At 37.4% G+C, this 140,853-nt stretch overlaps 15 protein-coding genes and 1 long non-coding RNA gene across 58 annotated transcripts; 9 read left to right on the forward strand and 7 right to left on the reverse strand.

Moving 5' to 3' along the window:
- Positions 1-5,196: 5,196 nt before the first annotated feature.
- Positions 5,197-8,214, forward strand: LOC133393457 (filamentous hemagglutinin-like). 5 transcript variants are annotated; one of them, XM_061658555.1, is made up of 14 exons: positions 5,197-5,560; positions 5,768-5,878; positions 5,970-6,077; positions 6,137-6,190; positions 6,251-6,304; positions 6,364-6,477; positions 6,536-6,649; positions 6,708-6,821; positions 6,880-6,993; positions 7,053-7,106; positions 7,181-7,228; positions 7,286-7,342; positions 7,523-7,579; positions 7,645-8,214. In XM_061658555.1, exons 2-14 carry the CDS (start codon positions 5,770-5,772, stop codon positions 8,178-8,180), a joined length of 1,533 nt encoding a protein of 510 aa, XP_061514539.1. In that variant the 5' UTR covers positions 5,197-5,560; positions 5,768-5,769; the 3' UTR covers positions 8,181-8,214. The 5 variants fall into 5 exon arrangements, with proteins under 5 accessions (XP_061514539.1, XP_061514541.1, XP_061514542.1 ...); XM_061658557.1 differs by having other exon boundaries at positions 5,197-5,385; XM_061658556.1 differs by lacking the exon at positions 5,197-5,560 and adding an exon at positions 5,574-5,683.
- Positions 8,215-8,314: 100 nt separating this feature from the next.
- On the reverse strand, positions 8,315-10,994 carry LOC133393456 (uncharacterized). Of its 2 annotated transcripts, none has more exons than XM_061658554.1 (4): positions 10,523-10,994; positions 10,036-10,450; positions 9,614-9,921; positions 8,315-9,558 (listed from the first exon to the last, which is right to left on the reverse strand). In XM_061658554.1, exons 1-4 carry the CDS (start codon positions 10,701-10,703, stop codon positions 8,369-8,371), a joined length of 2,094 nt encoding a protein of 697 aa, XP_061514538.1. In that variant the 5' UTR covers positions 10,704-10,994; the 3' UTR covers positions 8,315-8,368. The 2 variants fall into 2 exon arrangements, with proteins under 2 accessions (XP_061514538.1, XP_061514537.1); XM_061658553.1 differs by having other exon boundaries at positions 10,036-10,453; positions 10,523-10,993.
- Positions 10,995-14,028: 3,034 nt separating this feature from the next.
- LOC1272697 (choline transporter-like 2) lies at positions 14,029-25,807 on the forward strand. Of its 16 annotated transcripts, none has more exons than XM_061655135.1 (10): positions 14,029-14,150; positions 18,582-18,633; positions 20,981-21,103; positions 21,167-21,330; positions 21,404-21,599; positions 21,806-22,041; positions 23,117-23,514; positions 23,580-23,895; positions 23,984-24,641; positions 24,737-25,807. In XM_061655135.1, exons 2-10 carry the CDS (start codon positions 18,600-18,602, stop codon positions 24,826-24,828), a joined length of 2,217 nt encoding a protein of 738 aa, XP_061511119.1. In that variant the 5' UTR covers positions 14,029-14,150; positions 18,582-18,599; the 3' UTR covers positions 24,829-25,807. The 16 variants fall into 16 exon arrangements, with proteins under 16 accessions (XP_061511119.1, XP_061511125.1, XP_061511130.1 ...); XM_061655141.1 differs by lacking the exon at positions 21,806-22,041 and adding an exon at positions 22,422-22,525 and having other exon boundaries at positions 14,033-14,150; XM_061655136.1 differs by lacking the exon at positions 14,029-14,150 and adding an exon at positions 14,193-14,378.
- LOC133392864 (uncharacterized) lies at positions 25,538-26,285 on the reverse strand. The gene has a single exon (XR_009765857.1). It is a non-coding gene; the product is annotated as an uncharacterized LOC133392864 (long non-coding RNA).
- LOC133392863 (uncharacterized) lies at positions 25,538-27,461 on the reverse strand. The gene has a single exon (XM_061655150.1). It carries the CDS (start codon positions 26,874-26,876, stop codon positions 26,415-26,417), a length of 462 nt encoding a protein of 153 aa, XP_061511134.1. The 5' UTR covers positions 26,877-27,461; the 3' UTR covers positions 25,538-26,414.
- A 3,308-nt stretch (positions 27,462-30,769) lies between these two features.
- LOC1272696 (prestin) lies at positions 30,770-36,046 on the forward strand. 2 transcript variants are annotated; one of them, XM_061655147.1, is made up of 8 exons: positions 30,770-30,881; positions 32,949-33,466; positions 33,560-33,681; positions 33,750-33,914; positions 33,988-34,092; positions 34,178-34,319; positions 34,741-35,345; positions 35,433-36,046. In XM_061655147.1, exons 2-8 carry the CDS (start codon positions 33,007-33,009, stop codon positions 35,877-35,879), a joined length of 2,046 nt encoding a protein of 681 aa, XP_061511131.1. In that variant the 5' UTR covers positions 30,770-30,881; positions 32,949-33,006; the 3' UTR covers positions 35,880-36,046. The 2 variants fall into 2 exon arrangements, with proteins under 2 accessions (XP_061511131.1, XP_061511132.1); XM_061655148.1 differs by having other exon boundaries at positions 30,826-30,849.
- Positions 36,047-39,783: 3,737 nt separating this feature from the next.
- Positions 39,784-48,577, reverse strand: LOC133393022 (OTU domain-containing protein 7B-like). Of its 17 annotated transcripts, XM_061655959.1 has the most exons (6): positions 48,251-48,576; positions 47,071-47,180; positions 45,794-46,454; positions 44,840-45,400; positions 44,298-44,487; positions 39,784-44,229 (listed from the first exon to the last, which is right to left on the reverse strand). In XM_061655959.1, exons 3-6 carry the CDS (start codon positions 45,918-45,920, stop codon positions 41,646-41,648), a joined length of 3,462 nt encoding a protein of 1,153 aa, XP_061511943.1. In that variant the 5' UTR covers positions 45,921-46,454; positions 47,071-47,180; positions 48,251-48,576; the 3' UTR covers positions 39,784-41,645. The 17 variants fall into 17 exon arrangements, with proteins under 17 accessions (XP_061511943.1, XP_061511940.1, XP_061511941.1 ...); XM_061655956.1 differs by lacking the exon at positions 47,071-47,180; XM_061655957.1 differs by lacking the exon at positions 47,071-47,180 and having other exon boundaries at positions 47,847-48,576.
- A 1,467-nt stretch (positions 48,578-50,044) lies between these two features.
- LOC1272693 (moesin/ezrin/radixin homolog 2) lies at positions 50,045-54,615 on the forward strand. 3 transcript variants are annotated; one of them, XM_061661870.1, is made up of 7 exons: positions 50,045-50,654; positions 50,730-51,068; positions 51,132-51,359; positions 51,427-51,876; positions 51,954-52,393; positions 52,481-52,687; positions 54,285-54,615. In XM_061661870.1, the coding sequence occupies exons 1-7, from the start codon at positions 50,565-50,567 to the stop codon at positions 54,307-54,309; spliced, it is 1,779 nt and encodes a 592-aa protein (XP_061517854.1). In that variant the 5' UTR covers positions 50,045-50,564; the 3' UTR covers positions 54,310-54,615. The 3 variants fall into 3 exon arrangements, with proteins under 3 accessions (XP_061517854.1, XP_061517855.1, XP_311595.4); XM_061661871.1 differs by having other exon boundaries at positions 52,481-52,611; XM_311595.5 differs by having other exon boundaries at positions 52,481-54,615.
- A 192-nt stretch (positions 54,616-54,807) lies between these two features.
- Positions 54,808-56,177, forward strand: LOC1272692 (superoxide dismutase [Cu-Zn]). Its single transcript, XM_311594.3, has 2 exons — positions 54,808-55,137; positions 55,575-56,177. Exons 1-2 carry the CDS (start codon positions 55,072-55,074, stop codon positions 55,968-55,970), a joined length of 462 nt encoding a protein of 153 aa, XP_311594.2. The 5' UTR covers positions 54,808-55,071; the 3' UTR covers positions 55,971-56,177.
- Positions 56,090-56,842, forward strand: LOC133390952 (uncharacterized). The gene is made up of 2 exons (XM_061661876.1): positions 56,090-56,228; positions 56,294-56,842. The coding sequence occupies exons 1-2, from the start codon at positions 56,160-56,162 to the stop codon at positions 56,720-56,722; spliced, it is 498 nt and encodes a 165-aa protein (XP_061517860.1). The 5' UTR covers positions 56,090-56,159; the 3' UTR covers positions 56,723-56,842.
- Positions 56,843-57,001: 159 nt separating this feature from the next.
- LOC1272691 (uncharacterized) lies at positions 57,002-58,643 on the reverse strand. Its single transcript, XM_061661875.1, has 2 exons — positions 58,422-58,643; positions 57,002-58,348 (listed from the first exon to the last, which is right to left on the reverse strand). The coding sequence occupies exons 1-2, from the start codon at positions 58,536-58,538 to the stop codon at positions 57,176-57,178; spliced, it is 1,290 nt and encodes a 429-aa protein (XP_061517859.1). The 5' UTR covers positions 58,539-58,643; the 3' UTR covers positions 57,002-57,175.
- A 3,573-nt stretch (positions 58,644-62,216) lies between these two features.
- LOC3291071 (uncharacterized) lies at positions 62,217-66,586 on the reverse strand. Its single transcript, XM_061661872.1, has 6 exons — positions 65,685-66,586; positions 64,095-64,646; positions 63,560-64,011; positions 63,337-63,492; positions 62,973-63,276; positions 62,217-62,882 (listed from the first exon to the last, which is right to left on the reverse strand). The coding sequence occupies exons 1-6, from the start codon at positions 65,800-65,802 to the stop codon at positions 62,719-62,721; spliced, it is 1,746 nt and encodes a 581-aa protein (XP_061517856.1). The 5' UTR covers positions 65,803-66,586; the 3' UTR covers positions 62,217-62,718.
- Positions 66,587-72,776: 6,190 nt separating this feature from the next.
- LOC1272689 (uncharacterized) lies at positions 72,777-74,976 on the forward strand. 2 transcript variants are annotated; one of them, XM_061661874.1, is made up of 6 exons: positions 72,777-73,008; positions 73,096-73,408; positions 73,499-73,627; positions 73,700-74,207; positions 74,283-74,646; positions 74,725-74,976. In XM_061661874.1, the coding sequence occupies exons 2-6, from the start codon at positions 73,291-73,293 to the stop codon at positions 74,860-74,862; spliced, it is 1,257 nt and encodes a 418-aa protein (XP_061517858.1). In that variant the 5' UTR covers positions 72,777-73,008; positions 73,096-73,290; the 3' UTR covers positions 74,863-74,976. The 2 variants fall into 2 exon arrangements, with proteins under 2 accessions (XP_061517858.1, XP_061517857.1); XM_061661873.1 differs by having other exon boundaries at positions 72,779-73,408; positions 73,499-74,207.
- On the reverse strand, positions 74,921-79,278 carry LOC1272688 (insulin-degrading enzyme). 3 transcript variants are annotated; one of them, XM_061661868.1, is made up of 8 exons: positions 79,140-79,278; positions 77,199-78,755; positions 76,780-77,130; positions 76,472-76,703; positions 76,191-76,397; positions 75,842-76,131; positions 75,559-75,768; positions 74,921-75,471 (listed from the first exon to the last, which is right to left on the reverse strand). In XM_061661868.1, exons 2-8 carry the CDS (start codon positions 78,666-78,668, stop codon positions 75,199-75,201), a joined length of 3,033 nt encoding a protein of 1,010 aa, XP_061517852.1. In that variant the 5' UTR covers positions 78,669-78,755; positions 79,140-79,278; the 3' UTR covers positions 74,921-75,198. The 3 variants fall into 3 exon arrangements, with proteins under 3 accessions (XP_061517852.1, XP_061517853.1, XP_061517851.1); XM_061661869.1 differs by having other exon boundaries at positions 77,199-78,768; positions 79,140-79,228; XM_061661867.1 differs by lacking the exon at positions 79,140-79,278 and having other exon boundaries at positions 77,199-78,802.
- A 243-nt stretch (positions 79,279-79,521) lies between these two features.
- LOC1272687 (DNA/RNA-binding protein KIN17) lies at positions 79,522-80,941 on the forward strand. The gene has a single exon (XM_311588.4). It carries the CDS (start codon positions 79,705-79,707, stop codon positions 80,875-80,877), a length of 1,173 nt encoding a protein of 390 aa, XP_311588.3. The 5' UTR covers positions 79,522-79,704; the 3' UTR covers positions 80,878-80,941.
- A 1,722-nt stretch (positions 80,942-82,663) lies between these two features.
- LOC1272686 (DNA cross-link repair 1A protein) lies at positions 82,664-85,968 on the forward strand. Its single transcript, XM_311587.5, has 4 exons — positions 82,664-83,293; positions 83,370-84,306; positions 84,371-84,821; positions 84,908-85,968. The coding sequence occupies exons 1-4, from the start codon at positions 82,810-82,812 to the stop codon at positions 85,439-85,441; spliced, it is 2,406 nt and encodes an 801-aa protein (XP_311587.5). The 5' UTR covers positions 82,664-82,809; the 3' UTR covers positions 85,442-85,968.
- The last annotated feature ends 54,885 nt before the right edge of the window (positions 85,969-140,853 follow it).

Here is a 140,853-nt window from a genome sequence, read left to right on the forward strand (position 1 = left end):
CGATTTTATCGTCCGTGCTGTAATTTGATTTTCGCTGGATTATTTAGATTGATTTGATTGTTTGGCTGAGTTTCATCGTTCAATGATTACAAAAAATTGAGATTTTTTCCTTTAAACCCAAATATATATACATCGGTATTTCTGGTCACTTTGCCCACAGGGCAAGGCGAGCTTTTTGGCGGCCACCGTCGCAAAATCGTCGCAAAACGTCAAAACCGGCGTCACATGTCCTGCAAACCGACGTCGCCAGCGAGCGAAACTCGCAACGATTTCGAGGCGCTGGCGACGGTCGTTTTTGACGTTTTGCGACGGTTGTTGACCTTTCGAGCGAGCTTTTGCCCTGCGGTCCAGTGTGACCAGATTATATTGGCAGATTTCGGCAGGAGCACTGTTAAGAACGCAACCATTTAACCGTCTTGTGTACGACCAAAAAACATTACGTAATCTTACAACCCCCTACCCGGGTAGGCCATACAATTTGTATGGAAGAATGATGTTTTTGTGATTAAAAGAGTATGACTGGTATTATTTAATCCGTTCGTAGCGGGAACGTACGACGCTCACATGAAATTCTAGGGATGGCAACACATTTCTTGAACACGGTCCTACAACGCCGCGGTAAATAACTGTAGCAACGGATTCAATAATACCAGCCTATATCTTTTGAATTTGTAGTAAGATTTGAATGAAAACTGTCTTATAGGTTCATAATAATGTTTTATAACATATCGTTGTAAAATTAGAATTTTAAAAATCCTATCAATTTTTTTTATCAAAAATGTGCAGTAAGGCACGTGTCTGTGCTCCATCGCATGCGATTTTATCGCACGTGCTGTCAAACGCTTTTTCGTATAATATTGCGATTATTGGGATGATTTTAATAATAAAACGATTATGAAAAATCAAGTTGAGATTGTTCCTACAAAACACCACACATTTAGTTTGACAGATAAAATCGGATGCGGCGTCCGACGAAATCAAAAATTTTTGATTCCGTCGTACGACGAAATCGCACGTCCGACGTTATCTGTCAAATCTCATATAAAATTTTGACAGGCCTTCCGATAAAATCGCATCCGATGGAGCACAGACACGAGCCGAACTCCAACACCCATATCGGCCTTGCTGCATGTTTTAAGTAGATGAATAGTCTTTTTATAAGTTTTACTTACGTTTCTTTCAAAAGTTATATACATTTTTCAATTGTTTTGCTTGTTGTATAAACATATATGTTGACGATCTATAAAATATACTCATCTGTGTTGTGTACAGAAACAGTACAGTGTAACCGCGACTCGATGCTGTCGTGGAACTGACAGCATCTGACGTCCGAATGGCCGTTAAGGGCTTCGGGAGCGATCGGGCTACCGAGGGTTCGCACTCGATCATAGGCTGCGACCCGACACACACAACAGTCTTGTAGCATATACAGTGGAACGTCGATTATCCGGGCAGCTCGGGACCGGGCGTTTGCCGGTTAATCGATTTGCGCGGATAATGGTCTAAGAAATGTCAAATTCATATAAAAATTAAATAATCCACTAGTTTTATGATTAATTCACCTTGAATCAATCGATAAATCGTTAGTAGAATATTATTATAATCAATAACTATAGGTTGTTGTTCATGAACAACTGTTCATGAACAAAAATAAATTTCGAAAACACCACTAGACACTACAGAGCTGCACAAAAAACTGGTTGCCCACTTGACTATCGCAGTAAATGTTCACTGTATGTTTGAACAGCTGTCACATTTATGCGCACGGTTAAGGCGGCGCTCTAGCAGCAATCGAATACGACATCCGACACGAACAAACCCATATAATCATATGAAGGTGCACTGTCAGACACAAACAAACAAACAAGACAAACATGTCAAATCCCATACATTTTTCATGTTCGATGTCGTGTTCGATTGGTGCTAGAGCGCCGGGTAAGCCGCCCGCCGGTTAATCCGCCCCCGGATAATCGACGTTCTACTGTATATTATTTATAATAGAATATAGTGATTGATACAGAAGAGCTGCGTGTGTCCTTTAGTATCCTCAATTGTGAACCAGTCCGAAACACAAAAATCTGTTTTATTAAAAACTGGCTCCGACCGGCTCCAGACAACTTCGGAACCTCCTCCACTCCAATCCAACGGAGCCGGCTCTGCACCCACGGCTCCGAAGCTGACTCCGCTCCAGCTGCTCCGGAGCCGGCTCCGCACCAACTACTCCACGTTCACGGCTCCGGATCCGGTTTTTACAGATTGCACCAAAACAATCATTTTAAATATTTTTTAAAACAGGAATATCCATAATTAGCTGAGTAAATAATGTTGAAAGGAATCTATAAAAAAATCGATAAGTTTTGAACATTGTTCAACAATCACACAATCACATCGGGTGTTATATTCTACACTTGCGAGATGATAGATTCGTTTTATACGCTATCATACAATCACCGACAAACCGACGTGACACTTCGAACAAAATGAGCAAGGTGTCTTTATTAAGGAGGTGAATTGTTAGCGCGTTTTCCGGGCGCCATCCTTGAGTATTGTTATGTCAAATCGCATACAATTTTCTATACCCCCCTCCAGCCCTCCCCGATTTTAATACCGGAGCCCCCAGTATTGTTATGTCAAGTCGTGAAATGTCAATTTGCTCTGAAGCACTTCACCTCCATAAATCCATACACCTTGAAAATGAGCTTCAAAAGTTGTCTCCTGATTTCAAATGAAAATACGTTAAACACTAGCGCCATCTCTATAATGATTCGCTTACTACACTGACACAGAGAAGAAACTGCTAAATCCCCTTTTTGTTTTTCTTCGCAAATTCCAATGCGTATTGTTTTATGTACTTCTCACATCTTTTGCATTGATTTGGAAACTTATAAAATGATTTTCCTGGGTGTTTTGTCCAAAAATTCTCACAAAATCTTGCCTCACACTTCCTTCGCAATTTGTATTTAGAAAAATTGTTTACATCGAAGCAGCAGTGAACAGAGCTTACTTTGACAGAAGTGATCGCCTCACTGGTAAATGACAGTACTTTCGTGTGGGACACTTTTGTAACGCCAGTTTCACGTCGGTTTGTCGGTGGTAACACTATGACAAAAGTATGAATATATGTGTTAACTTTCAGCCAATTATATTTCGTTTGCCTGTAATGGTTGGTATCATTTTAAACGAGATGATTTCAGTGTTAATTTCAAAATATTGTAACACATCATGCAATAAAATTTAACTGTACACAACTGTAATACAACATTTGAAAGAAAAGAAAAAGACATAAGCATCCACTTAAAACATGCGGCAAGGCCGGTTGGGGTGTTGGAGTTACTGCACATTTTTGATAAAAAAAATATTGATAGGATTTTTAAAATTCTAATTTTACGATATGTTATAAAACATTATTATGAACCTATAAGACAGTTTTCATTCAAATCTTACTACAAATTCAAAAGATATAGGCTGGTATTATTGAATCCGTTCGTAGCGGCGGCGTACGTTCCGACACTCATTTTCCTAACGTACTAGATCGTTGCTACAGTTATTCACCGCGGCGTTGTAGGACCGGGCGCAAGAAATGTGTTGCCATCCCTAGAATTTCATGTGAGCGTCGTACGTTCCCGCTACGAACGGATTAAATAATACCAGTCATACTCTTTTAATCACAAAAACATCATTCTTCCATACAAATTGTATGGCCTATCCGGGTAGGCGGTTGTACGATTACGTAATGTTTTTTGGTCGTACACAAGATGGTTAAATGGTTGCGTTCTTAACAGTGCTCCTGCCGAAATCTGCCAATATAATTTGGCCACACTGGACCGCAGGGCAAAAGCTCGCTCGAAAGGTCAACAACCGTCGCAAAACGTCAAAAACGACCGTCGCCAGCGCCTCGAAATCGTTGCGAGTTTCGCTCGCTGGCGACGTCGGTTTGCAGTACATGTGACGCCGGTTTTGACGTTTTGCGACGGTTTTGCGACGGTGGCTGCCAAAAAGCTCGCCTGACCTGCGGACCAGTGTGGCCAGATTATATTGGCAGATTTCGGCAGGAGCACTGTTCAGAACGCAACAATTTAAATTTAATCAATTATTTTAATGATTATCCTGCTAGCAAAGAGAATGAAAAAGTGTGCGACTTTCAGACGAGGGGCATGTAGACGCAGGGGGAGACGGTTGGAAATACACGGAATTACGCAGAGCCGCGAGCGTGTTTTGGTTTCCACACAGTTTTTGCACTCACACATTTACACATGTGTGAATGTGTGCGTTCACTTTCAGCCTGCCATCTCAGTTTGGTGTTCTCGCAGCGGCATGGTGGTATCGGTGTCTCGCTCGCACTAGTGCAGCTTGTTCGGGAAGAAACGGAAAGGAAGGGGTATGAGGAAAATACAATGAAACAGCGCGAGCGAGCGTTCTTTTCAGTGAGAGCGCCTCGTATATTTTAAAGGCATGCAAGAGAGCGCCGGTCTGGTGGCACAGTCGTCAACTCGAACGACTTAATAACATGCCCGTCGTGGGTTCAAGCCCCGAATAGACCGACCCCCTATAGGTAGGATTGACTATTCTGCTATGGTACCAATAAGTCACTGAAAGCCAAGCCCACTTCACTAGTGGGTACAGGCAGGCCTTGACCGGCAGCGACTGTTGGGCCAAATGAAGAAGAAGAATGAGCAAGAGAGCGCATTCTCCCTGTGGTAGCGCTCCATCCGCCATTCATTAATTATCAGCCCAAAACAACGGACTTCGGATCCGATCTTGGGCCGGACCCCACCGTATGTTTCTACCTTCCCCTCGCCTGAAAATTTCATTCTCTTTGTCTGTCAGGTAAGCTTTAACCGCCGACAGCGAGATTCAAATTCAAATTTAAATGACTTTCTTTGACGAGAAATTTTCGGAATCCACGCAACTGACATTTTCTACTTATTATGAACATTAAATTTTAACGGATAAAAAGTGCCAGGCAAACAAACGTGCATCAGCGCGTTAAGTAACAAATGTGGTTAACAATCCTTGAAATAGCATCCCAAGCGCCACAGATTGAGCTTAAACGACTGAAAAATCAAATATCTGTGATTTTCGGTAGGATAAATGGAAAATCGGTAGTTTTAGGGCGGTCATCTGTGAATCGGTAGGCATGTAAAAAATCGGTAGGAATACAGATAAATCGGTATTTCTGGTCACTCTGTGTGTTGGTGCACCAGCAGCACCAGTGTCAAAATTCAGGCTCACCCGAGTGTCATCTGAGCCCTCACTGTGAGTGTGGAGTGAGTGTGGAAAAACAGTCCAAATTGACATTCATAACGAAGGGCGGGGGAGCGCTTGCTGTCAAAAATGTGGGTGAAAGAAGCCCTATTTGACTGTGGATCGTTTGGCTAAAAAAAAGTAGGTGATATTGTCCCCCACACTTGTGTACCATTTCATTTCGTGTTGTTGTTGTGTATTGGTATTCCACCGTGTGCTCCCGTTGTGTGCCATTGCGTGTTGTGTGTATTCGTATGCCATCGTGTACTCTCGTACTCTTTTGATACTTGGCCTGTGTGAGAGAAGAGAGAGAGAGGTTAGACTTTTTTCAATTAAACTTACCGTGGCGCTGCTGGTATTCGATTCATCGACGACATCAAGTAGGGCCTTTCGCTACAGTCGGCGTTCTCATTTATCTATTGGTCTGGATCGAATACGAGTGTGTTACGTTGCTACATATAGAAATTAATATTGTGTTTACCACTTTCATGATGCGATGGTAATGTTTCATTATTGTTCACAGATATGGAAAACAAAAACAAAAACGTAAGCATCGTAGACGAAAATGGGAATCCTGGTAAGCGGTCCTTAAGCATGCTAAGAAATTTTGAAGAAGAAGAAGAAACAACACTTGGTATGTATTTAAATGTTATAGTTCGATTTTCACCATTCTTAAACTTTGTAATTAATTTGCGTTATGTTGCTTCGATGTTGCTTTTATACAGATTCTGGAAACGCTAAAAAGCAGCAAAAAGAGCAACCATCTGGGACAATGAAGAATTATATTGTTTTTCCAAATGGACAAAAACTAGAAATTCGTGGCACTATTTGTGGTGAGTGTAATGGAGAATTCGTTCTTACGTTCATGAGTAATTTTATCGTTTCCATGCAGGTGCTGTCAATCTGGATCAAACTGTATGTGCGAAACCATTAGATGCTAATCCGAGTGAGTTATTTCAAGATCCTTTATGTTACTTCGTTATTAACAGTACTTTTTTTCTTACAGGCTCCACACAAACACAGCAAACTATTTTTTTAAAAACTGCTGGAGCTACTCCATGTAAGATTCATGAACACCCTTCCCTCAACCTTTTGAAATAATCGTTATCTTTTTCGCAGGTACTACCAAACCTGTACAACAGCCATTAGATGTTAAAAAGTCCGCTGGAAAACCAGATCCCGTCACACATACACAGCAAACTATTTTTTTAAAGACTGCTGGAGCTACTCCAAGTGAGATTCATGAACACCCTTCCCTCAACCTTTTTAATAATCGTTATCTTTTTTGCAGGTACTAGCAAACCTGTACAACAGCCATTAGATGTTAAAAAGTCTGCTGGAAAGCCACATCCCGTTACACAAACACAGCAAACTATTTTTTTAAAGACTGCTGGAGCTACTCCAAGTGAGATTCATGAACACCCTTCCCTAAACCTTTTTAATAATCGTTATCTTTTTTGCAGGTACTAGCAAACCTGTACAACAGCCATTAGATGTTAAAAAGTCTGCTGGAAAGCCACATCCCGTTACACAAACACAGCAAACTATTTTTTTAAAGACTGCTGGAGCTACTCCAAGTGAGATTCATGAACACCCTTCCCTAAACCTTTTTAATAATCGTTATCTTTTCTGCAGGTACTAGCAAACCTGTACAACAGCCATTAGATGTTAAAAAGTCTGCTGGAAAGCCACATCCCGTTACACAAACACAGCAAACTATTTTTTTAAAGACTGCTGGAGCTACGCCGAGTAAGTTTTATTTTAACCAATTTCGTACGCTTTGTAATGACCATATTCTTCCTGCATAGGTTATAGTAAATCAATCCAACAAACGTCTTTGGAAACGTCAGGAGATATTATGGGTAGGTTAATTGACGACACCTTCTTTAAATATGAGTTCGTTACATTCGTGACAAATAATATGTTTTCCATTCAGAGTATAGCAAACTAAAACAGCATTCCAAAACATCTTACGCTACTCCGGGTAAGCAAATTGAAACATGTTTTAATTATAATTGTGGTAATCTATCTCATTTTATAGGTCCGAGCAAACCGAGTCTGCAAATGGTTAATACCGAACTATCTGGTGGTTTGCTTGGTGAGTGAAAAAGAATTAAAATTTAGTTCATAGACCTAATTAACTTGTTGTACAGCAGCCAATACAACTTATTATGAGCAAACATATTCAGAGCGTAGAAACAAAAAACCAAATAAGGCATGTGTTAAATATATTTGTTTTATTTTTAATATTTGGTTTGTTCTTCCATATTTATTTCAGATCCCGACGATACTCCATTCTTAATCACCAAGAACATATTACGACAGCTTATTCGTGGTACTTATATGGGTCCGAAGGGTGACTTGAATATATGGTAATTTGTTTTTTATTTGTGATTTTAGATGAAGTTACTAGCGTATTCCAGGAACAAAGGGATAGTTTCATGGAACCAATGTTTCGACGCATGGCCGGAATGGAAGCGACTTTTGCTTCACTGTATAATCAAATCTCGTCACAGACCAATCAAACGAATGTTGATCCAAAAGTGTTGGAAAATTTCGAGTTTGATACCATCGACAGTGGCGAAGCATTGACTGAACTTGACGAGCGACTTAAAAACGATGATCAGTATAAAACTACGTTTGTTGCATGGGTTCAAAGGTACATTAACGTGCCAATAAGTACAAAAAGGATGTCGAAACTGCTCAAAGCGTTATTTACACCCAAATTTCTTTGCCTTCTGACATGGAGTGGAAGAGGAAAAAGAGCAATGTACACTTTGTCAAATTATAAAGGAATAATAGACTTGTTTAAAACTGTAGGAAGTACTGAACTTTCCAAAGTAGGGGACCGTGAAGTTGCAGATTTCTTCATCCTTAAATTGAGATACGCTACATACTATCTAAGCCGGCAGGAATGCAACCAAACAAATAGTTGAGGAATCTTTAAGTTTAATTGAGGTTTAAAAGCCTTTGACTTTACACTTCATTGAATTTCGCCTCTTAATTCATGTGATATCTTAGAACTCTTATATATACAATACAATGCAGTACAAAATAAATGAAATCGATGTTTTGTTAACAAGTTATAATAGTTTTTATTATTCACTCATCAAGTTATTTTGTATTAGTCATTGAGTGTATTTAATAATGGAAATAATACCATATTTCCATCAGCTTCTTTGATAGTTCTAGCAAATTTAAGTTTGACATCGGAGCATTCTAATAAAACCTCGTCATTTTTCAAATCATCTTTATAAACAGAGTATATATGTAGCTTTGTGGAAGAAATGTGCTCGTCAAAATATTCGAAAATACGGGAAAACATTTTTCCAACTATCATCAACTTATCCTGCTCTTGTCTTACTGAAACAAATTTTAAAATTACGTTTTTGTTGGTCATAAATAAATCGTTGACATCATCATTTCGCAGCTTTAAATTTTTCCTCACATTCATAGTAATAGTTTGCCCTCTTTGCGTATAAAACGGCTGACGAAATGGTTGATCGTTTTGTTGAGCTCCTGTAAAATTTTCAAATTCCGATATTCTACGAATTGCCTGTTCTAAACATCTATAGTTAGTTCTAATGAGCCTGTTTTTTATATTTCCTAGCTTGCGTTCATATGCATATGTTGAGTGATAGTCCAGAGGACCAAACCGCTCTACTTCTTCTTCGAGGTGGATTAGACTATGTACATTGGACGTAACAGCTTTTTTATGATATACATCGGCAAATGTTTCTACAAAAGTTTTTAGCATAGTACCAGCAGCTTTCCAGTGTTCTTTATGTTCGGTCGATGAAAATATCGTTATAGCACAGAAATAAAGCATAAAATGCTTATATTCCTGCTCACTCAACAATCCTTCCAATACTACGGGAGCCACGTAATGGAGAAACGTTTTGCAATCTGATCCTTTCCAATATGCTAGGTCGTCAATCGGGCGCATTTTTTGGTTCGTTTCAAAGGGGAGTTTTTGTTTTAGGAGTCTTTGTTTAAATTCTTCACGTTGCTGGCGATTCCATCTTTTCCATTCTTTTAACACTCCCATGTACCAAATGTGAAGTAATTTTTTTGTAAGACCAATGTCTATTTGATGGAGACGATCAACAACAATCATATCCAGAATGATGTCAAATTCGTCCAAATCAATCAACGGCGTAGACCCCGTACAATGCAGAATATAATCTCCATCTAAAAATCCTTTGTGAGTGCGCTTTGCCGCAGACGTATCCAAAAAGACCATTCGTTGTGACACCGATTCTCCTTCACAGCAACATTTTAAACAGGAGTGTCTTCCAGTATGACCTTGGACACCTGCAAAGAAATAACATTTAGAAAATTTTACCTGTCATAAATGCTTATATTTTACCTTTAATGAAAGCTCGTGCTGGTGTATCTGCGATGATGGCTCGTAATTTTAACGTGATGGCATTTTCTCCCACCATCAGTCCAGTGCTCGATAATAAATTTATCTCATCGACTAGCTGCCGCAGATAAAGCTCATTACTTTCCGGTTTTGTTGGTCCGCAATAGATAGCCACGATCATCACTGGCCAATCCGGCTGGTCAACAATCTTCAACAAAATTGGCCAGAACTGTGTTTTAGATCGCGTATGAAGAGGAAGGCCATCGATGTTAAGATCGTACTGAAGCGTCTGTGGCACTGCAGTATGTTTTCTTTTAAAAGAGAAGGTTATTTAAATTATTACTTAGTATTCTCACATCAGCTTTTCGGGAGCCTTCTAAACAAATGCATATATTCGTATTCATAAGCAATGTAGATTTACTTACCGCATTTCACTTGTCAAGCAGTGGCGTATTCCATTATACCAAAATTTGCCATTTCCTATGGACGAAAGGATAGCAGGATTTCGTCGTGTCCGCAGCAATGTCCTTGGATCTTTAGGCACACGGAGATCTGTGTTGGCTCGAAGATATTTTAACAAACTTTTTAAAGATGCGTGCGATTCTGATCGAGCTAGCGCCCAATACCGTAAGCCCTCTTCGCTTGTCATTTTGGTGTAGTCAGGATCGTTTTCATCGTCCTCAGATGCTATGTCCTGATCGTCGTCCATCGATGCTTCATCTTCCGATTCACTTAGGTTCAGTTCCAAATCCTGAGTTTCTTGAAAAAGCATGAGTTCGGGATCAACTGATGATGCCATATCGGTATTCTCGCCATCGAACAGCTCCGGTGAAGTCGACGCTGCTACAAAGCCAACAAGAAATGCTAATTATAGAACTGTAAACTTAATAGCTGTTACATTAGAATACTTACCTTGTAGTTCTGATGGCGATACCACATTCACAATATCTTCCACCGATTCTTTATACTGCTTTAACAGTTTTGCGGCTCTTCGGTATAAAACGCCAGACTTACGCAGAGCCTGCAAATGGCGATTTTTGCCACACAATTTGTTTATAACCGAGAGTTTTTTCTCATTTGAGTCCATTTTCATAAAGAAAACTAACTTAAATATCAACACAAATGCGTACAAGGTTGCTAAAATGCTGCGAAAGACGCCACGAAGCTGCGAACCACAAACATGCAAAAGACGCTACGAAAAATGTTTTGATTTTTTCCTTCTTCTCTTCCAAACATATTCTCCCTCTTCCCTTGCTGCCAAGTTTCTCAGTAGCGTCACCTATCGGACTTTGCACAAAGCTCTGAAAAGTGTATGATTTTGTTGGATTTCGACACTGTTTCAGACAGAAAGGCTCACAAATCTGTGTTTTGACAGCTTCGGTGCTGCTGGTGTGCCGTCCATTGCATTAGACAGCGTGACAGCAAAATCTGAATGCCTTTTTACACGGTGTAATGCTATCTACTCGATTTTTTTAAGGAATGAACTCTCCGGCCGAAAAATAACGCGTGTTATTGTAAATAAAAAACATCCGGGTTTTGTTTCCCTAAATTTTGATGAAAATACTTAGAAAACTTAAGAGATATTTGTGTAAAATTGTTATTTTGCTCTGCAGAAGCGTGACGTGACACTTCGAACAAAATAAGCTTCAAAAGTTGTCCACATATTTCAAATGAATATACGTTAACCATCATGTGCACGACCGCTTACCCAGATAAGTTTCGCATCTTTATTCCAAAATAACTTTGGATTTAGAAATCGTATCGACTTCAAATTTTTAAAATGCTTCAGAAAAGATGTTTTCTAGCCATGTGCAAAAAAAAATATCAAAAATGTTTGAATATTTTTTTAAATTATTTAAGTTTATATGTCCTTCACAAGTACAACCGCCTACCCGGGTAAGCCATGTATTTTGTATGAAATAATGATGTTTTTCGTGGTTAAAAGCGTATTACGGACGTCACACAAAGCGTAAACTTTGGCGTAAACTGAATTTGGGCCATACAATCCTATAATATTTTGACAGAAAGTTTACGCTCTCCCATACAAATCAAGCGTAAACTTTTTGAGTTTACGCCTCGTGTGACGTCCGTATATACAGTAGACTATCGATTATCCGGGGGCGGATTAACCGTCGGGCGGCTTAACCGTGCGCATAAATGTGACAGCTGTTCAAACATACGGCGAAAATTTGCAGCGATAGTCAAGTAGGCAATCAATTTTTTGTGAAACTCTGTAGTGTCTAGTGGTATTTTCGAATGGTTAATGGGTACCGAAAACGATCGCAAAATACCGCGTATCTCGAATTTCGAATGTCGTGATTTCTAGCCAAAATATCACAAATTTTTGTGTAATTTTGCAAGAAGGGGCGATTTTAGTTGCTTTGTGAATTATTTGATGTGATATTGACTGAATATAACAGTTTTAAACCTTTTGAAATAGTTTTTAACATTCGATCAAAACGGAAATTATTTGGCAATTTGAATTTAAAAAATCCTATCAATATTTGTTTCAATCAAAAATGTACTGTAACGAAAAGTTTAACAGACATAAAACAGCACAGTATATGTTCCAACTGGGTTAAAAAAGTCCTATTTACTTTCAATTAAACACTGAGAGTAAAATGAAATATCTAATCGGCACATACTGGTACAATATGCATACCGTCCTTTGCTTATAATCCGGCGACGAATGATAAATGAGATCCTTAGTTTGTATCAGTTTTGTAATATTCTAATTAGATTCTAATTCATATAATATAATATTCTATAAGGAAATGAGTGCAAAATGCTGAACAAAACTCTCATTCACTCCATAGCAACGTCCATCACTAAACAATTCAATTTCAATTTAATGAGTTCAATTTAACTGTCAAAATTTTCCCATAGCTTTCTGTCAATTTACTATAAACGCATCAACCCATTTGTTCTCTTTCAAAGACCTTGTTCTATGCAACAATAAAAACTGTAATTTTTTTTCTGAATATGTCGTTAGATGTGTGTGATTTTTTCAAAAGCAGAGTTTTGCATACAAACGCCATTATACACAAAAATAGGTTATACATGTAGTATTCACTGCAGTATACATTAAGAAATCCGCACGATCGATAACTCGCATCTCGATAATCCACACTTTTAACAAACAAAATCATGAGGTGAACAGTGTTCGGTCAAAAGTAGTGAACTACAGTAGAACATCGATTATCCGGGTGGGAAATAAAAATGATGTAATTATGTATGAATATAGCAGTGAGATTTTCTTCGACGGGGAATGGTTGAGCACAGAATGTTATTTATTTTTAAACATGTTCGAACAGTTCAACCGGCGGATGTTTGGCAGATGGAATTGATTCGAAATAAAATCTGTACAATGAAGAAAACATAGTAATACAAACTTAACTGTGTTAGGTACACACTTAAGCTTAGTGATTTTTGTTACGTCGAACGTCGAACAATTTTCACGGATAATGACACAACAAATGTCAAATTCATATAAAAATTATAAAATTAACTGGTTTTAGTAAGAATTCACCTTAAACCAATCGATTAATCACTAGAATATTTTTTATAGACCAACTGTCAAATTCATGCGCACGGTTAAGCCGCCCGCCGGTTAATCCGTCCCCGGATAATCGACGTTCTACTGTAAATATCTTTCTATTTATTAAATTAAAAGCTTTCATTGTTCATAATGAAAATGTATGTAATGTAACAATTAACTCATGAACCGCGACAAAAATAAAAAAGTTTAAAAAAAAAACGTCAAAACGTCATTCGATAATCCGCACTCAATCAAGTGCGCACTACCGTGCTTATACTGTTTTTCAAATAATACTTGGCATTTAGTAAGTCTTTGCTTAAACCGTATTATAGGATCTCGGCCGTCGCATTTTTTCCACAAGTTGGAACTTAGAAACCCTTAGTATGTTTAAGTCAGCATATCAATATCGTAATATTATTAACTATTTTGCATTTTGTAAAACTAATCTCATTTTGATTGTTGCATTGATTTCGTCGTGAAATATGGTGTATATGTCAAATATTTCACTATGTTGTTATTTATGTTTTGTACAAGGTGAGAATTATACATTGAGCATTTAGCCACTGTTTAAAACGTAACGATCTTCGTCTGTTTATTAACACATATAATACTTAGTTGCACAGCCAACGGCTATAAAATGTAAAAAAACAACTTGAATGTTCTTGTAACGTAAACATTTGAGGAACATTTGACATTTGTAACGTAAACATAGATAGTACTTAAATTCCTAAGTTTTTCCATCAAACTGCACACTTGGAAAGTCATCAACCACATAGGTCCGTTGCATCTCGACGAGACTGCTTTAGTGTGATTGTCAAGGCAGTCGTTGCTTCGAAACTGAAACGAGAGAGTCGTGAGAAATCAATGTGGCTAGTGAGCGAGCGCGAGAAACACCAGCGTGATAGAATAAAGAAACCGGTCTAATATACACACATTTTCATTCGTTATTTTGCTGTGAGTCAGTTCAGTTCGCTTCGGAAATTCCGCCGGACAAACGATCAGGTACGAATATAACAGCCATGCTTTGGCTTTGTTAAAGCAGAGCAAGTGTTGTTTTTTATGTGTTAGTGGTATTCAACACTGAGCCACAATGTTCAAACGATGTAATTTGCATCCAATTGTGTATTTACAACTGTACGGTAACACAATTATTCAAAGCAGCGCGATAGTAAAAGGAGAAAAGTCGAAAGAGAAAGTGGTTTCCAATCGTGGTTTCGTGGTGAAAGTGTTGTAAGATATAAACAAACCGAGTTTAATCAATCAATATGCAATCGCACGTGAATAGTTGTCATAGAAGAAATCAAAGTGCAGTTCATTCTCGAGTGCATTGTATTTTCAAAAACAAAGAGAGGTCGCAGAACTCTCTAAGCACCACACACATACCACAATACATTATGGTTGATTACTTCGGCGGCCAAAGGGCGCAGCATTCGCAGATCTGATGAAATAGGAGAGTAGAAAGTGTGTAGCATCTTTCACTCCAACTTGCACGAATTGTGCAATTGAGAATAGGATAACAACACAAACACAGAGATAGCCTTCCCATGTTCTCGATTCTCTGAGTTTGTTATATTCTCTTTGTGAGAGGCACTTCAAAGCATCCATAGCTAACGCACGAGTTACTATTTATGAACCGGTTTAAAACCCGCTAAATTTGCAGACCGCCTAGTCAGCTGACGGGCACAAGTTAAAACAAGGTCAACAGTTTGTTTTTAGTTATAGGGCGAAGAACAACGACGTATTCTAATATTGTAATAATGTTTCGTAATAGTATTGATGAAACCATTTTGCGGTTTGTATCGATTTAGTATGAATCTTATACACAGTACGCGCCAGAATTTTCCATAAAATTTACAAATACGTTCAATATTGCTACTGTAGCTTGCACATTTGGCGACTTACAACTACCTGTTGAGTTCCATTTGAAAAAATAAAATAAAAAAGTGATTCATACGCCCAAATGCATGCCGAGAGTGGCCGCTATAATTCTTTCTGAATTGCCTTTGTTGTCTGGCATATTGTGCAATGGTGTAATTGTTTCGTTCGCTACTGCTCGGTGTCAGCGAATGCTTTATTCCAAATGGCCAAGCTTGGAATTTGAGTTTGACATAACCTTAACCAATTGGAGATGCCAGCGCCGCCGTTTGACAGCTCGTGTGCGTGAAACTTGGTATAGAAAAAATAGACATAATTTTTTTTATATGGACTTTCACGCAAACTCTAAACTTTTCCAGATGTCGCTACTGCGGCGCTAGCAGTCCCAATTGTGGAATCAGTTAATTGGCACAACAACAATGAATGTGGATGTATATGCCATTATCCATTCGCATGTGTGTGTGTGTGTGTGTGTGTGTGTGTGTGTGAAGGGGGTTGGGGGGGGGGGGGGGGGGTATATGTGTGTACAAGCAAAGATCTATAGCTTTGTTGTACCAGAAGAATATTAAAAACAAGATCTGCTCTAAAGATATTTATCAGTTTTACGATTTCATATGAATTGAGTTATTTGAGTTGTCTACAGTTGATTTGAATATCAGAAGCTTTAATATATACGGCGATTTTTATTTATTTACTTTCATTTCATGTTCGCAGATTCCTTATACAATTCCTTATAAAACTTTATATAAGACTTTAAATTATTATAAACTGCTTTTTTTATTGTTTACTTATTGAATGCTGTATTGGAACTCTTTACCAACTGCTCTTGAAACTCGAGCTCAAATATAATGTACCAAGGAATTAATTAACTGAAGAACCATTTACAAATTAGTCTAGTAAATCTATTGTGTAAAGACCGGCGTTATGACTTGCGTACGTCTTTACACGGAAGAAGAAGAAAAAGTAATTATAATTGATAACAAAAATCACTAAGCTTAAGTGTGTACCTAACACAGTTAAGTTTGTATTACTATGTTTGCTTCATTGTACAGATTTTATTTCGAATCAATTCCATCTGCCAAACATCCGCCGGTTGAACTGTTCGAACATGTTTAAAAATAAATAACATTCTGTGCTCAACCATTCCCGGTCGAAGAAAATCTCACTGCTATATTCATACATAATTACATCATTTTTATTTCCCACTTTTTGTTCTTTTCATTACACAGCATGAACTTCCGTTAGCATTGTAAAAACCGTTTGGCCTTATTAAATTCAATAATCCAAAGCCGAAGTTATTCCGTCTTTAATAGGTTTCAAAGTTTTTTTTTTTTTTTAACTGAAGTCCGGCAAAGTCCTACTCTGTTTGTAAACTTATTCATTTATTATTGATTGATTCGGATTAAAATGGTTAGCTTTCTCAACATTTGTTGTTCTAGACCGGCCTTAATAACTAATGTTCAAAGCTCTAAGTTAATTGTTAGGTTTGCCTATCAGTAGGCAGGTTATGTGAAATAGGAAAATCCTGTAATCAGGGTATATACTATTTTTTCCCGTAGTACAGTTGTAATCTCGTACTACTTAATAATATGTCCATCATGAATTCAAGCTAGGTCCGTTATAGTCCCGTGATTCTCAATTATGTCTCGAATAGGCGGGCATGTCCGCGTTAGACGTTATGCCAAATAAAAGAAGAAATATAGCTACAGTTCAGAACGTTCGGTTCGACCATTGCAAGGCGTACTTAGTCAGTTTTCAAAGAGAATAGCTTAACAGGGTTTCAGAGTAAATTTTCAATGTTAGCCATGTCAAGCATTTTTCACAGCTTGCGAAATGCTTTTCATCGCTGTCTATTGTTGTCTTTGCATCACATTAATTTTTCAAGACCTCCTCATAACACGTCACAAGCTGATGTGAGTTTGGGGGGGTTTTACGATACATGTTTTCGAAGGCGATCGATGTTCCGAAGTTTCTTAAAAGTACTATCACAAACAGAAAAAAGGAAACGATTTTAAAATGCATCTTTGTTTGCATAAAAATGCTGAAATCCCTAAAAGTGAAACGTAATTATTAATTGGATAGAACTCGAATGATGAATACTGTTCCACTAAGGGCTTTATATGTATTGAAAATCATATGAATGAACTGAAAATGTAACGATAATCAAATACAATCTGTGACATCTATGGAAAAACAACTTGTAGCTATAATACTGTTCACATTGTATTCTAAACGATGTTTTGATATTACATGCAATGTAGAAGATCCATTCCTTTTTTTCTTCTAAATATCTTTAAAATAAACTTAATAAAATAGATAGTTCCAATTACTTAGCTTCGATAATTTTTTTAGCACATCATACTACCAAAACCATATTACGAAATGTAAAAAAAACCGGTATGCAACTTCACCCAAGATACATTTCAATGGTCTGAAACACATCTAGGCCACAACTATTATCTGTAACTTATCATTACGTTACGCTTGTACCTTTTTATGCTAAATAAGGTTGATTAAATTTTGTGACATTTATGAAATGTCGTGAGGCACGTGAACTAACGTAAATGGTATCTATGTATATCAATCCAATTGAATTGAAATCATAATCGGATAATTAGCGTCCTTGTCAGTTTTTATCACACGACCTATTATCAAAGATTTTTGAGGAAATCTTTAGCATACAGTATTTTCCCGAGTTATGCGAATAATAGGTTCCGGAGATATTCGCGTAATTCGCGTATTTTCGCATATGTCGAATATCGCTTTTTAACGCGACAAAATATAGTTGATCAATTGTCATTTTTCGGGCCGGTCTGGTGGTGCAGTCCTCAACTCGTGCTTAACTTAGCAACATGCCCGTCATGGGTTCAAGCCCCGAATAGACCGTGCCCCCATACGTAGGACTTGACTATCCTGCTATCGTAACAATAAGTCACTGAAAGGCGAGCCCACTTTCCTAGTGAGTACAGGCAGGTTATTGTGCCAAAGAAGACGAATAGTTATTTTTGGTTTTAGTTGATCTTATATACAAGAAAATTTATTTCTAACTTTTTAGCTGTTTCAAACTTTTAGCATTTATTTTTCATTTGGAAATTGTTGGAGATAACTGCACGGAATTGACATATAAACTATCAACATATTAAAATTGGCGTATCTCAAATTCACGCAACTCGAGTGTCTCGTATCTCTGGGAAATACTGTACTTCAAATAAAACGCCTGCCTATAGGTAAAGGACAATGATTCATGATACTATTTACGGAAATCGCTTCTAATACTTCATCAGCCACTTAAAGCAAACCTACAAAGAAATGTTGTTGTTTGCAGTTGCGATACAAACTAAATCACTCGTGTAAAGATAAAGAACACGGTTGCTCAGTACAAACTGTAGCATTTAACGAAACGAAAAGAATCAGAAAGGCACTGGGTGAACATAATGGCTAGATCAGCGGTTTATAACCGGAAATGCACTCTACATGGGGGGAAAAGCTGGGCTAGATTTGGTAGTGATTTAATTGTGTATTAACTTGTTATGTTTTCTTTTTGTATTTTATCTATAGGCGAACTATTTCTGCATAATGCCCTGCTGTGCAAATAGTGACAAAGGGCTAGGTGAGTACAGTGTTTATGTAATGTTAAATTATTAAAAAAAAATAATAAAAAAAAAAAATATATATATATATATATATATATATATATATACATATATAATATATATATATAATATATATATTCGGGGCTTGAACCCATGACGGGCATGTTGCTAAGTTAAGCACGAGTTGATATATATATATATATATATTTTTTTTTAATGTTTTTCATTCTATGTGATGTTGTAGTTTACACAAATCTTTGGTATTCTATTTGCTATTCCAATCATTTTGCCATGTTTGTCTAAGTTTAAATATTCTGAAATTTTGTTCAAATACGTTACTTGGTGCGTTCAAATTTACGAAACATAAAATTCGTAACAAACTACAAGCAGCACATACACGTTTATAGATCCCGCCAAAATGAAAACGACTAAACGAATTATTTTAAAGTGTCTAAGACAGTCAAAAAGTGCATTCGATTCGATGGTTATAATTTTGTTGCATTCGCTCGAATAGAATGAACACATTCTCTATCACATTGTAATTGTCGACATAAGTATGTTTACATGTTTCGTCACTTGTAAACTAAATGCAAGGCGGAATATATCGAATGATAATGAAAGATTCAATTTCAATATTACATCTCTACCATTTCAATAAGTACATGCGCTATCGGGCGAGGAAATATATGGGTGGCAGTACGGGAATAACGAGATAAATACACATCTAAAACGACATAGCTTTTTACGTGTACAGCTGTGTAAAGGAGACGGAAATTTTGAAAAAGAAATATAAAGAGAAAGAGAGAGACAATCAAAGATAGCAAGAGAAACTTAAAGAGAGAGATGTGAAAACGAGAAGGAAAGAGAGAGAGAATGAGCGAACCTTTAAAGTAGATGAAACACATTACAGCAATAATTAGCGATCGAATGCATCAGGTTAGATTTCTATATATGCAGTGACCTTGAGCCCGATCTGGTGCATATAGTAGCCTCGTGCATTTAAGTACAAAACTGCATCCCAGATGCGGTTGCATTCGAACCCAGCGATAGAATAGTTTACTCCAAGTAAAGCATCAGGCAACAGTAGCTTTCAATGCATGTCGTCATATAAAGCCTACCTGCGTAGTCAGCAATGTACATGTGTCGGCTGTTGTGTCACTTGATTCTGGACCTAAGGATAGGACAATCAGTAACGTTTTGCAGCTCAGTGCGGTCAGCTGTCGATCGAACGCTGATCTTCAGTGTGATAGTGAGGCAAACGATCGAACCTCAGCTTTGTTAATACAACTCTTTGAACAAGTGTGGTGTACAGATTGCGTCTCGTGAGAATAAAATTGTATGCGTAGGTGTGACTGTTTGTTAGCAAACGGTGTGAAGTTTGATGGTGCGCTAGCATACACCAAAAAACTACCATAACATTTAAGGGGCTTCTTGCTTACGTAGACGATGACGTGCTTTGCGTGTAAAAACTAGACAACCCGATTTATACGTGGCTACATTTCCGAAATAGTTTATGTTTTAGTTATTCTAAGCACAGTTGTCATAATAGAGCTATTTTACTGTCATTAAAATAAAAAAAAGTTGCCAATGTGCCAAATTGGGTCACACGTACCTACATTTGTATACATTATTTTTCTTGTATTTCAAAAAAGTGTATTTCAAAAGTTGATTTGTCTATGTAAAGAATAAATCATTTTGTATAAATAAAAAAGATTCAGTCCTTGTCCCATTGTTATAACATGTACATCTTAGGAAAAATAATGTATCGTTAACCTAACACATATTTGATATATCCATATCGCATATGTATTTCTGACACCTAAACTTCCTGGTATACCAATGCTTTCAATTCCACATACCACGCAAAACTGCTCATGTTTTGTTGATGTTTTCAACCCATACTGTATGAGTAACGGTTCGACGCGTTCCATACCAACACAAGCTAGAAATGGTTTTATACACATGCCTGCGTTTATTTTAGTAATCTCCAAATTGATACAGCGAGATAAATGCGTTATCTTATCATATTTACTTTTTCCACGCGTTGAAGAATTCCAAAAGACAAACAAACTGCATTAAGTATTTGGACTGCAGAAGAGAGTGATATTGAAATTCATTCCCAATTTGTACCATGGGGTTGTGCTGTGGCAGTACAGATCGTGTTACAAAATATTCTAAAGAAGACATTCAACAGCCAACTGAAAGTAAGCCGTTTATGTTTTAGATTCTTTTTTTTATAGAGGTTTTGAGCCGATTGGCCTCATTCGCCTCTTTTTTTAGTTTCAATGACACACTTAATGTTATAAATATTATAAATGTGCTCGTTTACCCGAATGTCGTCTGTTTAATCTCATTTCACTACAGGTGAACCACTCAAATATGATCCTGACTTTAAAGGACCTCTATCCAAAAGGTCCTGTACGGATCTTCCGTGTTTATTTTTGTTTGTTACTTTTCTCTGCGCCTGGGGTTACGTAGCGTACTATGGTAAGTAGAGTTAACTAACGCACGGCATCATAAACTTGATAAAGCTTCATTTCTTTTACGTAGCTGTTCAACATGGCGATTTAAATCGATTGCTTGTGCCAATTGACTCAGATGGACGAAAATGTGGCGTAGATAGCGAAGTTCGTGACGAACCTTACCTTGTGTTTTTCAACATAACTGAATGTGCTAAAATCGATGTGCCTATTTCAGGATGCAGCACTACACAGGTTGGTATGGCGTTCAATGCATTTGTCAACAGTCCATAATAAATTCCATTATTGTATTGATTTTTTTTTGCAGGTTTGTGTAAGTCAATGCCCAAATCAAGATTTTGATTTCGAATCCGCAAACTGCAATCCTTCCAATGTTAATGAAATCCGTTCCAAATTAATATGTAAGCAAAATGTTAAGAAATCCGACCTAACAACATGCCAAATTATTCGACAATATATCAAATCACAGAGATGTGCACAGACAATGCAAAAAAGCACTCCATGTAAGTATCAACCAAATATTTCCAATCCATGCTTAAATTCATGTAGCCATGTGTTGTCTGTTATATCTGTAACGCATGTACTGTAGTCATGAACAATTTGGATTCCAACATTTACCTTAAAAATATTGATAAAGTTTCCAACGGGCAATGGCTGATATGAGATATGACTTGCTCTTTAGTTAACCTTTAACCATTATTACTTCCAGTGGTAAACCGATGCGTTTCTAACATTCCGGAGGGACAATGTACTCTCATACCGAAACAGTTTCGACAACAGCCGCCCATTACAAGTACCAAATTTCAAACCTCAGCCGAACAGTGTAAAGAACAACGCGAACTTGAAAATATTTTGGAAGAAAAAATTTCTAAACTACAATCTTTTTTGGCAAGATACGTGAATAATCTCATATCCGTTCTAACGAAAAACAATAGCGTGCATCAGGTTTGTGTTTTTCCGTTCGTTCGCTTTTGTTGTGTTTTATTATATATTTCACATCGAAATCTTTCACCCTGTAGTTTTAACACAAGCTAATAACCAAGTTAAGACAGTTATTATACATTGTAACAAATTAACTCTTAAACCTCTGTCTTTCATTTACACTCTTAGGGAATTTACAGGCTTCTTTTTTTAGTAAATAACGCTTACTAATTCCCACAAAACAAACATATTATTCACGTAAACATTTTCCTTGAAATGCAGTAATACTTATATTGACTTCGTCGTCTTTTCTTTTCATATATTATTTGTAACAATTTCGTACTTTCAAAATCATCTATGACCATGACATTATGCCACGATCGGGACTGTGTATGGTTTGTCAGTCTCAAAACGATGCATTCCTGACATGGGGACAATCACTAATGGGGCTCGTAATGTCCAGCGATCAATAGATGTGGCAATAAAAAATTTGAAACTTTTTATCGGGGTAGGTGCACTGCCATTGTTGTGAAACGATGGTTTAGCCTTTCTTATTCATTCGTGTAAATATTCTCTAATTCTCTAAATCCCTGTAACGTTACATGATACGGTTTTTCTTAATATATTTTAAATATAGCACTATTTTAAGTAAATTTTTTGCTATTATTTTTTTTCAATTATAACATTCATCTTTTAATTATAAAGTTAAAATATTTAAACTATCATTTGGTATTGCAAACATTAAAAAAAGGCAATCTTAAACATAATCCTTTAATTATTACTCCTTATTTAATAACAATCCACAATATCACAGTTCTTCTAACTTTGTTCTATGCGAATGAATGGATGAAGCTTTATTTGAATCTACACTCATTTTCACTCATCATTATTCGTAAATTCAAATAATTTAACATTCATTTTGTTATTTCTTTGTTAAGGATGAGCATACTACGACTATCTCCATTATTTCCTAAAATGTACTAACCAAGTAGATTCTCTAGCAGTAATTTCAGCAATATAAGCAATGCTATAAACACTAGATTGAACATTATTTTCATTATTGAATAATATTTTTGTATGCGTTCTGTCTGTATTTCAGACTAGTCAAATGATAGTGGAAGATATTTTGGAATCTTGGCGCATGATATTAGTTTTCATAGCATGTTCTGTCTTGGCTAGTTTAATTCTCATCGCGATGCTTCGATGGATAGCAAAACCTCTAGTATGGATTTCGATTATTGGAGTAATTACTGCGCTAAGCTATGGAGTTTACTACAGCTTCCGGCAATACCAGCAAATCCGTGCCAATCCGGTAGCAGCACATGTGAACGTGTCTCCAAATCTTAGTTCTTTGGTAAATTCCTGGTTTAAGTCAGATCAAACCTGGCTGTGGATACTGATTGCCTTATCAGTTATATTGATCGTCTTACTATTGGTTGTATTGGTCTTACGAAAAAGGATCGTGATCGCCATCGCCCTTTTGAAGGAGGGCAGCAAGTGAGTAAAAAGATTAAATACTTGAACATCTGCTCTTCTAAATATAAGCTACATTTATTTTTCAGAGCTGTTAGTGCCAGTTTTTCGACAGTATTCTTCCCCCTTGTACCATGGATATTGCAGGCTGTGGTTATTGTATTTTCTTTATTAGTACTTTTATTCTTAGCATCTATTGGTGTTCCTGTATACAAGGTAAATGGACTCAACTCGTCTTTAACGTGCGTTTGCACAAATGGATATATGGAAGGTGACATATGTGATCCAGTCGCATTCAATGAAAATTGTCGAGACACTAGTAGGATCTATGATCAAGAACGATGTCTTGATGCTGCATGTCACTTTCAAGAGGTGGATACCCCAGGTATAGTTAGATTCTTCCATGTAAGTATCATCCTGTTGTGTTATTCAGAAATATTGTAAGCTCATGGTAAAGTAACGATCCTATCTTTTTTGTTCATTTCAATTTCAGGCTTTAAACGTGATTGGATTTTTTTGGTGTATTTGTTTTGTATCCGCATTCAGCGAAATGGTGCTTGCTTTCACATTCGCCACATGGTACTGGACGCGCCAAAAATCACGCCTTCCATTCTTTGTGTTGACGCGTGGCGTTACACACACGGTTTACTATCATCTTGGTACATTGGCTTTCGGATCGTTGATTATTGCTATTTGCAAAATTATTCGAGCCATTCTCGAATATGTAGACCATAAACTTAAGCGGTACGATAATGGATTCACTCGTGCTGTGTTGTGCTGCTGTCGATGCTTTTTTTGGTGCTTGGAAAGTTTTTTGAAATTTTTAAACAGAAATGCCTACATTATGTGTGCAATCTATGGCAAAAACTTCTGCTCAAGTGCAAAAGATGCATTCAGCCTACTTACGCGAAACGTGCTCCGAGTAATTGCATTGGACAAGGTTACGGGATTCCTATTTTTCTTGTCTAAGTTACTCCTTGCTTCTGGAATGGCAGCCGTAACGTACACGTATTTTGATAGTGATCTACCAAAGATGCAACTAAATTACCCTTTTGTGCCAGCTGTACTCGTTTTCATTGGAACGTTCATTATTGCGTCCATATTCTTCAGCGTTTACTCTGTTGCTGTTGACACCTTATTTTTGTGTTTTTGTAAGTATCTATGCAAGCGACGTATGGCTTACACGAGAATACGCATTAAATACATACATATTTTAATATTTACTATTAAACTCTCTCCATGACAGTGGAAGACATAGAACGAAACGATGGCAGTGCCGAACGACCGTTTTATATGTCCAGAGGATTGCAAAAAATATTGGGGAAGAAGCAAAAGTAAATTGAAGATATCACCAAAGATTTATTGTCTACCGTCAACACTGTCGCGGGGTAGCAGCACCAATCAACTGCAGTTCTTCCTATGGACTATTTGGATAATGCGTGACCAAGCAAATATTTCCACGCACATAGAATTCTAAACCTTTAAGTCAATACAGCCCATTTGTAAATATTTGGATGAAACAGCTGCTTAATAGTGTATGTCATTTTGTTCACATATGAACTAATTTAAGTCTATATTTTGATACTAATTTATACATAATGCGTACCATGGGTATGATGAAATGAAATTCAACGAGAATTTAGAAGAACAGATGAGAGTAGGCATTTAAATCAAGAATATATTGTGATTGATAATATTGGTGGATCTTATAAGAATTCAAAACTCATAAATGCAAATTACACCTTGATAATTTTCTAATGTATTGAATATTTCTACAACCATCACTAGATGAATTGTAATTACTATATACATACAGTAATTTACAGTAAGTAAAAAACTATACGACCAAAGTATGTACTGTTCGGTAAATATTGGAAATTCATATCTGGAATTGATAGTGAAACATTAGATTGTACTATAATGATGATCAAAGGAACAGATTTCTTGTTTTGACAATGGTATAGTAATGAAAATATCAATTTTTCAAATTTAACTTACACCCGTGTTTTATTCATAATGTTGTGGAAAACATTGAAGAAAGCATAAAAACTCGGTGTTCTTATAGTTTTGAAAAGAATTGTATACACTAATATTCAATGTGAAGCAATACGTTCTAGCCTTTCCTTCTGAATAAAAAGAAACTGTAAAACAGGCGTTTTGAAATCTAGAAATCATAAGAAGCAATTAAAACGGAAAAGTCTGCCAATGGTGTTCTATTGTGGTTTAAACCAAAGCATGGGGAATATGTTTCATAAATATTAATAAATTGTGGAATTTCATCGATCATTGAAAATAAACTGACACTATTTTAAATAAAGTCTAGTATTCTTCTTCTTTCACACAATAACCGTTGTCGGCCAAGGCCTGTCTGTACCACTTATGGGTTTCGGTTTTAGTGACTTATTTATTACTATAGCATGATAGTCAGTCCTACGTATGGGGGCACGGTCCATTCGGAGCATGATCCTCCCCTCTCTCTCTTGTTGGCATGCACGCGATAGAGCACGTCGATGTGGTATGGCCCGGGCAACAATCATTCTCCAGGATGATCGGTCCCTGGCTGCAGCCTCCCATCCATGCAGACACCCGATCTCCAACAGGTCTTACTTCACCTGGTCCAGCCATCGAGTTCGCTGTGCTCCCTTGCGCCTTATGCCGAACTGGGGATCGCTGTCGAACACCTTCTTGGTGGGGCATGAGATCCTCATGACATGCACCAGCCATCGTATCCTGCCAGCCTTCGCCACCGTCAGGATGCTCGGTTCGCCGTATAGCTCAGCAAGCTCGTGGTTCATCCTTCTCCTTCCAACTCTAATGCTCAAACACACCGCCAAAGATGGTCCGGAGGATGCGTCGCTCAAACACCCCCAGAATCAATGTGCGATATATCTCACATTTCGTACGCGCTCGAAATCTTGTGGATCTCAGTCGGTCGGTGAAGCCCATAGTATGCTGGATAGAGGTACTTTCTGGAGGATCTGCCGTAGACTGCAAAATTTGGTCGGTGGTGGATATGCCTTCAACAACCCCAGCTTGGTAGCTGCCAGCAAAATTTGTAACAAGGGGCGCAAGTCTGGAGAACAGGATCTGGGACCCTTTTTGTAGACTGGGTGATTGACATCCAGCTTAAACTCCTCCGGTAGTTGCTCCTGCTCCCAGATTTTCACGATCAGATAAAGCATTTCGACGGTAAGCCTCTCCGGTCCCATCTTGAAGAGCTCGGCCGCCAGTCCATCACAGCCAGCAGGCTTATTGTTCGTAAACTGCATCATTGCTGCAGCTCGTGTTGCCGCTGTGCTGCTGCTGTGGTAGTTGCCTTGTTCTGCTACTTGCGCCAGCATCTCTTGCCCTTCCTCCATGCATGTGTCCTTCGAAGTGACAGTCATGTTGTATGAGTTAACGACTGTACCACGAGGCCATGACACATCACATGAAAGTAAACATTCAGCGAGAGATAGTGGTGAGAACAGAGCTCTCTTAGTAACCAGTGATGAAAAAAATTAAAAAAAAATAACCGAAATCGCTATCGAATGACTTTACCAAAAGCAAAAGCGGCTCCGACAGGTAGGTATAAAAATCCAAGCTCAAAACAGTCCGAAGCCGTCCGCTGCCGCTTGTCGACAGGCAGATCTGTCAAAGTAGTCCGGATAGTCAAATTTGTTAAGCGCGAAATTCGATTGGTGTTTTATTAACTTACAGATTTCTACTATTTATCTTGTTTAAAATTTAACTAGTTTTCCTTCTTTTGATTAAACTAAGGATAGTACATAGGAAAAGCATGGCTTCGGACGGCACCGAACTAGTGATGGGACAAACCACGGGAATCACTATCGAATGACTCAGCCAAAATTAGAAGCGGCTTTGGAGGGTAGTGCAAAACTTAAATCTCGGAGCCGTTCCTGGAACTGATCCCCAACTCATATCGGTCCTATAACTTATTCTTAGTAAATATCTTTCGCGATAATGGTTCTGAATCCATACCTAATCTAGAGCTTATACCGAACCTACGCCGATCCTGTAAATGATACCGTCCCACATCTGTTGTTAACCACAACCTTTTTTATACGGGTCAAAGAATGTACCTTGATCTAACTCAGTCTGGGAACGGATCGTGAACCTATCTCGGTCCTGAAACCGATACAGTCCTGCAACTGATACACTACTATTCAGTAAAACATTTCCACCAGCACCTTTTTGAAAAACTTGATGTAGATATTCTGCGGAGCGAAGAAAACCTGATCTAAGTAGTCAAAAGTGAGGCTGCGGGCCACAAGTATTTTTGAGAAATCTAAGTTCTCAACGTTTTTAGGATTGGCACAAAATCGCTTTGAGAATCTTTTGAGAATCTTTAAAAGAGAATCTTTGAGAAAGTTGACGATGCAGCGATCGGCTATCTGATATATGTACAATTGTGCTGTTCGTTTATCGGTAATAACGTTGGAAATTGTTTTAAATGTTTATAATTGAAAAAAGGGTTTCTCAGTTTCTCAGAGTGAGAAAAATTGACGACGGCCACGGGCTCGCATGTGAGAACAAGTTTTAAGAGCTTGAAAATTTTTAATGAGTGTTTGAGAATGTTTTCTCAGAGCATAGAGCTCTGTTCGTTAGTAGCTCGATAGCTGAGTAGCTCTGCGCATTAGTATTTCGGCTGAAGGCTATTTGGGTTGTCTGTAGAAAACTCGTTCATGTGCACTTTTGTGCTATTACAGTCAGAATCAGTGTTGCGAACGGTGATAGTTGTAGACATAAAATTTTACAAAATGATACTTTTTGAAGCATCGCATTCTAGATTCACGTTTTCATTTGACAATCACGGAAAAAAATATCATTTGAGACGATGATATTTTTCTGCTACATTCATTTGAATGTTTGATTTTGCAGTACTTCAAGTGAACTAGATCTTAATCGAAAATGGGTCCTTTTTCGTGTTTTGGCGAGAATTTCTATACTCCCCAATTATGAATTTATAAAAAAATGATCACATTTTGCTCATCAAAGAGCTACTCCCTTTTTCAGCTGAGTGAGCTCAAGCGCGCTCAGTGAGATGAGCGGAATGGTTGAGATAGCTCTTTCGCTCACTACCCAATACTAATCCCATGATTTCCATACCTTGTATTCCTTCGTTTTTTTTTCTCAGAATCATGGCATCGGAATTTAAGCTCAACTTTTTATATTTATAGCATTCTCCAGTCGTTTACTGACTGCTGTAAGGAGTGGTTTAGGGACAGGTATGTCAAACTGGCGGCCCCTGAGGTCTCAGTATGCGGCCCGCAACGCTATGGAGTAATGATTAAGCCACTCCATATTTGCCTTTAACATCGATATTTGAGTTAATTATTGCTGCCCGCAACAGGCTTTTCGGGTTAACAAGTGCCCTGCAGAACAAATGAGTTTGACGCATCTGGCTTAGGATTCCGTTCCGATTAACACGTTCAGCACTGCGCTTATTTTCATCAACTTTCCGTTCCGCCGGCATCTAGAACGTAAACAGTAGATTTTGAACCAAAAATGATTTTTTCGCTGTAATTTAAACTCTACTCCTTTCATCAACACTGTTATCAACCGCAATAATTCTTACAACAACATTATTTTACTTGCTCACTGCTGCTATTCATGCGAGTAGAATACAGTTACAGGCGGTCCCCGAGTTACACAGTTATTGGGGACCGAAAACGGTTGCAAAATACCGCGTATCTCGAATTTCCGCGTAAATCGAATCTCTTGATTTCCAGCCAAAATTTCACTAAATGTCGTATAATTTTGATCGTAAAGGGTGATTATAGCAAAGTCATCAATTATTTTATATGATGCTGACTGAATATAAAAGTGAATATAACCTCTTGAAATGGTTTTTAGCATAACTCAAAATTAGTTTATTCAAAAAACTGTCCAATTTATAAAACCGCGTATCTCCGAATCCGAGTATAAGAGGTACCGTGTATCTCGGGGACTACCTGTATTCGCAATGTTTGTTGATTCCCTAGCAAAACATCAATGGCAGGCCCAAAGGGCCTGCCACCAGCTTACGGGAAAGTTCACTGACATGTCCTGGGGCCTGCCAACAGGCTGATCGTGTAAGGTTATTGTTATGTTCCTTTCTTTCTTCGGTTATAGTACAAATAGAGGTACACGCGTTTTTAACATAAAACGAAACGTTGAACTTTTTTTTAACGAAACGAAACATTAACATGAAAGACGTTGTTCTAACGTAAAACGCGGACTGTTCCCGTCGTTCCCTTTTCGTGCGCTTTCCTTGATTTGCCAGTTGCCAAGTGCCGGCGTGTTCGCCGATCGACCCCGTTGACCGCGCAAACGATGACCCGGAAGGATTGCACGCACACATCAACCGATGATCGCTCACGCGCCAACGGTGAGTCACCAGTAGCAATCCATCTGGTCCAGGTTAGCTCATAACAATTATTTTAGTAGTTCAGTGGAATATAGAGCATTTTTACAAAGTTTTTCATTTATTTTATTTTACGAAAGTAAGAGTTTATCAAAAATGCGACGTAACATGTACACAGTAGCTTTAAGTTGTTCAGAATACCACATCTACATGTAATATGTCTCATCGAGTATTCGATTTCACACCACGCACAAAGCGTATATTTCATACATTTGACGCAACTTTAACCTGTCAACAATGTTTTTCGTTTTGAGGAATTTTTAAAATAATCTTTCTAAAAACTAACAACGGCTTGAACCTTATTTTTGTTATCAGTTATCGTTTGTACGGCCCTGGTTAACATACAAAACTTAATTTGACATCTTTTTTGTATATCTCTTTTTGGCCGATAAAATTCATCAAGCATTTAAAAATCTTAAGTTGTTTATATGTTTATATTTCATAAAGATATTTATTGATTTATGGTACAATGAAACGCATTGAAAAACTAATTTATTGAATTTTCACTTGCACTTGTTATTCTTCAGTGGTTTTTCTTTAATTCCCCTTGAAAGCATGCTAGCTTGTGAATTTGGTGGCGAAGGTTACCCAATTTCACACTTTTATGTATCCACACCCAAACAAACACGTGAACGATGTTTACTTTCAATAGTAACCTTACTTGGACATGAAAGATCCATCAAATCTAGAGCATTCTTCCACAGATCACTCTATTACATGGGAATTTCGTATGATAATCGTGTGGACTTGCTAATTGATCATCGCTAATCATTATCGTCTTTGTGATACGATTATTCGAAGTGCGAAACGAAATTCAAGTGCGGCGCTCAAGCAGATGGAAACTGTCGCTATGGCTGTTGATAAATGTTCAATTTAGTCTTTAGTGTAACCTCGGCCAGATCAGACTGCTGCATTATATTTTTCATTTGGTGTATAGTGAAAATCAAAACCAGGTGATAGGGGCTGGTTTTGCTCCTTTACATAGGTATTTACTGAAAAAGTGACAAGTGGCAAATTAATAAATAAATGTTGATATTATATAAACAGGACATTAAGACATTTATAATATTTTACCCTGAATGTGTAGTGACGATAGAACTCTGGTTACTTGCTGTTATTATAAAGACTTTGACGTCTCGACTTAATTCGTCTATAGCTAAACTATGGTTACATTACCAAAATAGCAAAAATAAGTGTACTCATGAAACTTAGTCCTGTATTTCAAGATTGCGCTGCACATTACGCATGAGGGTCCGCATTACTCCGGCTGCATGCTTATCTTAGTGATCTAACATTGGGGCCTTTTTCGTTTTATGTTCGTAGGCTGAAATTTCAGCCTGTCAGCTGTTGCAGTTTTGCAGTTGCAGTGCAGTTTTCGAGCAGCTATCTGAGTGGGTATAATATAGAGGTGGGCTTATTCCAAGGTGTGTGTATTTAGAAGGCTGATTTTTATTACTCCTGCTTTTGCCTGCTTGGGTTTCACCCGTCCGGCCAAAAAGTGACGTTCAAATTTGGTTATAAAAAACATGTTTTGAGACCACCTGGACTACATACACTTTGATTATAGATTCCACCACCTGATCTCTGTAATGCTCCTTGGGATTAATGAAAGCACCACCTTGTTTTGCCATTTTTCCGAGAAGGTGTTCGAATCTAATTCTGAAATAAGTCTTGAAAGCTTGTATAAGCCGACAAGATCTTGTAGAGCATTGCGAAGACCGCACTGAACCAGATATCAGATCACATCAGATTCATAATCGATAGTTAGATTGTTAGTGGGACGTTGAAAAAGATTATTAAAAATGATGTGCGGCCTGAATTGTTACTTGTCGGATAAAAATTGTTGAATTGAATTTATACGAAAAAATCTGAAATTTCTCTTTAACCCTATTCCAGGCAACCGGCTACCCCCTTATTTCTCTGATTCTAGGAATCCGATTGATTTGAAATTTGGAATATGTGTGTAAACCACAGCGATAATTCTCTGGATTTTTTGGCGTTAATAATAACTAACCTGGTTTTTGATAATAACTAACCTGTTTTTTATAATTAATTTTTAAAATAATATGCTCTTAAAAGCTGAAAGGTTTTGTTTGAAGAAAAAAAAAATCAAAACGTAAAAAACATTTTTTCAGCACTCTACAAACAAATTCACATCGAAACGGATCTAAAGGCCGGGCTGCATTGATCGTACTCCGTAGTGTGATTTTTGTGAACGCCGAGTGGACGTTTATCGAAATTACGCAAGTGAAAATCGAAATTACACTAGCGAGTACGGACAATGTCCCCCGGCCTTAAGAATTGAACATTTCGTCTATATGATTTAGCTAAAAAGGATCCCACTTTGATGCTCTACTCATTAATTCACACTGTAATATGTTACGCCAATGCTGTGCAATCCTTATCCACGGGGTTTTAAGCTAAATACAGTTTTATTACAAAATATGAAAAATATCACGCGGCACCCATGAACACACTTAAAAACAGCATTTGTAATGCCGTTTCATCCGATCTGATATGCCAAAAGTGCCAAATAATCTGATATTCAGCCAATACATATCAATGGGTCTTTATCACATTCATGTTAATTTTGAGCCAAGATTTCAGCGCACACTTCATGCAGCTTAATGCTGTGTAGTAAAGCTTTGCCACTTGTTTAGATTGCTTTTATCACAGATTTGTTTGTCAATCAATATGCAAGAAATTCAAAACAAACTTGTAATACAGACATCAAACATGGTATAACAATCGAGTAGCAAAGCGTACTGGGTTGTTACTAATTTGCTTTGTCATTTAATCTTTAAAATGAACATATTATCAAGCATATACAGAAAATGTGTTCTATAAACAACAATAAATAACAATCCTTGGCGACTTCAGTGTTGCTATGTTTAATCAATCGATCTGCCACATTATTTGTCACCAACATGTTAAACGTTACCTAAAAGAGATTTGTTTATGGCCCAACGCTATGGGTGATCCATTATTAACGTTACAACACACTTAGTGATCATAATTTTTTGATATATTTTATAATTCTATTCCACTGCAGCCGTTAGGGATAGGTCAGAAACGCCTTCTATTAATAATCTATTAAGAACTGGCGGAAGATGCGACATCCACGGAACTCGAATGGAATGATGAATCCGGCTTACAGTCGCGATCCCAACGACACTCCGGAACCCACGGGGGGTCGACGATCGCGATCAAAAATATCGCAGGTTATCGTTGCCCGACCACATTACCAGCAAGAGGATCTGAACAATGCCTTTAACTACTTCAAACCAAAGTCTAACTTCTACCAAGAAGCTCTGGAAAGCATGAGAGAGATGGACACGAAAACATGCCTTACTGGACTTTTCCCGATCTTCCAATGGCTTCCGGAGTACTCATTTCCTAGTGATTTCATTGGAGATCTTATCAGTGGATTAACGGTTGGTGTAATGCACATACCGCAGGGAATGGGCTATGCACTTATAGCTAACATGCCACCAATCACCGGAATCTACACGGCATTCTTTCCAGTGTTTATTTATTTCCTATTGGGTACCTCAAGACATAATTCCATGGGTGAGCTTACAGGCATACAATGCTATTTACAAAACAATGTAACAAAACAATGTGTATCAAACATATACATATATCTTACCCTACACTACTCAGGTACGTTGGCGGTAGTTTCGATTATGACTGGAAAAGTTGTTTACAATCACTCTGGGGAGGGTTCAAACTTCACCAATTTGGAGGTCGGAACTGCGTTATGTTTTCTTGTTGGCATAATACAGGTAGTACTAGTGTGTTAACTTAGTTAAAACGTGAAAACACTGTCAAACTAACGTCTTACATCTTTTAGCTAGTAATGTGTCTGCTTAGAATGGGTGCTGCTTCATTTTTACTCTCTGAAGCTTTGGTTTCCGGATTCACCACGGGGGCGGCAGTTTATGTCTTTACATCTCAAATGAAGGACATACTAGGCGTAACTCTGCCTCCGCTGGGTAGTAAGTTTGAAATCGTTTATGTAAGTTCTCCTATACCTTAACAAGTTTTGAATATGCTAACAAATCATTGTGATCCTTTCGGTCCCTTTCTAGACTTATTATGAACTCGGAAAAAAAATACCTGAAACTAATCTTATAAATTTGGCGATAGCTGCAGTTGCTATAATCATACTTTTGATCAACAATGAAATAATAAAGGTTTGTTTTTTTTTGTTCAACTACACATACTACACACGATTAATTGATGAGCTTTTTTTAACTGAATAATGTTTCCATGTTCCAGCCCCGCCTTGCCAAACTTTGTATCATTCCCATTCCAATTCAGCTTATTCTTGTTATTGGTGGAACTTTGTTATCGATACAATACAACCTAAAAGAAAATTATGCAATAAAGGTAGTTGGAACAATTCCTCAAGGATTGCCAGGTGAGTGAATTTATTTCTGCCCAGCTAGGCAGAATAACTCCTACGGGGACAGATTTTCCTTCTGAGTGGAATGCCCCAAAAAAGATTAAATATTCGCTTCTATAGTCTCGTGCTTTAAGGCCAACGTGAATTTTATGCCCAACATAATTGTATTCACTTATTATTTAATTATAAAAAATTAATTGTTGGTGGTTGATTAAAAAATGTTTACTTGAGATAATATTAAGCAGGAAGAGTTGTTTATACAAGTAATGTAACTGTAACTGTTTGATAATCGTTTATTAATTAAAAGAAGCAACACATGCTAAAAATGTTAGCATTTGGTTAGGTCTTTCTCAAATGATATAATATTCAAGAAATTTATTAGTTCCTCTAAATTATTTTGAAAATTTTAATAACCTGTTAACTCTGTTACTTCCAGCGCCCAAGCTTCCGAACTTCGACATATTACCAGAAATCCTCACAGAAAGCATCACCGTGGCTGTAGTCGGCTATACTGTATCGGTTTCTTTGGGAATAATATTTGCTAAGAAGGAAAATTACGAAATTGGCTTCAACCAGGAACTGCTAGCACTCGGGGCGGGCAACGTATTTGGGTCATTTTTTTCGTGTTATCCCTTTGCAGCGTCTCTTTCACGTGCAGCTATCCAATACCTGGCGGGCGGAAAAACGCAAATAACGGGTCTCATCTCATGCAGCTTGCTTGCGGTGGTGCTTTTGTTTGTGGCATCATTTTTCCAGCCGTTGCCTCGCTGCATTCTCGCCAGTATTATCGCAGTTTCTGTGCAAGGTTTATTGATGCAGGCCAAAGATCTTCCAAAGTTCTGGCGTCAAGGTTTTTTCGATGGTGTTACTTGGGTGCTCACGTTTATATCGGTGGTATTCATATCGATTGATGTTGGACTACTGGTCGGATTTGCTCTAAGCGTTTCAAGCATCTTTTTCCGTGCACTCAGGCCGTACATGTGCCAGATGGGAAATGTTCCCAACTCAGATGTATACTTGGATATAACTCGCTATGAAGGGGTGCGTTGTAGCTTAATTGATCTCGCGTTTAAAGCAGGAGCTTTATTGATCGGAGTGTTTCTGTTTTTGTTTTAATTATTTTTCCAGCTGATCGAACATCGTGGTATTAAGATCGTACACTACAGCGGAGGGCTGCACTTTGCTTCACGTGCCGTATTCAAAAGCAACATCTGCCAATTTCTAAATATCAATTTGACGGAGGAGACTAAGCGTCGCAAATCCCCCAACTTTATAGAAGCGGACGATGCCATCAAATATCTTATATTGGACTTTACTGCACTTAGCTATATAGACCCGTCGGCCATCTCCACCTTCAAAACGTTTGTTAAAGATCTGGAGGTAATCGATGTACAAACGCTTCTTGCAGGCTGTTCACCGCTGGTGTTTGAGAAGATGAAGAAATGCAATTTTATTGGTGGAGAGGAAAACTACGTTCGCACTTATCCCACTGTTCACGATGCGGTACATTTTGCCCAGAAACAACTGAGATTACGGGCAGGAGTATCGCAAACGATACAAGAAGTACGTCTGTAAAAGTTGTATTACTAATTTCATAGTTTTTGATTATACATTTTCATAGTTGCAAAATTGGTTGTCTTGCGAGCGCAATGTGGTTGAGCATGGGGGCGTAATAAAATTGTTATTAACCAATGTCAGTAAATAATCAATAAAAAAATTAGAATAAATGCCAATACAAATTAGTCGATTTAAAAGAGTTGATTGAAGCATGTTTGCATGCATTACAATATCACACTGAAGCATAAGAAATTTTATATGAATAATTTTTGTTACATAAATATTATATGTTAGTATACATATTGTGATGATTTATTCATTTACTTCGGTGTTGTGGACTCAATATTTGCACTCTTAGTTGTCGATTACGTGGCTGTGATTGTGCCCGAAGGATGGTCCTCCCTTGAATTTTAACGTGTTGATTTTTATGTGTTCAAATCGCAATAAAAATTGTTTAATAGTGATCGGATTTGGTCAGTTCAGCTCATCGATATCACAAACTCCAGACGAGGAAAAAATCCTATGCGAATTAAACAAAGGATCAATACCACAAAAAAGCCAGAGTCATATGGATCAATGATTGAAAGCATCATAGAAATGGGGTCATCGTACTCAAGAAACTGCAATAAAAAACCGACTAACAAAATAAACATTGGGCTCTCTCATGAGTGCCTGCTTAAGTAAGTTCTCCGATGTTTTAGTTTTTTCTGATGTAAACTGAGTGATGTTTTATTATCAAACCAATGGAAATATCAAAATTTAAAGTATGTATCGTATCAGCATCATCAGCAGGAAATATTCAACCTTAAGAGTGGATTACAACAATCATAATTTGAATTAGATTGTAAATAAACAAAACCACCTTTATGAAAATCCATAGATCTGGTCAACGCATTGATTTTATTTCATAGACGTAGTTCGATTGAAGTACAGTAGAATGTCGATTATCCGGGCAGCTCGGGACCGGACGGTTACCGGTTAATCGATGTGCACGGATAATGGTCCAAGAAATGTCAAATTCATATAAAAATTATCAAATTCACTAGTTTTATGATTAATTCACTTTGAATTAATCGATTAATCGTTTGTAGAATATTATTTTATTCAATAACTATAGGTTTGGCAACTTTTCATGGGCAAACATGAATTTCGAAAATACCACTAAACACTACAGAGTTGCACAAAAAAACTGGTTGCCCACTTGACTATCGCTGCAAATGTTCGCCGTACGTTTGAACAGCTGTCACATTTATGCGCACGGTTAAGCCGCCCGCCGGTTAATCCGCCCCCGGATAATCGACGTTCTACTGTAATAAAAAACTAGATTTCAGTTAGTTTAAACAGATCTTGGTTTTATGGAGATTCCTTGGTTTTATGGAGCTGTAGAACTAGAGATCGCGTTGCACTGCCTATTGCATTTTGGCAATTGCTTGGTTTTAAGCGGTTGCCTACTTTAAATCATTTTGGACTTTATGGACCATAGGATTATTTACTGACACGCGGGACGAGTTTTCCCAAACAAAACCTGAAGGTAGAAGAAGCGTTACGTTTCGTGTCTCAGGACTTCGTTGACATTTCATTACCTTCTTTTACAATAGATGATGTACGTTTAATGATTTCAAAGCTGAAGCCTCTGGACCCGATAATATTCCGGGAATAGTGATCATTTGTATTATTTATTCTTTTTATCAATTGCATTGTTAACGCTACACTTGACTGCCCGGTTCTAAAATACGCGGAAGACGTTAATATGTACTTTCCTGTTCGTAGCTCTAATGACTGTCTCCGATTACACGGCTTTCTATGTTTTTAATCTTTGGTGCTCCTTAAACTGTTTGTCACTCAACGTCAGTAAGTGCTCAGTTATGTTTAGTTATGTTCTTTCTTACACTTCATTGCCTCGTTCTGAAACTGTTATACGGACGTCACACGAAGCGTAAACTTTGACGTAAACTAGGTTTCAGCCATACAACCCTATAATCTTTTGACAGGAAGTTTACGATCTACCATATAAATCAAGCGTAATCAAGCTTTTTGAGTTTACGCCTCGTGTGACGTCCGTTTTAGAGAATGTAAAATTAAGTATTATGCTAGACACGAAACTTTAATTAGCTAACAACGTTATTGCTAGGGCTAACAGGACTCTCGGACAAACAGACAAAAGACGTTATTGCTAGGGCTAACAGGACGTATGGACATATAATTCAGTTTAAAAATCATTTTACAGTTAAAAAATCACTCAAATCATCACTGTAATTGAGTACGCTTCGGATGCTTGGTTTCCGGAGCAAGTTACTCGAATTGAGAGGCTTGAGAGGATTGAACGAAAATTTACCCGTGCAGTTATTAAGCGGTTTCCGTGGACAAATAACGATGTACTACCATATTATCGCACGAGATGTCAATTGCTAGACCTTGAAACTTGAAATTTTTATGTTTAAATTGTTAACTGGAAGAATTGATGCACCCCTATTGCTAAGTAATGTTAATTTGTATGTCCCTATTACGCCTTTAAGAACTCGACAATTTTCAATGACTGATTTTCTTTACCGTCTTTTCTGTGCTAGGGATCCGTTATTATTGATGTATAAGAATTTTAAATGTCATTGACTTGTCCTGTCTAAAGAGGCAAATGAGGCCAATTGGCTCAAAGTCTCTATAAAATATACAACTTGTCCTTTAGTGTCCCGAAATGTACAAGTGTAATACGAGATTAAATTACGTCTAATTTTAGGAGTCCATAGTTTATAAGACATTAGTTGTAATTGAGTATGTAGGCCACTGAGGCTTGATACCTCAATAATAAATAAATAAATAAATAAATAAATAAATAAATAAATAAATAAATAAATAAATAAATGAATAAATGAATAAATAAATAAATACATATATAAACTAATAAATGAATGAATGAATAAATAAATAAATAAATAAATAAATAAATAAATGATAAAATAATTAAAGAAGTAAGTCAATAAATCAATAAATAAATAAATAAATTAATGATTAATATATTAATAAAAGAATAAATAAATAAATAAATGGGAAATAAGCGACCGTTAGGGACTTGGAACAATTGTCAACTCGTGCAACTTAGAATGGTAAAGCCTAATGAATTGAATGTTGCGGCGGGACGCGTTTGGCCCGGTGGCTGGACTTTGCCGACCGCAGGTTTAGGCAAATGCGAGCTTTACCTAAACCTGGTTTAATTGAAAACTATTGCTAGGAAGATCGTAAACTTTATGATGTGCAAGTGTGTGACATATATATTGACGAGTGCAGTAGATTTATTGCCAGTTAATTTGAACATTTTGTTCGTGCTGAAGAATATTTAAATCAATTTTTTAATTATGACCGATAAAATCTAGTATGAAATGTCTAACATCATGAGCAAAGAAACTCTTTCTAGAAATATATCGATAAAAAATCGTTTCGCATTTTTTTTTTTGCAGCAATGTAAGCAGTAGCGGTTGACTCAATCAGTGATTATGAAAATGAATGAACAGAACAGAACTACAATTTTGTAATGAATAATTAATATCTTCCAATATATTAGTAACATGAAGACACTTTTCATTTTTTTCTTTATCCTAGCACATACCGTTCCACCGTACAGAAAAACGCCTACGGGGGAAAAAAACATTTGCTTGAACAAAATTAAAATAACAAAATCTTTTGAATATTCAGAATGTAAAACGTCCTTTATAGGTTGACGGGCAATAGTTAAATGTGAACAATGTGAAATAAATGAAACATATAACAAATCTTTACAAATTTAAAGAAAACCGTTAAGTAACGTGATCATAGAATATTTTATATTGTAACGTATGTATGACATACACAAAATATTATGATATAGAAGTAATGGTAAATCATTATTCAATAACTAATTTCGGATGAAAGCAACCTAATTCAAGCGATGTCTCACATCATCAACAATTTATTTCTTGAGTTCTTTGCGCCGCACATACGTTTTCGATCGTTTTCACATTTCTTTACACTCGCTCCCAATTCACTCTTTAAATCATTCACAAACTTTGGTTATGCATAAAAGATAAATATCATTAGCACATGCGCTAAGTTATTTCTGCTCCTTCATACAATACTAGCATTACTTTCACTTCGGTAATGCCTCGGTATTATGTAGAATAAATATATCGAGCTTTCTGATCTGTTGCTTTGTGTATAATTTATTACTCTCTTGTCTGACTACCTAATTAGGGTTGCGCTAGTTTAACATTCTGTTCTATAGGTTCACACATGGTAACACATTTCGATTTAGAAAACAAGTTTCACTTTTATTGCATAGCTTAAACAACAATTCAAAAAGCAAGAAAAATGGTTAATTGAATAATAAATGTAATTCATATAAGTGATGTAGGTGCAGTTAAATAAAACCAATAAATGTAAAAAAGGTTAATTTAAATTAATGTTGTTACCAACAAATCTGAATCGCAACAGTTGGTAAATCTTTCATGTAGCTCATCTGTCATAGTACTCATCTGTTAAAAAATAGCAGAAGTAAAAGCATAGTAGCAATACAAATATGCCATATTTTCGTTTCCTCGATTGACTCAAAATGGTATAAGTATAGTTAAAAACGATACGGATTCCCATGTTCAATGGCTATTTTATATTGTTTTACCATTTCAAAATAGATTTTACTACAAAGCAAATTCGGCTGAATAGTGAATAGGCTGAAACCTTACTGTTAGATTTAGGTAACACTGACCAGGTCTTTATATGATTCAAAACATATTCTAAGAGAAAATTTCTAGCTTACAGTAAAGTTTACCGTATTGTTTATAGAACAAAGCATCAGTGCAACACAGCAATTGAAAATCAATATTTTTTATTTGTTGCAATACATCAATGAACATTCTAGAATACAACGCACACATTAATCTGATTCACTCAAAGTTTTAACAAACAAACACACAGCATCTAAAATAAACGCTAAAATCATAATAACCGTTTCATGAATTACACCCTATAGCAAGGACTGATGAACCGGTTGTGTGGTACTAACAAGTCTAGGAAGCCTATATAGGCCAATTCAGTAGGTGATCATCCAGAAAAAGTAGAACACCATCATGCAGTGTGCAATTTAGCAAGCTGTACATTAATGGGGTTTGTTTTTAATTTCTCACAATTGCTGCTCACACTTAAAAGTGCGAGCATAAATAAACTGCTGTTTGGATATGTAAAAAATTATCTTAAATGTTGTAAACTGAGTTCCATTTCACGTTTTCTAACCATAACGTTTCTTCCAATCGAGCAACAAACTTGCCACATTTTTCCAGCATGTATATAAGCATATGTATCTGTAGAGCGGAAGTAATCGGAGTAAATTTTTAATCCAATATCCAGAATGTAAGAATGTTTAACATTTACATCAATATACCAATATTCTCAAAAGGTATGATCAGGTTGGATATGACCTATATTATATCACAATTTTACTGACTTCACTACTACGCTATGCTACATCAACAGCCAATATAATCTTTGTGTTCCTGTATCCTTCGTATTTCTTGTGTTTTTTGTTTGGTTTCGATTCAGTTACAGTTCTCTAGCATACAAGCTTGCAGTTATTTGTTGCTATTCTGATCATACCGTATGATGTTCAAAAAAAAATCATTACGTTAACAAACTAACAAAAATTAAACAAAAAACAAGCTATCACTTAGTACTTAATTAAATCAATCCTTTTAGAGTGCGTCATGCCAAACAATCCATTTTTGAGTGTACAAGTAACGATTAGGATTGAGACAAAAAATAATTTTAAATATTGTACTCCTGACAGCATTTAGAACAATAAAAGTTGGTGTTGATACTACCGTAAAATTTGCAACCCTCTGTACGACATAGCTGATTTTTGCCATAATGGCTGCTGTTTACTGTTGGATGTGATGTTTGCAGTACACTACTTCCACCAACTACACCGATAGAGGAAGAAGATGACGATGATGAAAAAGGATGTAACGATCTTGTGGTTTCATTTGTATTTCCCAATGAGCCATGTGAAGCAACTAATCCGTTATGATTACATGCAAACTGGCCTGTTCCTGTAACTGTGTTTTCTATACCATTAGATACTGGTGGAAGATTTACCACACACATTGCACCAGTACGAGTGTACGGCATGTTAGTGCTGTTAGTAGCGCTGACGACGCTTCCTCCGGGAGAGTAAATAGATGCTACAATGCCACTAGAACTGGAAGTCGTAGAACCGGATGAGGATGGCCCGATGGGTGGTTTGGCACTGGTTGCATATTCAGTACACATACCTGTACTCACATGCTGCTGATGAGGTGGTTTACTTATTTCTTCGTCTCTATGATAATGAGGCTGATGTTGCGACTGGTGATGATTATGATAAAGTTGTTGCTGGTATGAGTGTTGTCTATTAAGCCCACTAGCATTGGATGACTGATCCACACCAGCAATTGTAACAACATTCTTGTAGACCGAGTTTGATGAAGAATGCATGTCTTCGGGTTTGGTATCATTGTAGAAGGTAGATCGTGATAAATACAGTGTTTGATCAAGATCGTTTAAACGCCTTGCCGAAGGTAATTTCTGTATGCGATCGTGTGCATCCATGTCAGCTTCGGCGTAAAATTTGGACTTGCCCGTCCCGTAGCGAAGAGTGTAGTCCGTCGAATCTACGATACATTTTGATGACTCTCTCTTGCATTGCATTTCATAACATTCTAGGCACATATAACTAGTCGCAGCAGTACCGTAATTCAGACAACCAGCATTGATACAATTGACCGGCTCTCCTCCAACCATTCGTGATACTTCTGGACTTTCACTGTCACCAGGATATTCTTCGTGTTCGCGATGAAGCTGACCAACTTCTGCGACATATTTGGTCAGACGTTCAATTTCCTTTCTGTCGCGCATTTTCTCCGCTTCAAGATAACGTTCTTGAGCGCATTCTAGGTAATTTTTGATCATTTCTTCCTGATATTCGTGACGCCGTGATTTTAATTGCGCACACAAAATTCGGAACCGCGGAAGCTCACTGCGAAAATTACTTTTATCATTAAATTGAGATTTTTTACTACTGGCACCGCCCGTAGTACTACCGCTATGGCTATTTTTACTTCCGATACGTGTAATTGAACCAATATTTTTACGCAACTTTCTACTCATTGATTTCCCAATACTACCAAATTGTTTTGCTACACTTTGTAGTTGCTTTGCCGCTTTACTTTTGCTTCCAACATCTTTTCCGCTTACACCCCCAGGTAATGATTGATTGGAAGCTGTCATGGAAGCAACTGCCGAGGACACAGTTGTAACAACGGGTGTCGAAGAAGTTGTGCCGACATTGTGATTATAATTCTCATCGGATGTGAATACTATTTCTCCCTCCGCAATTTTCTTTTCATACTCATCGTCCGAGTAATCGTCGTAGTAAATTTCATCGTCGGGACTTTCGATGCCCGTAGCATGCACTATATCCAAATATTCTTTAAGTAGCGCAATATGTTCACGGTCCGTTAGTATCCAGTTTCCATCACTTCCATCGTACTCGCGCCAGTTGAAATCTTTTCCAGGATCAATGCAAAATTGAATTGGAAGTAATTGATTTGTTTCATCTACAAGGGGTATTAACGCCGGCGGACTATCGTTACTTGCTTCCATAGCTACTAATGCAGAAAAGTGTGCCATATCATAAGCCAGCAGCAATGGGGCTCGATGGCATTCGTTTGACGGTACTTCGAACGGCAAATAAACTCCACCAAATGGTATGGGAGAGAATGCTTCGCCATTAATATCCCTAAGAAACACATCGGAAACCACGATGATGGTGCGTCGAAGAATATGCGCTAGTGCTAGCACATGAATCTCTTCCAAGCTTTCGTAAGTAGCATTTACGTCTTCTCTATCGTGAATCGATGTTGCACTCGCTCCAGCATTCGCAGCATCAAAGTTTTTTTCGATCAACAACGATCGTCGCCGGGAAGGCCCGGTGCTTTTCGAGTTACGTCTTGGTTCTGGTGAAGCAATAGCAACAATCTCTTCCCATTCTTTAGCCCACTCGCTTTCACAGAACACAAACCCGGCCTGCTTGTTGACACGGGTTTGCTGAAATCGCCACCGTCGATACAGTGCTTCACGAAATTCTTCCTTCGATAAAATATCATGCAATGTACGGCGCAGGGTCAAACGGCGATCGTGGAAGCCCCACATAGCGAGTGATGCAGCATGTAGTAAACAGTTGCCATCACCTGTAGTGGCTAATGGCCAAAGTTTTCGACAAGCTCCTGATTCATACCACCAATTCAAACGATTCGTAGCCTCCAATGAGTTAAGAGTAGAGTTTTCAATCAAGTCTTTTTCAAGAAATTTGCTAAAATGAAAAAAATACAACAACATTACAGCTATAATTACACATGTAAACGAGTGGCATTTACTTACCGAAAATCGTCTGTATATTTTGTCAGGTCGGGCAGAGTAAACGTATAGTCTGGTGTATCAATGAAGTTAAGATTCTTGTCATTTTGCTCGTGAATATGAGCATGGAAATCCATCTCAAACTCTTGTCTAGCACGTGAAACTAATGTCACATTTTCCGTAGCACGTGATATTCCTCGTTCTAATTTTTTGCCTAAATGAAAGAAACAGATAAAAAGTATAATTATAATCCATTGAACTGGCCATGCCTTTTTGCATAATCAAAAGAAAAAGCATATTTCTAGCGTTTTGAACATATTTGTATTTACAAATAACATTTCTCTTAATATTGTTAAACTACATTTGTTTCGTGGCTATCATTAATGAATCATTTCAGTTGTTGGTTGTCTAAGAAAAAAAAGAATACATTTATAGACACATGTTACATTTGGCAAATAAATAAGAGCTTCAATGAAGGTTTCAATTTGACTGTTAGCGAAACATAAGATGATAAACAGCATTAGAGAGAAAAAGATGGCGATGTTATTACGAAATATGAAACATACTATCAAAAATGTCTATTGAATCTGCTTTCGTGAGTGTTGGCCTCAGCTGTACGGTTGATGTTTGTAAATCAGTGATGTAGTTCATTCCAATGTTGTTGCCACTCTCATGAATCACATTTCCGAACATAGAAATCCCGATGGAAGACGATGCGGAGTTTTTAAAATGATTGTGCTGTGGATTACGGTGTGATTTCATCGTAGATAGAGACGATGTGGATAGATTTGCCGGTGGAAATTGCATTTGCACGTTTGAAATATTGCTATTACTACTAATTCGGTTACTTTCGCCAAAGCTATCGCTTTTACTGATCACGCTTCCGTTAGTTACGTATGAAAATTGTGAATCGTGAATATGGTGTATTTGTAGCGGCTGTTGCTGGTTGTTGCGTTGGTTTTTACAAAATGTACCCGATGAAAACATCGATGTTGTTGCTGATGGTAGCATTGAAGGAGACGCAGATCCATACGAACGTTGCGTTGATGCGGATGTAGATGATTGTGAATTGTTTAGATCTTCGCTTTCATTTTTCTTGTTGTTGAAATATTCCGTAGTCGAAGTATCTATCGGACGATATGTTGAATTAGAATTATTATAATACCAAAATAATCGCAATACGTATCAACAATGTTCAATAAACACATGAATATACAATGTAATGGATAAAGATGAATAGTTCAAACGGAATTCTATAATGCACAATTCATAAGTGTACCGATAAAAGCGAACTCATGTGTACTCCATAAGCACATATAATAATTATTGGATATACTTCAATAATTTCCTTTTCTTTAAACTGGTTTGATTGATACTAACAAGTGTCGATATGAATCACTGAACACACATAATGTTTTTACTGAAACCAAACAAACTAAAAAAAGGCAACCAAAATATTATTGTAAAACAAAAATGCACCACCACGAATAAGAAATATCTTAGCCATAGATCATAAGTACCATTGTAATCAATTAGCGCTTTCTTCAAATCCCACTCCCAAGTTTTTAAACAGCTGACTGCGTCTTGCGTATTAGCTCCAGTGTGCGTGATGAATTCCGTGACTAAATGAGTGGTTTCCATGTTCATTGTTCGAATTGATTCCTTTTATCTGGCACAAATAAGATACAGTATGGAATGCTATCAACTGATTCAGTCTATAGCTGGTGGGGCAATCACACACGACGATTTGACGATGGCCTCCTCCTCCAACATGGACTGCATTATTCTCAATCAAGCGGTTCATGGACCGGTAACACTTATCGCGGAAGAGTTTTATATTTGCCTCAAAGCAAGATTATTTCTCGTTAGTAATATATTTTACTGATACACTCTACAAAGTGGTATTTTGGCTTATTATTTTTTGGGTTGTACTAGCTGCGATTTAAATAGCAGTAGCCGGAAGAAACGTCGAGAAAGTTGTTTAATTTTGTTGTACTTGTAAAGTGACATCCAGAACGATGTTTAAAAGCAACTAAACTATTTTAACTGTACAATATTTAGAATATTTATGTTTTATTGAAACAATGTATGCATTTTTTCTGAGGCAAGAGAACGAATGAGCAATACCCTCCTATAGTTGTTAAATGGTGAAGTGGCTTTGTCTGTCAGCACACGAAAAAGCTTGAAAAGAAATGAGAAAGAGTTCAAGATATATTAATCATTTAGTGAATTTGCGTCCAATTGAAGCTAAACTATCGAAGACACAACAATACTTAACGAATTATGATCAAAGGTGATATAAATAAAAATGATAAATTAATAAACAATAATCATTAGATTTTGCTTCTTGAAATATTACAATAATTTTGTAAATGGCAAAATTTGCCAATTAGCGAACATGATAGCAACCATTATAAAGCATCTAACAATATTATAATCTTGCACCAATACGTTAAACTATTAAAGATATTTAATATCGCTATTGTGTTTATCCCTTTCTCAACCCATAAATACGTTATAATTTGCATAATTTTACAAAAAAAAATCAGAAATCCATCTTCTTCCTCATAAGGTTTAAAAAAATTAGATTTTCATATTCGAAGTTTGCAAACTATCTCCATGCATTGCAAAAAATTATCTCTTCATTTGTGTGCACAATACTATCGCTTAGTTAAATCCACTTCTTATTTGACTTTGACTTATTTTCTTATTGTTTTTCTTCTGATTTGGCTTAATGCCGGCCTATCCGTCCACGCTGATCGATACAGACGTCCTATCTAGACTTATAAATAAATACCATGCATTTGGATGTTTGATGCTTTTGGGCATTTTAAATAGATCTGAATGGGAATCGAACCGGTCCGCCTTGTAAAAATCGCTTGGATATGCTTGTAAGAACTGGCGCACCTAAAAGTAATTTAAAGTTTAGTTACATATTGTGATAAGTACGTTTACTTTGAGATGACTTATATCTTAGCGATTTGGATTCAAATTCGACGCTTTGCCCGAACGTCAATAAACTAATTAGAATTAGAGTGTACACCGTTGCAAGGTCAATGTGCTAAGAATTTCAATCGTTCAAAATGATATATTTGCGTTTCAAAAATTAAATCATAACAATATTGTTATTGTGTCTAAAAGGAAGCAGAAAACTCAACAGTAGCTAACTGTTTCTTAATTAAACTTTACTGTTGATATAATGTAAGGTCAAACGTTCCTATCATACACAATGCAACACGTACGTAACACCTATTCAACAATCTTTTAAAAGCATTGGAATAGCATCACACTGCAATGAATTCCATCAGCTCAATCACAAAGTTCAAGGCTATCGGCTGGTAATACAGCATTGTTGTAGAAGAAGAGTACAGTCGCGTCGCTGGATTCAAAATCTCTATTAACCAAATGTACTACTACTACAGCATTGTTGTGAATGTTCGAAGCATTGATCAAAGCTACTTGATCAAAAATGTTTCATGCAATGGGAAATAATACACCAATGGGTAAAATGCACCAGTGAACTTTATCTACCGTATCACTTACATTTAATAGAAAATAATAATATTGATTTACCAGCCTAGGTTGCAAAAATTACGACACACTGTTATTGTTTGTTTTGTATTAACATTCTCTCGAGTTAAGATCAGCTCGACTCACTCCGCTTCTCCCGCCCAATGATCTCAAGGACGGGAAGAATTGGCACATTACATTATCCGTCGGTTCCCTGATAGGAATGTGCCATCACATCATTCATTTACTTAAGAAATGCACGCTTCTGGAATGAACAGGCCATGCACGCATTTATCTATTTCCGATATCACTTCCGTTCCGTTTTGCACACAAACATTTGATTAGGTTCAACTCATACTTCTTAGTGTGCTAACAAATTGATGGTGCTGCCATATTACCCAAAAACATGAATCATCTAGCACATATTACGCATTTTGTCTGCCTACAGACGACGGAATTCCGTTTACCTTGGGATATTTATGTACACTACTCCGAATTTTCACTTGTTTCACAACCGATGGCTAGTTGATACACAACACAAATAAACAACTTGCACTAACGCAGTGGTACACTTTTAACATTGCCACGCACAAATTCAGCATAAAACAATACCATTCAGCAAGCAGTCTAGTAGAATGGAGATGAATTATAGATACCGATTGTAGAATTACTTAAATTTGATTCGCACTAGACATTCCGCACGAAAAACTTCGTGTGTGTTTCTATTTTTTTCTTTCTTTGCTTCAATAGTGCTGTGAATCAGATGGCCATGAAATCAAGCAACAAGAGTAAAGCACCCTACTGACGACGGTGTTCGAAGAGTATACAGGTATTCCCTGATGCGCGCTATTAAGGCGGACCGTAGGCAATAGCGTATCTCGAATATTAGCGTAAGTCGAATTTATAGGTTTTCAGGCAAATTATAGCTAAACAAAAGGGAATTTATTTTGCATTTGACATTCGTTGAGTCAAAATAGTACAATTTGCTAAAATAACTGTCAAATTTATAAAATCGCATATAGCGAAATCGCGTATATCGGGGAGTACCTGTACAGACATTTTTCCGCGTACAGGTAGTCCCCGAGATACGCAGTACCGCTTACACGCAGATTCAAAGATACGCGGTTTGCTTAATTTGACAGTTCTTGGCAAAGTGTGCATATTATACAGGGGTTTGCAAGTGACTTTCGAATGTAGACATAGGTTTTCACTGCGTACTGAATTATTTTCCACATCACTCTGAAATTTCATTTCCATCGTTATAATCAGAGTGTATTTAGACCAGGTAGTCTCGTCCCATACAAATTGACAACTAATTTTGGAAACAAAAAAGCTCCTTTTGACATAATGGGTGAAATGAATTTCCATACCGTATTAATACACGATGCGCAATCTCAGATTGCGCATATATTCGTTTTATCAAAACATATGTCATTTCGCGTAGCCAACCCTGAGCTATAAAAGTAATTTCCATACAATTTCAGATTGCACCAAGATTGCGCATAAATTTTCAAGATTATATGTCCGAGATATATAATTTTTTTTTTTTGACAGATAAATATATCAAACCGATCCGTTTGATAGATAAATATATATATCGTCTATTGCTACGGATAGGTACATTCTGTTCTTAGCAACACATACCCCAAACGCCACAGATTAAGCTTAAACAACTACCCAAGTGCCACAAATCCACTAAACGACCACTAAACGGGGTCTAAACGACTCAAGCTCTCAAGCTTAATCGACTGGAAAATCGAATGACCATAGAAAAAAAAAACGAAAGCTCCACACTTTGTCCGAATCCGAGTAACTCGGGAACAGATTGTACTGAAAAAATGTTTTCTAAATTTAATATTGCCCCAGTCGTCAACTCGTACGACTTAACAACATGTCCGTCATGGGTTCAAGTCCCGAATAGACCGTGCCCCCATACGTAGGACTGACTATCCTGCTATCGTAATAAAAAGTCACTGAAAGCCAAGCTCACTTCACTAGCGGGTACAGGCAGGCCTTGACCGACAGCGGTTGTTGAGCCAAACAAGAAGAAGAAGTATTAGTTTATTAAATTGTCATGAGAATATTATATCGATATTGGATTACGAATTTAAAAGATATAGCCTCTAAAGTCGGTGGCTACCCGTTTAGTCTTTTTGCCTGGAATATGATGTTTTTTGGTTGACAGTGACAGGGTTAAAGCAACGGAATGACAGATGGAGAACGCAATCGTTAACCCTGTAATTTTATCTGCGGCGAAATAGCACTGCTGTCAAAACAGTAAAATGGATTCGATTAGTTTTTTCTTATTGTTGTCGCTTGTTTCTTATGTTTGCTACGAAGCTGTACCGTCTAGTTTCTGAATATTTGTTGCAAACAGACACGATATAGCAAATGAGATCTATTGTTTGTGTAATTGTTGTGTCTGTTGGTATTTATAGTTTAACAGTATTCTAGAATTACGACCGCAGTATTGCACACCACATCCCGAGGGTGCTGCAAAACGTCATATAATCACGCATCGCCAATACGATACGATTGTTCAAACAAACCTTTATAGCTGAATCCACACGAATCGAAACGGTACAGCGAGGACGATATCGAAATACAACTACTAGAAACTCGAACCACTAGCGTCCATCAACTCGCACCCGTACCGGGTTCGTGGTTTCGTTCTCAGTTCCCGACATCAGTTTTATAATTGAACGACGCAGGACGGGGCGTTTCCGATTAAATTCGGAAGTAAGCTCAAACCACGGAACTAAGCCTGGTCCCTGGTACGATATGATGGTCCCATTTCGACGTAAGAAATCTAACAAACAATTTCCAGTGAAAGTATGTACCTTTGATTCGGAGCTTGAATTTCACCTTGAGGTAAGTTACTGCATCTGAGTGGTACACCAAAAAAACCGTATTATGATAATCCAATGTCATTTGTTTTGTTCGTAGCACCGAGCAACAGGTAGATACTTGTTTGAATTAATATGTCGAACGATCGGCCTGCGCGAGACATGGTACTTTGGGTTGCAGTTCGAAGATTCCAAAGGAAACCTGTCATGGCTGAAAATGGACAAGAAGGTCCAGGATCAGAGCGTGCACATGACAAACGGTAGCTGTATGTTTATATTCTTAGCCAAGTTTTTTCCCGAAAATGTGGCTGAAGAGCTGGTACAGGAGGTAACGCAGCATCTGTTCTTTCTACAAATAAAACAAGCCATATTGTCGATGGATGTGTACTGTCCGCCGGAGGCATCTGTGTTGCTTGCCTCATACGCGGTGCAAGCCAAGGTTAGTTTGAGGAAGAACTTAATAACTCATCAATAGTTGATTAATTGTTTATGGTTCTGTTAGTACGGCGATTATGACGAAGCAGTATGCAAGCCAGGGATGCTGATCAGCGAAAATTTGCTGCCGCAACGCGTGATCGATCAGTATCAAATGACACCCCAAATGTGGGAAGAACGCATTAAAACGTGGTATGCAGATCATCGAGGTATGTCCAGAGATGAGGCAGAAATGGAATATCTAAAGATTGCGCAGGATCTGGATATGTTTGGTGTCAACTACTTTCCTATAACGGTAAAGTATATTTGTGCAAGTAATATGTTTTGCGCCACACATCATCATCTAATGCCGTTATTTATAGAACAAGAAAAACACGGAAGTTTGGCTTGGTGTGACGGCGTTGGGATTGAACATTTATAACAAAGAAAACAAGTTGCTGCCAGTGACAACTTTCCAGTGGAATGAAATCCTGCACATCAGTTTCGACGATCGAAAGTTTGTGGTGAAAACTAATGACAGCAAAAGCCCCAAGCCTGTGATATTCTATTCGCAAAAGCTGCGCATCAACAAATTGATATTGGATCTGTGCGTGGGCAACCACGATCTTTACATGAAACGGCGCAAACCCGATACGATGGAAATTCAACAAATGAAAGCCCAAGCGAAAGAGGAAAAGCAACGAAGGCAAGTCGAGCGGAATAAGTTAACGCGCGAAAAGCAGCTGCGTGAAGCGGCAGAGCGAGAAAAGGCAGCGATGGAGCAGAGACTGATGCAGCTGCAGGAAGAGATGAGAGCCGCGAACGAAGCTTTGGTATTTCTTTGTCGAGCAATTTGAAGCTTCGTTTTGCTATACTAATTGCTTGTCAATCTGCATTCGATCTTTTTTAGCATCGCAGTGAAGAGGCAGCGGAACTTTTGGCGGAAAAAAATCGCCTTGCGGAGGAAGAGGCAATGCTACTCTCTCACAAGGCCCAGGAAGTCGAGCAGGAGATCAATCGGATGCGTATGACTGCTCGCAAAACGGAAGAAGAAAAGATGTACCTGGAGCGAAAGACACAAGAAGCAGAGTTACTCACTGCTCGCATGATGGAGGAGTCACGCAAACGAGCTTTAGAGGCCGACAAGTTGAAAAATGAACTGATACACGCGCGTGTGGCAGAAAAGGAAGCGAAAGAAAAATTGCTGAATTTTCTAAGTCGAACATCCACCGAATCGATACTCATTACACCTTCTTCATCACCGGAATCTCCTATGCATGAAATGCATTCGTACGATCTCTTGGCCGACGGTGATATGGAACAACTTTCACTGGAAATCGAAAAAGAACGGTGAGAACAAAGTGCCACTTTTGAAAGTACATCTTTTAATAAATTTGCATGGGTAATTGTTTTTTTACCCTAATTTGCTATTTTTAGGGTTGAATACTTGGCCAAGTCGAAACAAGTACAGAATCAGCTCAAGGAGCTTCGCTCTGAAATTGAGCAACTAAAAATCGGTGAGAATCAATGCCCACTGGATGACATCAATGCCGAGCAGTTGCGGCTAGGTGAGACAAAATATTCCACCCTGAAAAAGGTTAAGTCCGGTTCAACAAAAGCACGAGTAGCATTTTTTGAGGAACTGTAAGTTGTGTTTAACTTATGCAATTCATTGTTTTTGTCTGAATTTACATTGGGTTACGTACGCTTATTTTAATTTGCTCTTTTTATTTTTCAATACTTTTTGAAGTTCTTTGCTTACTTTTGTTCATGCCGCAAAAAGTATACGGATCAAATATGATCATTTTGAAAAACGCTTTCATCCTCGTTGCTCCAAATTCTTACCTCGTTGTTTCTATATTTGAGTTTATCTCTACAAACTAAACACATACCACATATGTTGGCGAAATATTGACTATTTTCACACAAGAAAGCCAAAAAAAGTTTATAACAAAAGTATGTCCAAATGTTTGTGTTGAAATGGTGCTCCCGATTGTTTTTAGTAGAAACGATAGAAAGTGTTTCGGGTAACACATGGTTCAAGTTAACGCCTTAATTAGATTGATTCAACGCTTAAAGAGATTTCGCTTATATTGTCTGCATTAATTCAATGTCGCCATTACTATCGATGATAGTTCGACGATATGCTATGGTCAAATTAGTTTTGTTAAATATATTTCACCCTTTTTTCGAAGATAGTTAATGTCTTTAATACATTTCTTCTTTCTTAAACAAGTCATTTAATTTGCAAATTGCCAATGGCGAAAAGCCAGCAATTACCATTAAGACCTCATCTACTTTTACTTTGTTACGATGTTTTGTTTTATTAATCCCATTGACGCATACCCCAGCTAGTATAGTAGTATAAAATACAGCGTACCCATTAGCTATAAATCACATTTACGTAGTATTTTCAATTTATGTTACAGTAAAATGATGGAGTATATAGTTTTACAAATATTAATTAGATACAAATAACCGAATGACGGTGTGTATTATAATTTATGTGAGATTGCTGCATTCATCACTATGACTAGTGTACCATAATAATAGGTTTTTATAGATTATATTTTCATCTTTCAACAGCTATAAGTAGTAACACTTCATTTGTTTCTTTTTACGAACATCGTGTAGCGCGTATAATAAAGTATGTTAATTCATCTTCGTACCTTTATTTTCATTGTTTACATTCATAAATACCACACCCTCGCTTCCCTTCACTTGTTTGTCACAACTGTGCGTGTTCTATATATTTGTTTGGGTTTTTCTGTTGGTGTTTCTGGTGTTCGTGTTAATTGCAATAATGGACATAGCATTTTTTTGGAGTATGGAATTCAATCGATAGTGCCATTTGCAAACAACAGCTTTAAATGCTGAGTTTTATTAATCGACCACATCTGCCAGCGGATGTGTTCTAAAAAAATAATAATAATAAAAGAGAAGGTACAAGTTATTGCATATTCCAAATTTCAAAATTATGCTGATATTATTTTGGATTCCATTTTCCGTATTGCCGTAAGAAAACACATCTCATTTGTGATTCATTGTATTCGGTTGTTATTATTTATTTGAGTGTACAGTTCTATCTTGTGTAACAATTCAGCATTATCATATGTCATCAGAAAATTAAAAAAATGTAACGGTTTTGGGTGTAACACTGCTCAGCGATAAATGCACTGTTCAACGGTGTCCGGGTTGCTGAATGAAAATAAATGCTTATGCTCAATTCTGTAAATTACAGAGAGCCGGAAGAATCGATAGTGTAAAACATTACGATCGGTTACGATTTTCTCGTATCTAGCACAACCTATCTCAGGAATGACAACTATTATAAGGTGCCTTGCAAAATTAACGAACATATCAGGCAGTTTCGAACGAAACCAAAGCCAGAAAAGAGCTCGGGCCATGAGAGCAAATGCGAACGAATTGTTAGGACTATTGTTATGCCGAAAAACTTCAACAGACTGCCAGTTTCTTCTAATGAGGTGACACAATCGAAAAGTGAACGTTTTCTATTGAAATAGATTCAAATGTTCCTGCGTCGACAATAAATTGAAATTTGATGTTTATAATCCACAATGCATTTATTATTGGTTTCAAAAATGACCAGATCGATTTAAATAAACAATTATTAGCTATCCGAACATAATGCTTGAACTTTACATCTCATGTGTATAAAATTTAATCATTTATTTTGTTAGCTCGCATTGCGTAAGTAATTTTTTGTTTCAATTTGAAGCTTTCAACCGTTTTTAGAACCTTTCGTGAAACGTTTCAAACTACGAAACGAGCCCCTATCCCAAGAATATCAAACTATGGGCCCCAACCATCCTACTGCTCAGTCATAACCCACTAAGGGAGTATTATCTATCCACAGTTTTGTTCGTGACAAAAGTCAATCTTCAAAATTCTTTCATATTTAGTCCGAGTGTGTGCATGTATCAGCCCGAACTTGCTAATTGATTAGTGTCTGCCGCTAAGGTCAGAAGCAGTCTAGATACAGAGCTTGATCGAATAAAACTATCCAAATGCCGCTGAAAGCTGTGTGTGTGCTGAACGGAGAAGTGAAGGGGACGATATTTTTCGAGCAGAGCGTAAGTAAAATGCTTATCAGTTTTTTTTTTCTCTTTCCTGTCGTAATTTAGAATGTGAGCTACGTCAAATGCTATGGTTGTTTCTCGCGGAAATCATTTGCAATTTTATGTAACCTTGAATTCTGTACATAAAACACGCCTGTAGTTACGAAACTCTACTTTTCGACAATTGTATGCGGAAGAAATTCTCGTACTAGAGCGTGTACAATGTCTTATTGAAGCCAAGAAAAAAAAAGCGCTTCGTCATGACCGCTGGCATTTGATGTGACGCCATTACGTGTAGCGCCGGGTTCTTTAGCATAACAATAACAACACCAATAGCAACAAAACCTTACCGTGCGGCATAGACAAGGACTTGCAGAGTTGCGTTCGATAAGCTGTAGTGAAATTCTCCATTCATTCACATTAATTCAACTCATCTCATTAATCTAATGCAGGGTGAGTCAGATCCGGTAAAGGTAACCGGCTCGGTAACTGGCCTGAAGCCGGGAGATCATGGATTCCACATTCATGAGTTTGGAGACAACACCAATGGTTGCATGTCAACAGGCGCCCACTTCAATCCGTACGCCAAAACTCATGGAGGTCCGGACGCCGAAGAACGCCATGCCGGTGACATGGGAAATATTGTTGCAGATGAAAATGGTGAGGCAAAGGTAGACTTGACCGCTACGCAAATTGCCCTAAGCGGAGCTTTGAACGTCGTGGGACGTTCGTTGGTGGTTCACGCTGATCCGGACGATTTGGGCGTAGGGGGACATGAACTGAGCAAGACTACTGGCAATGCTGGTGCTCGACTGGCCTGCGGTGTGATTGGACTGTGCAAAATTTAATCCATTCGCTAACATTCAATCTACATTTCCCGCGTTATCAAACAAATAGAGACAAGACAACGCGCACCCTCTTGCAACAATGGTGAACTAGGTAACATGTTAGATGCGGGGAAATTAGATGTAAAACTGTTGTATGTTTCGTTACTAATGGGGAAGGTCTGTCATGTACACTGATAATAATATCAATAAATGTGTGAAAAGCCAAAATACACTGTAAATCTGTTACTTAGCTGCGTCGAACTGCAACGAGTGTTCCCAGTGAGTGGAAGAATGTGTACACTTATTAAGTTACCCCTTGAGATGTTGTTTTTCCTTCCTTGCAGGGTTCGTCCGTGGCTGTAACCGGTGCATTAGAGGGTTTACGGCCGGGTAAGCATGGGTGTCATATACACGAGTTTGGCGATTTTTCACGCGGTTGTCTCTCGACTGGGCCTCACTACAATCCGGACGGGAACGATCACGGGGCTCCGGATGACGCGAATTGCCATGTCGGTGATCTCGGTAACATCGTGGCCTATAGCACCGGATTGGCCAAAATACAAATCGCGAATAAAAAATTAACTCTCGTCGGTGACCGAAGCATCATAGGGCGGACGCTCTCCATATCCGAGTACGAGGATGATTTAGGGCGAGGAAAACATGATTATAGTAAAACTACCGGAAATTCTGGTAACTGCATTGCCTGTGCAATTATTGGTGTCGCTCGCGAAGAATACTTTGCCGAACGATTGCATCTGACCACGGACGAGTGATGAATACTTAATATTAACAGCAAGCCTTATCCAGTGGGAAATTTGTCCTTCTAAAGCTAAAGCTCCCAGTTCGATTTGTTATGCTTAAAGTGTTGAATTAATTCTTTTACTTGCAACATATTCTACAAAGTATATTATTTATACTGTTTACTAAGAAAGAAACTACGCAAATGCAAAATGATATCCATTGTCCACCCTCATTGTAGTATTGTACATAGCGTCCGACCATGACGTTCTTCTCCGTTTCTCTTTAAAAACTTATTTCGTACACAATTTAGCTACCATTGCTGTGGTACGGCCAGTACACGCATATGTTTAACACACATTCATATCATTATCGTGTATTAGTTTTTTTAAGCTTAAACATAGGAACCTATGACAAGTAATGCTATACCTGATCAACATCATTCTTTCCTCTATTGGGCGCATCGAGCCATTGATTGCAAAATAGTTTTATGTGTTGCAAGAAGCGAAGGAACCCAGCCAACGATCTGGGGGATCCAAGTTGCCATCATAATTCCTACTACTTTCGTCGTTATCGGACAATGATCCAGCCGGTGATAGGGGGCAACTTTTTCCTTCGCTCGTTTTCATACTGCGTTGTATGAAGTTGAGCATCTTTTGTACTTTGGCGCAATTAGGACTTTTCTTCACCGTTGGTTGGCACTCTACTATCGGCTCTTCGACATTTTTTCGTTGCACTAGAGTGTTTAGTGTGCTCACAAATTCTAGCGGTTTTATTTTCTTATTTTTTACTAGCGCTCTCGCTTGCTTCAATGCCAAGCTACCGCTATGCGATGGCAAACCAATCGGCAATACCGCTGTTTTGCTCTTCTTATGCTTACTGCCTTTCGCGACGGTTGTGTTGCTTATGGTTTTCGTCATCGAACCTCCAATGTTCTTTATCCTTAGTTTTGTAGGAGTAATGTGTTCCACAACAAGGCTGCTGCTTTCCGGTGATTTTGGCTTCTTGAACACCTCTTCTTCACTAATGTTGGCTGGTTTCTCAAATACTTTTAAACATTTTTCGAGCTTCCGCCCGATTAAATTAGTAGATTGCTCAACCGCATTACATGGCAAAGCAACTATTACATCTTCAGTGCATGCCGGCGCAGCTTGAATCGGCACGATCGGATCGATTTTTTGGTCCAGAATATCGTTCACTTTCAGTGAAGGGTTCACCGTCGAAGGAAACAGATCTTGTAACATATCGTCAATAAATCCTGTATCGAAGCTTGTTGAAAGATTTGCATAATCGGACGCTGCAGGCAAGCATTGTGATGATGTTGGTTCAGCAGGTGTTGGGCTTTGTGGCTGCAGTTCAGTGCCCCCATTATTACCAGCTAAAAAGTCCAAGCTGAAATCAATTGCTGCAACATTGTCCATCGAGTTTTCGTAACTATAGCACTCGCTGGAGAAGTTATTCCCAAAGCTGATATCTGGTGACTGTCGTTGATAATGGTACACAGTGCTCTCCTCGAAATTTTTAAACTTAAAATTTCGGAAGGGATACATGCAGTCATTTGCTTCACACTTGTATATAGCTTCATTTAAGTTGAGAAACAGATAACGCATCATGTTTTGTTTATTTCGATCTAAACAACGAGGGCATGGGATCGCCTGCTCCTGAAACGATACAAATCCATTCCATTCAGTACGCTTGACAGCTCATAGTGCCCGGCGTCAGAACTTTTCTTACCTTGGCCGGATCCTCATCGATATATATTTTACGAACTGATACTTTACTGGTTGAGTGATATCCCTTTTGAATATGCTGAACTAGCAGCTCCATAGAATTGCACGTATTTCCTGTCATAATTTAAGGTAATTTTCAGCTCCTGATTGTGCTGTTTACAATTGTTTTCTTTTTTGTACTGTTGCTTCTTGCACGCACTGCACACATGATTGAAACAGGACAATTTTGTTGACATTTAAAAAGAAATACGCCGGGCTACATATTTTATTCAAACTTAAAAAAAAAACATAAATATAAATAATTTATGAATGCTGAACAAAAATATTAATTAACAAAAACAAAAGTGTGTGTAAGGAGGTTTCGTCATGATGCAAAGTGGGTAAAATTAAGGATTAGCCCTCTACGTTACGTTAGCGTTACGCGTAACGCCTGTTAATCTCAAACCCAAGTAGCATTTTTGTTGAACGTCTATTTATCTCAAACCCAAGCAGCATTCGCTAGAACTAGAACGGCGATACGATTATTTAAATACTACAATGTGCACCATTTGTACAAAAGCAAGTGAGACTTGAGTGTTGGTGGATAGTGTTGATGATACCTGTGTATCTGACCACACTACCATTCATATAAATTTTTGCTCGGAAAATTAGAAGGGTATATATGTCATGATTAGATGAAGCTAGGCGAAACACATTGCAAGAAAAGGACAGCAATATAATGATGAGTTGTAATATGCCATCTATTAAGCAAACCAATAAAGCTTTTGTTTATTTTCTTCTATGGATATTCGAATTTCCAGTCGTTTAAGCTTAATCTGTGGCGCTTGAGTCAGTCTTATTCAAGTGTTCAGCGGAATGCTCGATCGAGGTAATTTGTTCTGGAACAAGATGAAAAGATTACCAATCTACCAGAAATTCAATATCTAAGATATCAGATCAACGTGCCAGTTTTCCCATTTATTCAGAGCATTTTTACCGGCGATTCTGCTTTGGATGACATTTCCGATTTAACATTATTTTTAACACTGCCGCCGTATAGGATGAGAAACCTTCTTTTAAACTTAATGTTGGATCATAGTACACATTATAACCATAACATTCTCATATCATAACTGTTCGTTGATCATAGTTCACAGTGTTGCATTCTGGACTATAATAGTAGGGAATGCAAATAACACAATAAGTTTTAATAAACCTATCAATTGCAGCTCGTCGTAGTCTGGCAATTCAGTACACAACACTTAATCGTTTTAGAAGTAAAATATTAGAGTAATTTGCCAATGGTTGCACACCACCCCATTATTGCACACTGCCTATAAATTGTTGTTTATCCAAATATTTATAACACATTGGTGAAAGCCAGCATTTTTCCTTTAATATTGAGCATTTCTGCCGCATAGTATACTTATTTATTTTTTTAAACGAACACTTTTTCGATTTTTTTAAACGCAAATGACGACTGATTTCGATCAAACGAACTAAAAAATAGTTGAACCGCTAAGAATTGTGCTTCACTAAGTAAGGTTTAATTCGCTCTATGAACCACTCAAACTGTATATTTTGATTTAAATCAAACAAATATACGGTAGAACACCGATTATCCGGGCAGCTCGGGGCCGGTCGGTTGTCGGTAAATCGATTTGCACGGATAATCGTCCAATGTCAAATTCATATAAAAATCACAAAATTCACAAGTTTTATGATTAATTCACCTTGAATCAATTGATTAATTGTTAGTAGAATATTATTGTAATCAATAACTATACTATAACTATAACTATACCCAAGCGCCACAGATTTAGCTTAATCGACTGGAAAATTGAATATCCATAGAAAAAAAATTAAAGCTCCACAGCTTCATTGGTTTGATCAATAGATGGCGTATTACAACTCATCATTATATTGCTATCCTTTTCTTGCAATGTGTTTCGACAAGTTTCATCTTATCATGACCTATATAGCCTTCTAACTTTCTGAGCAAAAATTTATATGAATGGTCGTGTGGTCAGATACGTGGGTATCAACACCAACGACCATTACTCAAATCTCACTTGCTTCAGTGCTGGTGGTGTCCGTTGGAGTTTAGTATTTAAACAATCGTATCGCCGTTCTAGTTCTAGCGATGCATAACTTCAATGCGAAACCATACAACAGTACAGAGGAAATGAGAAAGTTCTCCTCCAAGCGATGAAGGCTCAACTGGTTGGGGTATCCCACCAACAGAGAGCGCCACCAGCTTTTTCGCTATTTTTAGAATGCATGAGTCGTTTGCCGTCTGCTAAACGAAGTCTTTCTATATTCCGTTTAGGTAGAGAACTTGAGTTGTTTAGAAGCCGTTTAGTGGTCGTTTAGTGGATTTGTGGCACTTGGGATAGGTTTAACAGCTGTTCATGAACAAAAATGAATTTTTAAAATACTGAAAAGCCCGCCGGTTAATCCGCCCCGGATAATCGCCCAAATAGCTAGCTCGAACTCCATAGCCGATTTGGGGCGATTTAACGGAAAATCGTTCCGATGTCATACTTTGTGGGTGATTAAGAGATGAAACGGTACTTGGTGGAACCATAAAGGTGTTTAACAAGCATACGGTACTCTTTGGAACCTTATGGCTGATTAGCACTATGTGTGGGGTGGACGATGGAACTTTATGGCTTGTTAAGAACGTCTACCGAACTTGGTGGAACTTTATAGCTTTTTAATGTATGACATCGGTACAAGATGGCTCTTGTCTAAGTGTCAAAGACTGACGCCATCAATCATCTCATTGCAGCTTCATAAGTTAGATTCGATAATTGAAGAAAGAATATTGAGTGAAGTCATTGTGATTGTACAGTAAATTGTGTGAAATTATGTGTAATTCATCAATACAAAGGATTTAAAAATATACACATATGATTAAACGAAAAAAATCTTGTTGTTTATTTCATCGATGACGCATGCTTGAAAATAAAACATAAAGAAAAATAATCCCTGGCACCGTGGCATAAGGAAGCTGCTTAGGCGCTATTTAGAAAAACCACATGGAACTTTGATGCTGTTTATCTACTGCAAAAGGCGAATTAAAGCAGCGATCTTTAGCATGCCAAAATTAGTTGCTTAAGCAATTTTGGCTATTTGGGCGACGTTCTACTGTAGTTAATTCTCACGATTCGGTAGCAAATATTATGACTTTTTGTACCAAACACTTATTTAAATCCACTGTTTGATAATTGGAACAAAGAGAGTACTTCGATCCTTTGTATTGCACAGGCCAAAGCCTCCTTTTTTCACCGTGCTTTTTTGTCTATTTCAGTGTTTTGGAAAGTGTTCAATAATTGCAGCAATAATAGAATTTTGAGTGTTTGTTAGTGTGCGACAATTGGAAGTTTGAACAGATTTCAAAAATAGTACAGTGGAGCGCCGTTTATACGGGCTTCTCGGGACTTGACCTCGCCCGGATATGCGAATAACACGGATAATGAGTCAAATGGTATATTTTATCACCTATTCCTGATTAATTTTTGGAAAATTATCTTATTTTTTGATAAAAGGAACCCAGTTTTTATCAACTTGATGTTTTTCCCATAAGAATATTTGAAATTTGCCTTGAATTATCGTGTCTTTTGTTATGACAATGTGCTCTTTTAACCGCTTTTCCAAATATCCTCCTCATAACGCAATGTCACCTTTGTATGGAACTGTCATTTCTCAACAGCACGGATAAACGGATAGCCGGATAAAAGGTACCCGGATAAACGGCGCTCCACTGTATTTCTTTACAATATTTATAATTTTTCTGCCTAAAATAAAATATACATACTATTTTTTAAACAATCGTTTAATCATGTATAATAGACACACACACAACAAGAATCATATAAACATTTGCCACAATATTACGTTTGGAATGAGTTAGATTCGTACAAATTTCTATTGAAGTTCTTTCGTATTTTAAAAGTTTATTTACATTGCATAGTGCATAACAGATTACCTATACATGAAACAATGTCTTATGTACAACATAAACCAAAATGCATTTAATTATGATTGGAACGATTTTGGATAGATGTAGATGACCACGTGAGACGCCATGAACATTTGTAAAGGACGTAAGTAGATAAAAAGTCAGAAAAAAGCATCAGAAAAGAAACATTGACAAGCAATAATAAATAAAACAAAAATAAATAGTTATTCTAGGAGAGCTCCTTGCGTATTACTCTTAAAAAGGGTGGGAAAGGTTGAAGTAAACTCCCAGGAACTGGTATTCTATCAACATAATAATTCTCACACGTAAGCGGCGTTTCATGCAGGTATGGTCCGCCTCATGCTTTGCACTTAAAATGGTGTTTCTTCCGAGGAATTCCAGTTGGTCCATCGGTAAGTTCACAGATGTGCAAACCGATCCTTTTCAGTGGATGGCATTTTGTTTTTGGATTACCCCATCGTCCGTTGAATTTCATCCATTTGGGTTGTAATGAGCTGCGCCCTACAAGTATATCGAAATGTTTAGTTAAGAGCACAAGAAATACTACCCGAAGGATCTTAAGATTCAAACACCTTCTGACACCGTTGTTACCTTGAGCACCATTCTCGTAGATGATCTGAACGTTTCTCCAGGTTGACCATGGCATACCGAATCCGTTAATATCGTACAGCCGCGGAACGCGTACGAATTTGTGTTTACCCGGTGCAGTCCACAGACCATGGGAACCTTCAGCGGCGAAAAGCACCGGATGATTGCTAGATGTGACGACTGTTTTGGGGAACGTTGGCTGCTGAAGAATTCCTTTCCTTGTTTCCTGGCTGTGATATTCGAACGTTCCCGTAAGCCTTTCATATGAATAAAATGCTCCAGCATCGTGAGCCGACACATACATTTCCTGTGAAATAAGTGGCACAATCAACGGTAGCAAGGGTAAGGCAATCAAATAGCTTCTTACATCTGGTTCCTTTCTGCCTCGGAAGTATAAACTCATATGCTCCCAATCGCCTACGTGGCTGCCAAATTCTTTTTTTGTGCCGAGACACATGCCAAATATTAAAGGAATCGGCCATGGACCGAACGGTCCCAGGTCAATTGTGCACATCACCTTCCCCTGTAAATATGATATGAACCGATGAGCGTATGTTTTGAAAAATGATTCTGACGAATTCTTCATTTACCTGACTATAGGGATAGAACATCCAGTATGTGACGTGAAAGTGGGGGAAATCGTGCGAAGCTTCGTCGCCATATCGTTCCGTATCGTGTCTCCGTTCGGTGATTGTTTCCCATTCTTCATTTTCTTCACTTCGTGGTGTATTTTCGATGGAATTGTCCGTGTTGGAGTTGAAATTTTGCTTACCATTTCCTTCGTCGGAATTGATAAAAACTCTTCTTCCTACGGTCAAATCTTCTGCACTTTGTTTAGACGGCAGATCTGTGTTGTGAACTGTTTCGTCGTGCAGTTTTATGGACTCCTCAAGTTCCCGCTTCTTGCGTATCAGTCGGATACTTTTTTCTACCTTATTGATCGTCTGCCGCAGGTTCGGTTGCAGTTCAAAAATGTTCTTGGGCGTTGGGGCGTAAGGATTCCGCTTAAACTGTGGTCGTTCTTTCACTGTGTATGCTACCTCTGCAATATGAGATAAAACAGAAACAGATTAGAAGCTGTGCATATTAACACTCATCACAAGATTGCTGGTTAGTTGGGCATACCATTTTCCTGATTGTTTGTATTGTGAAGCAGATGAGTTGATGGATATTCGGTCGTTGTGGTTGGTTGGGAAAAGGACAAACTTTGATCGGGCTTGTGCGACATTTCGGAGGGGGAATGCTTGCACATGCTGACCACCGCGTAGATTGGCACATTTTCGTTGAGCGGATTCTGGCCGTGGATGAAGGATTCCTTACGAGTGATTAGCTCATCGATGTCGCTGTTGGTCACTAGATACCAATTCTTGGACTCATTGCCGATTGGTAGATCAAACAGTAAATCCAACGATACAGCGGAATCCTTGAAGTTGCGTTTATTGCGAAACCGTCCTTGCCGCTGGTCCGCTGGGTCATAGTAGGACAGTTCGTTGGTCATATCATTGTCGTAGTATTTGAGATCATCAAGCTCTGTAATTTCACTGCCCGGATAAACGGTGACCACTTTCGCTTCCTCTGCGTGTACATGCTCAAGAAATTTCGAAACATCGCCGGGCATGTATTTTTCATTCGGTGCCAACCACACTAATGGAGCCCATTGTTTTACTAGAGCTTCCACTGTAAAAATAAATTAAGAAAAAACATACAGGAAACGTTCAAGTTCATGTCTTAAAACGGTTGAATTTATAAGACGAATTGCTTGCTTAGTTAATATAAGATCACATATAAGATCACACATCAAAATCCGAAGTTTACATGAAGTATTTAAATTTACACAACTTAGAGAATGGCACTGAATCTCTACAATGATCCATCGAAACGCGTAACATTTTTAATCTTTAAAATTGTTCATTGTTTCTTTTTGTTGTTAAATTATTGATGCATTTGCATGTATATGTTCATAAAATAATATTTGCAGGTATACGATCTGGCCGATCTGTCATTCATTAAAAAAAAATATATGTTAAATGTTCATAGTCATGGATATAGATTTGATAAGCACTTATTTATGTGTATCACAATATTTGTCAAGCGTTTGATCAACAGTATTTTAAACATTCTATTCTACAAAGCATTGCTTAAGCAGAACGAAAATTAAATGCAAAGTTTGGCACGAAGTTGATTTGTCAAACCCGGCTGTTTCATCGTGAGTTGTATACGCATCGTTTCGTTTGTGGCCAACTTCTTCTACCGAACTCTCTTTCTCATACGTGACATCCAAAAGGCGAAATGTCTGATTGGATGCGTCGCCTCGGTCGCATGATCATGCGCCGAACGTCTCTTTTCTCAAACTTTCACTTATTTCTGCAGCTCGAACCACAACGGGTTTGTGAATCGGCAACGGCCAATGCTTAGCTTCCAGCCAAAGTCAAGTTCAGCACAAGGCTAGAGAAAGAAGGAAGCCAGAAAGCTTCAGCAAATGACTAGCAGCGAACTACATCGGCAAAATCGTAGACATGCAATCCGTACCAGGAAGCGTTAACCAAACCCAAACCAAATGGTTAGTCGTGCGAGAAAGGTAAAATCAAAGCTGCGGCTACCAGGTGCGTTTGGTGGAGAAAATGAGTGAAAGGATGTATGAACGGGGCATTCGTGCTAGATCAACACAAATTCATTGAAATAGTGTTAGTTCACATCCATCCCGCTGAAACCTACCTTTTTCTCGATCCGATAGGTGATGCAAGTCTGCGCTTTCTAATGACTGACATTTCAGTGCTGATAGCAAACCCAGAAAAATGAAGCAGATACTTTTGTACGGTTTCACAAAGTTCATGTTCCCGCTGGAAGTGTCCGCTGCTCAACACCGGGTTGGTATCGGATGCGGAGTTACCCGATAGCTTGAGCATAAGTGCAGATGGTGTATCACTATCTCTACGAACAAACAATCTGAGTGACTTTATACCGGGACAATGTATCGGATGTACTAGGTTGATGTGAACTCAATTAGAGCGCTACTCAAAAACTATAACTTATTTCGGTTGTTTGTTGTTTCACTTAACAATCAGTTAATTTACGATCTTTTTTGCTTTCACTCAACACATACACTGCCCACACTGATGCACACATGCACAAACACTTATAGCACATTTTCTAACACATTATTAATCAAACAAAATAAACACACTAAACACACTGTTTAATAATAAACCTATAATCTTCCTTCGTACCACCTCAGTTCGATGCTTTAAGTTTTAGTGCAATCACTCAAACAGCATATATGTTGAAACGGTATATTGGATTTCGTTTGTGTATGGTAGACTTAGGATGGCACGCTTGGGAAAAAACTACAATCCATATTAGCAGACTCTTTGGAAAGCAGTGAAAACGTTAACCGTCAAGTAATGCTTGGCAGCTTGTGCGCTTATTCGGGAGCGAATATTTACGTGCTCAGGCGATTTATAATGTTTCCGAGGAACAAAATAGCACGCAGACTATACACAAACAGTTGCGAATCTGCAGCCACTGAAGACGGCAGCGGTCCATCAGTGGATTGCCGCGCTAGGCACAACCGAACGACCGAGCTGAACGAAAGCCACGCTATACACTGACACCCATGCGTACGCAATTTATGCTCACAACCAAACAGCTGATACTCTCCTCCACCTTGCATGAATCGCGCGAACTATGAAATACAGTGCTGAACACAGTTTGTGCAGCACGTTGCAGTGAAAAGCGATAGCGAAAAATTAAATTTAAAACATTTTTCTTATTTTCAAGGGTGCACGGCTATTTTATATGTTGATTGTTCTGTATTTATCATTAGCATTGCAAGATAGTTCGGGGCATAAAATAAGGGCTTAAAAACACAAGCCTGCGTGTTAAATGTAGCCTCCGAGAGCAGCTTATGAAAGTTTCCTAAAGTATCAATTAAAAGCCTGTATTAATTTTATCTTATTTTAAATTGAATTGTGTTTGTGTGGGTTATTATTTGTAGTTATTTTCCCCATTGTTAAATGACACTAAGGGAAAAACAAAAATTAAGCTATTGCTATAAAGAAAAAAATTAAATTGAAATTGGACAGCAATTTACACAGCCATTATATACTAGGATCAAAATTGTAAAAAAAATACATTAGAAATGCTTGTACCCAAGATAAATCTCCACTATTACTACTACTTCCGCGTTGTGGATCGGTTATAAAGGACATCTATAGTTAATTTTTACAATTGGACAATTAAAACGGATACCTTGGAAAAACTCTCTTTGTGACAAAATGTTGATTTGCTTCTTGAAAACTTATTCAACGGTTGTATTGAGCATTCTCGATCTTAGCATTTTTTGAATGTTGCATAACTCAACAATGAGCAAACCGAGAGCAAAATCCATCAGATTAATACTATGTATTTGGCACAAAACATAGAAAATATCAGTTTGCAGGAAAGGCAACTACCGTAAATGTTTCCTGCATGTCTACAACACTTCATGGGCTGAGCTTTAGACAATAAATAACATTAAGAAAAATAAATGCATTTTATATGGAATAGAATATTTTAAGAAATTAAAAAAAAAAACAACAGTTAATTGAAATGTGAGACAACTTTTGCCTAGTTACAAATATTATAAAAAAAAACGAAAACCAACTCTTGCTGCCTAGCTTCTGCACATTTTTTTGGGACTCACTGTGGATAGCTTCATTCATTGCCTTTTTTGCTTCAGTGATAAAAGCAATGTTAACGGTCGTGTGCCCGGTAGTTGAAGTATGGTGGATACTCGGTACGCCAGTGTTAGTTGAGCAGGTAAGAAACGAATGCAAAGCAATAGAAATGCATCGTGTTGGTTTCGTTGCTTTTACTGCAACTTGCTGAAGCTAATCCGCGAAAGCGCGTGGAAAGGAGGAATGGGAAAGACGTTGTCCGTGATACACGCGCGTAGCCAGTGCGCCAGAAGCGTGGAGCCGTTCACAACGGTTTACCAAAACATAAAAAAGCACCATGCTCCTGCAAGCTTTCTGTCTGGCTGGTGGCGTAGATGGAAACGAGCGAGACGAGAAACAAGCGAACAAAGGTTATGGTACGCATGCAGCAGGCGGATTGTTGGATATTGCTTTGCGATCATCAACCAATTCCCACTCTCGATGCTTTTATTCCGTTGCAGTAATTTGCGTATCAAGCTAGCTTCCAATTTCAACCGTTTATCATGTTTTGGTGCGATCTTGAGCTACTTTGAGCTCTCTCAGCGATGCGGCAATCGTACGAGGCCAGCGAACCTTCTTGGGTTTGAAATTCGAACAACGGCACAACGGCTGGCAAGAGAGTTCATTCGACCGGTTGCACAGACCCATTGTACGGTGCGACATTGTTTTAGAAGTTCAAACATATGAAAATCTTTTCTTTTTTTGGTTCCTAATGCTAATCCAAATGATACGTACGACCAAAAGTATTTGTAAAGGTTTGTAAACCAACAGTTCCCTATTTCCCTATTTTTTCTTTCCTTTCGCCATCGGTGCACATATTAGGTCAGGCAGTACGTCGGGATTTTGACGTATGTTAATCCATATTCCCCAGTTGGTTAAGCATTGCCAAATTCGAAACAATTGCACTAATGAGCGATTGAACCTGGCCAGCTGACCTCGATTATGCAAACAGTTTGATCGGTAGGCGTTGAAGTATCTTTAGCGAAGATTTATGCTGCCCATCCACTGGAAAAGACGGCACATCATGTGGCTCATACGGTGGGATTTCATAATAAATAGATAGGTCCATTATTACGCTGAGCCGGAAAGCCGCCCTTGTTGCGCTACACAGCACTGTAGCGAATCGATGGGCCTCAAGTTTAATAACTGTAAGGTACGTACGCGCGATGCTTAAGCGATGAACGCTTGATGTGGGATTGATTTCGAAGAAGATACCGGTTTGCGCGACCTAATTTTGGGAGTACAAACATGAAAGCGATTACAGAAAACATCTTTTTTTAACCTGTTTAAATTTGATTTTGTTTTGTGTTTTTCAAATATCGCAAATACAAATGCATTGATTAAATTTGTGTTATTTGAAAATCACTTTTCATATCTATAGATCCACCGTATTCAAATCAGGTTTTGTATCTGCCAGTAAGTATTAGCTCAAACGGATGAGAAAGTAGGATTGGCCTATTCTCGATGCGCTTGTGCTAGACTTGGGGGGCATATTAATGAACATTCAAAATTGAGAACGATTAACGAGTTAGTCCAAATCAATTTGTTTTGTGCGGTTCGGCAAAAATATGATATACATACAACTTATTTGCAATGTCTGTCCGAAATGTTATAATTTGTGCATCGGCTTTCTTGCAATATCGTCAATGTAATGAAGCAACGGAAATAATAAAACAAAACTTTTCAGACATGAAACCGGTTTGGTGTAACACCACTAACAAATTCAGAACATTAAATGTCAATGACAACAACAACAGCAACTTGGAAATCATTCAGCACTAGCACAAGCTGCCATAATGTATTCCGTATTGCAACCGCGCTTAAGTTTTCAGCTATTTCAAAATTACGTTCAAGCTTCTGTCGTCGCCATTTGTCTGAATGGTTGCCGGGTTTGTAAGAAAGCGATGAATCAATTTAGAAACATTTACATTTAAATGGTCGCAACAAGAAAAAAAGCTTCCCTTAAGCGTTACTGGTCAACCTCTGTCTCTGCTTTGCCAAAGACCAACACCATATTAGCGTTGCAGCGATGTGTGCAAACAACTGTTTGCTGTAATAATGAAGTTGCTTTTCTTCAATTTACCCTTTTTCTTCGGAAAAACTTGTTTCTGGAGAGAGAAAGTAAATGTGCACAGGCTCGTTCATATGGTTTGCAACTAGCACGTGCATGCTGCGGCTCGCCGGAGCGCTTAAACCGGATTCAATGGAATGCACACCAGTGTCTTGATCCACGGTCAATAGCATGGATACTATTTTGCAGCTATTGTTCATATCCGCTAACTGGCAGGAAGTACGTAGTAATTCGTAGAAATGGAAAAAAGTAGTCATTCCTGTAACACGGATTTACTATCATAAATTTGCACATTTTAAATGAAAATAAAAACTTTTTAGAAGATTATTTCTAATTGTGTGGTAATCATTTAGTAATAAACTGTACTAAATTTGGGTTTTGCATACTTCAAACGGCTTTGGATGGCGGTGTTTGAAATACTTAGTTTGGAATTGGTAAACTTGTTTTGCGGTTAAATGTTCTAATAGTGTATGTGTTTAATTTTTTAATGCTTTTTTATACTCGGTGGATATCTATCCAGGATTTTTCCAGGTTTGGAGAGACTTTTAGTCTTCTTAGGATTCATTCATCGCTTGGCGAGGTGAAAGAGCATTTAAACTATCCATCGATCATACTTTAATAATCCCAACTTCCCGGCTAATGACAGATTATGCACCATCGTGCGATCGTTCATACATGCTACGTAACAAATAATTGCATCATAGCAATAGCGAGCGTAATGTGGTGCTTGACTTTTTTCGCCACCTTTTTTCAATGTCCTAATACTTGTAACAAGTGCCGACGTCCAGTACATATCCCTTCCCAAATGCGCCCCATCAACACCGCGTTGAGTAATTTGTACGAGCACAGCGACAATGGTTTGAATGGGGCCCGCTATTTTAAAGCACCGCGCCCAATATCTGCAGTAGTATACGAGGCGTTCCCAGATCAATTTAATATTTAGGTCACAGTATGTTTCATTCCTACACCTTAAAAAAAGCCATACGCCGAAACCGTGCACTGTTTAATATTAACAACTAGAGAACATTTATTGAATGTTTATTCATTCTTCTCAAACATTAATGGCATTTCTTTATAATTAATCTTTAGTATTAATCTTCATAATGCACAAAACAGTTTTATGTTAGAAACAAACAAAATATAACTTTTGAGGATACATCCGTGATAGTGAGAGAGTAAAAAGGGAAGTGCAACCAACTCCGACGCTATCGAGCAAGGTGAAATGGTAATTCGAGTTTGGCAACCGTAACGCTTCCGAATTCAAATTAATTTCTATGCGTTAAAAACATACGATTACGTTCGCATTGCGCCACACTTTCCGACCGCTGTGTGGTTCGAATCAGCTTGGCAAATATTGCCTGCCGCTTAGGTTTACCGTTTGACTTATGTGCCAAGGAAATAAAACCAGAGAGTGGAACGGCTCTAGTTAATGGTATTAGGCGAAACTAAAGAAGTACCAAAAAAGAAACAATACAAAACACTGCGTACTGTGTGGATCTTACATCAAGACAGGTTATAATATTGCAGTATACCTTGACTAATTTTTGAATTTCTCGAGAATTGTTTGAGCGTGAGTCCGGCATTCTCATAGCATGTTCCATAGTGATGGGTACGCGGAATCGCATCCACGGTTCCAAAACGCTGCCAAGCATTGCAACTCTGGCTAAATAAAATTGACCGAATTAAACTATTCGGAACAGCCTGAAGCTGTTTTGGAACCGTCCTGAGCCGCTAATTGGCAGGTGCCTCCCGTTTGGACCCTATGACGGAGTGATCTTCCGGCCTCCTGGTATTTCGTCGCATTGCGATGTAATAATCTATTTTTTTATTCACTTACATACCAGTAGCTTTGCCAACTAGCTTTATTAAGTATTTAAGTGACAAAGGGTGCAGGATCCCTAACACAGAGCTACGGTTTGCATGGGAATCGAGCCCGACCAGCCTTGCAGGTGCTTCAACTATCAGAAAAAAAGAAGAGTAATTTGGCTAAGAAACAGTGAAGTACAATATATATCAATATATTAATCTGTGGTCAGCGGACTTCTCATTTGTGGCTCGCGGCTTAGTCCTAAAGCAAAAGTAAAGCCCATAGTTTCTGTGTTAACGGTATGAAAAATCCTAAATTTGTCGTACGATTAGATGTTAGTGCTTTGGGAAAATAACATACAAATTACATGAAATTCACAGTAGACTTCGTAAAATATCGTTGTAAATATAACTATTAACTATTTAGTTTCTTCAGGAAATTCGAATAATTTAGAACATCGAACTAAATATATACCGAGCAAAGTGACGCGATTTTACTTAACCATATTTTTATTGTATTAGTAAATTATTAGATTTTATTTCTCTTTAAATTGTAAATTTGAACTCTTTACTTCTATAAATGGAAAATATTTGGCAAACTACGTGCAAAACTTTGAAAACCTGTTGGTTTTATGCCACGAAACCCATAAGACCTTTCTTATTTTCATAAAATCGAATACAGCGTTTTATAAATAATGACATTCTTTTTATAAATATAATGAAAACAAATCAAAGCAAATGGATCCCAGGGAATCTAGGCATTTCGGGAAACAAAAAAGCAGAGGAACTATGTAAGAACGCAACATCATACAATTTGTTGGCAACCAAACATTTTCAAACAAATAAATTCTGAGCTTTTTTTGTTTATTTTTATAGAGAATTTGAGCCATTTGGCCTCATTTGCCTCTTTTAATCGGTTTATTAAATCTGAGCTTAAAATCTAGCATTCTTCTTTGCAAGCCATTTGTTGCTTGCAGTTACGTTCTACTCGGTATCTCGGTAAATTCTGAGCTAAGCAGCCCCTTAGCTGACCAATAAACATTATATGGTTTGAGTTCTTGTTGGCAATAAATCTAATTTTCTTTTCATATTTCCGTTTCCGTTCGTAAACGTCACTCGAATTTTAAACTTTGAATTTCAAACCTATGATCCTAATTTTATTTTAATGTGAGCGGAAGGCTTTTTGTTTTTTTTTTCAAACCCGTTTACTTACCTTTCCGTTTCGCAAATAACCTTCGCTTCACTTTGGCAGTTCCGCTTCGTAAACTATAATATTTGTTCAAAGCTTTTCGCATATTGCTTTAAGACCTGAAATGAGCATCAATCGTGTGAATGAGCACGTTATGTGTGCGTATGTGTTAATGGGTTGAGTGGGGTTATGGTTTTGCGATTACTGGTTTGGACTCGTCAGTTACTCCATTGCTGAAACGCCAGACACATTCTACGGAAATTCCCTTCTACCGTTGTAGTGAGCAGGGCTATCATTGAAAACCGGGTTTCATATGACGCTTGTATTTTTGTATATTTTCTCTTTCTTCCTTCTGATTAAAAATAGCACCTCTCAAAAATCCCCACGCTGTTAAATCCAAAATGAGGGTCTCTGCAGTCAGCTGTACAGAACGCGTTTGCACTTTTAGTGATACAGTTGGAAGCGCAACCGTGCGCCAGTGTTATATTAAACAGATCATCATCAACAAATAGAAACACGAGGGAGGGGGGAACCAGTGTGTTTTACAAACATTCCGGCAAAATGCACGTAACCATTCGCATGTGTAGCAGACAAGTTGGTGGAACATTTGGATTACTGTGTTTGGGATATCTGCTTATAATCACACAAATGATTGTAGCATCTGCTTCATCTGAAGGAAGTAAGACTGTTTCTAACGCAGCAGCAATTGTAGTGTTATAAAAAATTGCGTATGCAGCAGCTTGTAACGACTATTGTGTATGCATTTTAGAAACGGCCGCGGAAACACCTGATGCACCGTATGAAACACAAACGGCCCAATGTACGATCACTTCTGGGGATATTGAAGCTAGTGCACAAGCTTCAATAAGCAAAACCCTTGTAGGGGTGTGTGGAACAGGTAAACGTTTAATACCACAAAAAAATATACGGAAGAAGTTGTTTTATATATCTATAATGTTTAATTCGCCAGACGAGATGCTGGAAGCATTTCGAATGCTTGAGATTAAAATGCTGGAAGAGATATATAATCTTCGCAAGATGATACGCGACCCCTATTTTAACCCCCCGCCGCTGCGTCCGTCCATTTACAAATCAATAAGAAAATCGGCAACGTCATCTAATACATCGTCCAACACAACATTACCCCAGTCTAATGCGGAAAGATCCGAAGGATCACGACTTACCGTCACAGAGTCCAACAAAAAGTCTGAGCCTACGATACTGGCAACAACAACCCCTTCTTCGAAAGTTGTCTTTCCTGATGACTACGACGACGAGGACGAAGAGGACAGCCATGAGTTTTCCAACAATGGCCCCTTGAAGGAAAATAGTGAACTTGTGAAGAAACTATCGTCCACCGGGTTGAACAACACTTTTTCAGCGTCTCGCATTTCACTCGATGATAGAATGTCTTCGCCAGCAGCTCCACCGATCGATTTTAAACCCATCGACAAGCCCATCGAACAGAAGTTCCTAACGTAAGTATTTAGTTCCTGGCTAACTATCGTAAATATTTAGCTGGTAACTTTTCAAGTTATTCTACACTTTAACAGCGGAGGATTGCGAGATTATGAGGTTTACCGGTTCAACAATACCGTGATATCTTCTGGAGACGCAAAGGTATTCAAATATTTTTGGAAAATAGAACACTTTATGCAGCGAGTTCGTTCTGCCTCGAACATGGTAGGAGCTACCTTCTCCAGTCCGGTGTTTGTGATTTCTGGTTTAAATCTTCGACTTCATGCTAAAATTACAACGAAATCCGTTGGCGAAATATTGAATGTACAACTGGAGCAGCTATCAGCATCGGATGAGGCATTGCGGAAAACTCCGAACGTTATTCTAGCTTCTGGCGTGCTCTATGGACAAATGGAAACACAAAAGTTTTTCCGTCATAAGATAATGATCCTTAATCAGGCAAGCGGCATACCATAATTTCACAAAGCGATGTAACTTGGAGGCAATTTTTTGATTTTCTTTTTTTTCTATTTACAGGATAAACCATTTAGCGATTTGATTTCAACAGATCTTACCAATACTAATGCGAAATTTGAAGCTCCGCTAACAGCGTTAACGGCTGAACCTTACCTTAAAGATGACAAGTTGCTAGTAAAGGTTATAATTTTTCTGTAGGTGAATTTATGTAATTAAACAGAAAGTATACGAACAAGCATGGGAAAGAATCGAACAATTTGTTGTTATACAAATATATTGCACCGACAGTGATTAAAACCATGTCAACACTAATCAACGCTGATGTTGCTTATTTAAACATTCCATTTACCCACCAGAAATCTTGCAAACATTTTCACTTAAGCTTTACCACCGATATCCTCTAGAGATCTGTTGTTCTAGTAGAATGAGGTTTTACGATTCTGTAACTTTGTTAACCATAAACAATACGTTTCGTAAGTCGCCCGATAAGATGAAGTAAACAAATACTATTTGCTTTACAAAAGGAGGAACTATTTACAGTTTGCATCGTCCTCCTTTTGGCATTATCTCCATGTAAGGTTGAGCTAACGGATAGAGTGAACGTGAAGATTTGAAGCTGGCTAAGTCCGTTACTCTTATAAAGTCTTTCTTTGTAGTTCTGAAATTCTCAGCAACCGGAGAGTTTTCTTCTATCTCCGGCGGTGGTTGTTCTTCCTCGGATGTATTTATACCAGCACCGCCGCTAGCCGTGGATATTACGCGAACCGAGAGAGTGCTTCGGGACGGAGAGCCCAATATTATATGCTCCTGTAACAGTTACAGAAACAAAGAAAATATTGTTAATGATAGTTAGTATGAATAGAGCAATGTACAATTTCTCTAATTCTATCTAACCTTGTAATAATCAATGACTTGTTGCTTTGTCAAAGTTCGAAGCTTTTCAGCTTCAACATGAGCACGATTGAAATGATATTGTCTCAGTGAAATTTCTTGTAAATATATATTGAATTGCGTGACCAATCGCTTCGGCTTCTCAAGTAGCAGTGCAACTAACGCCTCCTTATGCCGATTAAATTCGCATTCTGCCATGTTTTCCAAGTAATCCTTTAGGGTGATAAAATGTCTCAAGTTAAATCATGCACATTTTAAAAATTATGTATAATGTATGTCCACTTACCAACGTATTGTTGAGAAAATTTTCAATACGTTCTTCGACGTACGAGGGATGTCGAGGAGACTGTACTATTATTCGCAGACCACATATACCATTCGCTTTGCGAGAACCGCAGAATACAAGATAACCGAGCTGCTCCTTGGTGCGAAGCTGCGTATAGCATCCTTCGCTCAGTAGTTGAGACAAAATGTCGACAAAAGTAGAATGGGGTTCCTGCTGGCCACATTGCAAATATAGCTCCATGCATGAACTCTTATGAAACTCGTTCGTTGCCTCAAACAGGAAGCTTTCTCCTGGGAGAAATAGGGTAACATTAGCTGGTAAGCACAAATACTGTTCCCGTTGGACATACCTGTTCCGAGCTTATATTCTCGCTTTGGTAAAAGCTGCCGAGCAAGAAGAGGAACCAGTTTCGCATCAGTGGACTTCATTTTGTCTTCCACTAGTTTCGTCATTAGTAAAGCTTTCTCCTTATTTACATTTCCATAAATGAAACATTCGACGTGCATTTGCGAAAGAAGCTGTTCTAGGAACAACTGTAACCGCTCTATGCTAAGCACTGTGAAAAATTGAACAGAACGTTGTCGGAATCTATCGTTAGATTGTAGCACTAAATCACTTAATCATACATACACTGGGTTGAATCTAAAAGCTCTTGTCTTGTCCATGCTTGTTCTGTCAGGAGCAACGCAAGATAATAGATGGCATGCTGATACGGCTGTTCTGTTTGATAGTTTTTGAGGCCCCGAATGTATTGTTCCTTAAGTATTTCAAATCTACGACGATCAATTTTAAAGTTGAACATATTATCCAACACCTTTTCCAATAAAATGACTTGCTTGTGGCTGTAACCTCCGATCGATAGCTGAAGAAGAAATGATTAATGTTAAAATTTATGTTCGCTGCTTCTTAAGCTGCGCTACATCGGTTCGGACACTTACACTAATACCAGAAGTTGTGTTGCTAACCCCAAATCCTAATCCAGCCAGGTCTGCCTCGAATAAAAATTCATTCAGATGATCTTTTAGCAATTGCACAAAAAGCCGGGTTAAATTACAGTTCAGTGGATTCGAGTATACAATCGGGCTGTTGAAGTCGAAACTCATCAACGCCTTTGGTTTGAGGAACTCCACATCCTGTTTGAACCACGTGCGAATAATGGGCGTGTCTTGTATAACGATCGGAAAGTTTTCTATGCCACTGTCGATTGGTAACAATTCAAAATCTGTCGGAATGAATGGATTGGGTTCGGGCAAACTAAGATTGTCGTTCAAGTCAGGAGTGGACCAGTACTGAAAGAAAGCACAAAGCGAATTAGTTTGAATGATTCAGAACCCGCATAACATACAACATGATGTACCTCTAATACCGATGGTTCGATCTTGTACACGCCGTATTTTGTGCCGTACCAACGTTCTTCAGCGTTTGCCAACAATTCGCACTTTTGCCCTACAATGATTAGCCTCGCTTTATCTGGAGTCAATTTACTGATGAGATCCTCGACCAGATCCGGTCGCCATTCAGTGATTAAACAGTGCGCGACAAGCACATCCTCCAGTGGAAATAGATGCATTGAACTGACCACGTTCGTCACAAGTGTGGTTGGTCCCTCTTTATCTTTGAAACGGAACAGCATTTCACACAGATTGCAGTATTCCTCAAATATCCATTTTTGGGGTTTTTTTACACGTAGCATATTGATGTACTGGAAGATGAGCTTCACCGTATCGTCAATGTGGTTGAATCCGTCCTCCGTCAAATCGACCATTACGTCAAAGCTTCCAAATCCCCTGCCCAGACTACAATAGCCGCTGATTAGCTTGTTACACCATCCTCGAGCTTTCAACTCCGATAAAATGCTTCCCTTTCCTTCGTGCCCAATCAGATGGCTCACGTAATGTTCAGGGCCAGCCTTATAATATTGTTCCAAATCCTCCATTTGGAAAGATATGGTCAACGATCTTGTATCCTTCACCGGTATTATGTAGGTTTTTGTATTCAGCTGATCATCACCATACGGCATGTCTGGCCATCTGGGAGCAACTACTTGCTTATTTTCAATCTGGGAAAAGAATTTTATCACCAACGCTTCCAGATCGTCTAAGCTTTCTTGCCCAAACACCGCCAGGCTCATGATATTAGATGAATACCACTTGTTGTGGAACGTCATCAACTCGTTGCGCACATTGATGCTGTTCAGCTTGGGACTCTCGGAAAGGGTTTGCTTATTGCCTGTGCCAAACTGATTATACGGATGTGTCGATTTGCACAGCGCCTTGTTAACCTGCTTCACACGCCACACATCTTGTGATAGATTTTTTTCGTGCTCTGAGTTTACCGCGTTAATTTCACGCTCCGTCACTTCCTCGTTAAAGAGGGGGGCAATGAAAAACTGGGAAAACCGATCCAGTGCATCTTCCAACTTGCTGGGAATCACATCAAAGTAATATTTTGTCATGTCGGAACATGTGGCAGCATTTGAGCTACCGCCATGAACTTTCAAAAAGGCAGTGTATTCGTCTTCCTTGGGGTACTTTTCTGTGCCAAGAAATAACATATGCTCGCAAAGATGTGCAAGGCCAGGGATTTGCAATGGGTCGCTAAGATGCCCAACAGCAACGGAGAGTGCGGCTGCCGATCTGTCCGTAGTGGGGTCCGATATTAGGATTACTTTCATTCCGTTCGATAGCCTTAAACCACGGTAATCACGGTTGTCCTGGACGGATTTTGTGATGGTGTTAATACGCTCGAACGGCATGTTTGCAGTGGATTGTGGTAGCGACGTCGAAGCATTCGACAGCTGTGCTTTGCCGGCAATCTCGCTCGCCATCTCAGGACTAGATTTTACTATTCTTTCGTCGGTGAACCGTTTGTTGTGTATTGCTCTTATTGGAGTTTTCGTGCTGCAAATCACAGACTGAGGCCCGTGTCTGTGCTCCATCGGATGCGATTTTATCGGAAGGCCTGTCAAAATTTTATATGGGATTTGACAGATAACGTCGGACGTGCGATTTCGTCGTACGACGGAATCAAACATTTTTGATTTCGTCGGACGCCACATCCGATTTTATCTGTCAAACTAAATGTGTGGTGTTTTGTAGGAACAATCTCAACTTAATTTTTCAGAATCGTTATATTATTAAAATCATCCAAATAATCGCAATATTATACGAAAAAGCGTTTGACAGCACGTGCGATAAAATCGCATGCGATGGAGCACAGACACGGGCCTGACTGCAACAAGCAAAACGTAAGCATTAACAGCGGAAGACGTGCGGTAATCGGTTTTGTTGTGATTTACCTTAGAGGGACGCTGAACCGTCTAGTAGCATTGCGAATGATCGGGCCTTGAATAAAGTAAGTACCACGTAATACCACCTGCGTTAACATTAACACTCACTTCTGGCAAAGATTCGTTAAATACAACTCAAGTATTAATTAGTCAACGATTGTAACCGAATGAAATGCGTATTGACGACACTCGGTAGAAATGGCAAGATGGCATGAGGTTAAGATGACATTTTCAGATACAAAAAAAAAACACTCTGTTCTTGGAAGTTTTTATCATTGCCAAATAATGAATAAAGATGAATGATAATAAATTGATAGCTAGAAAATCTGAGTAATACATTAATACATATTTATTCAATACATACGATAAAAAATGAAAATGCAGCACAACCAAAAGTTGATGAAGAATAGCTCACTGTGCGATGATTTAGATAATTTTCGGAACGTCACTTCATGCGATGTTTTCGCGCATGTCACCAAAGAAAACGTAAACAAAACCCCAAAAGCAACAATCAGCGCTGAATAATTGTTTCTTCTAAAAGTTCTCACGGAAAAAGTAGTAAAAGATATCCAGAATGGGTAAAGGGAAAGCAGAAGTTGGTACGCCTAAGTACTTGGCTAATAAAATGAAGGCAAAAGGCCTTCAAAAGCTCCGCTGGTACTGCCAGATGTGCGAAAAGCAGTGTCGAGACGAGAATGGGTTCAAGTGTCACACCATGAGCGAATCGCATCAACGACAAATTTTACTGTTTGCAGATAATGCTGGTCGCTTTATCGACGGTTTCTCTTCTGAGTTCTTAACAGGGTACTTACAAATCCTTAGGCGACAATTTGGTACAAAGCGTGTTGCTGCTAACAAGGTGTACCAGGAATACATCGCCGATCGCCACCATCTGCACATGAATGCTACCAAATGGCATTCGCTTTCAGACTTTGTCAAGTACTTGGGTCGAAATGGGCACTGTGTAGCGGACGAAACGGACAAGGGATGGTTCATTACGTACATTGACCGTGATCCTGAAACATTGGCCATGCAGGAAAAGATGGCGAAAAAGCAAAAAATGGACAAGGATGACGCAGAGAGATTGGCCGAATTTATTGAAGAGCAGGTTCGTCGAGGAAAGACCGAAGAAGAACCATGTACCTCTGGGTACTCGGAGTTGAAACGAGAAAACGAGGAAGACACTATTAAGATCGAGCTGAAACTGGGCAGCAAACAGCAACAATCGACTCCCTCGGCGGTAATAAGTAAAAGACCGTTCGATGCGCTGGACGATGGAAAGAAGGAAAAAAAGATTAAGGCTGCAACAAGTAATGGTGAAACGAAGAAATTATCGGCACTGGACGAGCTAATTCAAGAGGAAGAACAGAAAAAGGAGAAAAACAACCGAAAGGACTATTGGTTGGCTGAAGGAATCGTTGTAAAGCTGATTTCGCGCTCTTTGGGTGAAAAATATTATAAGGAAAAGGGGGTGGTTGTGGAAGTAATAGAGAAATATCGCGCCAAAATTAAATTGCTGGAAACGGGCGAAAAATTGAAGGTGGATCAAGCTCATTTGGAAACTGTCATTCCCGCCGTTGGGAAACAAATTCTTGTATTGAATGGTGGTTATCGAGGCTGTACAGCTGTGTTAAAGGCCATAAATACGGAACGATATAGCGTGACTATTGAAATTGCTTCAGGACCTCTGAAGGGAAGGCTAGTAAGCAATGTTGCATATGAAGACATCAGCAAACTATTTGTTTGATGGCTTAAACAATCCGTTCCCTGATTTCAATTAAGGTCGCAATACATTAATTTTATACTGTGGTTACATTGACTATTTTTGTTTAGAATGATAGCTAATCTATATATCACAAGGCTGGTAATTTTGCTGGTTAAACGCATTCTATACAAACAGTGCTGTACAAATTGGTATGAAACAACGTGTGGTTCTCTATGCATAATGCTGTATTGCTCCCGAGTTATGCGGTTAATGTGCTTCCAAAACATCAGTGTGTCTCGAAGTAGTGACGAAGGAGTCCATAAGAACCAAAGACACTTTAAATCCTTTGATTGATTTAAATTGTTAATTTATTCATTAATTTATTTGAAACGATTGTTGCAGACAAATCAAATACAGTAGAACGTCGATTATCCGGGGGCGGATTAACCGGCGGGCGGTTTAACCGTGCGCATAAAGCCCAATTGACATTTTCGAGCACGAATAATCGGGAATTCGAGCACATTCCCTTAAACTGGAGCCTTAAACTTCCCTTAAACTGCACCAGTTTAAGGGAATTTAGAAAAAGTCCTTTAAAATTAACTCTGAAGCGGCTTTTACGTTACTTTCTTCTAGATTCCCTCGGAAATGATGTTCCCTATCGTCATAGTCGGCCATGTTCCCATTTTATACATAAATAATATCCATTTTTTGTAAAATAACGTCACACAAAATTAGCTTTTGTTTTTCATCAAAAAAACGATAGCTATGAAAGAAAAATGAGCTCGACGGCATGGTCCATCGATAGAGGAACGTCTAATTTACGAACACACAAAATCTTGGCGCTTTCAACACACTTGATCACACACAAATCCACAATTTCAAGCGTATCGAGTACTAATCGAGCAGATATGGGAAAACAATTTCGAGCAAATGTCACTTGGAAGGTGACAGCTGTTCAAACGTACGACGAAAATTTGCAGCGATAGTCAAGTGGGCAACCAGTTTTTTGTGCAGCTCTGTAGTGTCTAGTGGTATTTTCGAAATTCATTTTTGTTCATGAACAGTTGTTAAACCTATAGTTATTGATTAAAATAATATTCTACTAACGATTAATTGATTGATTCAAGGTGAATTAATCATAAAACTAGTGGATTTTATAATTTTTATATAATTTTGACATTTCTTGGAAATCGATTAACCCGGCAACCGTCCGGTCCCGAGCTGTCCGGATAATCGACGTTCTACAGTCTTTCCCCGAGTTACGCGACACTCGAGTTACGCGAATTCGAGTTACGCGAATTTTTATTTTTGACAGTTCAGATGTCAAATCAGTACAATTTTCTCCATCAATTGTCAAATGAAAAATAATTACCGATAAATAACCAAATTTTCTACGCCAATTGCATCAAATAAGTATTAAATTACATAAATGAACTAAATTCAATCAAAAATTATGATAAATAAAGTATATTTTTGTTGTAACATGTGATATTCGACTTACGCGAAAATCCGAGTTACGCGAATGTCTCCGGAACGCATTATTCGCGTAACTCGGGGAAAGACTGTACTGTATTTGGAAGATTTTAATAGTTTAGCGATTATGAAAAATTAAGTTGAGGATGTTCCTACAAAACACCACACAATTAGTTTGACAGATAAAACAGGATGCGGCGTCCAACAAAATCAAAAACTTTTGGCTCCGTCGTACGACAAAATCGCACGTCCAACGTTAACTCATCTAAAATTTTGACAGGCCTTCCGATAAAATCGCATCCGATGCAGTACAGACTCGGCCCTTAGTCGAGAACAGGGTAGCTCTGGAACAGACTGTACGGGATTTATTCGTGGTTCGCAATAAAAGCGTAACTCGAGGATAGTCTGTAATTTGTTATTGTCTGCCGTCTGTTGTTGAGAGAAATTGAGCATCCCTGAAATGTCATCGGTCAATTTCACCGCCAAAATATACGTCATTTTATGCGCAATCGGAAACATTCTACAAAGACTGCAAAAATAAACAAATCGTTTGTGATGGCTGCCTCACCACCGAGAAGAACTTTACGCAGCTCCAATAGATTATCGCTATCATTAACTCGGAAAAAGAGAAAGGCGAAAACAGACTCCTCTTCAAATCAAGTGTCAGCAAATGTTCCGGAATCGGAGTGTTTGAATATTCCTGCCACACCAGCTGCTACGGAGCAAGTTTCGCCAGTCAAGGATCCAATAAGTGGTACAGATTCGCAAGCAGATAACAAGAAAAACACAACGATCAATTGTACTGTAACCGGTCGGAGAGATCTTTGTTCGCCTGATCCGATTATTATAGTAAGTGACGATGAAAACAATGGTGATACTCCATCGAAGAGATCCATACGGGAGTATTTTACTCCTTCGAAACATCGGACCTATAGTCCAGGATCGACAAGTACTTGGACAACGGGTGGAAAAATTAATCAAACAGGTAAAATTATCCGGTTAGATTATTAAAATCCTGCAGTCCGTTGCATTCATAATGCTTTATGTTTGTATTATTCCAGTGAAATCGTCTAATAAGAAACATGTATCGCAGAGCGTACCAAGAAAAGAAGTTGGCAAAGCTCGTCGGAAGATTTGTCCGAGTACCAACATCAAGATGCTCACGAAGAAATACTTCGATGACTCTCAAAAACGAATCACAAACTTTTTCAACAAGGATGACGATTCCGACCGGATAGGATATTGCCGTGTGCTGAAGGAATCGGTAATGCCCGCGATTATCACCGGCGATATGGATGTGGAGAAAATGTTGTGTGTAACAGTCGCTGAAGGAACGGAACAATTAAGCTTTTCGCAACAACCCTCGCAGCTTCAGCCATTAGAGACAGGCACTGGAATGAATCCAACACAAATTATGGAGCGAATTGAACGTGTGCAAAGTGAATGCTACGATCCGGAACGAGAAGCATGGAACATGGAACGTGTGGCGTTCCCAATTGAATTACCAACTGCGAGTGACAATAAGGAAGACGACGCCAATACAATACTCCAGAAAAGTGCTGCCACGATAGAGCTGAATAAGTCAAAAGAGAAATGTTCGCGAATAAGTGGCATTTCGCGACTGAGTGAGGTATCGCTGACACCAAAGAACCGATCGAGTGTAACACCCGGACTTAAAGCTCCTCGTAGTGCTAGGAGCAAAAGTGGCAAAAAAATCATGTGTCCTTCGTACAAAATTATAGCTGGGACCAATTTTGCCGTCGATGCGTTTCGTTACGGTGATATCGAGGGCGTAACGCACTACTTTCTGACGCACTTTCATGCGGATCACTATATTGGACTGAAGAAAACGTTCTCAAAACCTCTCATAATGTCATCCATAACGGCAAGACTGGTAAAGGCATTTATAAATGTTGCTGAAGAATTTTATCAAATTGTAGAATTGCATCAAAGCATAGTTATCGATGACGTGGAGATAATAGCGCTGGACGCGAATCAGTAAGTATGCAAATGACATTAATAATAACTGTCCTTTAATGGGTTTCTCCTTATTGAACTTTAGCTGCCCTGGTGGAATAATGTTTCTGTTTCGTCTTCCAAATGGAAGCAATGTGCTTCATACGGGCGATTTCCGGGCATCCTCGGAAATGGAAGAATATCCCGAGTTTTGGAATTTTCAAATCGACATTATTTACCTAGACACGACATACCTTTCTTCAAAATATGCTTTCAAATCGCAATGGGAGAGTGTGGCCGATGCTCGGGAAACTGTATCTGACTATCTGAAGAAACATATTGGCGTCAAGGTGCTGATAGTGTGTGGCAGCTACCTCATCGGCAAGGAGAAGGTTTGGCTCGAGCTAGCTATTTCTACAGGGATGAAAGTTTGGACCGAACCTAACCGATGGAAGGCACTGAAAGCGATTGCAGATTCGCAGCAGCTGTCGGTGCTTGTGGCTGATCCTAATAAAGCGAATATTCACGTTTTAGCGATGAACAAATTGTCTTACGATGTAAGTATGTTTTATAATGCTGTGAAAGTACTTGATTTTGCTATTGCTATATGTGGTGTATTTCATGTGTATCTTATATTTCGCAGGAATTGAATGAATATATGAATCAGTTTCCTGATCGGTATGAAAGTGTAATAGCTATACGACCTAGCGGGTGGGAGAAAAATAGCAAACCGCAGTACCGTGGACGAATCAACATCGTGGGAATAGAGTACTCGGAACATTCGAGTTTCGATGAATTGAAGCGATTTGTTCAGTTTTTGAGACCACACGAAGTAATCAGTACAGTGCCTTACGGAAATTCTAATCAAAATCGTACTCCAACAGTGCCTGTATCGTGGTATCAAGGTGAAATTCGTCCTCAAAGAAAGGCATTGCAACTTTCCATGACTAATTTTATCGCACTAACTTCTGAAAAGAACTCTCCAATGCCAAATCCATCATCCTCGACCTTAAAAGCAAGCTGCTTGGCGAAACGAATAAAGTTAGAAGCAAATAGGGCTACACCAACATCAAAAATGATCTCCGAGATCATAGATTTGGACAGTAGTGAGGAGGAAAGATCAGCACAAAAATCAGAGAATGGAGAATATAGTTTCGACAGTGATTGGTTGCCATGAATCTGTATGGATGATCAACATGCAGAACTTAAGAATAAAAGAAAATGATACACTGGTATCATTTCAAAACTATGTCAATTTTAGCCACTCAGACGTTTTTGGTCCAAGCTAAATAGTATTAAAAATTAGAATATACAATAATGGCTGTGCTACTGCAATGCATGTCATCAGTGCGGATGAAACGATTCGGACCCCGATTCGATGTATCATTTGCAGCTAATGATTGTATTGCATTCGATTTGGATAGTGAAATATAATATTACAGACCCAGCACAACTTTGCATGTAATTCAATTTTTATATTGTTAGAATCATATGCGGTGCGTATAGTTATCTACTTTGAAAATTTTAAATAAGTTTCATTCTGTATCACATTCATTTGTTAAAATGTTAAGATTTTTTTACTCTTTAATTTACGCTGTTCATTAGAGATAATGAAAAAATATTTGTGTTTACCTATTGCATTCCAGAAATAATCGTTGCAGAATAAAATGGGAAGTGTACGATGTAGGTTATTTGGATTAAAAATGTATAATTTATATGTTTTGATATTGTGGTTTCAATGCGTCAGCTCCTACAATTCCGGCAAAATGGATTCTTCATCTGATTTCCCTTCGCAACATGGGCTTGGCTACCTGGTTAAGAGGTACAACAATTAACTTCTCGAATTCTGTGTAGGCCGCCAAAGACACGCATGTCTACGCCATAGAAGAATCAGAACAATATATGAGCTTTCATAGAATTAATCGAGCAATGTTATTATGCTTAATTTAATTATTTATTGGTTATTTATGTTTAAATTGTCACATGATTTATCTAAATGTACCGGGTCCAACGCGTTTCTTAAAAGATTCTTTAAGGACAAAATCAAAAAGGATCATATGTTTGGGTGAGCTGAGGAGAGGGTATCTAGAGCTTCAGCCAGTCCAACTACGTTTCAAAACTAGCAACAGCCGGGAGCGTAGCTGAAATGCAGACACATTTAAATTTAGCTTTTAATGGAAGGCTGTTCAACAAAGAACAAACAAAATATAATTACGTTTATACATTCATACCTACGAAAAACCAGTGGAGGTTCACTTGCCATAAATTACCAGCAACAGTGAGTCATATCAATAGTAAAATGAGGCGAATGAAGCATTTTGACTGGAAAAACTAGTTTGTATTTCTGAACTATGTGAAGTAAAACATTTTGACATCATATGTCTGTAATAATAATATCTATAAAATAAACAAACAACATCCTGAAGTGAAATAAAAACAATATCGTTATATTAACGGTGTGCGAACTAGCGAAATGTTCACAAAAAAAAAAAAAATAATTGACTTTAAATAGCAAATCAAGTTGGTTCGATAATATGCTGCTGGTTCATGGTTCCTTGAAATGCAACGCGCGTCAACATCACGGTCCATGCCCGTTATTATGAATCCTCATTATGATTATCGCAAATCCCTTGCGGCGGAGAAGTGCAGTAAGGACCGAGAGACTGTCTAGTGAGCTTGTTCTACCTAGGATGATGAAACACCCACGCCTTCGTTTTGGCGTGTAAAACAACTTATTTTCTTGCTGTTTTTTTACCGCCGTTCACGAAGGTTAAAACACTAGCTTGACTGGGCCAGTAATTTTAACAAAATATATTTTTCACACAGTCATATTGCGATAGTAGTGCATGTATCAAAGTATACCCGACATTCGATACAGCATAGTTTACCAATTATCAATATTGTTTGAACAATTCTATAAGTTCGTATAATGGAAAAATATTGTTCCATTTCTTATGCGCACAGCTGATGGGACCAATGAGCGGTGACGAGTGTTCTATGAGTGTTGTTACTAACACAACTATGCACACATGGCAAAGGCATGTAAAAACGAGAATCCAATGCTTAATTTTGACTGGACACGATTAATGAAGCACCGAAAAAAAGTCGGTCTGTTTAGTGTTAGTTGGCTAGCTTACGATATTGAATACTTCCAACGGTTTTACGTACACACATTCTATCCGAAGGAAGTTTTGTGCAGGATCGCCCGGGAAAAGTGTGAGACTCTTGAACGCACACAAACTCATACTCGCGCATAGTACTCGCTCCTTTTTGGTAGAGATTTCCCTGCTCCATTCCAGTTCTGCTTGAGAGTGCAAATTTTTTGCTTCTTTACATCACGCTGGATATTTTCGATTCCCCCTTTCCCAGTTGGTGGTTGTTTTCTGTCTTATGCGTTGGTAGAGCGTCAATTTGGTCCGCATCTGTCCGTCCATCTCGATGATCGTCAGCCTTTGCATTATGCTGGACCCGATTGTTGATGGAATGGGTATTCTTTTCTTGACGTCTGAATTCCTGTCGTACCGCATTAAATTACGTACGGGCGTTGGGGATGTATTGTGGATGGTGGAGATGAGTTTTCTTCATAGTCTGTCTTTGTCTTGTGCCGTTTTTGTTTTGTGTCGCAGCTAAAGTACAACATGAAAACTCTACCTCCCAGCCTTTCCCAGCTGCATGTATATGAGTAAGTCATCATCGTCTACAGCAGCTTCAACCTAGGGGGGGTGGTTTATCAGTTTCGTTCAGTTTCTATGTGAGAGTGACCAGCTCAGCAGACTGCAAAGAATTTATTTAATTCAAAACGTTATTCAGAAATACCGCATACATTGCCTAGCAGTAGTGGTAGTAGTAGTAGTAGTAGTAGTAGTAAAAGAAGAAGTAGGGATAATAATATACACAATGTAACTATAACAGAACATTATTAAATAATATGAAATGAAAAAAAAACATTATTGAATCTAAGGTATATGTTCTATTATCTAGATTATGATTATGATGTGTCATGCCACATAATTCAGAGTCATGTAATAAAATTATATGTAGTGATCAAACGAATACACAGTGCATGAGGTATAAAGCTGTACAGAAGATTGAAATGAAGATATAATAAAGAAAATGCTATTTTTCTAGGAAATCGTTTTGTAGATATCTGGGAAAATTACTAAATAAAATAAGTAAAAATAAGCGAACGAATAAAAAAACGGATGATGTGTTTAACAAGATTTGAAAAATAAAATAGTTGTACTTAAGTTGAAAATACATGTTTGTATAACATCATAAAAGGTAATTTAAAAAACTTGCAACTTTAAAAAACAGCAATCAATATCAAAACAATGCTTGAAAAAAAAAGCACTGAAGTAAAACGCAGTCCATTGTAAAAAGTTGTCGCGTGCATGGAGTCGCCCGGTTGCCTGTGGGAAGCTCGGACAAGAATTGGTTCAATGTAAATTAACACATTAAAGTCGCTTGTGTAGTGTAGCACAACCGGAAGTTGTGGTAATGGTTTACATCGGTAGTCGGGACGATACGCTTTGAAGGTGATGTTTTTGTATCTTATTTCGCCTAGGCTCCGGAGTTCTGTGGCCATCAGCACTTTACACTTCATTTTTTTGTGAACCTTAGAATCAAACCCGATTCGCTAAGAGCTTCGCGAGTAAAAAGAAAATGGTGTGAATGAATTTCTTGTCTTCGCTTTCGTGGACTTTCTCCACTGCCAGAACTGACCTTCATTTAACAAAAAGGTCTTCGTGGAAGAGAGAGAGAGAGAGACAGAGAAAAAAAATTAGCAATGTTGAAGAAAGTGGGAAGTTAGCTGGACACCGCAATAAGTTCAGCATGAACAAAAGCGGGTGGCTGTAGACCGTTGTGAAGAAATTTTACTCAATTTGAGGGTTTGAATAATAAATTAAATTATGCTTTCGATTTCACTTGACCTAGCTCGGACCAGGCTTTAGCAGCATTCCGAATTCTGAATGGCCGGAAGCTAAGGTGTTTTTTTTCGAGGTGATGATTTAAGATGTTGCTGGAAATAATATCTTCTTCCTTAAAGTATCTTAGTTGGTCCTGATCGATTGCAAGCTATCATTGCAGCATCTCGCCAAATACGCTACAATTGCACTTTAATGGAAAAAAGTATTGGAAAATATTTAACAAAACATATTTCCATGGTGTGCGAGCGTTCAACCAACTTGTGATTTGAACGATGGATTTCCTGAACTGAAGGTTTTAATACAGCAAGTGCACACACTATATTACTTTAGATCTCAGTGTAAGAAATGTGCGTCATACATATACTAACAGTCGCATATTAAAAACATTTTACTAAAAACATTTAGCTGAATGGCAGTACTTATTTTTGGTATGTCCCATATACATTAAATATGATGACTATTATCATCATTTACTCGCCAAACACCTTGGTCAAACTACTTCCTCTAATGTTCACTTAAAAAACGATGATGAGTCGTGTTATTAAAGATTCATACGCTGCGGCCAGCAGGTGTAGAGAATATTTTCCCCAGCGCAGTGGATGTTTATCTTTCTCCACTCTACCGCGACTGGGAAATGTCCATTATGGTTCAGAGATTATGTACTGGGACGGCGAATGTAACACCAAATGCTCAGGATGCGGCAGGAGACCTGACAACGATGACGTGTTGTATGCTTGTATAATTAGAATGATCTCATCATCAGCTGCTGGGTAAGATTGGTACAAAAAATCTCAATTCATTACATTTTCATGATGTACCATCACGCACATCGTTGACGTGATGGTAGTATGCCCATGATGATGCAAAACGAGCTATAAAGAGAAAAAAAAAACACACACACTCTATGCATTCAGTTCGATACCCAGTTTTTTGAACAAATGTAACAGATTAACTAAAGAAAGTGTTCCTGTACTAACACAATTTCTGGTAATGCCTGGCATAAATTTTTATATGAATAGTATTTTTCTTTCTCTCCCTCTCTCTTTCTCTTGAGCTTCTTAATAAGGTAACCCCTATTGGGAGCGATCTTTAGTACTTATATAAGGCACAAGGCTTACAGTAGTATCCTGGACAAGCAAGGGACAAAATCCTATCACGACGGAGGAAAATAAAAGTCAATTTTAATAACAATACTGCTAACCTGCTGAAGACGTGTACACAATTGGTCCCATCAGCTTGGAGTACGAGTTGGAGAAAATGTTGTGGTGCGTACATAAGCAAAGGTGTGTTTATATAGCTAGTGGCATTCTTGCACACTCAGTGGGGAAGACTCTCTTGAGATGTATAAAATTTTAAATACTCACACTCTTTTTTTCTTCTCGCTACCACACACATTTTCCAAATGTAGAGCAAACGGACAATGCTACCCGGGCAAGAGGCTATTCCTCCAATTTTAGCATCACTGACGGACATTTAATTTTTACCGAGGCGAGCGCGAGCTGGGGTGCCTTTCCATGTTCAATTTTCCTCGAGGGGATATGCAGAGGGTGGTTTGACGTAATGAGAACATTTGGATGGATTGTGATAGGACGCGAATGCTGTTTATTGAGTTACGATGTAAGTACCGAATGCTCTGGGTGTATTGGTTGTGTGTAAGCTGAAATAAAATAAAATATAATTTTTTTATCTTGGTGTCTGGCGTATGGTAAGATATGGGGTTTGTAATTTATTTTACTGGATTTTATAAAACTTGCTCTTTTAAAATTAACAGAAAGTTACACATTACGTAAATCATAATGATAGGTTTTATTCGTTTTAATCAAGGAACGCGAACCCATTCAGAATTCAAATGCAACGGTAAATGTAGCAAAATAATTGAACGTTTCCTTTTGTTTACAAACATGAGGACGGCCCCGTAATTAAGTCCTGTATTCGCACGACTTAACAATATGCTTATTTCACATGGACCGTCTTCCCTTAACCAGGACTGACTATCCCACTGATACTTAATACGTTTCGAAAACCTGCAAATGCCAGCATGACCGCGCAGGTCGTTGCGCTATAAAGAAGAAGAATAATTAAAAAAATATCCTGAAACCTAAAACATGAAAATGAAATTAATGAACTTGGGTTTTAGTTATTGCCCTTTTCAAAACAAAATGTTCTAATTTATAGACTAATTCAGTAGATAGAATACGTACGCAAGAACAACAGAGTGGTCTTTTACATCTATGGTCAGTGTCCTTTAATGTAATTATATCAATCTGGATTCGAATCGAATTCTTTTTTCAGAATATATTGGTTTAATATGCATATAGGGGTTCCCGAGCCAATTTCCAATGTCTGTTTCATGTTTCTTGTTTGCGAGATATTTTTCAACAGATTTCAAAAGTTGTATTTGCATCACAAACATTTTTCAGTCGTTTCGCATGATTTTCAACACATCACAAACTGGATTTGACAAATGCAACAGGTGACAGCTGTTGAAAAACATCTTGCAAGCGGTGAAAAATGCTGTGCACATTGGAGATTGGCTTAGAAAACCCTGTAATACAGTTCACTTACATCGAATGGAGGACCAACTCTATGAAAGGTAGTGTAAAATTATGTATGTAAAAGTCTGATGACAGATTTGTGTTGGTTTAAACAACGAATAAAAGTGGACCAACGGAATTTTCATCAAATAATAAAAAAAATCCTAAACAATTTGTAAATTAGGACACGAAAGCAAATAGAAATTGAAAGCTATTGATTAAAAACATAAAAAAAACTGAATAAATACTGTGGTAGCAAATGTGGTAGCAAAATTCCGTGATAAATTTTACCAAAAGTAAAAAAAAGTAAATCAATGACTTTTGATGATGTGATAAAGGATAGAAAAATCACTATACGAATGAAACGGGTATTTCTTCTTCGCACTTTATAGTTGTCTAATGAATGCAATACGAATATTACTGCAGTTGGCATCGGTTTGCTTCAATGCACCGTCTCCCATATTCTGAGTTTGCAATTGCAACCGCAAAACCTCTGTATTTACTACGACGCACAGTATCGAGGTGGTAATGGAATGATGAGTGAGGGTCGCAGGCCCTGTCGATTTGGTCTCAAGAATTCTATGTTCAGCATATGTCAATGAGTAGAAATAACTACACAAGACGTATTCATATTGATATGTGTTGGTGCCCTAGCCAAGTGCTGATAAGTCACCCCCTCTTCCTGCTCAACATTTTCAGGGAGCCTTAATTATCGCTTATACAGCTTCCGATACCATAAACAGGTATCTGCCAATACATGTTGGGCCAAGCCTGCCCGAACCACTGATGAGCTTGGCTTTCTATAACGGATTAATGTACCCACAGCAAGAAAGTCAGCTCTATGTTTGGGTTGTGTATGGGAAATTTTTTAAACATTTAACTTGAATTTTCACAAATAAAGATTGGGTTTCGGTTACATTTATATTACTACGATAAGGAATTGTTTTCCAATTAATTTACTGATTTTAAATGGCAGAATCGGATCCGATTTGAAGTGATTAAAGAGGATAAAGAAGTCGGAAAAGGAGCTTCGATCACGAATCGAATCGTCCATTCCGTTAGATATCCATAGGTAGAGAGGTTTTTTTTCTTCATTTCACCAGGTAAAAAGATGTACTGCGAAAGAAAGGAAATCTAATAAAGCTGAAAAGTGACTTTTTCGAAGCACTGCCTCATGGTATATCGGACCGATTTCTGTAAAGGCAAAGTTCGTGCTCCCAATCAACCCCTGGACTGTCAGGTATCTCAGCCACTCCATCGTCTAGGTCACGGGGCAATCAACAATCGTAGGAAAAAGACGGAAAAACTCATCTAGAGTTGTAGGAGAGAGGAAGGTAAAGGCGAGCATTCCCGGAAAACGGAACGGGAAAGGATCACACTATCTCTGAAACTCACTGTGTTCCCCTTCATCCATGCAGTTGAATCGGCACGTGCGTTACACTGACATCAGCGGTAAGACGAAAAATGGAATCGCGTCGCACAGCGTCGTCGCCTGAAGAGCTTATTTATATTCGTTTTATGAAAAATAATTCCTTTCACTTAAAAATCTACTGATTAAGTGCCGTAACATATTGAAAATGGATTTGGTTACTTAGGATACTGCGCGTTGTGGAAGTAAGAATGTGGCTTAATAAATATTGGTTCAGTATTGCTACAAACGACTGGAATAGAAAACCGTTAGGAAACAAACCATTGAGTATGTAGTCAGTGTGGTTCGTTTGACAATTTATTATATATATATATCGAGCACCGATGTTGCACATATACTTGAGGCGTGGGAAAAGCAATACGGCTGCAAATGCTATGTGTATAGTCACTCTTTGATTGGCGGATGGATAAACCGGATGGATGATTGCAGACATTTTTTGCTATTCGTTCAATTGAAATTGGATTGATGTTCCAATGATCCTTTATCGGAAACTGTTTCATATTTGACAAACTAGACATATTTGCACTAAATGATAGTACTTCAATACCTTTATTTACCTTTACCCAACAATTTACAGAGATAGGAAAAAAACAAATAGAAAAACTGATTTTCTTTTTTGTAAAATGTTTCGTAAGTTGGGATAAGTTGTAGCTAGAGATGATGTAATTTAAAATGAAAATATTGTACAGTTGGGTGCAAACAAGTTTAACAAAATTCATTAATAGATGCGATTGTGTGATCCGGATTCACATAATACAGGGATATGAAAATACTTACTTACTTGCTTGATTTGTTGGTTAAAAACTAAATTTTAGCATTGCTTGTTACCCGTTAGAATGCCTGTTCGTTTTCTTTTTTGTACGGTAATCTTTAAAATGTTGAAGTAGACTTTAATTTCTCAGAAATAAAATGTAATATTGTGACAGAACGAAAAAGTTTGTCCAGACTTTTGTTTTGTGCAAATAAAATGCACGAAGCGTCACTGTTGGTACATTGCACTGACTAACACAGGTGGCAGTATGAAGCTGGGAACAATTGGAGACTTTGCGTGGATTTCGGCAAGACTTTTTGTAGTTTTATTTTTCATCATTCAACAGAGCTAAAACGAGTGATTGTGGCATTGGTTTTGACCTCCGTCTTTGCAATGATGCCCAGCAGATTTTCCACTCGACGGATTTCCCGACTCGGGGGATCGTGTCGCGAACCTGCGGGACAATTTATAATGAAGAGCGAAAGAATATTAAAAAGTAGAAATATAAGTACATACTCTCCAACTTCAACTGTGCGCCCAGGACTCAACTTTGCATTCGATTGCTGGCATTCTTGGTATGTTGCTTTTAGCATCGATGCGACGGAACTGTAAAACACGTTGAACGATTTCTGCTTCTGGTACAGTCAGTAACATGACGTGTACTGGAAGCAAATTGGAATTTACGAATTGTGAGGCTTAATGTTGAATAAAATATCACAATTTTAACTTTTTCAGTCTTCCAAGCTCTTCGTAGACTTTTATTCTTGCTTCCAAAGTGTTTGTTTCCCTTTACCCATCCCAACAGACTCCAATCTGTTTCAAATTTAAAAAATCACTCTCGTTGTTGACTATAGAGCATAGCATGTGTTTAAATGGAGAATGTGTAGTATGGATAACCAAGATTTTTTTGTTTTTATTCGGTTGATGTCCGGTTTCGACATGGCGTTTTTTCTGGTAAAATTGATTTAAATGTGTGGCAGACATACGGAAATATTGCACATTATTTTGCCTTTGAAAACTTCTGTATTTAAGGATGTCTTCACATTTCTCAGATATTTAGTAAGTTAAAACTGCATCTATTCGCCATGCTATTGAGGAAGTGGTTTATGAACACTTGTAATTTATTAATCTAGTATTAAATTGTGAAAAAATCAAAATTATATTAAAACTATGTTTAACATGCATTGGGTCATGCAACGGCTAGTCTTTAAACTACGATATTAGTAATTATTTGTTCATAATATTTGCTAGAATGAGTCCTATCCCAGGATGTGCTCATTATCAGCTAGTGTTCATTTCGATTCCTCTGAAAATATTCATATCGATTAATGCACGATTTTAGTTCCTTGTTTTGTGCATGTTGTAGCGGGAATCGTATACTTCCTGTGCTGTACTATGAAATATTGATTGACAGGTTTCTGCGTCCGTCTGTACATGGCCGTGCTTAATTTTTCAACCACCACTACAAGAGCTGAGAAAAGGAGTGGCACCTGCCAAGTATAAAGGTTAGCCGACATAAAACGCGATAGCCGTGTGCAAGCAATGGGGATAACGCAAACTGATGATGAGGCCGCTGTTGACAGGAAGGAAGTTGTCGTGTCTTCTACGTTGATGTTAATTTTTCCCACCCCTTGGTCGATATGAGCCGATTCGAGCGCTGCTCATAAAGACAGCATATAGTTTCATGAGCGAGGTGCGAAGACGATGGTCTTGGAGGAATCGTCCTAGAAAATGATAAAGTTTTGGTAGATAATGAGTATGCAAGCATTGAAAGCACAACTACATCTATAAATCGTATCTAGGTTATCGTGTCCGTCATTAGAAGCCGATTTAATCGTTATATCGATTGTTTTGTTAAATCATGATTAAAAACAAATGAAATGTTGTCTAAAACAACCATGCAGGTTTGATAAAGATATTTACAGGAACTAGTTATTTAATACCGTTTGATTTAGTTGGTGTATACGCGTGCTTTTTAGCAGCTATTTTTTAGTTCTTTTTGTCATAGATAGGCAATAAAAATAGTTTAGTGAAAAAGTTCCAGAATAGAATTTATTGAATAAGTTACTTAAATGTAAACTGTGCTTTTCATATAAAGTATTACATTTAATCAGCGTTGTTAAAATGTCATCTCGAAATGTTAAAAGATGCCGTTTCAATAAGTTTATTCAGTTTAAAAGCTTAAAGTTTGTTTTATCCAAGGAACGCCACATGTGGAGTTATTGAGACATATATTTAGTTCATTTATTCGTTTTAATACAGTAAAGCTTAGAAACTGCAGGCGGTTTCGTGGTACAGTCGTCAACTTGCTCAACTTAACAACATGCCCGTTCGAGCCTTGTATGAACCGTTCTCGCGTAGCAAGGACTGACTATTTAGCTACGAGGTACTTTATAAGTTTCAAAAGCCTCTATAGGCCAGCATGATCGCGTAGGTCGTTACGCTTAAAATAAGAAGAAAAAAAACTGTAAACTTTTACAGACAAATAACAAAAAAAAAATAACAAAATAACAGACAAAAATGTGTCTACAGGGTGTACTAGCAACACCATAGCAATCGCTGACAGTAGAAGGTACTTTAATTAAAAAAACGTCTTATCGCCATCGTCACATCGTTGCCTACATTTTTCGAGGTTAATAGAATAGGCACAATGGCGAAAAGTCGCTGGCTTCACAAGGAAATGTAAGAAAAAAGTGCCACGCGAAATGATATCATATGATCGCTAGTGTAGCGTGAATTTTCGTCACCACGTCGGTTGACTGTGCTAAGACTATGTTGCTCTCTTTTAAAGGGAGCAGCTTTCAAACAGGTTGTCTAGCAGAAGAACAGCTACATGTGTATTTAAGATATTTTATTATAGATAAGGGATGTCGTTCGTCTTGATGGATACTGCTTATGGTTGGTTTGGGTGAAATGTAAAAATGAGAATTCTTAAAAATTAAGCTTACTCATACCCAACTAAGCAATAAAAAGATATTCTACCATATTTCCAATAACTTTCAAGGAAGCTTGTATGCTGTTTTCTAAGGTTACATTAGTATATGTCTTCTTCTTCTTCATTGGCACAACAACCGAAAGCCTGAATCACTAATGGGCTTGGCTTTCAGTGACTTACTATTTACATACGAGTGCGAGATGTTATTATATGACAAAGTTATGCTAAATAAACGATGTAGAAACATAATTTTTAGAAGAACTGCCGCACATACATGTGTCACTGTTAGGTGAATCATTATCATTTTCGTAGGTAGCTACCAGTCCGTCCTTCGGTATTGAATTTTGTCTGAAAATTGAGAGTTTTGTACAAAATCTGCACTTGCTCTACACACAATCTCCAGCAGACGGCACTTTTTTTGAACTGTTTTGAACCATTGAGACCCACAAGACGGAAAGTGGAATGGAGTATAAATGAAAAAAAATGGAGGGAAAATAGGAATTGCATGCTGTTTTATTTTGCATGTGCCATTATACTCCAATGAGAACTGATATCGTGGTACTGACGAATGTGAGGGCTAAACCCTTCGCCTTTGACGATTGGATGACGATGACGCTCAGCTGGGGTGGTGTTTGCGACAACCAGGATGTGGGACTGTGTGAACGTTGGGGTGAAATATCACACAGAACGGTTGGTGGGTGGGATCGTTTTTATGTACCTATTCTTCGTTGTTATAAAAGAGAGTTCAACGGCACGTACGTTTTCCTGAAACGTGCATGTGTAAGCGGAATAGATCGAGATTCACGACAATCGTCGCAAAGGAAGTGTACTCGGATAGAGAGGCCAGAGATAAAGTAGGAGGACATAAAAGCGTATTGGTGTAGCGGGAACGTGAGGAGCCAGAAAAAAAAACCTTCAAGGAGTAGATATAGAGAGTAAGCCTGAGCAGTGTATCGCACATGGTTCACAGGATACATGGCAGCACAATCGGGAGCCGATTGTGGGAGAGAAAACATTATGTGTGTGTGCTAGTTATGGCATGTTGAGCTTTTTCGCCATTTTTTGTTTGTTGTATTTGCACTATGATGGAACGCAGAGCCCATATCTCGGTGAGGTGTATTTGCGCAGTTTTTGGTGCGACTCCTTTTATATGTTACGACTGTTGGTAACTCAAAGGAAGGACATAGAAATGTGACACTTGACAGTGAAGGAAGGGTGCATTAAAAGCGGCGTATGCTGGCTGAAGAGAAAAAATAAACTGAAGCTGCTGATGGCACGAAGCGTGTGAGTGAAGCAGATAGTATTATTTCATGCATGCTGATTCGTGGTTTCTCTATGTGAGTACAACAGTATGAAAGTATTACTTTTTCTTATTCAATGCGCGAATGTCACCAGCATGCTTTACATACGAGTGTATTTGCAAAAAGAGGGTGTTTCGACAATCGTCCACCTCACTTTACTGATGGCAGACATTTTGTATTTTGTTGTACTTCCTATATTATTTTTGAGATATGTGAGTTATAATGGGAATAAAGGGTTTCGAAATTCGAGCCTATTTCGTATTTGTTACATTGCAGCAAAGACTTCACATACGTACACTTCTTGATAAGTTGAGGCACATTTTAAAAAAATATCACAATATCCGTATCATAAAGCTGTATTTACCTTTTTTAATTAATTCAATTGAAATTTTTCAAATATTTTTATTTATTATTTTTTAAGTTCATTTTATAAAGATATAATAAGATAAGATATAAATTGGAGTGAAATGACAAACAACTAACATGTAATATTTGGCGTGTTTGTGATACTCAATTCAAACAAATGGTTGACAATATTAAATTATTTATTTGTTGGTCTTAACATTTCGATTGACAATTTATCCCATAAAACCCTGATGTTTCAGGTCATTGGAACAGAGATACACTGGTGGACAAAAAGATAGGAAAAAAATTTGTTGTGTGTTTGTTTAAGGAAGTGATAGCGAATAACGGTCAACACATTGACCGTTAGAATATGTTTCCGCTCTGTGGAACACCGCAACACCACCTCCCAACAACCACTTAAACAGTCCTTTTCAGGGCTACCAAATATTTCCGACATGAACTATGTTTTTCGGTCACAGAAAAAAGTTCCTATTTTTATGTCCACCAGTGTACCTTGCGAGTATCTTAAATTTAACTACTTGGAAAAGGCATTAAGTTTTATTGGAATTTCACTTTCGGTTTGAAGGCTCTCTCGTCCTCACCACAGCTTGGTGCTGTTCGTTACGCATCAAAAGGCTGTACTTTCTGTAGCCTGAGGCGTCATGTTCGTGGTGTTCGAACGGATCCTTAGGAGAGAAATGGCAGCGACAATAAAATCCACGTAATCATGCGCCTAGCAGTAGATACAGATACGAAAGGAAATCGTTGATACGCGGTTGTAACGCATCAAAAATATGACTTCATTCTACTTACTTGAGGTGTTCGTTGGTTTCGCGACATTCACGGATTGCCATTGGTTGATCAAGCATCATCAGCAATAAGCAAGACGTGAGTCTGGATGGACTGTTATCTAGCTCTAATTACCCCAACTAAGACGTTTTAGTGTAATGTCTTAACTTCTGTTGTATGCAAAAAGTTTAATCAATTTCTTTTGGTTTACCAGTACTAAAGCAGAACGATGAAGCGTGAGAAATGCGATCATGTAAGATAAATTCTTTAATTTTTGGGTGCATTAACATAATAACGTGAGTAAAGCCAGGCAAATTTTCTAAATTATTTTATACCAATAACAAACAAGTTTTTGTAGTATTTATAGTGGCTAAATTAAAAAGTGGTATGTTCTATTGTTCAGTTAAGACTACAAAATGAGACTAAATAAATAAATAAATCAACAAAGTGAAAAACTCAACTTTTTAAAAATATATCTTTATATATTTCATTTCATAAGGTAAATGAAATACCCTTAAACGCAAAAAAAATATTTAGAAAGTGTTAATTAAAGCAGTAGTATTTGATTTTTTATATGGTACCTAATGATATCTCATAGAAGTATAGAAAATTCTTTAATAGGTAAAATTGTGCTCGAATTTAATGATGCGGTTTTACATCGACAAGATAGCCATACAAAAATCCATAGCCAACCATTATCATGCACTGTTTGTGTGTATTATTGCTATATCCTTTTTATTTGAATGTTACTTGTATTTGAATCCTTTCCATTCGTTTCATGCTACAACATTTCCAAGAAGTATATGGTGTACTGGGTGGCATGGTACTTATAGTACTAGCTTTCCACGGAATATACGGGATTGCTCAGTTCTATAGATGCTGTTGAATCATCAACACTACCACAGCGATAAGACCCCGAAGGCCACATGTTGGGCGCGTATGCGCACACTCGTATACACAACATCAAGCTCGCGTTTCTGACATTTCGCGAATATACATGGTTTGATGGGTGATGGGTGAGAAAAATATACGCATATCCAAGTAACCCCAAGAAAACTGAGCGAGAAAACGGGACGAGAAGGATAGAAAACCACATTTTACTAAGGTTTCTTAGTGCAAAGGATTTGAGAAAGTAGGCTGAAGTGAGAGCGAGTAATACGGCTGAAGCCGAGCCAAAAAAGCTCAACTCTTCTCAGGCTTCGTTCAACTCTAGTCGAATAACAAAAATTGGTAGAGCACATGGCTCTCCGCGGTACATACCCGTATTTTGTAGCTCAACTCGTACAGTATTTCGGTGTTATATAATCGACCGAGTTGTTTCGCTTCTCGCCAGCGCCCTTTTGTGCTTGATTCATTAGGGAGCCGCTGAGGCTTACGTATAATTTTTATGGGAGCTCAACAGAGGTAGGTTGGTACACTGGTCCAAATGGAATCTTTTCTTTATGTTTGTTTTGCAAGACCTGGCGGCAAGGAAAGGAAATCAGTTTTCCGTGTCCTTATCTGCATGGGAGGACTAGCAACATACTCCCATCCGCTGAATTTGCTTATTGCCAGAGCTTTTCATTTCTATGAGGGTTGCAGCTTGACACGTCCATAACAACCAAAGAAGTTCCAGAATGATTGGACAGTAGAAGAGTTCTACAGCATCCCGAATCGTGCATTCCGTCAAAGTTTTCTTAGACTATGATGAAGATACATCCACTGGCGGTGTGTATGTTTTTGAAATATTATGTTTTTATGTTTTATGTATAGCATTTAAACCCGCTTAACGTATGTTTGTATGTGCGACGAACACAGTAAAACCACGCCTTTTTCGAATGGCAAAACTCGCAGGAAAGATGAAATGAAACCATGGATTGAGCATTTTTATTTGCCTTACTCGGGAATATCTTGCGGAGAACACATAACAAGATATGAGGTGGTATTTTGACTTTTGTATTGTTTGTTTTATTTTTATTGTTTCTTACATGCGGAAGATTATGGCAACGATATCTTAGGAATTCAAATGTGGAACTTAATATGAAACCGTGCTTAGTCAAAAAATTGCAAATGAAATGAAGTAATACTCATAGCACCGGAGCAGTGGAATAGTCGTCCGTCGTACGACCTAACTACATACCCATCATAGGTTCATGCCTTGAACCCCCCATACACAGGACTGGCCAAACTGAGCACAGTGTAAAATTGTCAAACCCTTTAGTGGCTTATCCAGGACTATACCAGCAACGGTTGTCGCACCAAATAAGAAGCGATCAAAGAGATTAATATACTTAGAGTGATTTAAATTCAAAGTTTTGTCTCTTTTTGACGTAAAAGATAGTAATAATTATTATTAGGAATAATTGTTAGTAATTAAGTAATTTAGGATGTTTTAACTGCTAGCACCAGGGCCGGTCTGGTGGTACAGTCGTCAATTTGTATCAACATGCCCATCATGGATTCAAGCCCCGAATGGAACGTACCCCCATACGTAGGACTGACTATCCTGCTATGGAAATAAATAAGTCACTGAAAACCGGGCCCACTACTGGTACAGGCAGGCAGGCCTTGACCGACAGCGGTTGTTGTGTCAAAGAAGAAAAAGAAGACTAGCAATTGTGTAATGGTTATATAATTTAATTATTTTTTTTATATATACTAGCTTTGTTACAATGTTTGTAAGTTTTTTGGGTGGTTCCGTGGTACAATCGTCAAAACGCACTTAAAAACATGCACGTCGTGGTTTCATGTTTAGAATGGACCGTTTCCCCGTGACAAAGACTCACTATCCGGGCGCGCTCCGTGGTACTGTGAAAGCATGTATAGGCCGGCATGTCCGCGTACACCGCGACGATACACCAAATAGAAGTAGAAGTAATTTTGTTTCAGAAATACTTCGAAATGTTTCTTATTGAAGGACTTTGCTTAAAATATTTTAAAAATTAAACATGCTTCATATTAAAAAGCTGATAAGCCGCTTCTTGATTTGCTACATTTATATTTGCCGGTTAACTTATATTTACCTCTATTTACACACAAACATGTCTATGAGTTGTTTGATGCACATTAAGTTGGCTTTTTACTTCACGGAATCGTAAAGCGCCAAACTGGTTCTGACTCGAGGAACTAATTTATGGCCGTTATCAATGTGTAATTGATATTTTAGAGCAAAATTAATAATTAACGCTTTCTATGGCTTCGGTGGGCAACGTAGCATAGATTCCACGGCAACGATATTTAATGAAGTCGAGGCAACCAAGGAACCACCCATCGCCTCTGGATTTGGGGTAATATCGTGAGTTAATTGACTTATTCAAACACGTCAACGGCGTGGTAAAGATTTCGGGCTAAACACCTGGCACATGGCACTTTCTTGATGAAATCTTAAAAATGTAAAAGGCATCGTTTTGGTGAATAGTTTGCGAGAATAGTTGAATGCTACGTAACTTACATAAGCTTCACGTAATAATGAATCATTAATTATTATGATTTTATTATTTCACCACACAAAATTCAGTTTGCGCATTTTTTTTACGAGACTGTAAAATATTTATTTTAATTATGAGTACTTTTTTACCCGATGTCTACGATCATCTAAAAAAACGAGAATGTTGTTAGATTTAGTTAACTCATATTTCGATGATTTTTAGCAATACCAAAAAATATACAAACAAATATTGATGTTATGCTTTGCTTCATGCAATATCATTAAAATAACGTACTAGGTAGAAAGATAAGTAGTTTTTCACTAATTCTAGAATTAAATGGGACTAAGTGGGTAAGTGTGCTAAATATGGCTATATTATGTCATCAAGCTACCGATTTTTGTTCTGTAAAAATAAGTACAAGGTAAATTTTAAAAGTCTATCAGCCCCTTTCCCACACTCGATCGAAGAGGAACGATTGTTGCAGTTGCCTAGATACAAGGGTTGTTTTAATTTATTTCATGAGTATCCAGCTCAGTTATACGTACAACACGGAAAAATGTTCATAAAACATCCAAGGAAACCACCATTTTATGTCATTTTGACAATCGCTTCGATCGTTCCCGAATTCGATCGTGTTTGGGAAAGTGGCTGTATATGTTTTCTTGTGGCCTAAAATGTGTAGAACATGAGTGTATTTTTATTTTGACTAAGTGTTTATCAAAATAGTAGAAAATTTCAATTAAAAATTGCATCTCAAGATACCAATTATGGCTTGAGCGTTCCTAGCAATTCGCCATAGTTGTACCAATTGTGGCTGTAGGCCAAAACTATTAAAAATAATAGTTTCAAACATCCGTTTTCTATCACTGGTTGTATTGATAGCCACGCATTATCAATCGTACAATGGACGGGGCTAATCCTTCTAAAATTTTACTTTCTTACACCTTTCTGATAACACCGTGTTTGGACACACTTCATATCACCTGACAATCCTTTATATCACCGGGAAGCTATACCGAAGCCAGCCATCGTTTCAGCGCAATACGCAGGGGAGCACAAATCAGGGTGTTATGTTTGAATTGGTTTAAATGAAGAATCGTAGCCATTGTCTAACTATCTTGAAGATACTTCTGGCCAAGACTTGCCTTAACTAACGATCAGGGAAGAACAAGAGCGCATTTGGCAATAGGAAGACACGAACGGCGTTCAGATTTTGCTATTTTCTTATGAAAGTCAATCAAGTTTCATTTTGAGTTAAAACTGTATGTACAAATAAATAATGCTTAAAACACATATTAACACTTTAGATCGCAAAAATAACAATGAAAACCTCGATTTATTCACTTGTAGTTGTAAACAAAGCATCGATGGTATACTGCGATATTTGGTACACTGATGTTTAGTCGTACCAATTATAGACACACGGAAAAAAGTTACATTCTTGATTAAATGATGATAGATTTTAATGTTAAGTCGTTAAGTAATGAACATTTTGCATAAAAATGATGATTTTAAGAAAATACTATAGTTAGTTACTTCAAAATGCCTAATTTCTTACAGTGCTGTCTTAGGAAAATGGTAAGAGATGCCAAACATTTTGGCAACACATTTTAAAAGGGTGATATTTAACAAATGGAAGTGGCCAGCACGGAACTAATGAAGCATAAATGTATTAATATGTTTATATTTGAAATTATTTAGAATGCAAATAGTTTGTTTAATTGTGAAAATAGTATTCGTTGAAGGCATTACACTTTTCCAAATAAAAAAAACTTTATTTTCTTTTCTTTTTCGATCTACGCATTCATGACTGCGTATGATGGCTTAATAGAATTATTTGCAACACTTAAATCAATACGAGAACACCAGGTTACCCATTGTAATAAGGAACAATAAGTTTTTAAGAAATGGTGTTTTATTAATTAGATACTTTAGTATATTTTTAAAATCTATTTCGATAGCATTTTGAAAAAGGCATGCCTGTGCCATTATAATATGTGCGCAAACTTAATGATTGGCAATTTAAACTACCGTTACAAAGACTGAATCGGTAGCCAAGCATAATTCAGTGCTTTCGTTTTGAGAGCAAAGAAAGCAAAATGTTATGATCACACAAAAATCATTGGACAAACTCGTGCTGATACGGTCACGTCCAGTGATACCGATTCCTACTGGTATTAGTGGATGGTTCAGATCGCTTCATATCGAAAGATGGTAAAAAAATCGACGGACAGCATATACACAAGCGGAAGCTCCTTCAATATTGTTTTTATGTGTGTTCGTTTGATTTATGTAGCTTTTGGCCGTCCATGGTAGCTACAGTATTCATGCACATCGATTCCTATCGATTCGACACGAGATAATTTCCTGCGTACCGTTGGTGGCTCAGACGAAGCTGACGGTTTGTATCAGCACCAGATTCGATTATCTCACGGGTGCAACGAAGTAATCATAGCCATAATTCAACACGTACGTCTTTGATCTTGATCAGAGCGGCATTGTACGCTCAATTATGTTGGCACTGGTTGGTGTATAGCCGCCATATACTTGATCGTCATCTTCATTCGCGACGTAATACGGAGCGACTGCACTTTGGTTCTCGTAAGAACACGTCAACCGGAAGAACCACGAATCGAAAGCAATAAAATTGTTTCAGACGTGCTATGATATGGTCGGTATATTTTTCACCAAACGTACAATGCAGGTAGCGGTATCAGCATCACGGCCCCACCAACGCTGCAATTCGTCGGGCAGGATCAGTGATAGAGCAAATGTTGATTCTTTGGTTAGCTTTGACACGTTCTTTGTATTTGCTCTAAGATCTAGCTAGGACCGGAACAAATTGCACTATGATTCCATCAGTGCAGAGTGGAAGCAGACCGGGATGATTTTTTTTACATTTCTAAATTTTAATGCACTGAGTATTTTTGCTTTAAAGTAGATACTATTACATTGAGAAAGGCAAAAAATTGACTTGTAAACCCAGTGAATTGTAAGGAAAAGTACTGCTTTGATTTTGAAGGTTAGTAGTGTTTTAGAAAGGTTATTTAATAATCTTAAAATGTTGCCTTGTTTATTTAAACTATACATTTTTTAAGAAAGTTATGGGAATAATTATAACAAGAAAATTAAAAATAAATACAGGTCTGTTTTTAACATGGTAAAAATCATAAAGTTTAGTATATTCATGTTTTCTCTAATACTACACATTAAAAAATGATTATTTAAAATAAATGGCTTGTTTCCAAAAATAAAGATGCACTTTTTGCATCTTTAGAAGCTACATGCTATTTTGCAATTATACGTTTGTAAGAAGTATAGGTTATATTACTTCTTCTAATAGTATTATTTGGAAAGGGATAATAAAGAACCAACTTAATTTAGATAGCTGGCATTTCAACTATGAGTTTTTAAAACTTCTGTCATATTTATAGAATGGCAAAAATGCATTTGAGCCAATTTTCAAGAATAAAACTATACTATTATTATAATAAAATTATAAATTAAATTTAAATTTAAATTTAAATTTAAATAATTTGAAAGAGAACGTATCGTGGCTTTTTAACCAAAATCAACCAAACATCACTATAAAATTAATCAAACAACATCAAGGACAAGTGTGAAAATTAAGTAAAACGAATAAGCTAATTTTAGATAAGTTAAAATACTTCTTCTTCTTCTTTGGCTTAACAACCGATGTCGGTCAAGGCCTGCCTGTGCCCACTTGTGGGCTTGGCTTTCAGTGACAAATTGATTCCCCCCCATAGCAGGATAGTCAGTCCTACGTATGGCGGCGCGGTCTATTTGGGGATTGAACCCATGACGGGCATGTTGTTTAGTCGTACGAGTTGACGACTGTATTACGAGACCGGCTTAATATACACTATATGATTAGTATTCATCAAAATGTTTTACCACATATGTGACAGGTAAGCAAAAGGTAAGCATATTTCTACACTTATAGTTACTATGGTACTAAAAGATAGTGTGCAGAAGCGACATAAGTCCGAGGATATTCGGGGATTCTAAGATAGTTGGCGCATCAAAGGTAGTCGGTCTAAGCTTGCCTGTACCACTGCCGGGGCTTGGCTATCACTGACTTATAAAATATCAGGATAGACAGTCCTGCCTTTGGCGGCTCGGTTTATACGGGGATTGATCCCATGACTGGTATGATGTTATGTTGGGCGAGTTGATGACTTACAACAGGAACGTACCGTTTTTAGATGGATAGTTTAAAATAGCTTTTCACTGGGTATTATGGTGTTATTTGTATTTTTATTAAAATTCAACTGAGTGTGTGTGGTCCCTTGAAATGGTACAATATTATGTACACAAAATACATGGTATTAGTCACGTCCAGTCTTAACAAATAATAATTTTATAAGTGAAATGCCGCATTAATGTACCCATTTGGGAGGAATTGTTATCTGAGATATTTGGTTAAATTATCTCAAAATTGGACTGTATGAGATTTAAAAAATAAGCATTTACAATGTTGGTAAAAATTATATAGAATAATGAATGCAAATGGGATCAATTAGTACATTCATTGATTTTATCACAAAAGTGATTGATTTTTGTGCATCGGTGGAATGAGTAGAGTTGAGTACTGACTATACTAGTAGTTCAGAGTTAATTTTTTTAAACTAAATTAATATTAATTATATGTTGTTCGCTAGAGACAAAGTTTTCTACAGTTACAATACAATACAGTTTTCCTTTAAAATCTTCTAAAAAATTGATTAAAGTTCTATCACTTTATTCAAAATGTGTTAATTTAATGTTATGGCAATAATTACTAGCGTCAACATGATTAAGACATTCCAATTTGCTGATGCTAGTGTAGAATTAAATGGGATGTGTGCGATTTGTTCAGAGGTGTGGCAAAGCACTACCGTGCGGCGGTTCCGGAATGTATTTAAGGGTAAAGTATCCAGTTGCGAATGTCTGGCTAAACTGTCTGTTACTTTCTTTATGATTTATAAGTTTCAATCCATAACCGGTTGCGTTTAGCACCGGTACACAAATTCGTTATTGTATTTTGCTAGGGTTGGTAGTAGGATATCTAGTGGTTTATTGCGGAAGATCTTAGAACCCCTTTTTCCAATTTCTTCAGTGTGAGTTGGTTGAAAGGATCTAAAGAATTTCTTGTTAGTATGACGCTCAACCTGACTGGGACAGAGGCTGAGAGATGTTTTATGTGCTGATATTTCATAATCTAGTTTAGGTCAATTTGTATCCATGCTTTTCAGTGAGTGGCAAAAATGAAGAGGTAGGGTTGTAAAGTAGGTTAGAGAGGTATACATTTTTGGTTCAAGTCTGTCCAGACGCCTCATTCATTTTCTTCGAATGTGGTTTGTGGCTTCGTTCATCATGACCGTTAAGACATAGACATTGGAATAGGTATCTCGAATAATGTTATAGCCACAGCTGGACATTAGGTTCCTTAAGAAAATTCGTAAACCATGACATTCTCCTGTCTGAGGAATTTATTCGTATTCCGAATGGAATTCAAATCAAACATGTTTGTGTCTCAGTGAAAAGAGATACAAAATTAAGAACTAGTCAAAATATATTTGTTTTACTGGATCATGAGCAAATCGTTTGTTTTCGATTTGTGTTGTTTAGATTTATTTTCTGTTTGAGATTCACTTATCATAAGTTTCTATGCATTCGGTTACTTATATTAAATAAGTAACATTGATATAAGTTGAGACTATAAGATGATTGAGACGAATGTTTTCATATTTAAAATTACTTCTATTTGGCGTAACGTCATACGCAGATATGCCTATATAGACCTATATAGACTTTCCAGACTTGGTTAGTTACTCGCAGCCCTATAGTCAGTCCTTCCAACAGAAGGACGGCTCATTCAACGCTTGAACCCATGACAGGCATGTGATTGAGTCGTACGAGTTGACGACTGTACCACGGGACCGACCCACCGTTTCCATTCGTATTCCTTAAAAGCATATATATACTAAAAACCCATAAACAAACAACAATTAAAAAGAAGACACGTTCTTCGGGAGAACGTAACGACCAAAGCTTCACCTTGATTCTACTTAGTCATTCTTAACTATGAAGAATTCAAGCGTATACGATAATATTGATAACACTTTTTATTCAATTCACGTAACGCTGCTAACATAACTCATTAGGATGTTAATATGTAATGCAAAAACACACATTTACTTGTGTAAAGTCACAGGATTGTGTTGACGAGCTGAAATGTAAATATTGTTGTTGCACCTTTGTTTTTAAAAGCATTTGATGTAGAAATTCAAAACAGCCGATGCTAGGTAGGGTGCGTGTTATTAATCTTTCTAACGTGTGTAAATGCACGTGCTTTCCAATGAACGGTTGCAAGTTCGGATTGTGTCGGGACGTACGCTGTTAATGTTTTCTTCTTCATTGTATATTCAGCTTCTTTCCCTGACATCTGGAGAAATTAAGGTCGTATGCTTGATGCGCTCGGCAAACAAATTAACAAGGTTGATTGACAGTATGAAAATCAATAACTATGGGATTGGCGTTTTGTTACGGTTCCCGACTAAGAGCAGAATGAAGTGCCCCCAAAATAAGATCCAAAAATGTATTCTGATCGATTGTACTAATAAATAGAGTTTAATTTTTTAAGTACTCATTTTGTTGTGGGTATATTTTTATAAATAGTTTTAGTTAAAATGTAAACACGGGTAAGTGTAAACACGGGTGGGTTTGGCTATTTTATTGTAACCGCATCTGACTGAGGTATATTTAAATAATGTAGTATTGGAAATAGTCATTCAATAACAGATACAATACAATACAATAGATACAATCAGATACAATAACAATTAAATTACTCTCACAAAATAATTTATTTTATTTACTCGTGCCCAAGATACAAAATGCCAACTAAATGGCATAGGGCAAGAGTTTCCCATAATGTTTGTATGAACTATACTTTCGATGAATCCTAAGTTCATTGGCTAAAAAGAGTCAATTTGAAAGTCGTTTAATGCAACACTTTATTATTTCATCATCTAGATAAAGCGTGTGTTTTCACTTCAAGACTATGAATGCAAAGGTTACCATAAATGAGCCGGTAAGTGTTTTTTCGTGTCCCAAATTGGATCAGATTGCAGTTCGACTAATAAATAATAAATAATTAAGTTTAGAATAATAATAGGAACACATAGCCAAAGTTTGAGTTTGCCATGACTGTTGAATTGAATAACTTGGAATTCGCATTTCAATTTGTAATCGAGTAGCATTTAATGATACCTATTACTTATACTCCTCGGTTGACGCCGGTTAACTGTTGTATAGGTGGCTTCGTGCAAGCAATGCTCGATTGAAAAATGATGTGGTACGTAATTATGTTTAGCTTGAAAAGCATGAGCTTTACTATTCCGTGATTCCATCAAAAGAGTGCAGTTGCATTAGACACATTACCTTTCCGAGCCAGTAGGGCAAATTCCGTTCTGCAGCTGTTCTATGTGTGCGAGAAAATGTAGAACTCGAAAATAATATAGCATTAATATATTGCGCCGTACTGGTGGAACAGTCGCCAACTCGTACTATTTAACAACATGCCCTGACATTATTATTTCATGAAAAATTAAATCCAAACAAATGTTTGTTATCGACATTGTGGTAGATTTTGAAATAAGTGATTATGTTAAGATCCCCATCAAACAGTTCAAATTTTGGTTCATATGAATTCATAGCGTAGTGTTCGTTCACGGAGATAATAACTTAAAGATACAAACTCGCATAGAATCTAAAATATATTTGCAGATTATTTGGAATGTGTGAGAGATTCAGAGAAAATATAATTAATAAAGCATGAACAGCTCTTTAAAAATCAAACGTTGGGTAAAATTAAATTAAATTGAAACTAGCAGAACCTTCAAGATATTGTGTTTTCTTGAGACTGAGGTGATTTATTAACCAGCATCCCTTGTTCAAGATAACACACGCACGGTAAACGACAAGTGGTGTTGAATTTTCTTGAACCTCTTATCTTGATTCTGGGATCGTATTCGTTTTCCGGCAATTTAGTGCACTGGTGTGTGAGTACAACTTTTGTGTGATATGAAGCGAATAATTTTACCATACTAACAAGTTCACTTTTCTCATATGGATTATCCTTTAGCCTTGGCTTTTTGATAATGGGACACAGAAAAGAGAACGAGAGACAACTGATTCGAAGCAGCGTAGGGAGGAGAACGTGGTGCGGTTTGGTTTTAGACGAATAGCACATGGTCTATTTATGCTAATTTGTAATTGTCCCCAGATCAAATAAGTTTTGCCTACACGAGGAAAGTTTCAACTGCCATAAATTATTCAACTTCACGTCTCCTACACAACTCTTTCGCAATGTGATTCATTCTCACCTTCGGTTGCATATAGAAAGATAATGTATGTGACAGTCCGTAAGACATTTGTTCGCAAGTGTTTGATGGTGCTAAAAACTTGAAATGATTTATTAATCAACCACATCGGCCTGCGTCCTTAGCCGAAGGTGTATCAGATGTGTTCATGGAAAGATGGGATCCTTTGCTTTCGTTGTTTTAAGGCCAGAGTGTATTTGTCCCCACTATTAAACAAACCCCTTGTAGAAAAAAAAATGTTTTTTTTTTCATTCTACGTTGTAGTCAGTCGATGATTCTGCTTCATGTTATTTATTCGAATAGGATTAGCTATCACTAGTGTATATGATGTGGTAAGTCAACTAGCAAGTTGTGGAATGAAATAAAGTTAAAATCTTTCCAGTATGTTACAAGTGTGCATAGAAAGATATGTTTCACAAACCTATCACAATGTTTGTAAAAACGTAATGTGTATGAATGTTTTTCGAATAAATAAACGAAAATATTTTAGTATTAACTTACTATAAACGTACAATAATAATTATGTAAAACCATGTATGTACTATAAATCAATGTTATTGTACTAGCTCACAGCCCCATAACATGTAATACTTATAAAATACCATACATATTGTAAACAGTGGTTTAGAAGAAACTATCATTAATAATCAAATAAATACAGATGATTTAAATTCCACTACATCAATGAAACCGAACACCCGCATAGGTGACGTCGAGTGGGAAAATAGCTCAAATCATAACGAACCGATTAACATAGCGTATTATGGTGCGTCAATGCTTTGTTCCATTTCTGGACAATGACAATCGAGTTCTTAAAGCTAGCTAGAGTCATCTTTAAAGTGAGAGCAGAGTACACAAAGTGATACACTTAGTTTGCTATACGTAACGGGCACTGATGTGGGTTTGGCAGTGTAAAAAATGCTTTCCCACGGCTTGGCCACGACAACCGGCATATTGACAGAGTAGCGCTGGCGGCGGTCTTTGAGGTGATGCGTTTCTTTATGGATTTTGTTATTCGATTTGGATCAAATTGATCGTCACGGGTGGTGATCTGTATGGCGGTATGTTTGTTCTACAAAGCGAGTAGTGGCTTATATGCGAAAGGTTAAAAAAATGCTAGTTCTGCTAAAAAAATGTTTTGAAAAGATTTAGTAAAGTTTATGAAACACATTTGTTACATTTGTCACAAAGGTGTGATGAGTGACAAATGCTTTATGCTCCAAAATCCAAAAAAAGATGTTATTATACAATCATACAGAATTACATACATATTATTTAGAACGTATATTATGACATTAGGAAGGAAAAAAACAAAGCTTAAATATGATTGTGGATTGTTGATGGAAATTTAAAATATTGTTCATATCAGCCAAGTTAATCTTGATAAAAGATTAAAATTTAAAATAATAAGATTATATGTAACATAATCAAAACACAATCTTTATGTTTATGTCATAGCTTACAGGCGTTTGCATAATAGTTGAATAAAAAAGTGTTCAATGAAATGATTATCCCGCTCGACCATTTTATAACAAAATGGATGTATGTATGTTTACATATGTGTTGTGTAAAAAACCAGGATTGAGAAATAATTATAGCAGAATTATTTTGAGTTTTAAGACCTCTTTTTTGTAATAATTTTTTAAATTTTGTTTTACTCTTGAGATTCTCTTCCGATGGCAGTCAGTCTCCTACTTACGTCGTAGTTGAAGGCAATATTACCAATCATTCTAGACTACTGGAGAAGTTTGTCTTAACATTCTTGCTCTTTTTTAATTTTTATTCGACTTTTTAATTCATACTAATAAAATATGAGACTAATATACTAATATGAATATGAGACATTGTTTTTTTCTTACGCGATGTTCTTATTTTAACCATAACTTTCGTTCCATGATTTCCGTATGTCACAGTACTGTTTGTTTTTTTGGGAATGAGGTAAAAGTTCCTATTTCTATTCCTTAGTTTTTTGCGTGGTTTCCCGAGCCGTGTGAGGAAACATTGTTAAAGTACATACATAGCAGGTTGGGCAATACTTGTCGGTGCTGGTAGATATTAGGTCTGCTGCTTTTAGGTTTTCTTTAGCTGTCATTTAACGTGATTAACGATACACTTGAAGTATTTTTTTTACAGAATAAATACCTAAAAATAGTTTTTTTTCCTCAACAACCGTTGTCGGTCAAGGTCTGCCTGTATCACTAGTGGGGTTGGCTTTCATTGTAGTGGTGGGAGTTCGGAACCGGACCTACCCGATTCCGTGTTCGAAATCAATACCGGAGCCGATTCCGAAGTCGATTCCGAAGCCGTTTCCGGAGTCGATTCCGGAGCCGATTCTGCAGTCGATTCTGGAGCTGACTTCGAAGCCGATTCCAGAATTGACTCCGGAGCGAAATCAGTCCGCAAATCTCCATAAGAATGGATCTTTTACAAGTAAATTTGGAATTTTTGCGGTTATCAATATGTAGTATGATGGGATCCAAACGCCCAATTTTATGGCGATGCCGAAACTGACTCTGATTCCGATGCTGGAGCCGCTTCCGAAACCAATTCCAGAGTCAATTCCGATTCCGGAGATGATTCCGGAATCGATTCCGGAAACTGATTCCGGACCTACTATCCGGAATCGATTCCAGAAAACTGCGGAGCTAGCCCGAATCGATTCCAACAAAAACTTCATTTTTAACATCATTTTTTCAGTGACTTAAGGATTACCCCTCATAGCAGGATACGCAGTCCTATGTATGGCGGCCATTTGGGGTCCGTTTGGGGTTTGAACCCATAACGGGCATGTTGTTAAATCGTACGAGTTGACAACTGTAGTAGTGTTGGCCATTCCGGGTCGAACCTAATAAAAAAGTTCCGTTCTTTTTGTTGGCCGTTCCATTCCAACTCTTTATACAAAATCGTTCTGTTCCATTCCGTACCGTTCCGTCTGTTCCGTTCATTTCGTTCTTTCCGTTGATTCCGTATCGTTCCGGTCTTTGCCGCTTCAATATTGTTAGCAAGCTGCTATTGTTCGTGCGTTCCGTTTTTTTAAACCGGTTTGGTCCGGCTGTTGGTTGCTGCATGCAAGATAACTGTTAGCTCTTTCTCGTTTATACAAATCGCGGTAAGCGAAACCAAAAATGATATAGCTTTTAGTATTATAGTGCAATGTGTAATATCTGTTATACCCCCCTCTCCCCCGTTGAAAGTTTGGGTCAGTTCTATTTTACCCCTGGGCTCACTTTTAGTTCCTTTTCAAAAATGAACTAGTTCTGTTCCGTTCCCTTTTTAACGGAATTCTCAACACTACACTCTATCACAAGACAGGCTACCTAACAGTTTACCGAAAAAAAATCTAAAAACAGATTACAAAAAAAAAAAAAAAATCGACGTATAAAATACTTTATTAATATTAATATTAATTAATACATTAATAAATAATGTATTTATTTTGAAGCAACAGGTACACTGCAATTATTTGATAAATCTGGTGTTATTTGAATCAAAATCTTGCAAACACGTAGTACATTAGGCCACGGAAAAATTGATTTCTTGTAGGAAATTAGAGATAACAAGTGAATATTCTTATTTAATGCTATCTTCTCCAAGCTGATCAAGGTGTGATAATTTATCCATGGATGATTTTACAGCCTGAGGGCGTTTTATTTAGTATCGAATAAAGCTACAGGTATTGTCTGTCAATGTTGTACGTGAGAGAAAGAAACAAATACGAAACTCCCCCAAGGATATAGGAGGAGATAAGTATTCTGTTACAGATTCATATGATGCAAATTGCCTCAGGGCTATGTTTTTCTATGTAAGAACAAGAAAGACAAAAACAATAAGTTTAACATTACTGGTAGAGTGTTCATGCTTCCCAAACGTTAGAATAGAATTTGGTAGTAGACAGCAAAACGAATAAATGAAAGTTAGATCATGACGAACGGTTTAAGGAGATTTGAACGATATGGAGTTTTGTAGATGGATATCCGATTGAGAAAAAAGTATTTGCTGCTACCTGTTCTGTATTGTTGTGCCTTGAATAGTTGAACCATAATTTATGCACGTACATTCATTGTCAATAAATTTTCCGATCGCTGAAGCTGCCTCATCGTACGTCGATGAATGTTTAACCGTTGGAATTCCCGCAGGATGTGAATGTCAATCGTAAATATGCGTTTCCCTCTTCCTTCCTTCCAATTTTTTATCGTTGATAAGAATACACATGAGTTAGAACGTGCTTCGAGTATGGGGTACTCAAATGTATTTGGATATGCTGTGAACTCAATTTAGATGTGATGAGATAATTCTTTTACTTCATGAATTCTGTACTTGAGCGAATACCTCAAATGTTTGCAGTCTGCTTTCAATATTTTTGGGAGGGATGGTTTGTAGCATGTTCCTTGGTTACCTTTAACATCGTGAAGAGGATGGTAGAATATTTGCCATGTGCTTCGGATTGGAATAAGTAGCATCACTGCAGACTTAGTGTAAAATGGTATGTCATATGCTATGTTGGTGAAAGGCGGTGAATGAATTTAGTAAAAAATGAAAGAATATGGATACTAAAAAACTGTATTCACACTTTTTGTACAGATAACTTTTTAGTTGAAAAAATATAATTTAATAGCTTGCCATGCAACAAAGGTGAGCATGAACAAATAAGCATACCTTATCTCTCAGTTGAAAATTACCAGTGACGTTGTATATTTGTATTTATATGAACTACCTGTAACGATGTATGTTTTATTGCTTATAAAGGTAATATTTTTTTTAGATCGCGCATTACATATTTTTTTCCTTTTTGTAATAAAAAAAATTAAGATTTGAATAATAATAATAATAATAATAATAATAATAATAAAAATAATAATAATAAAAATAATAATAATAATAATAATAATAATAATAATAATAATAATAATAATAATAATAATAGTAACACTCAGCTGTGAAAAGTGACGGATCCTTTCTAGTAGTTTTTTCTTTCTTTTTTACACAATAATATGATCGCTTGCTTGGCAAAACACCCTTTTGACTAATATACTATTTTAAATTGTTGACTTTTAACACACAAAATCCTAGAACAAGCTAATCATGTAACACAATACAGTTGGTAAAAAGGACCGGTGAGTAAATCTTTTGCATGGATTAACTGGCTTAACCAGTGATCGTTATTATTCAATGGTAAGGTAATAACAGTGTTGAGAAAGGGATGCTTCTTCAGACAGGAGGTCGAATCAGTAGAGCTTTTCATTTGATCAACATCTAAGCAAATAGATGCATAGAAAAGGTAATGATTGAGGTTTCGGAGTACACAATTACCAGTGAAACATTCGATGGCGTTGGACACCAGTGGTGAAAGTGGGATAGCGAATATCTTTACTGGGGAACGATGGACAACAGTGGAAACGATCGTTGAAGATCAAGTCGGCAAATCATCACATCATCGAATGGATTGAACGTGATCAAAGAATGAGGTAGTGATTGATCTGCTGATCATACACGTGATCTATTAATTATGTATATCTTTATGCTTTCTTGGGGAATTCGTGCAGCTCCTCTCTTTTTCATGAATTGTTTGTTTGATTGTCTATCGGGTCTCAACATGTAGGATGATGATGATGGTTCGTGAGGTTAAGCCATCGATGACCAGGGGCGGCAACGACAGACAGCGGTTTTGATGAGAAAATGGAAAAGCATTGAATATCGTCAGTTTACCTAGCGCAAGATTGAGATTTCAATTTGCTTTTCCCGCGCTCGGTCATAAGAGTTCAATAGGTCAACAATGTGCTCGATCAAAGGTACCTTATATAGTGCTGAAAAAAGATTGTGTAGCAGGTACGAAATTTATAGAATTCTTAGAAGTAATCTTTAATTCATACTCCATACATAGTAATATGGTCCTGGTGGAGTTAAATCAGAGTTATTTATAGCCGTATAAATTTAAAATACTGTCAGGCTCTAGCATAACATTTAAACAAGGCTTTCTGAAATTACTGTGCATACCTTAGGAGATTATTTGCGTATATTTGCAGAAAAATAAAGGGTAATTCGAGTAACTTTCTAACATCATTGTCCACCGCTAGTTTGATGTTTTTTTTTACAGCAGTTAGATATTATATTTTCATCAAAATAATTATTCAAGTGTTCCATGCATTTTAAAGTTCAAATCATTTATTTTGAACACACAATAAAGAACTGTCAAACGTAGCTTGTGGCTTTTTGAAAATTATTTACAATGGAAACTAACCCGATGGTGCTGGTTAATGGGGCCAGTGTTTGAAATGCATCTTGTGAGTAATGAAATAAGCTGTTCACAGTGGAAGTAACAGTAGTAACGTACGTATCTTTATAGTAATTTACAGCACGGCGTCGAGTAAAGTCTTGATAACATTTCGTTCTTGTAAATATTCCTTTTTTTATGTAATGCGGTCGTACCTATTTATACAGCTTTCATAGACTTTCCTAGATTACTCGAACGGACGGAATGAGAATCGATTCAGTCCGTTATTATGGTAATCGCAGTGTTCATTGAATAAATCTCAGATTTACGTCGTTGAATTTAAGAAACATAAATTATACGGTTAAGAATTAATTCAATAAAATAAATTATAGAATTTTTTTGGTAGTTCTGATACTTTAAGCGCGCTTTTTGTGCTTTATGTGATAAGAAGTGATACAAAGTGATTTCTGCAAACATATTTTTGCTTGGTTTAAAATTCCTAAAAAAATTAATACAACTAAAAAAAATAAAATAAATACAAGAAGTAAATTATTTTTTATATACAAGAAGCATTAAAAACATGAAACCTAAACGTTAAACGTGAAAGTCTTACGAATTGTATAAACGTGCACATAATTGTAGTGCTAACGGGGTATGTAACGTGATTTGTTCAGAATATGCTCTTTAAAACCTCTGTTGTGTTACGGATGCTGTCGAAGACGGAGGCTGGCCAGATCGTGTGCTCGTAGGTGCATCGCTGGGATCATCTTCTGGTGCTCAGGCATAAGAAGGCGGTATAGAGTGTTTATTAAATTATCAAAAATCTTAATGGCCGTGTAAGTGCATATATTTTAACAAGCGAATGCTCATCGAGTGCGGAACGGTGAACCGATGAGCCAGAAACAAGATTTATTCTTGTTACCCTTTATTTGGTCACTCTTAGCGTTTGCCCATCCCGCGATGGTCTTCAATCGCACTGTTCGTTTCGCAAACTTCTTTCTTGAGTTCGTGCCCTTGTTCACTTTTTCGCAGCATAAGTGCGGGGTGTCTGTGCAAACATTACTTCTCACATGATTTGGCCTCCTTCTTATCGCTGATTAATATGTGAATGAGGAAAAACGAGACCACATTGAATTGACGGGACTAGCAATTGACTTGAGCAATGAAGTTGAGGATTACAGTAAGAGCTGCTTTGCCAATAGCCAACATCCCACCTTTTGCTAGAAGATGATTGTGTATCAGGTCGACGTTATGTGCACTATCATAATTTTTTCGTGAGCAGCTTCTCCGGTGGAATATATGTGAGTTCATAGTTGTTTAAAGAAAATTATATTGGTAGAAAAAATGTTAATCTATCTTTTCTTTCACATATTTTTGGTCGAATAGAAAAAAATCCTTAAATGTAAGCTGATTAGACGTTTTTTTGTTAAATATTAATGAAAATATACCTATTCTTATAAAAAAAGATAAATGAATCTACGAACTGTTACTAATAGTTGATTATATTATGCGAATAAGTAACCGTGTAAGTACTTTAACCTATTTTTGTTTGTTTTTGGCTCATAGTGACAAGGCTGCATTCAGTGTGCTTAAACACGTCTGACACTCTACCTTGCAGCATCTTATTCGGAGCTGTCCCGGGGCTACATCGGAAACGCAACAGTTATATTCAGTCCATTAGAAATACGTATGAAATTCGATGTTAATCAAACACTAGCAGGCGAAACGTGGCTCACATTTACCATGTTGCAGACGGTTGGTTTTCCTGTGCCTGACGAGAGCTATATTTAAAGGATGGATAAATAATATTTGACATGTAATAAAATAAATACCATGCAATTAGAGTCAGTGATTTATAAATCTTAAAGAAAGGAATTATGGAAAAAAAAACTTTAAAGTATTGGTAGAAAAATGCCTTATGGATGAGATAAAGAGGGAAAAATAACATGCATACCGACACATTGTGTATTGGCGGCTTGTTAAGCTTTAAGAGTATGCGGTAGTTTTATTGATATAATTTATTTTTAAACTGTTCATTTAGAAGCCGATATTTATTCGCAGCATTTGTTTCGTTGATGCATTAACGTATTCTTTGAGGCTGGGCTCAAAGCTTACCACTATCATTAAATTGGATTAACTGTTTACAAGTTTTAACATCATTATCCAACAGTCGGAATTGTATTGATTGTAGATTGTCTTCCTATCAGCAAATGTTTTGAACATTTAAAATATGCTCCTTTGAAAAAAACCAAATTATTTAATCACAATAGAAAAATAGTATTGAAAAAATAACTTTCATCTAAAAAATAATAATGTTATTAAATATTATATATTATATATTATATATTATATATATATATATATATATATATATATATATATATATATATATATATATATATATATATATATATATATATATATATATATATATATATATATATATATATATATATATATATATATATTTATTTAGCCGGTCTCGTAGTACAGTCGTCAACTCGTACGACTTAACAACATGCCCGTCATGGGTTCAATCCCCAAATAGACCGCGACGCCATACGTAGGACTGACTATCCTGCTATGGGGGGGAAATCAATTAGTCACTGAAAGCCAGGCCCACAAATGGGTACAGGCAGGCCTTGACCGACATCGGTTGTTGAGCCAAAGAAAAAAAATATATATATATATATATATTTGAACAACTGATTTCCATCTTTAACGGAGAATAAAATTTGTGTTTAAATATGTCTACAATTGTTCGCCTTGAAGTTAGTTGTCAGTTCATAATCGCGCTTGTGCAATGATTTTCAAATGAAAACGTTTTAAGGGCTCAAATGTTCTAAGCAGTGTTATAAGACTGAAGCACTATTTTGAATAAATAATGAAAAGAATAATTGCTGTTAAACTTTACTTGTGTTATGAGACCATATGTATTTAATCTTAACATATACAATGTAGGCACTGCTAAAAAAATGTTTATTTTATATTTTATAATTTATAGTGTAAAGTGGCGGTCTGGTGGTACATTCGTAAACTCGTACGATGTAACAACAAGTCCGTCATGGGTTCAAGTCCCGAATAGACCGTGTTCCCATACGTAAGAGTGACTATCCTGGTATGGTAACAATAAGTCACTGAAAGCCAAGCTCACTTCACTATGTGGGTACAGGAAGGCCTTGACCGACAGCGGTTGTTGTGCTAAAGAAGAAGAAGTGTGAATAATTTTTTTATTTGTTCTTTTGTTATTTTTAGATGGCAATTTATTATTTGTCACTTTTATTCAATCCCTACTTTGTTTGTAGCTCATATCAAAGAAACTGTAAAAATTGCCAATAAAATGAACAGAAAGGGCAACATAAAATTAATAATTTCAGTATTTTTCAACACCAATCTTAGGAAAGTGAGAGTATAAAACTATTTTAAACAGTTTTGTTTACCTAGTTGCAATAATTAACACATTTTCCGATCCGTACTCGTGTTGCCGAAAATAGGCCAAACCAGCCTGCCAAAAATAAGACCAAACTGCCGAAAATAGGAACAAAAATATTTTCTGGACAGTGTTTGCATTTTAAGGAATATATCTAAAAAATACATTTAAATGGGCAAATAAAAAAAGAGCAACTTAATAAAATAGTTTATCGTACAAAATAACGTCACTTTTATGAAAAGTAGGAAAAATTGAAAGTGTACGGGCAGTTTTTGTGAAACTGCTGCCTTAACCTGCCCAATACTAGTACAGTTACCCTAGGTGACCGCTAATTGAGACGTAAACAAACTCCAGTTAGTGAACAATATTTGCTAGCTGGAAGGACGTTTCTATGGATTCAATGTTTTCATTGGCGTTGGCTTGAACGAACATATCACACTTTTTCATTTAAGTTGATTTAAACTATAGTAATTTGTGTGATGGCGTTAAGTGATAGCAAACCTAGGCAAAAGATCCTAATTTTTGAGAAAAATGCACTTTTGCGATGAATTTCTCTTTATGACATTCCAGATGTTTCATATTTTGACGTTTAAGTGTCACTTACTGTATTTGGTTTACTTATGAAGAATAGACAGAGACATATGGCATATCCATGGATGCACAAATACTCCCTTTGACGAACTGATGTAATCTTGCTTAAGCTGTGTTTGACTAGCACTCTGAGATATTCTTTTGATTTGGACTAGTGAAATAAAGACGAGACAGTTTCGTTATTTGTTACGGCAAATTCGTTCAGAAATAACATTTTCCTGATTATTTCTATTCATAATGTAATTAGTGTTAATATAACTTGAGTTAAAGTACGACGATTTGTGCCAATCTATGTATGCTTGCCTTAATTATTTCCTACTAATTAGTAACTAGTTGAAATGATTGGTTAGTTCTTCTGGAAACTTAACATCTAGGAGAAGAAATGGATCACCACACATTACAACGCAGTTTGAACACATTATCGTTTCACACGCTTCAATGGAATCATGTTGCAATGAAATAGCAGATTTTTGAGCAAAATATTGCATAATGGATAAAAAACAGAAGGGATCTGGAACAAAAATTATTCGATGTGCTTTTCTTATTACTGTGCCCCAATGGTATCACATCACATCGGCATTTGCATACGGTCTGTCTGTCAGAAATACCGCAGGCATAAGTATGAGCAACCACACTGGCAACAACGTTACCAACGTAAGTTACGGTGTACCAGCTTCAGCCTTAGCGGCGAGTTCCACGGTAACCTCTTCCCGGTAGTAAAGACTGCCAAGGAGTCGTCAAGGGGCGATGGATTATGATTTACGTTTCGGTTGTGCAGCGATTGCGACGATGGACGATGATGGATGAACGGGAATGGATGACGATGCAGATGGTTGAATGACGAAAATAAAAGACAAAAACCACAACATACACTATATCCTGCTATGAAAATGAAAATCTTACCATATTTCACATAACACTTCGGGACCGGCCAAATCTGCAAGTAGTAGTACGTTGTCTTGCGGTGGGTTAGGGATTGCATCGCCCGGTTTGTTCCCACGTCAAAACTACTGACATTTCCTTGAGGCACTCGGGTAGAAAATTGTAAGCAAACTGTGAGCAGCAGCTGTACCAGCATCGAGGGAGTTGTCTGTGGAGCTATCTTTATAGAGGTAGCTATTGTGTATCTTTTTAATAAAGAAGTACGTTAAAACATGAGAAATAAACATTGTCCTTGACGTGAATTTCTATAAAAAAAGAGTTTAACAAGACGTAAGCTTCCATGTCAAAAAGAGATTGTTGAATTTGAAATGATAATGGTCTCATACTCTTTTGGTTGTGATATAATTTCTCTAATTTACCAAAAGTTTCATCTAGTAAATAATGTGTTAGGGAAAATGTAATGATTTATACTCAAGTAGGCTTGTTTTGTACACCAAAATTAATGAGTTTATGAAACGTGTATATGAAAAAGTTTGCTGAATAAAAAAAACATATTTACAAAAATAAAATGATGCACACCAAACAAGCGTGATTTTATGGCTGACTGCATACTATCCTTTATTTTGATAGCGCTACTAAATATCATTCAGTGAATCTATCGCAACAATATGTAAAGTTTAGGCCTTCGGGCCGTCTTCCGAATGTAACGTAAGATTTATGAAATAATATATTGTATGATAAAATAAAACAAATGGTCCCAACTCACACCTCTACGTGGTGAAGAGTCGATAACAAAACCTTAATCCTGTATCCCTTAGCTTCTGCTTGTCCGAGTTGAAGTACCGGAGAAGGTGGGTAAGGTGTGAAAACTTTGTGGAATAATTTCCTCAACATCCTCGCTCCCCATCACCAATCACGGGTGCTATCAAAAGGTGAAGTCCAGTATTCTCGTATTACCATCAATATTGTCCTCTTAAACTCATCGTTATAAGATATCGTCGTCGGCAGAGGAAGATATTTATAACAGTTTGCGAGAAGGGGCCTGTTCCGCAAGGATGCTTGGTTATAAGATGTATGACCAAATGGACGAGCTGGCAGGTTCGTATTTTCGCTCGAATTTTGATTTGAAACGTATCCTCAGGGGTGTTATTGAAACCACATTCTCTCCACACACGAACATTTCAGTGTCATGTGTCTGCATTGAACCGCAACCGATGAGCAACAAAGGAAGAATAGCATCTTGGCAGCACTAGACTAGTAAAGACAATCTTGACAGTTTGAACCTCTTTCCAATTTATTAAATCTAGTTGGTTTGAGTTGTTTCGATAGGTACCAAATGTCGAAAAGCCTTAAAGCAGTTTGCCTAATAATTTGCATATACGAACAAAGCATACCAAACATAGATAAGAAAATATACACATTTGTTGTCAGTGGAGATCTCTTTTAGCAATGGCATTTCAATCATTCTACTCTGAGTTGGCGTCCAACTCAACGATAAGTTTCTGCTTTGGTTATGATTGAAGACAAGCGCTAGGTATGAGAAAATTACACACTGACCGTGAATTATGCCCACTGAATGGACAAAGGTTTGATGTGTCACCGATAGTAAACCTTATGCCAAAGGTTTGTGAAGGGTTGTTTGGGATTGTTGAAGGTGTGCTATCGACCGGAATTAAATCGAAGTTCGTGATTTATGCTGGGTTCAGTGATGATTAATTTGATTAGCCTTTTGGAATCCGATTTCAGGCGGGAGAGAAAGGTTTATTTGTACATTTGCATGGTTAGAGAAACGCCAGTCTGGATACAGGAATGGTTGAACTGATCCAGATGGTAGACATTTTCGCACGTACTGGGAAATGTTTTGTGTTATGTTAGGTCACTGTACAAAACCGGAGGCAAAACATCAAGACGAGATCGTCAATCCATTTTCAAAATGTCATAATCCGTAAAATAGAGATATCACTGATACATTGTTCTGGAATAAAATATGGAATGTTTTTATTAATTATATGTAAAGTATTTTGTATATACAATCTACAGTACTTTGATAGCTTTATAGCTTTTTACGCTTTTGTACTCATTCAAATCTGTATTTGTTCATGTTAGTTTTTTTCTTACAATGATGCATCAGGTCCCTTACGGAAAATGCATTCTATAAGAACCGGGTTCATTTCTGCCCTTGGTGTCTGACCATTCGTCACGGTTCCGGCTGACCGGATTCTAGACCGGAACTTAACCTCAACAGTCAATTAGCTTTATGACTTTTGAACAATTGCTTACAAAAAAAAATCCCCACCCAAGCCGAAACCACCTAAGCAAGCGAAAAGTAAAGAGCCTTCCCTTCAGTATGACCCTTTCCCGGTGCTGTGATAAAGGTCCCCTCGTTCGGCTAGCCAGTGGTCAGTCCGGAAACAATTGAAATCAGTTGGTATTCTACCTTGTTTTGTGTGTTTATATTTTTATTCTCTTTCGTTCTGTCCATTTAAAAGAGGTTTCCCAGTTTGAAAAGAATTTACAGCAGACTTTTGCACTGTTTGCCGCGGGTATTTTTGATTTAAAAAAAGGAGCATTAAACAGTCGAATAATTGAGGCGCAAACATAATCCTTTATTTGAATTCATTTAAGCGGTTGGTAGACCGACCCTTCTAACAATGAAAAGGGTATCTCGGGGGGAATGGTCATTCAGAACAGGTAGGGGAATTTTTCTTACGAAATTGCATGGTTACATAGTCCTTTAGCGACGATTTACCGGTTCATTTGTCCGTGCGGATGTGGATAAATTATTTTCACCTATTTTCTCGGAGAATATAGTACATGTGTCAAATAATGTTTTGTCAGATGAACAAGTAATTTTATTTATTAAAGTAAACGCTTGATGTTTAGTAATGTAGTATGATTACACCTTCTGAAGGAAATAAATAACTTTTTTGTTATAAATTTCGTGCATTCATGCAGGGAATGGGTTGTAGGAAATATTTCTGTGCAGTGCAATAATCAAGAAATCTCTTGAACAATCATTTTGAGTTTCTTATTGAAGGGCTATATGATGAGTGGCAATGAACTGTGGTTTACATGTTAAAGTTATCTTGTACGTCCAGTACGTATGTGTAGTGTAAATGTTGGTGTGAATACTTGCAAGTTATTATAATAACCCATTATGTTTTGGAAATAATGGAGTTACGTGATCCTCAGGCGAGCATCTGCAGAATCGAAGAGTAAGGGGTCGTGTGCTTGAAAGTTGACTGAATTGAATCTCATACGTACAGTTTATGCCAGCACGATACTTCTTCCTTCGCTATGTGTGGTTTGTAAACGGATAATAATACACATGTAAATGAGAGTGAGATTTCGCCCGCGTGATTTGACTGTAACGATACGTGGCCGTATCAACTTTCTCGAGGTGAGTCCTACGGTACTCGCGTATTGGCGAATCGGTGTATATGTGCTTCAAGCATGAAATGCGACTCCTTCGCAATCATTACCCTCATCGGAGTAATCCCTCATTGAAACGCCTGGCCGCTGCCACTTGGTTCGATTGCTTGGCCATCGTGTGATGTAAACAGATATGATACCGCTCCGTTATGATGTGGTTTTTATATTGAATTATCTTTCTCTTACATTCTTGGCCGCTGGGTCCAGCGCATGGAGGAAGATCTCGCATTCTGTTTTTTTTTTGTTGCTTGTTTGATGTTGCCAGAAAATGAATAATAATAGTTCTGATCATATAATGATGATAATAATGAATAATAAACAATGAAGTCACGTATGAAGTCGCTCTTTTGAAATCCACTTTCCTTCATTGGAAAAAACTGGTGCATTCTTTCGAGCTAACTTATCCACTCACAAGCATTCTTTGGATGAAAACGGTTCTGTTACGATAATCTTTTAAAATCAAAGCACATTCGGTGCGTTTGGATTTTTTTTTATTGAATATCTGTGTTCAGTTTGTTTTGTAAAAATATGAATAAAGTATAATAATAAAAAAACAATCTTGCCATTCATTCATGCAAATAAACATGACGACAAATTGATTGTAATGAGATGTTAAGATAACAGTCCAACAGAATTTAAACAGCAATAAATAATACAAGTTGCTTGGATTCTCCCATAGTGATCTAGTTACACCATCCGAGATGTGCTTAAATCACGAATCATAAGGTGTGTACGGATTGCATCTTCTTAGACATTTGGAAATCGTGATTGACCCTGGCGACTTTGTTACTTCATGGGAAGAGCGAATGTAGAGTCAGTACTTTATGTAGTCTAGTCTAGAATACATGTAACTGCAGAAGGATCGTTTGTCTAACGCAATTTATCATTAAAGCTCTATGTGTTCAGTTTATTTAAAGGGTCTGTGCTAAGTGTAAATGTATGAAAGGAGCTATCGTTGTGTGTGCTTGTACGGTTAAGCATTGTTTCGTCTCTTGTGTAGCTGTCAGGCAAATAATAAGTGTAAAGATATCTTATGACCCAACCTTTTCTTTCTGTTTCAATGTGAAATGTGAAAGGAATTCGCTCAGTATATTTTATTAAGTGAAAATGATTACTCGACGATATGAGTAAACAAATCTTTGCAAAATCTTGAAAGATGCGATGTGGGGTTTCTAAATAATGAATATACAAGACGTGTAAATGGTAAAAGTCCTTGTTTTTGAATCACTCACACCTATCATAAGATAAGGACTAGACGCTATCAAGATGTCTGATATAGAAATGCTTATCACTTTATAATATTTACTTACACGACTTATGTTTCTATCCATTATATTATGTTTTTATTTAGACTATTTACTTAGTTACCGGGGCGGTTCCGTCGACTTTACACATTGTCGGTTCAAGTCTTGAATGGACTGTTCCCTCGTAGTAAGGATTGACTTTCCGGTGTGGTATTTGAATAAGTCTCGAAAGCCTGTATAGGCTGACATGTCCGCGTAGGACGTTACGCTACGTAGACGAAGAATAACTGATTTAGTGGATGTTTACATTCTCTTTTATAAAATACTATTTAGCTAAACATTTGGCTATTTGGGACTCTTTTATATTTATGTTTTTTTTTTTATATAATGAAGGTTTTTCCCAAAATCAGCATTTGAGTTCATAAGGCGTCAATCCATTACGAAACGCTAACATTTTAATTCCTTAAAATTAAATTTCCGACCCCGTCCCCCATAGTGTAAGAAACTGTATCGTGGAAAAAAATCCCTCCACCCCCGAGCTAAAAAACTATGTGCCAGATTGTGACACCAGCCCCGCCATTAAACTATGTTTTTGACTTTTTACTTGATTGTTGTCTTCTTCTTCTTTGGCTCAACAACCGTTGTCGGTCAAGGCCTGCCTTTACCTCTTGTGGGTTTGGCTTTCAGAGACTAATTGATTTCCCCCCATAGCAGGATAGTCAATCCTACGTATGGCGGCACGGTCTATTTGGGGCTTGAACTCATGACGGGCATGTTGTTAAGTCGTACTTGATTGTTGTACATTCACATTTTTATAATTACACGAAACACGTAAAAACCATTTTAATGCTTACAAAACTAAAAACTGTTAAATCTTTAACGCAAATAACTTCAATAAGATAATCGGATCTTCATCGCAGTTTGCAATATTCTTGCAGCACCTGCAACAGAAATAATTGATCCCACCTGTTTCATGGTCCTCCATAAACATGTCCATCTTTCCTGATTTTGTTTGTTCTTCGGCTTTCGATATTGTATCTTCATGTTTTAAGCTATTCTATTTAACCTCGCATGACTTAACAACATGTCCGTAGTGAATTCAATCCTCGAGTGAGCTCTCTCCCTAGCAGTGAATGATTATTCGGTTGCGTGGTACTTAAACAATCGCGATAGCCTATTTAGGCCGGCATAACCGCGTAGGTTGTTAAGTCAAGAAGAAGAAACATCGTTTAGGGTTCATTAATTTATCGAAAAATGTTTTTCAAATTTTTAATTTTGCGTTACGTAACAAAAGTGTAGCTCACCCCTTTCCCCATGTAACAAATAGTAACGATTGATGGCACCCCTTCCCCCTATCAGCGTTACGTAATTGATGGAGGAAGCCTGATTAATGCCGTATCTTTCTAGATTAAAATGACATAACTACGAAACACATAATCATTTTAAATGTATTTTCATCTCATTTTTAGTCAAGTCAGATTAATAATGGTATACTGCATGGAATTTCCTTCTTGCGAATTGCCTTGTCCAAGGCATTCTCTGTGGATGAATATTAACATTTACGATACATTCACTGTTCCCGTTTTATTACAGTAGTTGTGTGATATGTAATATGTGTGTTTGTGAGTGTGGTTAAAATAGTTGTTTGCTGGCGCGTATATTGCAGGGCTATTGTTCTTGTGCTGATCGAAATGAAACTATGATGGGTAAAAATTAACATTGGACCAGCCCAAATACGTAAAAGGTGTCAAAACAAATTTCGTAAAGTGTCAAATCAAAACAACAAAATATGCAGCATTTATTGCAAAGTGACTTTAACAACTCTGTATTGATATTTATATTTAAGTAATGAACTAATAATAGAGCACTGATGCAAATGTGATATCACAATAGAGCATATCTTAGAATTTGATGCTAAGATACAGAGAAACGCATAAAATCGCATAAAGCTCATGTGAGAGATGCACCACTAAATACCATGAGTAAAAAAGGTAACGAATGCATCGAAAAATACGAATAAAATAATTTGTGTTGTCTGTATCTCTGAACCAATTATTATGGAATTCATATAATGTTCTTATTATTTTCTTCTTAAATGATTCTTAGCGTATGGTCACGATTAATTTAATTCATTAATAGAGAAACTAACCATCAAGAAATAACTGCTTAACCAACGAAATTTGTAAAGAGATGAAAGTGACGAAAAATCTTGTTAACGTCAATTTTTTTAGTTCTATACAAAAAGCTTAACGGACGATGGAGTCAATCCTTTATTCTCATCAACAGAGTCGACCGGATGGCTTAAGCTGGCATCCTTTGATAAAGACAATTTCGGTATAATCGTGGAATGAAGCGAATGAATCGCGAAAAATATCCACTGAAGCGCTCGCCAATGAATATTCATTAGTTCATTAAAATGATGAATACCCATGAAAATATCAATCATGTGTAAATATGCGATAAAGAAAACGGATTTGGTTGAAAAGAGTGAAAACGAAAATTAGATTCATCGGATAATCTTTGACGTAGAGCGACTTATTCTGTCCTTTATTCGTTACATTGGTGGCAATGTATACAATATTCGCGACCGATGCTAAAGACGGAAGTTACATAGCGTGAATGAAAAGAGAGCACTATGTAACCCGTTACCTAGTTGATGTTTCAATAAAATCGCTTATCTGCAAAGATACTGCTATTTTTTTGATTATGAGTTTTAAAGCGAAAGGATAAGGTCACTCTTAGATTATACCATTTCATATTGCATGTATAATACTCATAACATGTGAGTAGTAACAGCATAGATACTTATCCAGCGACCCAGCAGAGCAGTACTGCGAAGAATAAACGAAGGGCTGTGAATTTTACTATAGAGAAGTCGCATAATCAACATGTTTTTCTTCTGTTTTTATAAAACTCACTGGAATACTCACCCAAGCTTCAAATCGTCGTGCTCTGGGAACTAACGAAGAGTAAAAGTTACCATTTTCTATACTTTTGGTGTGTACTTCATGATGCACACTTCTTTCTCATGGTGATATTTTAGCATGTAGCTTTATAAAGCTTTTTTTTAACAAAAAAGCAGGCGTCCGGCAGGCGTTCCCGAGATACAGCCCCATGTGGTTGATGGTGACGGAAGATGAGATCTATGATGAGATCGTCGGGCAAAGGCAAAGGAACAGACAAAGTGAAGTATTTTATTTCAAATAATATTTTATTTATTTTAGAAAAGCACAAACGAGCGAACCGAATCGTTTCTTTGCGACTCGTTGCGCCAAGGGTTGCCATGGAGCTTGCCTCGAGTGGCACGGACGAAGGAATGAGTTGAAGATGCTTGATTCATCCGAAGCGCTGGCACTTCGTTAGAGTCCCTTGATCAAGTGAAGGAGAAATATGAGCTGAGTGTGCAGCAAAAGGACGCAAAAGCAATAGCTTTTTCCGTAGGGTAAATTGGCATTTGGAATTGAAATCGGAATTGTATGATGTGTCCTGGCCCACTGGCTGGTAGCGGGAAACGGGGAACTCACACAACGACATCGACTGATGACGAAGGCGATAACAAAGACGATGACGAAGACGACGTCGACACGACGACGGTGGTGGACAGTGGCGTAGAGCTTTTCGAAGCTGCTCCTTCTACATGTTTTGTGCCGGGAAATCCTGAACCGGAATGAAATGTATGGAAAAGGGAAAAGTTGTGCCACGAAGAAAGGAGTCAAATTGAAAGAAATGTTATGAAATGATGACAAACAGAGCTGTTTCGACCAATAAAAATACAACGCGCATCTCGTACGGAGCGAACTTGGAAGACGAATCACGCCCTCCCACATGTACATACGCCACGGCATAGAGACATTTGCGGAGGAGACTGCGCAACGGATACGGCAGACAGTGTCAGAGCGTAAAAAGGACCCAACGTGCAGAACGTGGAAAGAAAGAGCACAAGCGTTGCAAAAGACCCACATACCCAAGATGTGTGTGATGGTGGTGGAAGGACGAAAGAAAGAGTATTACGGGGTACGTGTGACAGTGGTAGCTGGTTGCGGCTATGGAAAAATGTGAAAAGTGTGACAGCATCCAGCGGCATCAACAGTGGTGTATGTAGGAGCTCGAGGGAGCTCGGATGCTTGGGTGTATATATGAGGTAGTGCACGATTCAAAAGAAAATAATTCCAGACGCGAGATGAGAGAAACATGAAGGATCACTAGGATGGTGAAGCAACCTGGAGGATGTCCGTGTACGTGTGTGTATCTAAGAAATGAGTGTTCGTATGAATGCAGAAGAATGTGTGAGTGGTTGTTTCGTTCTTTCGTTTAGTAACATTGAGACCGTCGAGCTTTTTCTGAAATGCGCGAAGAACTCAGTCTAGTAGCTATTAACAGTATGCGTGTATTTTGTTTTTGTTTTTTGTAGTGTGCGGCTAAATTCATGTGCTTTTTCACATTCGGGTTAGCAAATGCAAAAGACAAAAGTGAAGGATACACATCTCATAAACAGGAGTCTCACATGTACCGCGCAAATCATTGTAGCCTGTAGTAAATACCATCAGGGTACCAATGTATGTATGTATCCTGAATGAGATGTGCCTTTCGGCGCTTATTTATTGGCGATGGGTTTCTGCTCGGTTGACACTAGCACGAGCTCAGAGTTGAAGGAGAAGTTTATATTTATTTACATATGTACCAATGCATGCATATTCATTTATATCCAAGCATGTACCATAAAGGTGGGTTTTTATATGTTACTTTTGACACAGTATGTGGCGTGCGTTTGTATGTATAATGCGTGGGAAGGATTTTTCTTTAGCTCATAGCATTACTTTGTTTAATTCGAAAGGAAAAGTGTTGTCAGCTGATAAAAACAGGCATTAGCTTTAACACTTTGCAGCTCAACGATATTTTCTTAAATTTATACAAAAAAAGCAATACAAAAAATAAAGTATACCAATCCAGGTTTGGTAAATAACGCACAATAACAATTAGTACAGCTATAACGTTTTATGTTTTTTCCCTTAAAGCAAACAATATGGCTCACTTTGAACGCACAGTCTCGCGACCTTTTTGTAGTTCTCAGCTTGTGCCATTGAATGAAACATCCGGTAAAATGAAGAAAAAAATTGCACGAAGATAAACGAGAATAGAATGATGGAATCAAAACAAAAGATCGTGAAACTTGTTCGTCCTTCGCCGCGGGCCGGCATAATGCATTGCAAGCAAAAAGGAAAAGAAAATTCGATCGTAAGCGAAAACTTTCGCTTTATTTCGTCTCCCGTCGTATCCGCGTGTAGTAACAAGTCTGTTGATTTTCTCGGCGTCCGGTTTGTTCGGGTCAACCCCCTGTTCAACTTTGACAACAAACGAACGATGCCGTAAGGATTTTTAGCAGTCTAGTTGGCACGTTCACTACGATTCGTGTCACGTATTTTTGTTACGTTTTACTACATATCGTTGCAGTCCAGTGTGAGCTTTAGTTTTGTGTTAAATATTTTTTGACTCTGTGGCCTTTGCAGTTGCTTATAAATTCCTCGGCATTCTAACTCAGCATTTGGTACATTTCACATTTGACAACTCCTTTAGTGCCATGCAATGCTAGAGCATGTACATGCATGGGCACTGCTACATAAGTGATAAGATTGCTACCACGTGACGATCTGGGAGGAAGTGTTGGTGAGTAAACTAAAGACGTTCGCATCCTTCCGCACTTCCAACAGTCGGGTATGTGCCTTTCTTCTGACATGGAAGCACCACCGTGACCGGAACGAGTTATGAGGGATAGGGGTTTGCTCTGCTTTTTGCACGACGCACTGTATTTGGGGATTCGGACTCACTATGTACGATGTGCGAGTGTAGCATAAAACATGAGCATAAACATTACTCCGTTCGCTGGAAGCCTACCAAAGCCACGCCTACTGCTTTAGCATGTGTCACAGTTAAAATGTGAGCGAAAGAGTGAGAGAAGGTGCGAGCCTCACTCTTTTGCACCACGGATGTGTGAAAAGCATGTCACCCACCACCCCATATGAGAGGGATTGGATTCTGCGGTATGTGCGCATGTGTGCATCTTGAAAGCACATAACACTAGCTTATGTACAACTAACCCATACGCGTATATGTGGTGGCGTGCGTGTGTTTTTTTGCATCATATGTGCCCAACAACACACACATCCAACTCGTTCTATGTTAAAGAGGAGTTAGATGTAGGGTGGAAGGTCTGCACTGCGAGGTGAGGGTGAGAGAGCGATTGAGTACGTATGACAGCCCAACACTCACCACTTCGTGCTTTGGCTACTCACGAGCTCAGACTCTCACTGGAATGAGTCACTGGAAGTGAGAGGGAATTCAAATTCGAGTGCCGAAGGAACTTTTTTTTAGCTTTGCGATGTAAGCAATGAGGAACCAAGTTCTCAATGTAAAGATATTGGTTGGGAAATTGGAAGCTGTCTGTACCGATCGGCTTAAAAAATAATCGATGGACTCCTGAAGTAATTGCAATTTTACTCTACGAGAAAAATAGCCTACAGAACAAAATACCGTACAAAAGATCTTATAGAAGACGAGCTAGTTGTAGTCCTAAAAACTGAAAATATCTTACTTTAAAAATATTTTTTTCTCATATTTTCTTTAAGAAAATGTAAAGCGTATTGTTGGCAATAAACAAAACGAGAAATAAATGTTATTTTTTATTGCTAAGTTTGCAAAATTTTGCTAATGTTTATGCGTGCCTTAGACATTTTGCATCGCTCAGCAACGAGGAATTGTCTGTTGATCTCGAATTGAATTAGTATGAACAAACGAAAATTGCAGTTTCTGTGTTTCAATTTAGTTAATTAGCAAATTTCTTTCCCGCCTCCTGTTGGCACATTGAATGCTATGGTAAGTAGTCAATGGCCCACACAATATCCAGAGAAGCATAGTGGTAGACAGCTAAGATGCAGACTATTATAGAACTTATTTCTAGCTCTCCAACTTTCCATAATAGATCAAAAAGTTGTTAAAAATAAGTGATGTATAAGTAGTTTTAATTGTCTTAAAACATTATCAAAATATGTCCTGTGCGTTTGCTACTCGTTTAAAAAATAATTCAACCGAAAAAAGGAAAGTACTGTACACCAAAGACGTGGACGTAGTTTAAAATAAAAAAAAATTATAATATACACTAATGTGTATATGTTTACAAAGCACATTAAAGCTTAAAACTCAATAGAAATTGTAGGACAGATGGATACAGCCTGATCAAAAGTATAATCTATTTGAGATGGTCATACATTTAATTAGTCAACTTCTTATTAATATGACATTTCCAGAAAGACTATCAGAAAAATAATACAAAACAGTTTGAATACCTCCTGAATTTCTTGTGTTTAAATTGATAGCTTTCCACAATATATAATTTTAATGTTATGGTCATGTATAACAATGTTTTTAATATCATGCTAGAATACTAAATCATTTCCCGAGCTAGTACATCTTACTATATTTATAGCCAATTTGCGAATCATCTGACATTTCTCTAAAACAAAAAGTGAAACTATTTAGGACAAAAAATAACTTTAATTATTTATTTTCAATTTAATTTCAAATTAAACAAACCGTTACCTTCAGAGACTTGGTCTTAATGATTAAAATTATTGTGAATCTGGAAATGAATTATTTACTCACGATATATGGTTGAATAGCTCCAAGTCGTAGTTATTTTGATGTATATAAAACATACTTTATGAACTAAGTGCACCAATGATAAATCGTTACTGTCATACTGTATGTTTGATTAGTTGTTGTTTTAAATTGATATGCTCTATTATCGCCACTAATTGCACAGTATACCGATATACAATGCCTAATATATCGTTTGTTACACACTTTGGTATCTTACGTAGCTTACGTTAGTTTGTTGATTGGAACGAATCATTGGTTTTTGTGAGATTCTTTCGCTTGAGTCTGATATTTTTTTGTTTGGCGGTCTTGCCAGAACAAGATCTGTTCGTTGTCTGGGAATGGAACTGGGTGGGTGGAGAAGTTCTGGAGAAGATCAGTGAAAAACTCAGCTGTTCTCGAAACGCGGTTGACCTTTTGCGGGCGCCGAGGGTTTAAGCAGTAGTTTAACTTTCGTGATCAAGAGCGCCGCGGTCGGGTTTATTTATGTGGTTTTGATCATCCGAAGCTCAGTGTAGTGTGAGAAGTTCAGCTGATAAACGAATTCGTTGAAGCTGGTGTTTTTGAGTACTGCTAGAGTTCATCATTATCTTTAGAACAACCAGCATGACATAGAGTGGGGAAAAAACAGCATCTCTCAGCAAGTGTTGGATAATTTGTTCCATCTACAATGAATTCGCGATCAGAAGCAACAAGATGCAGTTGGAAAGCTGTACTCGTGATCGATGGTTTTAGTGTGTTAATATTTATCTAGTAACATTTTCTTTAAATTTGAGCAGATTTTTTTATTGTTTGGTTTGTGTTGATACGGGTGATACATTTTGGTATTAGTTTATCGATAATGGTGTGTTAAAGTAGTTTTGTTTTATAAATAAGTGCAAGTCATTCTTTGTGAATAATAATAAGTGTCCAAGCAATTTAAGTGCTAGAAATTAATCCCGTTATTGGGGCACACTATAAATATAGTTGATTTGTTTGACAGTTAGTTCGATTGCAAATAATTCGATTTAAAGGCAGACTTGGTGTGAGTGAACGATTTTCTAACAATAATTTTAAATATCAAAGACCCAGTTGAAGTGAAAATATCCACTCAAAATATGTATGAAACTACTCTTCTAGTTATTATGTGTTGTCATTCCTGTGTTCCTATGTAAAAAAATTGTGCTAATTTGTTATGATGTTAAATTTGAAAACCTTTTAAAAAATATGATAGCAGCCGTTCCTCCAGAATACAAAAGTAATATTCTTAAAATCTAGTTTTCTCAGTTCCAGTACTGAAGTGTTGAAATATCTGTAAATTATGTAATCATTATCAGTGATTGTTGTTTTTACTTGTGATGCTTTCGTTTAAAACGAACACAAAAGTATATTAATGTGTTTGTACTGTAAGTATGCAGTATGAAATTCATTGAATTTAAGATGAATTCATTATTTCTATTGTTATAAAGCATTTAAGCTAATCACTAAGCTTTAATAAATCAAGAAAACATTTGTTTGCTGCATTGATCAATAAAAACTGGTAAGTAAGTAAAGAAAGTTGAACGAGCACGCATGTAACATGCATCAATATGTTTGCTTTGGCGTGTGAATTGGTTAAGGTAATTGGTAGCATGGTGCACTCACTACCATTACATTTTTGCAAAACTGACAACATTTGCGAGTCAATAACAATGAACGCGGGAGGCTGTACTAGAAAGCCCATTGAATGCTAATTCAACAGGTTTCTCGCTTTGTTCTCGCAGTCATTGGTGATGTACCGTTTTGAAGGTTGCTCTTAGTAGAAGGTCATCTACGAGTGTGTTTGGAAGTTTTCATTGCACTTCTAATGGACTTCTTTTTTTTACACATGAAGCAATATACACAAAAGCAATAAAAAAGTAGCAAGCTATTATTTGTATATTATATGACAATATTAGTGTAAAAGTTTGGCAAATTTGTGCAAAATACTGGGCAAATAATACATTACTTAAAACCAACAATTTTGTATTTTTCACTTGCTTATTACTATAGTCAAACAAAAATTATACACAAGAAACTAAACAACTAAAAATTGATAAAACTGTAATGATACTCTGCGTGTGTCATAAATCCATGAAACATTGAGATCACATTGAAATCGTAGTGAAGCATTGTACATTGTACGTAGTCAAACATAATATGGGTATTTATGTGAAATAGAATTACACACAGATTAGAGTGTTAATTCACGGCAGCCTGTACGTTTACTTATCAGATGAAACTTCTTAATTAACCTTATCAACCTCTAGGTTTAGCAAGGCAGGTCGCTTGACCTCTAGAGGTCCTTAAGGGGGTGAATGCGATTAGCTGCGAAATTGGTACGCGCGAATAAAAACAAGCTAGCGAGGACGAAAACGATCTGTATCTCAATACCGCTGCGCTCAAACGAACTCAATGTCGGTTCGTGCAGCTCGTGCATTTGGTGTGAATAAACGTTCGATCCGGTAGGATGCTGATGTTCCGGATTGGTCAGGTACGGCGTGTCTTGCATGCGATGCTTCTATGACCGCACGAAATACTCAACGTGGTTGTTATTTGTGTACCGTCTTATCACACTCTACAGTGAGTAGCTTGTGGTTATATTCCTCGTTTCAGTTGTAAAATGTTTCAGTTATTGTATTATGTATATCTGTATGTTTTGTAATACTTCAATCGTAATACGCTAAGCTATATAATACAAATATCTATATCCCATTGCAGACGCGTGAAAAGGCTATAACTCATGACGAGCATGTTGTTAAGTCGTAAGAAGTGTAAAAACTATTATTTGTATCAGTACTTGATCTTGATTTGCTTATCCCTTCATACGGAGTACTTGAGCTATTTATGCCTCCTCTGATAATCTCAACCATCTTATCATACTGTGAACATAGACGAAGTTGAAACACTGTTAGTTTGGTGAAAATTGTACCAGTTTTATTAGCACCCATCTTGGACTATTAACCATCGCTGTGCAACCTACCCATTTGGTAATGTAACGGCGCAGTGTGTACAGCAATTTTCACACTCTCCACCAGTGATCTATTGGCCTTAGGGAAAAAGTCGACTTTGAAGATGGTGATTTTCAGTTTCGTTTCAAGCAGGTTTGGATAACACACTCAAAGCGGAAAGAAAAAAGTCGTTCCGTGCCTAAGAGGGGTACATTATTCTTGGTTCCGGTGTAAGTTTCGCCACTTAACTGCAGAAAGTCCAATTTGATTCTACTTTCATCAGTTCCTTTTTTCTAATCTGAGCAGTTACGTTCATCCACGCAAAGAATTTAAAGTAATCGATTTAATATGCTTCTATTTTGTGATATTATGATGTCCGTTCTATTCTTTTTCTTTCGCCGTCACACAGTTAGGCAAGTTCTTGTTTGAAATGTTTACACTTATGCTTTTGATACAGGCTGTAAACCAATGTAGTTTTTATTGACTCTAATTTGAAGAACATTGAAAGATAAAATAGTGATATTGAGATTTATGAATAATGGTTCAATAATGAGTTAATAAATTGTCGAAGTTTAAATTCGCATTTTTATTTGCAGAAACATTGCTGCAACACTTTTGTCTGTCAGTGTACTGCTACAAGGAAAAGTTAGTGTAGGTGAGACCATGAGTGTACGAAGTTTCAAGCATAATTGATTCCTCTCCTCTTTGTTGGACGATCGTAGAGGTTCAAAGTTTTCTAAAAAAATCAATGCATGCGCGAACGTTACGGTATGACTTTCAAGAGACGGTAAAAGTTAAAGTTTCGCTTGCCATACTTGCACAACCCTCTATCTACTTTCACCTATAGTCCTATTGACCACTTGAGCAGCATATTCGGTAGTTGGTATGTCTTGCTGTGCTCCCTTCCAAACGTTTGAGTTTGCGGTATATTTGATGGGAATGGTGTTTTTATGTTCTCTCTCTATCACCTATTTTGTCAATGTTTATCTCCTTCACGTTGTTGGCTTCTGCCATCATATAGGATGTTTATTGCACATGTGAACTGTACGGATAAAGGATACATCTTTGATACTTTCAACAGTTCATCTGTTGAATTGATGCCTCTCAATCTCATAGAATGTCGAAATTTAGAAATGATGAATATAGCTCAAATTTTAGTTCAAAAATTTAAAATGTGTTGTGATGCTTCAAATCAACGAGTTCAATTATATTAAATGCTATATAAATGACCGATGAAACTGCATTAGATTGCTTAAAGTTGCTCAATTGTTGTTTCACTTGATAAAAATGACATTTAAATCCTGGCTGATTAAACAAATACTATGAATTATATGAACTGACAAAAAATTAACTTATCAATTAAATCCATGGTTTACCACAACCACATGAACACATAAACCTAGTCTTGATGATTTATTTTTTTAAATGGTACATGGAAACACGAAAGGACACGAATAATGGTTTCTGTAAAAAAAACCTTGATCGGTATTCTTTAGAAACAACTGAAATCATGTTGTTGGTACAATATGTTCAAAGATCTGTCGTTCAGGAAACTGACGTGACGTGTTTGAGCAATGTTACATTGTGATACAAGAAATGTACTTCATGTTCCCAGAAAACCGTAAACAGGGATGAAATGAAGGCATGGGAGCCGCTGACTGCAACATTGCCAATTCTAACATGCAGTGATGTGATTTCACATTACGAACCAGAGAACATACGTGAACCGTAAAGCAATTTAGTTTCTGGCTTGTTCTGTCCGTTCACTTGCACACCGTGAGTAAGAGGCGAGGGGTACCCTGTAAAAAGCCCAATAATCAACTGTTCCGTTTGATGGTTTGATCTTTGCGCGTCAGTTGAAAGGTTTGTTGTTGAATGCGCAACTCGTGAACATTAATTGAAAGATACCGAGCAAGTAGCAGGTGCGACCTGAACACATTTGGTGTAAATCAAGAAAGGGTCCCTTACGAAATTTGTATTTATTTTTTTTAAATGTTATATCAATCTATATGAAGAAATGTTATGCATTTAAATCAAAATAATAGATGAATACGTGGGTGATCGAAACAAAATCATCCATAGACCTATATACATACCTAAAGCTTCATAAATCGGTGTTTTGTAATTGAACATATTTTAATTTTATTTTTCGATATAAATTGTTGCTTGTAGTAGATAGTGTGTATTTGTTTCATAGCATCACGGACATGGATATCAAGCATTACTTGCATCCGTTTGTTCGTTCAATGATCGGGCATGCGCGCACGAGACACACATTCATCTTTATCTACGTTCGTAAAGACTACTTGGGATGGGGTGCTCCGTATGCGGACTCCTCAGCCACACGTGACGTGCACTGCGCAAAGCGGTGTACGCGGGAAAAGAAGAAATTATTTGTCAAGAAAAGTCACGACTTTTTTGTTTATACGAACAGCTCATTGTAAGGCAAAGAAAGAGAGTGTTAAGCTGAAAAAAGGGAAGAAAACAGAAGACATAAAGCGATGGGAAGCTTGGGAAACATCTTGTCGTGTCTCCTGGAGTAGGCAATGTTAAATTCACTCGTGAGTGCATGAAAGGCACGCCGTCCAGAAAGAAATTATCGCGCGCTACGAGACAAGTCGTTTGTTGTAAAACATCGTCCGCTCAACTACCTTCATGAGCGCACGTTATGATAATAATGACTTCCGTAGCATTTACGTTATTATTATCAGTGATGCTTTTGATTGAAATGTCCACCCATGATCGACTTCAAGCGAGCAAACATCGGCTATGCTATGCTTGTTATCAAGTGTTGTTTAACATCACTTAAGCTAATAATTGAATGTGACACCTGATCGCTGGATTGGTGGTATGGTGCAAATTATCCTCAAAATTTTGTACTATTGTTATATGGTCCATCGTTTGGCTGATAGAAAGTACAAATGCTACATAAATAATTGTTATTATAATAAAATAGCAACACAGCCTATCCATTATTTGTGACTAAAACAAGATCATAGAATGCAATAGCTAAGGAATTACTAAGTATATTCAGAAAGTATAATATGATTTTGGTTGTAGGATGGTAATGATAACAAGAAACAAAATAAATATTTTATGCTTTTTATGCTATGGAGCGCAACGAATGAAAATGCGTAAATGTAAACAAATCGGTTGATTTCTACATCTCACTATTCTACATTTATTTGAATTGAATTGGAGGTATTTGCATCTCTTATTTGAGTTACGTACAAAATTTTTATCATGGAATAAACAATAATATGTATTTGAACGAACATATTAGCACAACATTTACCGATTCGTTAGAAAAATACGGCGGTATACTGTGTACATGATACATATAGTGTAAATAATACAAGTACAAACAACATCATTGCGAGTGCATGACTGTGGTA

This window comes from Anopheles gambiae, chromosome 3 (assembly GCF_943734735.2).
Source record: "Anopheles gambiae chromosome 3, idAnoGambNW_F1_1, whole genome shotgun sequence".
Lineage (NCBI taxonomy): Eukaryota > Metazoa > Arthropoda > Insecta > Diptera > Culicidae > Anopheles > Anopheles gambiae.

What these genes read in the sequence shown, in the direction of transcription:
- LOC133393457 (XM_061658555.1), top strand. Translation starts at nt 5,770, where the DNA reads ATGGAAAACAAAAACAAAAACGTAAGCATCGTAGACGAAAATGGGAAT. An exon ending in GACTGCTGGAGCTACTCCAA is followed by an intron (nt 6,650 to 6,707) that starts GTGAGATTCATG and finishes TCTTTTTTGCAG; the next exon opens with GTACTAGCAAACCTGTACAA. An exon ending in AACGTCAGGAGATATTATGG is followed by an intron (nt 7,107 to 7,180) that starts GTAGGTTAATTG and finishes TTTTCCATTCAG; the next exon opens with AGTATAGCAAACTAAAACAG.
- LOC1272696 (XM_061655147.1), top strand. Translation starts at nt 33,007, where the DNA reads ATGCGACATCCACGGAACTCGAATGGAATGATGAATCCGGCTTACAGT. An exon ending in TTCTTGTTGGCATAATACAG is followed by an intron (nt 33,682 to 33,749) that starts GTAGTACTAGTG and finishes TACATCTTTTAG; the next exon opens with CTAGTAATGTGTCTGCTTAG. An exon ending in GTAAGTTTGAAATCGTTTAT is followed by an intron (nt 33,915 to 33,987) that starts GTAAGTTCTCCT and finishes GTCCCTTTCTAG; the next exon opens with ACTTATTATGAACTCGGAAA.
- LOC1272691 (XM_061661875.1), bottom strand. Translation starts at nt 58,538, where the DNA reads ATGACAGGAAATACGTGCAATTCTATGGAGCTGCTAGTTCAGCATATT. An exon ending in TCGATGAGGATCCGGCCAAG is followed by an intron (nt 58,349 to 58,421) that starts GTAAGAAAAGTT and finishes GTATCGTTTCAG; the next exon opens with GAGCAGGCGATCCCATGCCC.
- LOC133390952 (XM_061661876.1), top strand. Translation starts at nt 56,160, where the DNA reads ATGTGTGAAAAGCCAAAATACACTGTAAATCTGTTACTTAGCTGCGTC. An exon ending in AACTGCAACGAGTGTTCCCA is followed by an intron (nt 56,229 to 56,293) that starts GTGAGTGGAAGA and finishes CCTTCCTTGCAG; the next exon opens with GGTTCGTCCGTGGCTGTAAC.
- LOC133393022 (XM_061655956.1), bottom strand. Translation starts at nt 45,920, where the DNA reads ATGAACATGGAAACCACTCATTTAGTCACGGAATTCATCACGCACACT. An exon ending in AGCGCTAATTGATTACAATG is followed by an intron (nt 45,401 to 45,793) that starts GTACTTATGATC and finishes ATCGTCCGATAG; the next exon opens with ATACTTCGACTACGGAATAT. An exon ending in AAATATACAGACGATTTTCG is followed by an intron (nt 44,230 to 44,297) that starts GTAAGTAAATGC and finishes TTTTCATTTTAG; the next exon opens with CAAATTTCTTGAAAAAGACT.
- LOC133393456 (XM_061658553.1), bottom strand. Translation starts at nt 10,703, where the DNA reads ATGAAAATGGACTCAAATGAGAAAAAACTCTCGGTTATAAACAAATTG. An exon ending in ATCGCCATCAGAACTACAAG is followed by an intron (nt 10,454 to 10,522) that starts GTAAGTATTCTA and finishes TTGGCTTTGTAG; the next exon opens with CAGCGTCGACTTCACCGGAG. An exon ending in TGCTTGACAAGTGAAATGCG is followed by an intron (nt 9,922 to 10,035) that starts GTAAGTAAATCT and finishes CTCTTTTAAAAG; the next exon opens with AAAACATACTGCAGTGCCAC.
- LOC1272687 (XM_311588.4), top strand. Translation starts at nt 79,705, where the DNA reads ATGGGTAAAGGGAAAGCAGAAGTTGGTACGCCTAAGTACTTGGCTAAT.
- LOC1272689 (XM_061661873.1), top strand. Translation starts at nt 73,291, where the DNA reads ATGCACGTAACCATTCGCATGTGTAGCAGACAAGTTGGTGGAACATTT. An exon ending in ATCTGCTTCATCTGAAGGAA is followed by an intron (nt 73,409 to 73,498) that starts GTAAGACTGTTT and finishes TATGCATTTTAG; the next exon opens with AAACGGCCGCGGAAACACCT. An exon ending in ATCGAACAGAAGTTCCTAAC is followed by an intron (nt 74,208 to 74,282) that starts GTAAGTATTTAG and finishes ACACTTTAACAG; the next exon opens with CGGAGGATTGCGAGATTATG.
- LOC133392863 (XM_061655150.1), bottom strand. Translation starts at nt 26,876, where the DNA reads ATGACTGTCACTTCGAAGGACACATGCATGGAGGAAGGGCAAGAGATG.
- LOC1272686 (XM_311587.5), top strand. Translation starts at nt 82,810, where the DNA reads ATGCGCAATCGGAAACATTCTACAAAGACTGCAAAAATAAACAAATCG. An exon ending in TGGAAAAATTAATCAAACAG is followed by an intron (nt 83,294 to 83,369) that starts GTAAAATTATCC and finishes GTATTATTCCAG; the next exon opens with TGAAATCGTCTAATAAGAAA. An exon ending in ATAGCGCTGGACGCGAATCA is followed by an intron (nt 84,307 to 84,370) that starts GTAAGTATGCAA and finishes ATTGAACTTTAG; the next exon opens with CTGCCCTGGTGGAATAATGT.
- LOC1272692 (XM_311594.3), top strand. Translation starts at nt 55,072, where the DNA reads ATGCCGCTGAAAGCTGTGTGTGTGCTGAACGGAGAAGTGAAGGGGACG. An exon ending in CGATATTTTTCGAGCAGAGC is followed by an intron (nt 55,138 to 55,574) that starts GTAAGTAAAATG and finishes AATCTAATGCAG; the next exon opens with GGTGAGTCAGATCCGGTAAA.
- LOC1272688 (XM_061661869.1), bottom strand. Translation starts at nt 79,228, where the DNA reads ATGTTAACGCAGGTGGTATTACGTGGTACTTACTTTATTCAAGGCCCG. An exon ending in TCGAACCATCGGTATTAGAG is followed by an intron (nt 77,131 to 77,198) that starts GTACATCATGTT and finishes GCTTTCTTTCAG; the next exon opens with TACTGGTCCACTCCTGACTT. An exon ending in AGAATATAAGCTCGGAACAG is followed by an intron (nt 76,132 to 76,190) that starts GTATGTCCAACG and finishes TATTTCTCCCAG; the next exon opens with GAGAAAGCTTCCTGTTTGAG.
- LOC1272693 (XM_061661870.1), top strand. Translation starts at nt 50,565, where the DNA reads ATGATGGTCCCATTTCGACGTAAGAAATCTAACAAACAATTTCCAGTG. An exon ending in GAGCCGCGAACGAAGCTTTG is followed by an intron (nt 51,877 to 51,953) that starts GTATTTCTTTGT and finishes GATCTTTTTTAG; the next exon opens with CATCGCAGTGAAGAGGCAGC. An exon ending in CTGGAAATCGAAAAAGAACG is followed by an intron (nt 52,394 to 52,480) that starts GTGAGAACAAAG and finishes TGCTATTTTTAG; the next exon opens with GGTTGAATACTTGGCCAAGT.
- LOC1272697 (XM_061655130.1), top strand. Translation starts at nt 20,748, where the DNA reads ATGGGGTTGTGCTGTGGCAGTACAGATCGTGTTACAAAATATTCTAAA. An exon ending in CAGGATGCAGCACTACACAG is followed by an intron (nt 21,331 to 21,403) that starts GTTGGTATGGCG and finishes TTTTTTTTGCAG; the next exon opens with GTTTGTGTAAGTCAATGCCC. An exon ending in AATGCAAAAAAGCACTCCAT is followed by an intron (nt 21,600 to 21,805) that starts GTAAGTATCAAC and finishes TATTACTTCCAG; the next exon opens with TGGTAAACCGATGCGTTTCT.
- LOC3291071 (XM_061661872.1), bottom strand. Translation starts at nt 65,802, where the DNA reads ATGAACTTTGTGAAACCGTACAAAAGTATCTGCTTCATTTTTCTGGGT. An exon ending in CCTATCGGATCGAGAAAAAG is followed by an intron (nt 64,647 to 65,684) that starts GTAGGTTTCAGC and finishes TTATTTTTACAG; the next exon opens with TGGAAGCTCTAGTAAAACAA. An exon ending in TGTTCTATCCCTATAGTCAG is followed by an intron (nt 63,493 to 63,559) that starts GTAAATGAAGAA and finishes TCATATTTACAG; the next exon opens with GGGAAGGTGATGTGCACAAT.